Source organism: Molossus molossus, unplaced genomic scaffold (genome assembly GCF_014108415.1).
Source record: "Molossus molossus isolate mMolMol1 unplaced genomic scaffold, mMolMol1.p scaffold_m16_p_20, whole genome shotgun sequence".
In the NCBI taxonomy this organism is placed as follows: domain Eukaryota; kingdom Metazoa; phylum Chordata; class Mammalia; order Chiroptera; family Molossidae; genus Molossus; species Molossus molossus.
This window is the reverse complement of record NW_023425356.1, coordinates 50,022,172-50,165,813: the sequence shown is the minus strand read 5'-3', so window position 1 is coordinate 50,165,813 and position 143,642 is coordinate 50,022,172. Positions and strand designations below refer to the sequence as shown.

General features: G+C 45.5%; 2 protein-coding genes and 1 pseudogene across 5 annotated transcripts; 2 read left to right on the top strand and 1 right to left on the bottom strand.

The window, feature by feature from the left end:
* Window positions 1-43,891: 43,891 nt before the first annotated feature.
* On the top strand, window positions 43,892-127,252 carry PRRC2C (proline rich coiled-coil 2C). 4 transcript variants are annotated; one of them, XM_036273439.1, is made up of 35 exons: window positions 43,892-44,081; window positions 69,599-69,764; window positions 70,769-70,940; window positions 72,193-72,302; window positions 73,362-73,487; window positions 75,286-75,509; window positions 78,009-78,091; window positions 79,035-79,168; window positions 79,248-79,335; window positions 80,786-80,930; window positions 82,426-82,479; window positions 86,146-86,731; window positions 88,075-88,244; window positions 88,658-88,904; window positions 89,900-90,110; window positions 91,263-93,506; window positions 95,508-95,716; window positions 98,343-98,497; window positions 99,521-100,322; window positions 100,722-100,807; window positions 102,338-102,526; window positions 102,659-102,910; window positions 104,014-104,106; window positions 107,391-107,492; window positions 111,349-111,550; window positions 114,009-114,212; window positions 115,545-115,657; window positions 116,002-116,138; window positions 119,407-119,638; window positions 119,860-119,967; window positions 121,334-121,552; window positions 121,937-122,040; window positions 122,421-122,547; window positions 123,391-123,627; window positions 125,416-127,252. In XM_036273439.1, exons 2-35 carry the CDS (start codon window positions 69,653-69,655, stop codon window positions 125,671-125,673), a joined length of 8,535 nt encoding a protein of 2,844 aa, XP_036129332.1. In that variant the 5' UTR covers window positions 43,892-44,081; window positions 69,599-69,652; the 3' UTR covers window positions 125,674-127,252. The 4 variants fall into 4 exon arrangements, with proteins under 4 accessions (XP_036129332.1, XP_036129331.1, XP_036129334.1 ...); XM_036273438.1 differs by having other exon boundaries at window positions 70,763-70,940; XM_036273441.1 differs by lacking the exon at window positions 123,391-123,627.
* Window positions 96,676-97,286, top strand: LOC118637837 (annotated as a pseudogene).
* A 9,016-nt stretch (window positions 127,253-136,268) lies between the features above and the next one.
* On the bottom strand, window positions 136,269-142,910 carry MYOC (myocilin). The gene is made up of 3 exons (XM_036273046.1): window positions 142,283-142,910; window positions 138,441-138,566; window positions 136,269-137,530 (listed from the first exon to the last, which is right to left on the bottom strand). Exons 1-3 carry the CDS (start codon window positions 142,845-142,847, stop codon window positions 136,746-136,748), a joined length of 1,476 nt encoding a protein of 491 aa, XP_036128939.1. The 5' UTR covers window positions 142,848-142,910; the 3' UTR covers window positions 136,269-136,745.
* Between the last annotated feature and the right edge of the window lie 732 nt (window positions 142,911-143,642).

Genomic DNA, 143,642 nt, shown 5'->3' with positions numbered 1-143,642 from the left:
TGTCTGCCGTGTCCGTCGCCGCGGGGAGCAGCTCGGAGAGGGGACCACAGCACCAGCACAGCAGTGCACTCCGGGCGGCAGCTCGAGCCGTGGTCAAGCCGCACCCCGCGGTCAGAGCTCCTTGAAGCACATGCGCGGGGCTCCCACAGTTGCATAGTATCAGTTTGTATTTTTTTAATTCATGGATTTATAGCTTTTAAATTCATTTACCTTGTGAATCATCCATTGTGGCTGTCATTCACAGCAAGACCCTCTCTCAGCAAACAGAAGCTAAGAGCGTCATGGTGGCATCTGCGTGTGTCCTGTGTTCTCATGTCTGCTTTCGCAGATACGGGACAACGCAAATGAGACCTGGTGATCCACCGAGCAGATGTGAAGGGAAGAAGGAAGGGAGGGAGGAAGGGAGGGAGGGAGGGAGGGAGACCCTTAAAGGTGACCTTGAAAACTATTTTGTGCCCTCCCTTTTTTTCTTTTCTCTCTTCCCCTTTCTGTCACATCATTCTTTTTTTTTTTTATCCTCACTCAAGGACATTTTTGCATTTATCTTTAGATAGAGCAAAAGGGAGAGACGGAGGAAGAGAGAGAGAAACATCGATGTGAGAGAGACACATCAACTGGTTGCCACCCACACGACCCCAACCAGGGCCGGGGACAAACTGTTACTGAGGTACGTGCCCTTAGTGGGAACCGAACCCAGGACTCTCCAGGCCACAGGCCGACGCTCTAACCACAGAGCCAAACCGGCCAGGGCTGTCACCTCATTCTTATATGTCCCTATTCATTTCCTTCACTTGCTAAAAGACAACGCTTGGCTACAGATTTCTAGTTTTCCCCAATGACCTTGATTCCAAATATTCTGCAACTTGGTCTCTGTCAATAAACCCAAAATCGTCAAGGCAGATATCCACAAAAACATCGAATAAAGAAAAGTCTGCTGAGGATGTGGAAACAAACTAGCAACATCTCCTGGGGACCTAGCCTGTCCCAGGACTATGCTAAACGCTTGTCACCCATCCGGCGACGCATTCTCACTACAGGCTCTACGCCCAGCTTCATTTTCGAGAGAAGGAACCTGAGACAGAGCGACAATTTGTGTGCCTAAAGTCAGGGCTGGGAATTAGCCGGCACTCAACTTCAACCCAGGCCTCTGACTCGCCAGCGTCCCTCATGTCCCACAAAGAGCCACAGGGCGACCCGCTGCTGAGACAGACGGCTGCATCTGGCTCACGCTGCGGTACAGTGGTGGCCTGGGAAGTGGCTTTTTATTTCTTGCACCTGTGGTAGGAGGTCATTCTGAAGGAGGATTCTCCGACCCACAGTGTTAGCTCCTGGTGGGGGTGAGGGAAAAGGATACTATTTCTTCCTACCTTTTTCTGGCTGGACTAATCATCAAATTAACACGAGACTGATTGACAGAAGAAAATGTCTAAATTTCTTACCTCGGTACATGGGGGTCCCATAAGGATGAGACCCCAGGACAGATCGGGCTGTGAGGCTTCCAAGCCATCCTGAGCTAGGGAGAAGGGGCGGTGGGGGTTGCGGTTTGGACTACAAACGGCAGGAAAGCCGTTCACGTGGAAATAGAAGAGCAAACAACATCTGCTGGGCCGTCTTTGGCAGCAGGACACACAGAGGACTTCGATCGAGGGGCCTGGCACACACTGGTTCATATCAAACCAGTTACCTGCGGTGACCTCTCTCTTCCCAGAACAGGGCCTCTAGCTGAATTCCTTTGAAGCAGTTGGGGGGGGGGGAAGTCAAAGGTTTTTTTTTCTGGGTCTTTTCTTTCTTAAAAATAACCAGCTTAAAATAATCAATATTCTAAAGAGGGGCATTTTGGGGTAGCAAACTCTGCTCCCCTCATTCACAGAAAATATTGGCTCAATTAATTTTTTTTTCCATTGAAAAGGATATGAGGTGATGAATGAATTCGTTTACCCATCGGAAACCCACCCACTGCCAAGTACAGTATTTATGCAACAACTACTGCAGAGCAAATGTGCTGTTAGAAGCTGTGAGAAAATGAGACAAGTCAGGAAAATGCCCAACTTTGGGGAAACATAGTCTTACGCAGACAGATGAACAGATAGGAAGTGAATCGACTCTAGAATGTAGTCCCCGCTTGTAAAGACAAGAGAGTGGCACGCTCCCCAGGGAGCCAAGGTCATGGATGCCTCCTCGGACCATCTCTGGCCATCACCCTCCTGCTCCCGTCTCTGGGGCTCCCCTCCTCCCCCCTCTGCCTGCTGGAGTTCTGTCCGGCCACAGTGGCTTGCCTCCCAGTCCAGCTGCACTCTGCCAGCCACCGCACGGGCTCCGGTCACGTCACCACACCTCTGAGCTCCAGATGTACGTCTACTGAAGCACGTGTTCGTCAAGGCGGCCCGACTGCTTCACCAGAATTTACAGCCCCGGCAACAACGGGACTGACATTGTGCACCAGGTCCGAGTGAACGGGTGGGGACATACTAGACAAGGTCCAACCAGTGACCTGAGCATCTCTCTTCTCACACTCACCGGAGACCAGCTACAGATCCTTCAACAGCAGCACGTCCCCTGGGCGCCCAGACCTGTTTTCTGCTGTGCTAGAGCGGACACGGATGGGGCGGGGCTTCCACTCGTGAAAAGGGGGAGCGTGGCCCGGTGGGTCGCAATTGTGAGGGCAGGGGTCGGTGGCCTGGCCTCCATCAGGTGCTGCCTGGAGCCCACCTGTTACGACAGGAGCGGCGACCTTGGGGACCTGTAGAGATTCACCGTAAGTGGGGTTACAGCCACTTTGTTGTGTCTGTTTAGAAAGGGGCTTGACCGGTGCAAACAGAGACTGACTTTCTTCCCGGGCCGTCGGCTCTGGGGACAGGGCAGAGCTGTCCGCTGGACAGGAGGCCAGGATGGGCCGCTGACATGATGGGAGAGAGAAGCAGGGCACAGCCTGAGCGTAAGGGGAGGGCATCAGCCGCCTCGCGAACTCCCCAGAGCCAAGGGGAAGGAAGCTGGCCGCGAAGGGACAGACAGGACGGAGCGGCTGGGAAGTGCCAGGGGAGCCGGGGCGAGGGGAGCAGAAGCAGAGCCAGAGGGCAGGGCAGGACCAGAGGGCAGCACTGGGACAGGGTGGAACAGCGTGGGAATCAGCCTCCGCCTGCAGGGCTGAGCCGCCTGTTCCGCCTCTGTTCCCAGCCCTGCCCCATCTGAGTGGAACAACAGGGCTCCGTGTAGAAGGTTCTCTCCTCCAGGTCCTGCTCTCCAGGCTCCGGGTCCACGCCCAGAACAATCAGAAGTCAAGAACGGCAGGCTGGGAGCCTGGCTTGTCCCCTGAGCAGAAGAAAGAAACATTCTCACATCTCAGCAGGGCTGCAGTCTGGATTGGAGACGGGGTTGACATGAGGAAGGAGGAGAGGGGATGCTAAAGCCCACCGGTGATTGGAGTGGGGTCCAGGGGGTCACATGGACCCTGCTGGAGGCCCCTGAAGCCCTGTGAGCCCCACGGCTCAGCCTGGGAAATGTTGGCATTAGATCTCCCCAACCTCCGATTTTCCTTCCTCTCCGGAAGACAGAACATGTCCCCAAAGTGTGCCGCGGAGAAAGTTGTCAGGAACACTGAACGGGAGCAACGCATCCGTGTCCTGGCCGCAGGGCCCTGCGGGGCTAGAGAGAGAGCATTTCTCCATGTCAGGGGGTGGGACTTGGAACTGGAAGAAAGTAATTGTTTTCCAATCCAGCGAGCAAAGCTCCAGAGAGGCCAAGGTTGTATAGGTCAGCTTGGCTCACACAGAGAAGAACTGTGTGTCTCAAAATGTGTCCAACTACTGAATGTAGCCAGTGATGTGTAGAGACCTCCCAAAGGGGACAGGTGAAAGAGACAGCTGTTCCCACTATTCAAACTGCCTGTGTTCCGACAAGACAGCAGACACCAGACACGCGTGCCGCCGGAACTTTCCTCCCATGTCCATTGAAGATATTGCTAATCAAGCGTGATACCCCTCCCGGGATGAGCCTCAGAATCCTTCTTAACACAGTACTCCAGAGAAGCACTACTAACCCAGCGGAGTGGGCGCTGAAACCGTCCAATCAGAGGGGTAATTAGCAGGATTATTTGATTAAAGTAACCCCAGTCAAAGCAAAGAGTGAACCCAGACAAAGAGTGGCCCTTATATAGGTCACAGGCCTTACAGAATTATAAACACACAAAAATCATTGAGGTCAGAATTAAGAGAAGTGAGTTCCAGATCCAGCTGTGTCCAACTAGCTGTGAGACGTGGGCAGGTCAAACATCTCTGCGCAGAGCACTGTGGGGACACACAACGAAGAAGGATCCGCCCTTCCCAGCTTTAAGCTTGCTTCTTGCTTGTCAATGTATCTAATCTGGATTAGATGATTGACAGCTGTCCTGACAAGGGCTAATGTACACCTCAACTGTTTCTAAGTTTTTAATACATTGTTGACCGGCAATTTGACGTAGACGTTATCTCATGTCACCTGCTATTTTTTCGTAACTGGGTATGAAAGTGAAACAATCTAAATAAACTTCAGTTCACGCTATACATAATGAATTTAAATGAAACTTTGTACATATCTGCTACGTATTATATTCTATACGTATTATATATTTGAGTAATTTTTCTGGTGTGGTATACTGTATAGCAATCACCTTTTGAAACACACACTTTACACTTTCTGGTTGGATTTTTTTATACCAGTGACTGTTTTTCCTAAAACGTGGTCTTTTAGCTGCGCCGGAAGCCCACAAGGTGGGGCCGGGTGAGGAGCTCTGTTAGAAGGACCAGGAGAGGTGTTAGGTCCTGAGCCGCACTCATGTGCACCAGCGGATATCCGTTCCCTGGCTACTTCAAGAATTTTCGAACTTCGGCCCTCAGGGCGAAGAGTCACAAATACAATAATCCTATATTGCCCCGAGTTTCAGAAATCGAAACAGCTGATGCAGTGCGAACCCCAGTTGACTGTGCGCGTCAACACCTAACGGAGGACGGAGCTCGCGGAGGCAGCTGCGAATGGAGGGAGAGCCTGCACAACACTTTCAGCAAGTCCGGATGTTCTATTTTTTTTAACCTGCTATTCAAAATGGAGCAAGGAGTCTATGTTTTTTAAAACTGACCTTCGATCTTTTATCAGGAGCCAGTTCCTACCATGGACTCTTACTGTAAGGCTGTAATTAAGTATCAACTGTCTTTCAAGGAAAGAAATTGGAGATGTTACACACGTTTGGATGGCAGTTTTCAAACAAACCTTAAAACATCACATGTCGGTGGCCGCCATCAACAAATCATCACACAACAAGTGCCGGCGAGGGTGCGGAGAAAAGGGGACTCTGGTGCACTGCGGGTGGGAATGCAGCCTGGTGCAGCCACTATGGAAACCAATATGGCATTCCTCAAAAAATTAAAAATTCAACTTCCATGTGATCCAGTAGTTCCACTTGTAGGAATATATCCTAAGAAGCCTGCAACACCAGTCAAAAAGAATATATGCACCTCCGTGTTCACAGCAGTGCTATTTACAACAGCTAAGATCTGGAAACAACTCAAGTGTCCATCAGTAGACGAGTGGATAAAAAAAGCTGTGGTACATTTACACAATGGAATACTATGCAGCTGTAAGAAAGATCTCACACCCTTTGAGACAGCATGGAGGGACCTGGAGAACATTATGCTATGTGAAATAAGTCAGTCAGAGAAAGATAAGTATCACATGATCTACTTATTTGTGGAATATAATGAACAAAATAAACTGACAAACAAAATAGATCCAGAGACATGGAAGCATGGCACAGACTGACAGATTTCAGGGAGAAGTGGGATGGGGAGTGGGGGGCGGGGGGAAGAGATAAACCAAAGAACTTAAATGCATATATGCAGAACCAATGGACACAGACAGCAGTGTGATAGAAGTGGGAGGGAGGGGCGAGAGCAGGTCAAGGGGGTCAATAGGGGAATAAAAAAGGGACATCTGTAATACCTTCAACAATAAAGATAAATTTTAAAAAATAAGTATTTAATGTCCAGCTGGTGTGGCTCTGTGGTTTAAGCATCAATCCATGCACCAAGAGGTCACCAGTTCAATTCCTGGTCAGCACACATGCCCAGGTTGTGGGCCAAATCCCCAGTGGGGGCATGCAGGAGGCGGCCAATCGATGTTCTCTCTCATCGATGTTTCTCTCTCTCTTTCCCTCTCCCTTCCCCTCTCTCTAAAAAAAAAATCAATAAAGAAAAAAAAAATGTAACGCTCACTATTGCTAATTACATTTATAGTATACATTTTTTTTTTTTTTTTATCCTCACCGAGGACATTTTTCCATTTTTTGTTCAGATAGAGCGGGAGGGAGAGAGAGAGAGAGAAACATCAACATGAAGGGACACATCGAGTGGCTGCCACCCGCACGACCAACCAGGGCCGGAGACAAACTGCAACCGAGGTACGTGCCCTTAGCTGGAACCGAACCCGGGTCTCTCTGTACCGCAGGCTGACGCTCCAACCGCTGAGCCAAACTGGCCAGGGCTATAGTATACATTTTCTTTCCAACTATGCTATAAACTCATTGAGAGCCATTTGGCTTAATATTGTTGGCTTCTGATGTGCTGAGTGTTGGGCCCGGCACTGGGGGTACCCTGAAGAACACAACTACACGGAGCACGAGGCGTGGGGAGAGGAGATGCTGGGATGTAAGTATAAATAACTACATCGACGACTGCAAGCGTGGAAGTAGCCATGAAGGAAAGGGATGGGGAGTGTGTAACTTTGATATTCCTTCTGGAACTTTCCAAAGAAGGACTTGATGACTGACTTGCTGATTGATCGATCTGGAAAGACTGAACAGCCCTGTGAAGTCATCCTGTAGGGAGAGAAAGGAGGCCCTCACATGAACACCAGCATAGTCTCATGCACTCTGACCACCACATGTGGGAGGCAGATTATTACGTCTATGTTTCTGATTATTTGGAAATTTCTTCAATCAGAAAACATGTGCTGGCACACATCTTATCATTTCTGCATCAACCAAGAAAACCCTCTTCATTTAGAACAAAGGTCATATCCTCCGGCATACCCTACATCACGACAGAGAGGCAGACTCAGTGCAAATATGTCCAATGTCAAAGTCATTGACATGTTCACAGTTCTCGCCCTATGTTTCCCGGCATGTATATACTGCTCCATTACAAGGCCAAACAGCATATATAACAGAAACGCCAACACTGGCCTGACCACTGTGACACAGTGGATTGAGTAGGGTCCCACGGACGGAGAGGTCCCAGTTCCATTCCTGGTCAGGGCACATGCCCGGGTTTCGGGCTCGATTTCCAGTGGGGGCATGCAGGAGGCAGCCAATTAATGTTTCTCTCTCACTTCAATGTTTCTATCTCTCTTCCTTCCTCACTCTCTAAAAAATAAAATAAAATAAATCAATAAAAATAAAAAGTGCACCAAAACTAATTGTATTACCGAATTTTACTGTCAGTTCATACAATGGTTTCTGCTCAAATCTTTTCTGGGCACTTCTCAGTTTCCGCCACACCCTGTTCTTATTGCCTACAATTATTATAATACGTCTTAAGCCATTTTAATTCTCCAGATACGCAAATCATTCTCTCAAAAGAATCCCTTTCAATTGGGAGCTGGGGGAGCCAAACTATCTTGTCAGGGATGTATTTTGAGGGTGGCAGATTTTTTGATGTCATTAAATGTATGGACCTTCTCGAATCTCCGATAGCCAGCCCTGTGCACTGTGCGCAGCTGAGTGAGCGCTCTGATTGCTGCAGGGGTTCTTGGCACCACCGGAGGGGCCTGGGTGATCGGCTGAGGCTGCATGGTGTTCCTGCACGGGACATGGTGTTCCTGCCTCCACTTCAAAACACGTTCGGAAATTCTCTCCCAACTCCCACTGTGACTTGGTGGGTGGCAGGCAAGACAAACAGCTGGTTCAATCATGCAAGTTATGGCTTAGCACCAGAAGACAGGCAAATACAGCGGGCTGCAGAGGGCTATCCGGAAGAAGGCGCCTCCACCCTCCCCACGGCATGTCCGAACCGGGCAGGCGCATGGCAGCAGGACTGGAAACGAAGGAACATTTCACACAGACTTCCTTGATCATCGTAGCCAACTGTATTTGAGTTCTTGGTAGGCAAAATTATGAATTTCACCTCATCAGCAACCTTTAAAGTGAGTATAATCTCTGCCCTATTGTGGGTAAAGCGAGGCTTCGAGAAGTTCAGTCACTTGCTCAAGCTCGTTTAGTAATAAGTGAGCTCTGTGACCTTGGCAAGTTACTTAAGTCTCAGCTGCAACAATCCTTCAATATCATTTTGTATTAGTTTCAGGTGTACAGCATAGTAGTTAGACAAGCAGACTTGACAAAGTGTTGCCTCCCCATATTGCCAGTACCCACCTAGCACCATGCACAGTTATTACAATATTATTGATTATATTTCCTATACCATACTTTATATCCCTATGACTATTTTGTGACTACCAATCTGTACTTTTCAATCCCGTCGCCTTTTTTACCCAGTCCCTAACACCTCCACCCCCACCCTGCCTCTGGCAACCATCAATCTGTTCTTTGTATCTATGAGTCTGTTTCTATCTTATTTTGTTTTTTTGATTCCACATATAAGTGAAATCATATGGTATCTGTCTTTCTCTGTCTGACTTATTTCACTTAGCATAATACCCTCCGGGTCCATCCATGCTGTCACCAATGGTAAGAGTTCATTCTTTTTTGTGGCCGAGTAATATTCCATTGTATATATGTACCACAGCTTTTTTTATCCAGCTGCATCATTCAAAAGAGAATGATTTGTCTAGGACTCTTCTGACAAAAGCAACACACTTTCCTTGTTTTGCTGGGTAGGAAACATCAAATCCTATAGCTGCCCCTCACCCTCTCTGATAGCCGCACCTTCCTGACCTTGTCAAGATGACCTTGACTTCAGTCTGTCCTTTCAGTTACAGCCTAGGACTTATCCCATTAACAAGAATTAACGGTTTTAATTCCTTATTCATCAAGTTGGTACAATGAGGTTCCATTACCAGGATGGCACCACAGCCCAAAGATCCCATGTGACCTCCCTCCAGATTCAGCTCTGGCCCAGCATGGATCAGGTGGCACCCAAGCCACATGGAGGGCACTCAGTCCCCTTCCTGCTACATACACTCGGTTCCTCTTGCTCCCTTCATCCCTCTCTCACATACCTTCCTCTCGCCCTGCGCTCCCCTCCCCTCCCCCATCCCCATCTTTCCTTCCTTATCTCCAACCTACCATGCTCTTCTACCTCCTACCTCCAAGCTTCCAGGGGTTTGGACTCTTTCATCAGAACTTTTTTCTACAGTAAGCTTTATCTAGCCTGGGTGGCCGCCCATGGACCTATAAAGCATTTCTTTCAATCCCACAAACTCCAGAAAACGTGAAAGGAGCCCGAGGAATTAGCGTTCATTAATTTCCCCAGTTCTGGCGTATGTACATTCCCTGGCTCCTCGCCTGGCTCTCCCTGCCCCCAATGAACTAAGGCAGGCTGGCATAGCCCTGTTTGACAGATAAATGCAGGAAAGCCTAGAGGAACCAAATGGCTTTCCCAAGCTCTGTCCAACATAAACAGCGCCCCTTGCCTTTTATGACGCGGCCTCTTGCGATGGATTCGCCCTAAGCCAAAAATGGCTCAGCTCATTGAAAATCGCCGGATTGCTTCGGGATGCCAACGGCCCAGCCAGAGGAAGAGAAGGTGCCTGTTCCTCTGAGGCGCAGGCACGTTGTCCTGGCACAATGGGGCGAGGCCTGGGCAGAGTCCCCGGTCGCCCGCGCTCCTGCAGCGGCTCCAGACCACGGTGGGTGGGCCGAAGGCGGAAACTCAGCGAGCTCCGGCCTCCTCCTCCTCTGGCTGCCACGCTCTAGAACGTCTAGACATTTCCCTGGCCTCCTGGGTCCCTCGTGAACGCCCCACAGAGGTCCCTTGTCCCCAGACGGGCCCCTCCGCACATGGTGGCGGGCAGGACGGCCCTGGCCCTCGTCCACGCCGGGTGGGGGGCAGGGAGGCCTGCGAGCCACCCAGGCCGCCTGAGCAGCTTCTGCCGGGAACAGGAGAGGGACAGACGGGAGGAGGCCGGGGACCGTCCGGAGGCTGCGGCCCAGGGCCCAGGCGGCGCCATCCCGTCCCCTCCACCTGGGCAGGGCGGCAGGAGCTCTGCCCCGGGCTTTGCCTACCTGCGGGTCCCCACAGCACGGTCCCAGCGACGTCACCTGGAGCCTTTTGCCTCCGAACCAAGGGAACAGGCGGGAACCACAGCGCGTGGGCAGCCACCTGGGCGCCCTGGCCCTCCCGCGAGCTCTGCCCGGCGCCCAGCGCGCATGCCCGGCGCCCGAACGCCCGCACCTGGGGCCGCACCTGGGCTGCACCTGGGGCCGCACCTGGGGCTGCGCGGAAGGCGGCTCCCCGCGGGCCCTGCAGGACAGCCCACGGACAGACGGCCACACGGCCTGCAGAGGCTGCGCAAGGGCAGCCCCGGGAGCTCCGCGCGGAGGAGCGGTGAGCACCCTTCGCGTCCCCTGCACCTCCATAGGGCGGCCGGGGCGCTCTTCGGGCCTCCGGCCTATGCGGGATCACCTGAGCGCCTTCCCAGCTACATCCCCTGGTTCTGCCTCCAACCACAGGGCGTCACCATGTGCAAGAGCTGCCTGCCGCCTTCAACTGCTGCCCAAAACGACGGGCACATCCAGCCCACACAGAGGTCCCTTCTACACGGGACCTCTTTGTGATCAGCAAACAGGGAGAGGCTGTATACGGAGGGCGGGGAGCTGCGGGAGCTCTCTGGGGACCGCTGCAATTCGCCTGGGTTGGGTGGACTGTTGCGGGCCATGGTTTAAGTCCCCCCCACCTCCACAGGGTGGCTGGGGGCTATATTCGGGTGCTCTGGCCTGGCTGCAAGGTTACTATGAGGTGTTCCTGACACATCACCCAAGGCCATTTTGGCTGGACGAAAGAGAGCAAGCAGGCTCCACAGGGCAGTACCCCATGTACCTGGCCTCCCCACCTGGAGCCGCTCTGGCCTAGTGGGCCAGCCCGGGACACCTTGGCACCCACTCAGCTCCTACCAGCCTGCCAGAACCCCCAGGCTGCCCTGGCCGGCTTTACTCAGTGGTTAGAGTGTCGGCCCACGGACCAGAGTCTCTGGTTCGGTTCCCTCTAGGGGCACGTACCTCGGTTGCAGTTTGTACCCCATTCCAGTTGGGGTCATGTGGGTGGCAACCAGTCAGTGTGTCTCTCTCACATCCATGTTTCTCTCTCCTTCCCCCTCTATCTGAAGATAAATACACAAATGTCCTCAGGTGAGGATAAAGAAAAACACACCAGGCTGCACAGAGATCACGTCCATCGAAAACCACTTTTCCAAGACTGGAAGAGGCAGCTATGTTGTCTAATTCAAATAAACAAACACAGAAAATCAAACAAAAATGAAAAGACAGAAAGACATGTCTCAAAGGAAGGAACAAGAAAAATCCCCAGATAAAAACCCTAAGGAAACAAAACATCAGTAATTTGTAAAGGATTCAAAGAAACGGTCATAAGGAAGCTCACCACACTTGAGAGTAAAGAGAAGGACTTAGAATGTCAACAAAGAGAAAGTATAAGAAAGAGGCGAGCAGATGTGAAGCAGACAACTAAAATGGAAAACACAGTAAAAAATAATCCACAGCATATTAGCTAACACTGAAGGACAGATCAGCAACCTGGAACACAAACTAGTGGAAACCAACCAGAACAGCAGAAAGGAAAAATACTTTTAAAAGATGAGGGTAGTTTAAGGGACCTCTGGGATAAATAATACCAAGTACTCAAACAGGTGCATTACACAGATGGAAGAAGAAGAAGAAACTTTAAAAAAAATGATAGCTAAAAACTTTCCTAACCTGAAGAAACTAAAAAGGTTTTGCACTGTGAAGGAAACCATCAACAGAATGAAAAGACAACCTATACTGAGTGGGAGATGACATTTGCAAATGATCTATCCAATAAAGGTCTAATATCTAAAATATATAAAAAACCCATACAGTTTAACACCAAAAAATTTTTTCAATTTAAAAATGGGCAGAGGACCTAAATAGACATTTCTCTCAAGAAGACATACAGATGGCCAACAGATACATGAAAAGATGTTCAACATCACTAATCATCAGGGAAATGCAAATTAAAACCACAATGAGATAGATATCACCTCACATCTGTCAGAAAGGCTGTCATCAATAAATCAAATTACAAGTGTTGGCGATGATGTGGAGAAAAGGGAACCTCATGCACTGTTGGCAGGATTGTGAATTAGTGCAGCCACTAAGGAAAACAGTAGAGATTCCTCAAAAAGTTAAAAATAGAGCTGCCATATGATCCAGCAACTCCACTTCTGAGTATTTAAAGAAAACAAAATCATGAATTCAAAAAGATGCATGCACCCCTACGCTCATTGTATTGCAGCATTACTAGTAGTAGCCAACATATGGAAGCAACCTAGATGTGTTAAGGATAGATAGATGGATAAAAAAGATGTGGTATAAATATATATATATATATATACACAAAACAGAATAGTATTAAGCAATATAAAGAATAAAATCTTGCCATTTGTGACAATATGGATAGACCTAGAGGATATTATGCTAAGTGAAATAAGTCAAACATAGACAAATACCATATGGTATCACTTCTAGGTGAAATCTAAAATAACAAATTAAGTGAATGAACAAGACAAAACAGAAACCCGTAGGCATAGAGAACAAGCTGATGGTTGCCAAAGAGGTGGGGGTGAGGCGAGGGGCCGCGCTCAGGTTTCATGATGATGACATGTCAATGCAGCTTTGCTGGTTCTAACAAATGCACAACTCTGGTGAGGGATCAGGTGGGGGGGTCTGTGTGTGTGGAGGGGCAGAAGGTCTATGGTAAATCTCTGTACTTTCATCTCAATTTTGTTGTGAAGCTAAAAACTTTCTTTAAGCTCAAGAATAATAGATAAAAAAAAAAGACTGGCACCTCCTGCCTAGCCAGGGGCAGTGTCCCCGAATGAAGACAGGGAGGGAGGAGGCGGGAGGGCTGCTGTATCATTCGCTGGCAGATCTGTCTCTCCCGTGTTTTTGTTTAGGACGCAGCTGAAAGAACCTGTGATAAATGATGAGCTCCCAGGCCATATCCTCCCTGGAAAAACGCTCCTCAAGCCAAGCATAAAGAAGATGAAGGAGCCCAGCCGGTGTGGCTCAGTGGTTGAGCGTCAACCCACGCACCAAGATGTCACTGGTTCGATTCCCAGTTAGGGTACATGCCTAGGTTGTGGGCCAAATCCCCGGTGGGAGGCATGCAGGAGGCGGCCAGTTGATGTTCTCTCTCACTGAAGTTTCTATCTCTCTCTCCCTCTCCCTTTCCCTTTCTCTCTCTCTAAGAAAAAAAAAATCAGTAAAGGAAAAAAGTTTTTTTAAAAAGAAGGTGAAGGAAAACTTATATTTAACTACACCCCAAGGGAACAAACAGTCCGTTGACATCATTGTCTTTGCCCCTGGATACACCTTTAGCTTTCCCCTTCCTGGATGAAACTGCAGTGAAAGTCGAAGACGAGCAGGCATCGCTGTACAAGTACATCTTTCCCGCACATCTGGAAACGCCAACCCTGGCTGTCACCGGCCTCATGGAACCCTTAGGCTCCATGACACCCACAGGGGAAATGCAAACTCGATGGCCTGTCCGTGTCCTGAGAGGTAAATGTGTGAGGAAATGCAGGGCGGGTGTGTTCAGTTTGCATGTTATTTTGGATCTGGGAAATTTCGAGACCCTCCCTCGCTCCTCTCCAAAGCAACAGAATCTTTGAAAGCAGGGTGCATCCTGTTGCTCGCTGAATTAACCGTCATAATGAACGGAGGCCCTTTGCAGCAGAAAAGACAAAGCAGAGCTCAGACAGTATAAGCCGTGTCTACCTGTTAGGTTGACGGGATTGACTGATTCAATTACAATGTAAGAGTTCAACCAATTCAATGACAAAGTTCAGGCAAACCAGTGGTGAGGTTCTGTCGTATCAATTAAGTCGCGAGAGGCTGATCTCGCCTGGACGGTATGACCAGGAACCTCGCACCAGGCCACGTAGGCTGCTGGCGTATTTGCCAGAAGAACCAGCTGGGTCCTAGGAATAGCAGCTGAGCGGTGGTAAAGCATCTTGACCCACTCAGCAAGCCTCGAAACCTAGAGTTACATTGCATTGTTGTTTATTTTACAGGTATAAATAACTTACCACCTCGAAGTGCCACGAGAGAAGTTAATGCGAGGAAAGAGAACAGGCCCGGCGGGTAAGTTAACCACTTATGCATCCTTTTTGAGTTATAACCGGAAGTGGTAAAAACCATAGCAAAGAGAGGTGAGAGTTACAGCAGAGAACAAGAAGCACTTGGAAGATAGAGGAAAAACTAGGATGATCTGTTTAAGCAGAGAGGAGGGAAAGGGAAATGGAGAAGTTTTAATGTCGCCAAGTCATCAGTTCAGACCATGGTCATCCGGCACCACTCGGAGTATGGACTCTGAACCAAGTATCAGTAACCTCCTCTACCAGACACATTGTTCCATACCTTCTGCATAATCATCAGACAGACTGTTAGGTTCATCCACTCCGACACGAGAAGGGTCTGCTCATGCAGTCATTCAGCAAATCTGTATTCAGTTGTCTCATTCTATTCAGATCCAACATAGAGCAAGAGTCGGCAAACTATGGCCAAATCTGCCAACTGCCTGTTTTTTTCTTTTATATTTTTAAATGGCCGGGGGTGGGGGGAGGAAAAAGGGTTGCAGGTTCGATCCCTTGTCAGGGCACGTACAGGAGGCAAGCAGCTGATGTTTCTCATTCAAGTCAATGTTCCTCTCTCTTTCTCTCCCTCCCTCCATCCCTTTCCCTAAACATATCTGCAGGTGAGGATTTAAAAAAAAGAGAGATATCATAAAGGTCTTGGTACAATGATATTTTTCTGATGTGTCTCTTTCTCTGCCTATGAGTGTGTATGATGTGTCTGGAATTTGGCAGGTCCTTCCCTTTATGTAACCCCCATGTTTCTGAGTCTCTGCACGAATTTCTTCACATGTACACCCCCTTCTTCTCAGACCGTGACCATACTAACCCTATTCTATGGCCATAGTGTAGAACAGATGCAATAGAAAGAACAGCTTCTCTTTTCTATTTTGAAATCATTCCATCAATCAGACTGGGGAACAGTATTTTTTTTTTTTCCTATTCATAAAAAAATAATTAATTTAGTTAGAGCTCAGAAATCTAGCAAAAGAGAAGCATACGAAACACTTTGGCTTTTTGCACTCACCCTTTAAATCAGGGCTTCTGAGACATTTCATCTCCAAAAGTAATGTGACATTTTCAGAAATGTGTTTTACTGTCTACAGATAGTACCCTTTGCTGGGCCAGTTTCAAGGAAAGATGTCTGTCTTTTTACAGGTCAATGTTCTGGATCTTTCAACATGTCCCACTGCAGGGATGCTCGGAGAACTGAGCCCAGTGACAAAAGTCTGATACTTAACAGCTGTGTGAGCTTGAGCAAGTCATTTACTTTTCTTAAGCTGCATTTTACTTTGCTATAACGCAGGAGCTATAATACATCCTACGTGATAGGGGTGTTATAAGGATTAAATCTACACAAAATGCTCAACCTAAGTCCTGTTAAGTGTTTAGTGATAGCTATCATTACCATGTTACCGAAGCAGCATGCATGGTTTTCTTTTGCTTGCTGTATTTTTTCTGAGCCATAGACCTAGCTCCTCATTGGACATTTCCAGTAGTATATGTCATGGGCTTCTCAAATGCAGTATGTACAAAATTAACCTTATTACTGTCCCCAACAGTCCCCCTACTCATTCCCTGATATCATCCTCCTTACCCTCTGTAGGGAAAAATATATACATCTCAACAAATAACTGTACAAAATTACACAATTTAAAAATAAATGACATGCCCAGCTGGTGTGGCTCAGTGGTTGAGCGTTGACCCAGGCACCAAGAGGTTGTCAGTTCGATTCCCGGTCGGGGCACATGCCCAGGTTGTGGGCCCGATCCCCAGTGAGGGGCATGCAGGAGGCAACCAGTCGATGTTCTCTCTCATCAATGTTTTTATCTCTCTCTCCCTCTTCCTTCCTCTCTGTCTCTAACATCAATCAATAAATAAATGACACTCTGATCACTTTTTTTTTTTTTTACCCTCACCTGAGGACATTTTTTGCATTTATCTTCAGACAGAGCGGGAGGGAGAGAGGGGGGAAGAGAGAGAGAGAAACATCGATGTGAGAGAGACACATCGACTGGTTGCCACCCACACAACCCCAACCGGGACGGGGACAAACTGCAACCAAGGTACGTGCCCTTAGCGGGAACCGAACCCATGGGCCGATGCTTTCACCGCTGAGCCAAACCGGCCAGGGCTCTGATCACTTTTAAGTAACCAAAACTTTTTTCATTTTCATGATTAAAATGCCCCATCTTATGCAATAGTCAAAACTTGCAACTATGGCCCTGGCCGGTTTGGCTCAGCGGTTGGAGCATTGGCCTGCAGACCAGAGAGTCCCGGGTTCGGTTCCCGCTAAGGGCACGTACCAAAAAAAAAAAGAACTTGCAACTACGTGTGATGGTGAAGATTCTCCCTCCCCCAGCTGGCACCTGCTTTGGGCCGCCCCAAACAAGTCAGACACAGACAGACACCGTATGATCTTACTTCTGTGTGTGATCTAAAAGACAAAAATGAATAAACAAAGACAAAACAGACACAGACCTGCAGCTACAGCGAACAAGCTGAAGGTTGCGAAGGGAAGAGGGTGTTGGAACAAAAACTAAGAAGAAAGTAACTGTGGACCATGTGTGGGAGAGAATGAAGTATTTGCACTCATCTTTTAGATAAATCTGGAGAAGTTGAAGAAACTGGACCTGTGGAGGCTTCTCTCCTCTCTCACCCCTCACAGAAGTACTTTGCTCAGTGCTCGGGGTTGCCCAGACATGGGTAGTATCAATACATTAGTGGTTCTGCAGTAAGTTTGAGAGCTCACGGGAAGCGCGGAAACAGCAGCCAAGAGCTCCCCCTGCTGACCCAGTGTTTAAGCAGCTTTCAAACACTACCCCTGCGACATTGCCTGGTCCAGCTCACACACTGTGTTCATGAATCCCATGCGAACAGGAGGAGATTCCCCCACAGCTTTCCCAGGAATCATTTACAAAGTGTATATTTCATTGAACACGTTGCGTGCTTCCGTTTTTCAGTGGTGGACGCAAAGGTCCCAAATGGGTGGACTGGACTAGATGGGTGGCTTTTCACTCCCCTGCTACCAACTTCAGGGGACCCAAGACACTTGAATGGGAGAGAAAAAACTAAAGCGTGTCTTCCCTACAACCCCACCCACACTCCAGCTTTTTTATCTTATTTTTTAAATTTATTTGAGAGAGAGAGGAAGGGGGAGAGAGAAGAGAGAGAGATCAATTTGTTGTTCCACCTTATTGCTGCATTCGTTGGTTGATTCTTATTTGTGCCCTGACCTGGGATCAAACCCACAACCTTGGCATATTGGGATGATGCTTTAACCAACTGAGCTACCCAGCCAGGGCCGACTTTTTTGTTTTACATATTGGAGTACCCAGTTGATTTTATTAGGGAAAAAATGACACCCTGCTAAAAACAGGTTAGCCACTCGCTTTTACTCCTTCTCGAAGAGATGACTTCTATGTATAAATGTTCAACTCCTTCATCTCACTAACTCTCGTCCCTGGTTCTGCATACAAGTGGAGATGCCCAGGGGGTATAGCAGGATATTCAAGTCTGAGCTCCTGAGAGACAGTGGGTTATTGTAAAATGAGTACTGGGTGGCACAGAACACTGAATTTCTGCAATAAATTTCACAGGAGTACATTATTTCTTATAATGTTGTTTTATCTATTAACTGATGGCAGAAGTCACTAAAAGCAGTTCCAGGGGGAACCAAAATAGCCCAGGACAAGTAAGCAGGTACTTGATGTTCTAAAAGGGTTACATAGCCTTTAGAAATCTTCCCTGAATGTTATTCCTCTCCATTGAGCTTTTAGCAAGAGTGCAGCTCCCAGCAGATATGCGATCAATGAAGGGAGCGTCTGCACGTGGACGGTCAGTTCTGCCAATGCGTATAGAAGCACCTGGACGACAATGAGAACCCAGGCTTCTGAACCATAGAGCTCGTCCGCAGTCCATCAAAAATTCTCCACGCTCATGTTATCAACTGCCCAGCTGCTAAAAAGAAAACTTCAAGGAAGTGTCTCCGTTTCATGTTAGCATGCACTTTGTGGTGAACCCCTGCAGACACTGTACCCGCAATATGTGATCCTGGGTCATTACATGAACTGACGTGAAATGTTGGAGGATCCCTCCTGAAAATGAGTATACCAAATCGGTGTGCTCCCTGCCCTTCTCTGCGCAAAGATGGAAATGAAATCATCACAAAATAAATACGGGATTACAGCCCGTGAGAAGTGTTTTGAAAGAACAGTCCAGGAAGAGAGAATGACAGGATGAGCCCATTTAACCGTGAAGGGAGGCGTCAAGGAAGCTGTCTGAGGAACGGCGTCCAGGCTGAGGCAAGGGCTCAGCAGGAACTCCCCAGCTGAGGAGTGCGGACGAGGGTATTTCAGGCAGAGGGGCAGGTGGGAAGGACCCAGGGAAATGGAGTGCAGGGCATCCCTGGGCCCAGGGCCTGTCTGCTGGCAACCGGGGAGAAGGAGAATGGGGGGATTCTGAAGGATCGAAGCCAAACAAACCAACTCAATCAAGACCTTAGAGGCCTTTCCTGCCGCCGCCACCCTTTGCTACAGCTCCTCACGTTGCGGTGACCCCCAACCATAAAATTATTTTCATTGCTACTTCATAACTGTAATGTTGCCACAGTTGTGAATCGCCATCGGAGATATGTGTTTTCCCATGGTCTTAGGCGACCCCTGTGAAAGGGTCGTTCGACCCCCCAAAGGGGCCGCGACCCACAGGTTGAGAACCACCACTGCCCTAAGTACTGAAAAGGAATTTGGTAACAGCTTTATTGAGATATAACTGATCTACTGCACAATCTTTCTATTATAAGCCTACAGTTTGATGAGTTTTCATAAATTTACACACACACTGGAATTGGTCCTAACATATTAATCAGGTGCAGAACCTTTATCAACTTTTTAAGTAAAGGGGCCATTTCTATGTCTTCCTTTATGGTTTCACAATTCATATTGTTTGGCTTTTTTTATGGTTAATGATTATGGTGGCGCCTTTTGTTTTACGAATGTTAACCCTTTGTGTGTTATAGATGTTGCACATATTTCTCCCAGTCTGTCTGTCTCTTATCTTTTATTTTGTTTATGGTAACTTGCATCATGAAAACACTTTTAATTTGAAGTAAGCTCTCTGTATATCTTAGGGGGGAGGGGATGGCTTCTAGGTTCAGTGTCTTGCTTGTGTCTTCGTCTCCCAAAAATAGCTAAGATAATCTTTGTATTATTTTAGCACATCATGGTATCGTTTACTATGCTTAATCCCCTAAACAATTTGAAATTTAGTTTATAGCCTGCTGTAAGATAAGAATAATTTTCTTCTTCTGAATAATAACCAATTTTCTCAGTAGTGTGTGTCAAATACTCCATCATCCCCTTTGATTTGAAATGCCACCTTTAATATACTAAATTTCCATAAGTACACAAGCAAGTGTTACTGAAGTCTCTAAAGTTGATCTAAGACATTCTTTTTACAGTAAGAGATTACAGTAATTCCTGATAATAAAATCATGGTACCAGAATACCCATCAGTGTGCTTATCTCCTTAGCAAGGGGTCACACACCCAGCTCAGAGAGATATGATGTCAAGCCATTATGGAGGAGCTGCTTTGAAAGGAGGGTGTAAGCTACATCACATTAGATTTTACTTCCAACTGAATTAAATATCTATTGACCCAGATTTTCATAAGGCTGCTGAAATACAGCTTCTACTTTAGCTTCGGTAGCTCTGGGGACCATATAAAGCTAAATAGCTATGTTCAAATAGACTCCTGACCACAGAGGCAAAGACCAAGGAAAGATCACTAAAAGCTGCAAATAATTTTGTGCTTAGAAAAGCGATGTCATCACGAGGTGATAAATGAGTAAGACGATGGTCAATAATACAGGAGGAGTGTCTCATCCTCTCCTGCTTCTCCTTAAACCTGCAAGACCCTGACTGGAATCTGTTCAGGGGGGAAACTTACTGGCAAGCATTTTAGATTTAACAACTAGTGAATGAAAGGTCTGCAATCTGTGGCGAATAGAGAATTGACCTTTACAAAAAGGAACAGACCATACTTCAAGTCCTACCAGATGGGACCATCCTAATGGGGTTAAAATACAAGCAAGTGCAACACATTAGAAACCATCATTCCACAGGCCTCGAGCATCCTAGAGGCAGGGCATCTCCACCAGACGCTGTTTACTTGGGGCCGTGCTATGTGAGAATGTTCTCAGCCAGAAAAAGGTTTGGGGTCGGTTTCCTTAATCGGTTTTCTTCTATTGTTGTATCCCTAAGAAAACAAGAGCAAGAATTTTGAATTGAGTCAGTTCTTCCAACAGTCTTATTAAAACTAAAGCAATTTACAAAATACCTTCTTCTCAAATCTATAATATCACAATCTGTAAGTAGTGCCTCCCTTTTACAGACAAGCAAACCGAGGCTCAAAGAATTTAAGTGACACCAAACTGGTGTACGGCATGGCCATGATTTAAATCTAGGTCGGCTGAGTCCAGAGCTCAAGCGTTTCACCAGGATACATACCAGCTCCAAGTTGGGCACAGATAGAAGGGCTGGGGTAATGGGTATGAGATACAGAGGTTGTTACCTTGTCTTGCAGAGGAACTATTACAAAAGGGATTTTATCTGAATTTCTCTAGATAGAGATGAGAGGAAGCAAGGTTTATTTTCATAAACCCAGGTACACAAATCATCCTATAGTTATGGGGCTCCATTTAAGAAGTTGATGCTTGCCCTGGCCGGTTTGGTTCAGCGGTTAGAGCGTCAGCCTGCGGTCCTGAGAGACCCAGGTTCGGTTCCCGCTCAGGGCATGTACCTCGGTTGCAGTTTGTCCCCGGTCCTGGTTGGGTCATGTGGGTGGCAGCCACTCGATGTGTCCCTTTCACGTTGATGTTTCTTTCTCTCTCCCTTCCCCCTCTATCTGAACAAAAAAATGGAAAAATGTCCTCGGGTGAGGAAAGGAAGGAAGGAAGGAAGGAAGGAAGGAAGGAAGGAAGGAAGGAAGGAAGGAAGGAAGAGAGAAACCCCTTTCTTAAAAAAAAAAAAGTTGATGCTTAGTAATTTAGATGACTGTGGAATTTGTTGTTTTTGCTTGTCTTGTTCAACCAAAGACAGACTCACTAAACCATCATAAATTGACAATGTTTGGTCAAAATTTTCATACTCCTACCACTATCAAATGTCTCTATTTGATTTCAAATGATAATTAGGAAATGTTACTTGTTCATGTTTACCATTTAATGTTGGCATGGGCTATATTACGTTCATTTTAAGCATATTTTCTTATTTAATGTTATCAAAGGTAAGTGATATCTTTAGCTCAGTGTGTCAAGTGGTTTTGTGATCAGATAAGAAGCAGTTATGAGCAGTAGGCTTTAACCAAATCTACTGAACAGACCAGGTCCGATTCTGTAGGTTAGGGTTCGGGACAGAGGAAATACTCCGTGTACCTGATAAGAACATAAACTAGACGTCACATTAGGTGGGAAAAGAAGGACTTTGCCTAGTGGGACAATTTTCAAAAGATAGTATGAAACCCAGGACTAACTGTTAGCTTTCAGATAAAAAATGCTAAAGGGGTGGAGGAAATAAAGCAAAATGCCAAGGCAGGTCAGCTCCCCTAGAGGCTGGACCAGCTGCCCTGATTCCAGGTCAGTTGCAAGTGAGTTCCTTAGTACTTGGTTTTTCTAAACCAGCCAGGTATTGGATCCAGAATATCAAATTCCACTCATCATGTATTCTGACTGGAACTTTTTCCATCGACAAAGTGCTTTAGATTAAAGGAGATCTTGAATACTTCTTGATCAAAAACGGTATGCTCCTATAAGAATAGGAGTATAGGAAGAATTTGGTACAATAGCAGTTTCAGAGGGGAAAGAAAATCTCCCAGAATTATTCACCCTGAGCTGAGAAGCACAAACAGGTAGATGAATGTAAGGATAGCATTTAAATCAAAGGAGGTGACAAGCTGAGGGCACTCTGTTCTTCCCAGTCCACATTCAGAAGATCATAGTCAGTTCTAAAAAACACATTCTGACGATGACAGTGATATAGTAGAATATCGTGTGCCATAGCCCGGCCGGTGTGGCTCAGTGGTTGAAAGCCAACCCACACACCAAGAGGTCGCCGGTTCGATTCCCCGTCAGGGCACATGTCCAGGTGGTGGGCCCAGTCCCCAGTGGGGGGCATGCAGGAGGCAGCCAGTCAATGCTCTCTCTCATCGATGGTTCTATCTCTCCCTAGTTCTCCCTTCCTCTCTCTAAAATCAATTTAAAATTTTTTTTAAAAAAAGAATATTGTGTGCCATAAAGAACATCAGGAATTGGGGGTGGGGGTTGGAGCTCTGTGAGATTGTTCTCCCCACAACCTTGCCATCAGAAACGGCCTAGGAGTCCAAAGCAGAGAAAGAGGCTGTAAGTGAACGGATTACCCACCTTCTCCTGAGAAACCACCAAAACTCATTTCAGTGTCTCCCCTCCCGATTTCCCTTCGTCACCTGCCAAAATCCAAGCTTCCCGGCCACCCATCATCAACAGACTCTTCTCCGCTCCGGACACTGCACACACCTGACTGGCCCAACCTTCCATCATCGCTGAGCCACCCAAACTTTTCTCCCTTGTCCTGGGAACTCGCAGGTGTCACGAGCAGAGCCCCTGTGCTCTCAAACGCTTCTGAGTGTTTCCGACTCTGCCTCTCTCAGCTGCACTGGCTCCTCCTCAAGCGGTGAGGTTTTTTCCACATTCAACACATCACAGTTCCTGGCGATGATGTATGTCCTGGTTCCTCGTTCTCACCTAGGAAACTGTTCCCTCCCTGATCCCACAAAATCCAACTCTTCAGAGAGCGAGCCCTTGAACTCTGGTGTCCACTCTTCATTTTACATCATCCGTCAACCATCCATCACCCGCCCTTGTCCTTCGAAGATGCAAGGATCCTGGTTTCCTGTGTTCCTCTTTAGCAGAGCTACCATCTTCCATCTCGGTGAGTCTACAGCCAAATATATTAGCCAACCCATGCCTTGGCTGCGCAGGCCCCTGACCTCCTCATCACCAAGGATCATCTCCTGTCTCCGAAACCGCTGCTTCGGAAAGTCCGTTCTCAGACCAGCACTTTCCAGCTCTTTCCCCTCATTAGTCCTTCAGCCTCCCCGGAAGTCCAGCCTACTGACATCACAGCGTCACTGCCCAGCGGTGCCCACGTTTCTCTGCGGATGTAGTTACGCTCTGTGACCTAGCATGACCACCCCCGCTTTCAAACACCCTCGCCCATCTTGCCCCCCCTTTTTATTTTTCTTAATAGGAAAGCAGAACTTGGATCTGTGAAAACCAAATCTCCATCCACCTAGCACCTGTGCCCAGGCCGTCGAAATGATAAGATTAACACACCAGAGTGCTGACTGGTCTCAACTTGAAAATGATGGCCCCAGGTCTCAACCGGGACCTTAGCACTTAGCACTGCTCAGCTCCTGGCTGCGCCTTTTGTCAGCGAAGGCGAAATCTCTGAGTTCTCCGAGCGACTCAGCCCAGGTGAGTGAGAGCGAAAGAGAAACTGGGAATAATTTTGAAAACAGGGCCAGAGACACACCCTCGGGGATCAGACTGGGTCTGGAAACAAGCCAGTCTTTCCAGAATGCTAATTCCTCCTAAAACTGCTGCAAGACGTCCAGGTCCGTGCGGTAATTTTTCACGCCGTGTTGAACTTCGAAGTGGTTCCTTCTTACTCTGTGACTGAAGACCCTCTGACTCCTCAGCTTTGATGGGCTACTTTCCAAAAAAGGAAAAGGCTGAGTTCTGAAATAACTTCACCCAGATGGTTCAAGCAATGCAGAGTTGTATGGAATTAAACGGGCCTTAAAATAACCGGCTGGAGCAAACACCCAGCCCAGACGGGATTGCTGAGCCACAGGGCAGTTCTTAACCTCTGGAGGGGCTTCATGCTGCTGCCCACCGCGGCCGCGCCACGTGGCGTTCCCGCCAGCAGGGCACCAGGGCTCCAGCGTCTCCATGACCCCTCCGACCCCTCCGACCCCTCCGACCCCTCCGACCTCTCCGACCTCTCCGAAGCTTGTCTTTTGGACTTTATGGCTCTGTCTTTGCTTGATAATAGCCACCCTAATAGGCATGAGGCGATATTACACTGTGGCGTTGATTTGCACTTCCCTGATGGTTGTGATGTTGAGCGTGTTTTCGTAGGGCTGTTGGCCAAATCCGGATCTGGCAGAGATATTAGCACCCACTGTTTGCAGCGGCGCCTTTTACAATAGCCACCCCTGGAAACAAGTCCCATGCCCATCAGCGGATGAATGGGTTGTTAAAATGTGATCCATGCACGCAGTGGAACATTACTCAGCCTTAAACAGGAAGGGAATCCTGCAATATGCAACAGCGTGTGTATCAACCTTGAGGGCATCCAGCTAAATGAAATAGGCCAGTCACAGGAGGACAAATACTACAGGACTTCACTATATGGAGTAGCTAAAATAGTCAAACTCCTGGAAGCAAAAAACAGAATTGTGGTTGTCGGGCTGAAGGGAGGATGGGGGGTTGCGGTAGGGAAAATGGGGAGTTGCTACTCAATGGGTATAAGATATCAATTATGCAAGATGAATAAATTCTAAATATCTGCTGTATAACACTGTACCAAACCATAACAGTATGTACTGTACAGTAAAAATCTGTTAAAAGGGAAATCTTATGTTAACTATTTTTACCACTACATATATATTTACTTTTTTTAAAAAACTTGCTTGACATTGACATATTCTTTGCATGTCATAGCAGTCAAGACTGTTACCTGTGGCCTGGGGGCAAGTTGTTTAACCTCTCCAGCTTCCATTTCTTTACCTATAAAATGGGGCAATAATAACACCTACTTCCTGAGGAGACAATGAGAATTAAATGACTCAAGGGCTTGAAATGGGGACGGTCAGGAGATAAGGAGTTCACGTGTTCATTAACTGTTATTGTTGTTGCTGATTTATGCCACGGAGTCATTGCTAAAATAGAGAAACAGCTCCCAAAGGAAAGGAAAACGCCCCCCAACAATCGCCTATGGGCAAACCACCCGCCCTGTCTCCATTGAAAAGCTACGCAACAAATTGCTTTTGGCTCACAAAGGCCCTTATTGGAACTGATACGGATATTCCCCGGCGACACATCACTACAAATGCCTGAGCCCTCTGTCGAGGTCCTAACAGGCCTTCATGGGGCACAGCAAGGGAAACACGGGCTGAGATGCCAGAATGAGGCAGGTAAGCTGCTGACGTGAGCAGAGAGAGAGGCATTCTGGGAAGTCTTAGAACTTTGCCAAAGGGGTCTGTGGAGGGCAGGAGGTACTGACCTCTTTGTGTTCTCTCTCACCTCGCCCATGGGTCACAGAGGATGGGAAAGGAATTGGTTATCAGAAGTCTTGAGCTGCCTTCCTCCCAGCTGGCCAGAGGGATCGTGTTTAAATGGAAACATTTAAACTCTGCTGCTTACAACCCTTCCACGCCTCCCCATTTCACACAGTGCCTGCAATCAATATTTTGGAATGAGTGTGTTGGGGGGAGGGAGTCCAACAGGATGAAGACTGGGAGTCCCTAGAGATAGGTGGATTTTGTGGAACCCCATTTGCAGGGAAGACCGACCCCTTCTCCCAAGTGACAACCTGGGATTTTCTCATTATTTCCTCACCAAACCCTCACAGTTCTCCTCCCCGCCCGTTTCTCATCCCCAGAGGAGGTTGATCTTCATCCCCAGAGGAGGTTGATCCCCTCAGGACAAAGCCAGGATCTCTGTCCAGCCGGTCCCAGGCCCACCCCTCCCCCACCTCAGAAAGCCAGTGAAAACCTGGCTGCTGAGTCCCAGCTGAGTCCCAGTTGCCTGGGATGGGAGGGTTCAGAAGTGATGCCCACCTGTGCCAGCCCTGGGGAAGCACTATCCCTCTGTGGCTAGGAGCATGGTCTTCTGAGACCCGGGGTCAGGGTTGGAGTCTTGACTTGACCGCTTTCAGGTTGTTAATAAATCCTTCTGAACCTTGGTGTCACGTCTGTAAAGGAATGATACGAGTACCTGCTTGAGAGTTGTTGTGATAATAAAATGTGATGTCGCCCGGCTGGTGTGACTCAGGGGTGAAGCATCAACCCATGCACCAAGAGGTCACCGGTTCGATTCCTGGTCAGGGCACATACCCAGGTTGTGGGCCCAATCCCCAGTGGGGGGCATGCAGGAGGTGGCCAATCGATGTTCTCTCTCATCAATGTTTCTTTTTTTTTTTTTTTTAATCCTCACCCGAGGATATTTTTCCATTTTTTGTACAGATAGAGTGGGAGGGAGAGAGAGTAAGGGAGAGAGAGAAACATCGACGTGAAGGGACACATCGAGTGGCTGCCACCCGCACGACCAACCAGGGCCGGGGACAAACTGCAACCGAAGTACGTGCCCTTAGCGGGAACCGAACCTGGGTCTCTCCGGACCGCAGGCCAACGCTCTAACCGCTGAGCCAAACTGGCCAGGGCCCATCAATGTTTCTCTCTCTCTCTCCCTTCCTCTCTCTCTAAAATCAATAAAGGAAAAAATAAAATGTGATGTCTGGCACATAGTAGCTGCTCAATAAATGTTGGCTGTTATTAGTCTTAACACCTTAACTCTAGAAGATGAAGTGCAACCTCCTTCCTCCCCTCTCCCATACAGGAGAACGAGCTCAAACCTCACAGTATGCGATTAGCTATGATAAAAATGAAAAAAAAAAAAAGCCTAGGGTGACTAGAGTGTAGAACTGAGACTTGGCACGGGGGGAGGGTGGCCTGAAAGTCGGGCGTCCTTGATCTGCATATGCCATGCTGAGTCCGTTAGGGGCCGAGGCTACTTGATTCATCCCTTGAATAGAGTGCTTTGCATAGCAGCAGATGATTAAATATTTGTCACACGAAAAAGCGAACATGTGAAATTACATTCGCGAATGCTTAGCTGAGTCAGAAGGCCTAGAAACCTGTGAGGAGTCCAGCAGATGGAGCGGGCAGCATTTAGCTGGGAAATTTACATCTGAATTCTTGTTGCTGGCGTGATGAGCTCATCTGCTGAGTCAGAGACCTGTTTCCCGATGTTCCTGTACTGTCAGATGGCAAATGCTTAATGTATTGACTTCCAACAACTTCTTAAAAGAAGAAAAAAAAAACAGTTATAAAAATAAAACATGTTCATTTTGGAAAATATGGAACATACCCAAAATATATATAATATAGACAGTTTAAATCCCTGTAATCTCCCCAGCTAATTGTGTAATATTATAAGATTCTCATGTCACTGAAGATTCTGTATTGATGCAATTTTCTATTAATGCACACATCAAACTATTTTCAACTTATTTAATCATTCCTCTGTTATTGGACATGTGAACAATTTCCAAATATTCACTATACTCTTGTAATGTATCTTTACATACATCTCTAATGATTTTCATACTTGAGAGTTCTAAAAATAGTCCTACAAATTCTAAAGACATAAAAGAAGCCCAGAGCCCTGGCCAGTTTTGCTCAGTGGTTAGAGCATTGGCCTGCGGTCCAGAGAGACCCAGGTTCGGTTCCCACTAAGGGCACGTACCTTGGTTGCAGTTTGTCCCTGGCCCTGGTTGGGTTGTGCAGGTGGCAACCACTCGATGTGTCCCTTTCACGTTGATGTTTCTCTCTCTCTCTCTCTCTCCCTCCCACTCTATCTGAACAAAAAAATGGAAAAATCTCCTCGGGTGAGGATAAAAAATTTTTTAAAAGAAGCCCAGAGAAGATAGAATAGCATATTGGCGTGGAATAGCTTACAGGTGGAAATTTGTAGATTCTTCTCAAATTAACATATATATCACACATTTTCAGTCAAAATTTCAGTTCTAAAAAGTACAAAAAATAGCTAAGACACAAGCAAAGATGGAGGATTTTTCTTACCAGATGGTAAGACATACCACAAAGCCACAGCAAAGGAAATAATCGAATACTGGCATGGGAATCAACAAACAGATCAATGGACTAAGACAGGGATCCAGGGGTAGACCCTCATGCATATGGAAACTTCTGTACACAGTGGTGGCATCTCTAAGCAATGAGCACCACAAGGAGAAAAACACAGTCGATCCCTACCTCACACCACATACAAATGTTAACTGTAATAGATTAGATACTTAATCTAACATAGAGATCAAAAAGGAAAGAAAAGAAGTATATCTTTGTGACTAACATGAGAAGGAGTTAGGAAGAAAAGCCTAGAAACCACAAAAGATCTGGGGGAAAATTTGTGGATTTTGGTACATCAAAATAGGATTTCTTGCCTGACCGAGGTGGCTCAGTGGTTGAGCATCAACCCATGCACTTGGGGGTCACTGTTTGGATTCCCGGTCAGGGCACATGCTCAGGTTGAGGGCCAAATCCCCAGTGGGGGGTGTGCAGGAGGCAGCCAATCAATGTTCTCTGTCATCAATGCTTCTCTCTCTCTCTCCCTCTTCTTTCCTCTCTCGAAAATAAATAAAGAAAAAAAAATTTTTAATAGGATTTTTTTCAAAGGAGGACATAATAGGCAAAGTGAACAAACAAGGCACAGCCTAGAAGAATAGATTTGCCACCTCTAAAACTAAAGAGATTAGTATGTAGAAACTACAAGAAACTCTTCTTGAATATCAACAAGCAAGAGGCAGGAAATCCAATAGAAAATTGGACAAAGAATTACACTGGGCAAATCACAGAAGGAGAAACCTGAGTATCTAACAAATCTATGAAGAGAGGCTCACACTGTCCAATGCAAGTTACAATACCAATGAGATATTAAACTTTACATTTTTATTCAAAGGATTTCTAAGGCATCTGTATTAAATAATAATACCATCAAAATTATATTTCCAGACCCATTATATTCTTGCTAGTCTACCAAACATATTTTCTCATGTATTTCTCAATGATTTAGACTCACTCCCAATAACTCATTTTAAGACAATTCCCATTCTTAAAAGTTTTTCAACTCTTTCCGAAGAAAACCTCCTTAATAATTATGTGAGAGACCTCCGAGACCTGTTTCACAGAGTTATCAACTTTTATTATAGTAAGCCTCATGGGAATCCCTCTCTTAGGGGAATATAATTTACTCTTTACCTCAAGACATTTCTCATTTGGTTAATAGTCTCTTGGATTTATAAAACGAGCAGTGTAAAAAGAAAATGGTCACCTGTGCCAGCGATGTGCTGAGGGAAGAATAGAAGGACTGAAAACATTATCCCAAAAAATTCAGTTGTACCCGGCTGGTGTGACTCAGTGGTTGAGCGTGGACCCATGCACCAAGGGGTCACTGGTTCAATTCCTTGTCAGGGCACATGCCCAGGTTGTGGGTCCAATCCCCAGTGGGGGGCGTGCAGGAGGCGGCCAATTGATGTTCTCTCTCATCGATGTTTCTATCTCTCTCTTCCTCTTGCTTTCTCTCTCTTTAAAATCAATAAAGAAAAGAAAGGAAGGAAGGAAGGAAGGAAGGAAGGAAGGAAGGAAGGAAGGAAGGAAGGAAGAGAGAGAAAGAAAATCGGAGTGCCATTATTTTGAATCTCTTCGGGAGTTGATTACATAAACAGATAATGATACACTCACCAGACTAAAGGGCATATTTTTCTCTTCTTTTTAAATTCTTTCATTAAAAAAAAAAAAAAAAGCATTTTTTTTTGTCTGTCATCAGTTTGAACGCCACAAAAATCAATTTGCTAATTGCTTAAAATCTGTAGCCAGGTTTCTATTTTCTAAACGTGTCTTTATGCCTTTTCAAATAAATTAATATTTGACTGGCAAAAGTATTCCCCCCCCCCCTCCAATATGATTAAAAAGGGAGTAAGCTTTTGCTAGTGAGACATGTAACACAAAAAATTCTAAATTTCAGAAATGTATGTGTGGACCCGATTCAAAGAGGAACACCACCGAGAGAAAGAAACGCACATGGACATGGAAAGTTCACACTGGATGGTGGGGACATGTTACCCAAAGGAATGATTTTAGCCCCGAGCCCCCTTTGATAAACACCAAGTTAATCTCCTTTGCTTCTCCTCTGAAGAGCTGAGTCCCTTTCTAACACTTTAGGCAGCTTTTCTTTTTCCATGATCGTCCGTTCTTTCAACGTACACACTTCGGGAAAGTCATTTGTGCAAAACTATCCAAAGAAAGTGAGTTACATTCAGGTCCCGACCCTGCTCTGATTGAACCAGAGTGACAAATGTTTCACTCCTGATGGCTTTTTCGGCTCCCAGAGAAGTCTCACGGTTGCCCACTCAATGGTCTGGACAATCAAGGCTTTCTAATATCTGGGGATCTTTCTATATTTTCCAACACGAAACCAAATACCCCACCATGCTGCCCCCGTTAGACAAGCTTCTAGACACCAGCACCCCAAGGGCACAGCACGTGACATCAGGGCCCTCCTAACAAGCTTCTAGACACCAGCACCCCAAGGGCACAGCACGTGACAGCAGCGCGCTCCTCCCTCCCCTCCGCTCCAAAGCCAGTGCACACGTGGATGAGCCCATTGAGGACGGCGGGGGTGAGGTTCCAAGCCTTTCCGAGGCTGCTCCCCCCGCACCCATGGGAGCATTGGTTTCGTCTGAAATGCAAGGCTAGGAAGCTGCACAGGCCCGTGCAAGCTCACCAGACTGCTACCGGACCCCGGTCGCTTTCCGCACGTGCATCTTCACGTTTCTCGGTCTTGAAGAGAGAGGGAGGCTCCCGTCTGCAAAGTTAGGTTTGTTTGTAAAGTATATTTTCATAGATAAGTCATCATTGAAATAAACCCATCTAAGGGGTTCTTGCAACAACCTGAACTGCTCACTATTGAGGATGTAACTTCAGGGACCATTTTTTATTTTATTATTTTATTTTATTTTTTAGCTTTTAGCTTTTCTTCCACTTCAGCTACGGCACCCAGAACATAATAACAGAAGCTCAGTGAATGTTTGCTGAATGAACACAAATGTGCCGGCAGCCCGCCCCTGTTTCTTAGTCCCTCGGGAGAGCGACCTGAGTCTGGTGGCCCTGAGACCCCCGCTGCCTCTGCCCAAGTCGCCGCAGCTTTGCCTTAGGGGCTGGCACAGCAGTCCGCTAACAAACTCCTCCAAGATGTCCCCATGACCACAGTTTGCTTGGGTCAAGGTCACCCCGCGAGGTATCCACCTCATTCCCTTGGTGCAAATCTCAGACGCGTACACGAGGTCCGATTTAGACCGGCTGGCAACCCCTGGAAGCCTTTACGAGCTTGTACATTATGACGTTAAAACCAAGAATCAGCCGTTACTCTGACGCAGGTTGGGCGACCCCTGTCCCAAATCTGAGCGTCAGCAGGTGCGTGGGGGAAACGCTGCGTGCGGCTGGGCCCTCTGGACAGCAGAGCCGCGTGGGGATTTGCCACAGGTCAGCCAGCCCGCAGGTGAAGTTCGCAGTTCCCACCTGTCCCCCGCATTCTGCCCGCACAAATGCCCGCGGTGCGGGAGCGGCTCTGGCGCTGGTTCACAGAACAGTGGGCTCGCGTGTGTGGAACCTGCTCCTGAGTGCCGATGCTCCTCTTGCCATCAACACATCCCTGGCTCCCAACCCGCCCCAGATGTCTGGGTGCTGCTTCTCTTGTCAGAGACCATCCTTGACGTTATTTTGATTTGCTTTCACTCCGGTGAAAATGGTAAAAAGTGTCTTCCAATTTTACCTAATCGTGAGAATATGTGCAACATTTATTTTAAAATGCAGTTCCCGGGAAACTGTCAGAATAAGCATAGATGTGTAAATAAACACTCCAAACCTCCTGGGAAGCATACAGAAGAACCAGAAAAACAACAATCAAACCCAAAAACAAACACCTCATTTGTATACACCAGTGTTCATAGTAGAATTGTCCACAATAGCCAAAAGGTAGAAACCACCCAAAGGTCCATCAAAGGACGAATGGATGAACAAAATACACACAATGGAATATTATTCAGCCTTAAAAAAAAAAAAATGAAATTCCGACACACACTACATTGTGGATGAAGCTTGTAGATATTATGATCAGTGAAATAAGCCAGACACAAAAGGACAAATATTGGATGATTTCACTTATCTAAACTACCTAGAATAGTAAATACATAAAGACAGGAAGGTAGAACAGTGGTTACCAGGGTTGAGGTGAGGGGATGGTGGGGAGTTAGTGTTTAACGGGTAGAGTTTCAGCAAGGGTGAGGAACAAGTTCTGGAGATGGGTGGTGGTGATGGTTGCACAACTGTGTGAGTACATTTAATGTCACTCTACATTTAAAAATGGTTAGCATGTTCCAGATCTCTCTTGCTTTCTGTAGCTAAGAAAAATAACTATATTAACTTTAAGAATGCATTAACTATCATTAAAAAAAAAAAAAAACTAAGCTGAGTTCAACAATCCAAAGTTTTGATTAATGCGATATTTCAGAATGTCATAAATAGCGCAAGTTAGAGTATACTTTGTCTGATAACTAGGTCACCTTCTATTACAAATAAACATAACTGCCTACTGATGTCATTCTCCTAAGTACTATAAAAACTGTAAGGCGTGTTCTTGAAGGCAACTCTTTGGCTTACAAGCCAGATTATTCTTGGAAAGTAACCAGCACCGGGAGAGAAGGTAAAGGGGGTTGGCAGAGAATGAAGTGCTGTGACGAGAATCTCATGTGAAGGAACAGGCACCTGGTGCAAAGTCACCTGTCATTAGATGCACATGTATTTAAAGTCTAATTGTTTTACACTGCCTCAACCACAAGATCATTAAGGTCCTTATTCCCAGGAAACTGGGTACAAAGTCACATAGAACTGGGTTGTTGAGGTCACCCAGTCTAATTTGTTCCTTATCTAGTAAGGACACTGAAGATCAGCAAAGTGACATGTTCATAGTGACCAAGTCATGGGCTCGTTTTAAAGCCCCTTGCTCCAGCACAGGTTATTTGATTAGTGGGTGCTAAATATATATTTATAAACAAAGAATGGGAAGGGCCATTCTCATTGTGTTTACCTGCTACATGTGCTTGAGGAAGGTTTGCCCAAAAAAAGATTTCTAAAAGAGGGTGAGACGAGAATGTGACGTCAAGTGTGTCACTGAGACATGCCTTTTCAAAAAACTTACGTCAACTTTTTTAAATGCATGAAAAGGAAGAAAATAATGGACTCCCATGTATCCGTCACCCATCTTGAAAAGTACCAACATTCTGCTATTCTCATTACATGTGAACTTGCCAATTTTCTTTTTCTTTGTGTTTTGTCTGGCTGAAATATTTTTAGAGCAAAACCAAGACACTGTGTATCATTTTACCTATAAATATTTCTATATGTACACTAAGAGATGAGGCTTTTTAAGCAGCATTACCACAATATTATCGCACTCTATAAAATGAATAATGAATTCTTAAATAGTCTAATATCTAGTCCAGGAGAAACAAGGGAGTCACCAATGGATCAGGTTCTCAAATGACAGTCTTTCAATAAGGCTTAGAATTTTAAAAATAAAAAAGGAGCCTGTGGGTGTGGCTCAGGGGTTGAGCAACACCCTATGCACGAGGTGGTCTCTGGTTCAATTCCTGATCAGGGCACGTGCCCAAGTTGTGGGCTCCATTCCCAGTAGGGGGTGTGCAGGAGGCAGCCAATCGATGTTTCCCTCATCATCAGTGTCTCTCTCTCTCTCTCCCTCTCCCTCTCTCTGAAATCAATAAAAACACATAAATAAAAATAAAATAAAGAATTTTAAAGCCAAAAATCACCGTTTTATTTTTTCTTGTGTTGCTCTGCAAATACAAATCTGGATACTCATATTCTAGAACAGGATTAAAAACAGGCTATGAATCAAAACCATCACTCATATATCCTGTTATTTTTAGTTATCTATTTCTTCTTCTTGATATATTAATTTAGCATCACTTTAATATATTTAATCATATTTTTTTCAGGGAAAGATATTTTAGACACTGTAGTAGTGAAAATGTTTGTCCAAAAGATAAATTTAAAGCTAAAATAGGGTGGTTGTCAGAACCTATATTGGTGACCTTGAAGGAGATGCTAACTTACTCACTTGGAAAGTCTGTTGATGTTTAATAGTCCGCCCCATGACCCAACTATCTGCCACTTAGAACAGTACAAACCATCCTGAAGAGATTCACACCTAGATGTGTACAAGTCACAAAAAAATAAATCAATGGCAGTTGAGTGACAGGTCTCATGACCCTGCACAGCACGAATAACAGGAATGTTGAGATCACTCATAAAACACTGGGCTCTGAATAAACAGTCCAACTGAATGGTTTTTTAATTGGAATCTTTAGCAAGACCCTTCCACACGTAACAGGTGGTCAATAATATCTGTTGATTGGTTTTCACGTTGGAAACAAACCTTTCCAACCTAGTAACTATTCAATTCCTGATTGTGTAAAACGCGATGGGTATGTGTTATTTCATATCCTGGAGCTGAAGAGGAGACAACCTTTGACTTACATAGGCTTTGCTCTGTACTAAGCACACTCTCCGCTGTCCCAAATGGACGCGTTCGTTGTCGGGGCTCATGCTGAGTTTGTTTTGTGTGGGCGGAGTCATCCAGCATCTCCACTTGGCTCCATTCCCAACTTCGTGGGAAGCCAGAGGACTCTCCACAGGGTGGGTGAGAATGGACACATTTTCTGAATATCGATAGAAACGCACTTACCAATATGCTGACACATCAGTGTACTGATTCTTGTGGATTAACCACCTGCTTGGTAGATCATGCCTCTCCAGATCATTCCATCTCTTTTCCTGGCCTGAAATTCACTAGACCTAAGTAGAGCTCAACTTATCGTGCATGCTTCTAATTACATACTAGCTTGTATATAAACACATTCTTTTTTTTTCCTTTATTGATTTTAGAGAGGAAGGGAGAGGGAGAGAGAAATAGAAACATCGGTGAGAAAGAACATCGAATGGCTGCCTCCTGTATGCCCCCCACTGGGATCAGGCCCACCACCTGGGCATGTGCCCTGACTGGGAATTGAACCAGCACCCTCTTGGTGCTGGGTCAACGCTCAACCACTGAGCTGCACCGGCCGGACTGGAAACACTTTCTATCAGCTCATGTTCTCCCACCAGCATGGCTTCAGTCCCCACAGCAGAAACGGGAACATAAGGAGAATCTTCGACCCTTTCTGTGAAGCCTCGGGCTGGATTTTGCAGGACAGACAAGAGGAGCAAATAAATTCACAGTACCCAGAACCAAAAACAAAACAACAAACCAACAAAAACCTGCAGGGACTTGACCAAGCTTCTCGTGCCAACTCTGTTCCGAACATGCGTCTTCTTTCCCAGAACAGTGGCTCAGAATCCCACAAAATGTTTGTTAAACACACAGCCCCAGGGCCACCCTAGGCCTTGGTCAGAGGGTGAGACTCGAGGATCCGTAACCTTCACAGTTCTGCGGGGGTTTTCTGTGGCCAGCACTGACGCTGTGAGAATTACTGCCCAGAGGACTTAAGGGCAGCACTCGGCATAAGTAGGGTTTTATATGATACGTGATATAAATGTTTGATGAATAAACGAATCAAATCTGGACATTGGCAACTTCGTGAGCTCTGACCACACCCAAGACCTACAGGTCTATGGGCCTTCCGAGTATTTTGCACCCGGCATTCTCTGGCTTAGACAGATGTTGACTCAACTCCATGCCGCCTCACCCCATTCCACCCTGAGGGGTGATGGTAGTCTGGGTAAACTTTGTGGATTTTATTGACATCACGCATGAAATAGAACCCACTGTATATTATTCCTGAGTCTTTTTTTTTTTTTCCTTTCAACAAATATTAACTGAGCATGTACTGTGTGTGCCAGGCACTGTGCTGGCTGCTGGGGCTATGGATCGTGAATGTTTGAAACATTCATTCAGCTGAAATGTAGCCAGCGGTGGCCTGGGCACAGGGCAATCCCAGGACCAGTCAGCGGGGCTTGAATCCTGCAGTGGGATGGACAGAAGCCCGTTTCCTCAGGTTGCTTGTATTTCTACAAGGTCCTTGAGTGAAGGGTCAAAGGAAGTCTGCACATGGTCCTCCAGGCCACCTGGGGGGCTGCAGCTAAATCTGGGCTTGAAGTTGAACCTCAGCTCAAACACCAGCTCAGTCACTGAGTAGCACTGTGAGCTCAAAGCAAGAGACTCGTCCCCTTCGACCCGCGGTTTTAGAATCCGTACTGAGTTTGCCATGCAAAATAAGGCATGCAGAGGGCCAGCCCAGTGCCGGCCTGGCAGGCATTTGCTGGCATGCAGCGTACTGGGGTGGACAGATTATGCAGCAGTGACAGCCAGGTGGGAAGCCCAGCATGTCCCGTTGTTGCTGGGGGCTCCTCAGGCCCAGATTCTCAGTTTTCTGGGGCTTGGCTGGCCCCTCAAGAGGAAAAAGACCTTCTCTGGTATCAGACAAAACACCCTTCCCGTCCGGGGTCTCATCCAGGGCATCTGGTCAGGCAGATAGTAGAGATCCAAAGGAAATTTTGACATGGAGGAACCTTGAAGCGGAGACGCCTGTCTCCACTTCACTGTGGCCAGCACACGGTGACCAACTGTCCCGTTTTGCCCCAGACTAAGAAAATTCCTGAGTCACAGAAGCATCCAAGCCATGACAGTCTCGTGCAATCTGGGATGATTCGTCGCCCTACCAGCATCAGGTGAGCCGGTGGCCTGGTCACATGTAGCCTAACAGGTGGCACTATTTTATCAGTCACTGTGATCAGAGAGTAAGACTCATCCATTACAAGTTTCCTACAGGTAACACTGAATATTGAAATGAAGAGAGTTCCATTTCATTGCAATTTACCCAGGTTGTGAGGTACTTTGAGAAGTTTTTTCTCTTAAACTTTTCTCTCTTCTTCCAATCGAGACCAAGCCCTGCAAAGTTACCAATGGTTCCGTTCTTCGAGTATTGTGTACTGATTCCCACCAGGAGCAATTATCTCACTGAGACTCAAAAAATATTTCTGAAATGCCTTTTAATTAACCCCAGCAGAAATAAGAATGGAGATGACAAAGAAGCAAAATCTGAACCAGGCACGGACTACTGATGCTCTGTAAGACATGAACTTCTCCTCTTTTCCGTCGGAAGCCTCGAAGTTACTCAAAATACCTGTCCAGCCCTGGCCCGTTTGGCTCAGTGGTAGAGCATCAGCCTGCGGACCAATGAGTCTCTGGTTTGATTCAGGCCCAGGGCAAATACCTCGGCTGCAGTTCATCCCTGGTCCTGCAGGAGGCAACCAGGCGATGTGTCCCTCTTACGTCGACGTTTCTCTCTCTCCTTTTCTCTCCCTCTCTCTCCCTCCCACTGTATCTGGAAAAAAAGAAAAAGAAAAGTTATTTAAAAAAACAAAAAGCAAAATACCCTGTCCCACTGCCATCGAAGAAACGGACTGTCAACCTTACCTCTCTTAATTACTGTGGAGCAGTAAAAGATTTGACACTGGGTGGTGTCATTCATACATGGCATATACGATTGGTTGGACAGCAAAAAACTAAAATGTGCCTTAAGCCTTAATGCTACGGACAGCAGCCAGAGCTCTAGTTTTAGAGATAACTCCTGAACACTGCATTTACACCCATTAGCAATCGCTCCGGCTTCTATTTTCTGGCCTGAACAGTTAGGAAATCACATCTTTGGGATCTTCAGTCACCACCTGGCTCTTCCTCTGTCACCCTTTCTGCTCTGTGCTCCCTAGACCCCGCCCTGCCCTTTGGGCTCTAGACCTTTCTCATTACTCACTTCCTGTCTCAGGTGAACTTCCAGCCTCGGGCAGAGCTGTGAGCCTGCAAGTCCGCTCTCTTCATCTCCTTCCTCTTCCCCCCTTCTCCCCAGGCTCCCAGACATGGCTCATTACCAACGCGCCACCCTCTGGACTTGGCGCCACTGCTCCCTTAACTCGGCTTCTCCTCTCGGCTCAGAAAATTCTGGGGAAATTTTGGGTGGACAGTAAACCCCATTAACATGTGACTTGTGATAAATGAGTAACATTTTGGTCAAAATGTACCGTTCATTCTACTATAAGAAGGGTTTATTGGGCTAACTAATAATAAACTGATAAATAACAGATAGTTATCCTACTTTATGTATAATGTAATATTTCATATATCACACATAGAGTATGTCATTTATTTAATATATAATCTTCTACAAGTTGGCCAAGGTAGTTTTTCAAAGCACTGGGAATGTTTTTCTCATCTTTATTAGCGACGTGATAACATCTATTGACATTGCATTTTCACACAGTATTTGGGTATTACCTTATTCATTACATCAGGCTTATGATGTTTCAGTTTTACTAAATATGATTTGCTGGACCACTGGTGAAAAGAAATCAAAATTGTCACAGGCACGCCCCGGTTGGTTTGGCTCAGCGGTTAGAGCGTCGGCCTGCGGTCCAGAGAGACCCGGGTTCGGTTCCCGCTAAGGGCACGTCCCTTAGTTGCAGTTTGTCCCCGGCCCTGGTTGGGTCGTGCGGGTGGCAGCCACTCGATGTGTTCCTTTCATGTCGATGTTTCTCTCTCTCTTCCCCTTCCACTCTGTCTGAACAAAAAATGAAAAAATGTCCTCAGGTGAGGATAAAAAAACAAAAAAAAAATTGCCACAGGCACATAAACCTTTAACAAACATCACTACTGCCAGGCCAGTGTGACTCAGTGGTTGAGAGCTGACCTACACACCAGGAGGTCACTGATTAGATTCCCAGCTGGGGCACATGCCCAGGTTTCAGGCTCAATCCCTGGTAGGGAGTATGCAGGAGGCAGCTGATCAATGTTTCTCTCTCCCTCTCTCTAAAAACATTTAATTAAAAAAAAGAAACAGCACTATAACACCCAGCCGCTGGGGCCCAGTAGACTGAACGTTGTCCCAGGGACTGAGAGGTCCCGGTCCATTCCCAGCCAGGGCCCAAGCCCGGGCTGCAGGCTCGATCCCCCGTGGGGGCGTGCAGGGGACAGCCGATCGATGCATCTCTCTCACATCCATGTTTCTCTCTCTTTCTCCCTCCTCTCTCTAAAAAAATCAATAAAAAAGTATCTTTTTGAAAAAGAAGGAAACATCACTACTAATAAAGCATGATGCCTTCAGGGATTCTTTTATTGTTCACCTAATACTGGTCTCCCCTGCTTTTTGAAAATTCATCTTACGCCACTTTGCTCCCACGAAGGACTTGCATTAGTCCCTCTTTCGCTCGCCGAAAGGAGCCTGAAGAAAAGGGCGAAGGGCGGGCAGTGTTCCGCCCGAGGGCTGGCAGCAGGCGCGCCCGGCAGTGCCCACACCCAGCAGGAGCAGCGAGCGTGCCCGCCCGGCGCCTGCCCTACCCGCTCAGCATCTCAGCTCAAAGCCGCCAGAGGCCTGCCGAGTCTGGGGGCATCCGTGACGCATCGCCACTGACTGTGCATCTGTCAGGGAGACGTGTCCTAGGGTCTCAGAAAAGCCCGAGAGAGCGCGTAAGGGTGTTCGTGCAGCGTAAAACTGGACACAATTAAGCATATTTGATTCAGTCTGGGAACGCAGTATTTTTTTCATGTAAATGAATGGTAATTGTTTCTTCGCTTTACACCATTTTGGCTTACGAAGGGTTTCATAGGAACACTCTAATTTCGGATATTGGGGAGACGCATATCCCATAAATCTTCAGCGCCCACAGGTTTATAGAATCAATTCCAATGAGAAGTGTAGAAATTGAATAAAACCATTAGCTTAATAAGGCTGGGCAATCACAAAGGAAATAGGTCATACCGTTCGGAGAATCCATTTGTTTTTAATAAGAAACTAGTTTGCCTGACTTTATATCCCCAGTTGGCAATTTGATAATGTTACCCTAAAACGATTGTTTAAAAAGCAGAACTGGAAAATAAATGACAAGTTTTCATTCAATCTGTCACGAAAATGTTTTGTTACGACAAATTTATTTACACTGAAGGAGTATTAGGAGAGGTGCAAATAAGCCAAAACAAAGTAAATTATAAAAGAACATTATTTGACTTTGGAAATAGTGCCAACACCTAGAGATTCTCCCCCCACCCCCCAAATATTGTAAATAAGGGAAATAAGATTGGTCTCTGAGAGCTAAACTTCAAGATCACATACAACAAATAAGAGCACAGGAAAGCAAAGTCATCTTTCAAATGCAAACTGCCCTGGCTTGACTGGAACTTGCTTTCTATTGCAAGAATATTGCTAAGAGGTTTGGGTCGCCATGGAAACAGAGAAGGGAGCACACAGGGGCACAAGAGGACCGGTACCCATCCAAGTGCTGCCAAGGAGAGAAGGGGCCCAAATCATCAGCACAGCACCATGTCCCTACTGTATCAGAGATCATCGTGGAAATGTTGCCACCACCAGACACCCAGTATTTCTATCTTTGGGACAAAGTCACCCCATCCCAGAGAGAGACGAACGGGAACCGTCTATACACGTATCTCCACTCCTTCCGAATCTCTGTTCACCCAGCAACCTTCTGATAATGCCCTCGGTCTCCTGGAGGTCTGTGTAGAAAATGCACTGGCTTTGCAGTCTGTAGTACTCAGGGATATAAACGATAGCTCTTGAAATGAACCAGTGACTATTCTGTTTGGATCAACGTGTGTTGTTTCATGACCTTGGTTCACGTAAGCTCGTCTGCGTGCTGGAGCCTGCTTGTCCAGGGCCTGGAAAGTTGTGGAAAAGTCGCCACAGTACCGCTTCCCTCTGCTCCTGGGGACAGCAGCAGGCACACCCCAGGCAAGGACCCACAGCAGCCAAGCTTCTCCGTTTCAAAAGACCATTGATGTCAAGGTGGGGGGAGTGAGTGCCTGTGATTGACCTCTTTATTATTATCATTATTGTTATTGTTATTGTTTATTTTGTTAATCCTCACCGGAGGATATGTTTCCATTGATTCTTAGATAGGGTGGAAGAGAGGGAGGGAGAAAGAGAGAGAGAGAGGGAGAGAAACATGCATATGCAAGAGACACATCCACTGGTTGCCTCCCACATGACCCCAACCAGGGCCCGAGATTGAATCTGCAACCCAGGTATGTGCCCTTGACCAGGAATCGAACCTGCGACTTCTCAGTCCATAGGCCAGTGCTCTAACCACTAAGCAAAACCAGCCAGGGCTACCTCTTTATTATTTTATTTATTCTAACATTGCTTCAGTGACCACTCTATGACCACATTGGTGGGAAAGACAGCTCTGATCAAAAGAAATGGCGGGAAATCCTTGGATTTAAAACATACCATAGAACAGGGACAACAATGTGGTGAGTGTCCGGGGTGAGGGGTGGACGAGGGTAGAGGAGGGATAAATGGTGATGGAAAAAATAGAATAAAATATACCATAGATAATTCATAAAGTAGACCCAGTTACCATTTGCTACGCGTACACCATATGTTCAAACACAATATTATAATGATTGTCATTTACAGATGCCTCACCTCTTCCCATTAAACCTGCCTGGAAAAGCCCAGCCCAGAGGAATCTTCCTGACTTCTCTGTGGCTGTACTGAAGAGCTGACCACTGCAGGAGAAATCAATGGACTGGCATAGTTAATTAACATCCATAATCGCGCCCGTCCAGAGAGCGCTCGAAGAGCACGCCCATCCTCCAGGCTGCTCACACTAGGCTTGCATCTTCACTCACTGAGATCACTTTTGGATCCTCTTCTGCTCAAAGCCCTCCACACCCAGCGTTCCCAGCAGAATGCCTTGTCGCCTCCTTCACTGAGAAACAGGAGCCATCAGCCCACTTCCCTGCTATTCCTACCATCAAATCATCAAAGTCCCTAGGGCTGTACCTATCTCTCCTTCAAAGCTGGGCCCTGGATCAGCTCTGTCCCCACCCCTGGCACCTTCCCACAGACTTGCCTCCTTTAGGTTCCTCTTCTCTGCTACATAATTGCTGCCCACGTACTGTTTCCGGGTTATTCCCATCATCGCACAAACACGATCTACTGTCTCCAATACGTTAGCATGTCCCTCTCTACTCCAGGTACCATCTTGTTTCTCTGTCACGGCAGAATTCGAGTTCTGGAAAGACTTGTTTCTCTTGTCTCCAGTTTCTCAACATCTGTTTCGCTCAACCCATATGGCTTTCTGCTTCAAACGTTCCACCAAATCTTCTTGCAGAAAATACCAGTGACCTACCTCCAAACTGCCAAATACAATGGGCACATCTGGTTCCTTCACATCCCTTCACCTTTCCGCAGCATTTCACATAGGTGGTTGCTCACGCCTTCTTGTAAAACTCTCCTCTCCCAGCTTTTGTGACATCATCCCCTTGGGGGTTTCCAGCTGTCTGGCTTCTCTTCTGTTCGTTGCTAAGCGCTCCACCTCCACCTAACTTCTAAATGTTGTTGTTCCTTCGGTTTGGCTCTTTTTTCTTTTTTTCCCCACTCTGTCTCTGAGTGATCTTATCACTTCTCACCATTTTTTTTTTCCTTCATTGATTTTTAGAAAGAGAAGAAGGGAGAGGGAAAGAGAGAGAAACATCATTCATGAGAGAGAACATTGATTGGCCACCTCCTGCATGCCCCCCACTGGGCATGTCCCCTCACCGGGGATTTGGCCCACATCCTGGGCATGTGCCCTGACCGAAATCAAACAGGCGACCTCTTGGTGCATGGGTCAATGCTCAGTCACTGAGCCACACCAGCCAGGCTCCCACCATTTTTAAACACACATCTATGGAGCTGAAATCTCTGTCTGCAGTACCTCCCCTCTGAGCTCCAGTTATGCATGTCTACGGCATATTTGATGTACAGTTGGGCATTTACATCTCAAATTTAACATGTCCAAAATTTAATTCTTCCCAATTTTTTAATACTTAATTTTTATTGCTCTACCAATCAAACTGTTTTCCTTTCCTCTCCCATCTCCGTAGTCTCTATAAATGTCAGCCATCCACCCGGTTATTCAATCCATAAATCTACACGTTGTCATTGACTCTTTAATTCACACTCCCCACCACCCATTTAGAAGCAATCAGCTGGTACAAGAAAGTATGTTTTAGCTCCAAAATATATACCAAACCAAATATATACCGGTCTACTTCTCTCCATCTCCACTGCCTCTATACTGTTCAGGCCTATTAGGGCATAAGGAGTATTTTCCTGGTCATGAAAAGTTATTCTGAATTTAATGACCTCAATATATTATACAATATGGATGTTTCCTAATGCATTTGTCTATGTCTTTATCAACAGAGAGGTTTTGGTATTATGAATGTTGAATATGTACCTTTCTGAAAAATATCAGGATATTGTCAAGTATCAAGATTAAAAATTATTCATAGTTTAATTTTGGTACACAGTGCCAAACTGTGGTGAAGCAATTCACACACCTATCCAACACATACAAGAGTGCTCTCTTCCGTGAGTCACATCAACCTGTCATCGTGGTCTAGTCAAGAGCCCCTGGATTTTCAGACTCAATCTTTAAGGGGCGCCGGAAACTCTGATTGCAGGAACTCCCTCCGTCCAGCAGGTGGCGACGTCGCCTTCCCCGGTTTGCGCCGCCACGGCCGCTTCACGTGATCCGGCCGTCTGTGCGCCGGGGGGCGGTCTTGCGGAGATCGCTTTACGTACGCCGCGGCATGACGTCATACGTAGGGCTGGCTAGCCGCCATCTTGCTTCTTTTTCTCGCTCGCTCTCTCCCTGTCGGGCGGCCGCGAAAGTGCTTCGGCGGTTTGTCCATCCGCAGCTGCGGCTCTGCCGGTCGGGTGGTCCTCCCGCGCCCCGGGCCCCTGGATCAGAGCTCGCCGAGACCTCGAGGTGCGCACACACGCTCGGCTCGACACCCTGGCCGGTAAGGACAGCAGCGCGGGTGGAGGAGCGGCGCCCAACGCGGGCGCCATCGGGACGGGCGGGCGTGGGAGCGCCCGAGACCGGAGCCGCGTGGAGAGGGCCCGGGCGCGGGCAGCCCGTCCTTCCTCTGCGCCGACCGCCCTCTCCGAGCCCGGGGGAGCCTCGGCCTCGGCGGGGAGCGGGAAGCCGGCGGCGCACCCGCCGCACGCGGTCGGCAGCGGGAGTTCCGGACCCGTCGGCCTCTCCACCCGCCCCGGCGCGGCCGGCGCACGGCGGGGGTGCCCAGCCCGCGCGAGGGGCGGGGATCGCGGTCCCCCCGCGCCGGGCCCCGCCGGGGCCTTTGCCGTCGGCCTCCCGTGCGTGTGCAGTGCGGCGGGCGCCGCGCCGCGCGGGCCCCGGAGCCCGGGTTACAGACCGGGCTCCGCGGGAGGCGCGCTGGGGAGTCGCGACCAGCCCCGCTTCCGCCGGGGCCGCGCCGCCCCAACTCCAGCCGAGGGTTCGCGGAGCCGCTCGCACCCCCTAGGCCTCTCGTTCGGCTCAGCTGCGTGGTCCGCCGCGCTCCGCCGCCGCCGCCCCGCTCTCAGCGGGCCCGGGGGTGCCAGCGGTGTACGGGCCAGGCCCACTGTCGGACTCGGAGACGGGCCGGAGCGCCGGTCGCAGTCCTGCTGAATTCTTCCTCTGCCGGGGAGGAATGCGTCAAATTCTTGGGGAAGGGCTGTGTGTCTGTTCTGACTTGACTGGCGATGATTTTCGGAGATAACCGACGTGCCTGGTGCGTGCTGGCTGCCGGACCCACCCGGATTTCCGCGTTGGCCGGTCTGCAGCGCAGGCCGAGGGAGTCCTGCCCGCTGGGTGCTGGAGATTGTACCGGAGGCGGCCGAGCTGGAGGGTTTCGTTTGGAATGTACCAGAAGCATCAGGACCCTTGATTAAGTGCTCGAGAGTGTATTCCTGCAGGGAGAAAGGACAGGGCAATACTGAAGCGCCCACCGAGCCTGCCTCCCGCATTGGTTAAAAGTAGGTTTAACCTTCTCTCCTGGTGACTAAGATGCTGCTCCGACTGGAGCCATTTTTAGGTGTGTGTCTCGGATGCACTGCAGCATCTTGTCGGACCCACCTCAAACCAGTGGGAATAGGTTGAATTTGAGTTTTAGCTTCAGCTTATCATCTAATAGTAAGTCTCTCCCTTTCTATAATGGAATTTTTCAGAACTCAGGCATTTTCCTTTTTTTTTCTTTTTTCTTTTTTTTTTAATATTTTGGACTGGTGAGCTAATATGAACAGTCTGGTGGCTGTTCTCCCCTCCACCGTTAGTTGACCTTTTCTGTGTACTGAGCCTAGTAATCAGCCCTTTACACACATTGTCTTTTTAAATCTTACAACAAGACTTCGAGGGAGGCGCTGTAATTATCATCCCCATTTTACAGATAAGAAAATGAAAGATGAAAGTAGTTGGACCAAGGTCAAACAGCAGTTATTGGTGGTGCTGTATAAATTCACATCCAAGCTGTCGGAACCCAAGAGGATGCTCTCTAAACTATCAGACTGCCTTGCCTCCCTGTTCCTTGTAATTTTATGAACTGTGGAAACGAAATAAGACACGCCATCATTAATGTGGTTTCTTCCACATGACTTCAGTATAGTAACATATTGCTTGTGAAGGTGTAAAAATGGATTACAGCTACTTTAGGGATGGAGTAGAAGCTAATTTTTGTACCCTTTTCTATTTAAAGGTCATTTGAGTAAAAACTGACTCTACAGTATGACAGATATAATTTTTAATTTTGATATCTGGCCTCTAATATTGATACAGTATCTCCTCATCTGTAAAATGGAGATGACATTAATAATAGCACCTCCCTGGAAGGCTTGCTGTGGGATCAAGAAAGATAATGTGTGTAGAGAGTTTATTACTATGCCCAGTGCCTAGTAAAAGGGCAGTAGCAGTGGAGGGAGAGTGGCCGGGTATTATAGAAGGTACCTCTCCCAAGCAGTGAGTAATCTGCACATTCTCAGAATGGAGTAAATATTCTTTGGCAATTTAAGGAATAGATTTTATGTTCTCCTTTTCTTTTTCTTTTTTAACACTTTTTTCACACTACCATACTGGATTTTGTTTCTTAAAGATTTCTTCTTCATGGTCTACATGTGCAGTAGGTAACCCTGGAATCAGTATGTTATACAGCTGAAATACAGAAGTTACGGCTCATTCCAGCCCGTCTCCACCTGCTACCTCTACTCTCTCTCACCTTTCTTACTAATAACATGTCTGTGAAGATTATTCTGTTATGTCCTCTTTCCCTCTGAGTGGTTTCCTTCCACCCCCAAACTCTACTTCAATTTGTAAATCAGTTGAGTAACTTGTGCAAGTATTTATACCATATTTATGTTAGACAAGGACTGATCATTGATAAAATGTCATACAAATTGGTACAGAACCTTATTCTTCCAGTGAAAGAGATCCAAAATCGTCTGAGTTATGACTGATGTACTTGCGGTAAATCGAACTTGTCACCTTATAAATAGGGTAATGCAATGAAAGCCTAAGTCTGTTAACTGTTGCCTAGAAGTCTGGACTTTTTAAATTTATGAGTAATGCAATTGATGCATTAGGACATCTTTGTGGCTAAAAGTATTCTCTTAGAGAGGGTAATTTCAGTAAGTTTTCTATTGCATGTTTTTACCCACCTCCAGAAAGGCTAAATATATACTGATCTTTCGCTAGTTGTATTTCTAGTTGCTCTTTTGCTCTAGATTAACAGAATGCTAGTCATGTTTTGGGACTTGTATGTGCACATATTTGCTTGCAAGTTAGATCAAACAAGGGCTGTTACTGAGTTTCAACACTTGTCTAGTTGGGAGACAGAAACTTGGATATGGTTAACAGATACCTAGAATCTGACACAAAATAGCAATACAATTACTGTCAGTGTAATGTAATGTGCTCTGCATTAGGAAGGCGCAGCGTTGTGGAGCATAGCTAGTATTGAAAACACTTTATTGGGTATTATTTACATAGCAGATTATTAGGTAATCTTCTGTTTACTTGTTTGTATTCCAGTAATGGTCTATTTACCTTTTCTATACTGTTTCTGTGTCCCCATCACCTTGTACTCTAGTTGGCATATGCCTAAAGTTTGTTAGGTCATTGAATGAATGAGAGTGGGAAACAGAATAATAGACCCACAACTAAGGTTCAGCAGATGAATATTTAGTGGAGCAGAAGAATACCCTGTCATTTCCCCACCTTTATGTACCCGTGAGAATAGTATCAGAGCTTTCAAATAGTTTGTGTACTATGCATCATGGGTTTTTTTGCATCATGGGTTCTTTTAATTTTGTAAGACCCAGTAAATCAGAGGAACATGGCTTTTGGCTCCCACTGCCTATATGTTCACAGTTTTAAGGACTAATAATAAAAGTTATTGTGTGATTTTTTTTTTTTTAATTCGTACCAAAAGATAAAAATAAAAATATACAAAGAGGTGAGGGAAAGTTGGGGCAGCAAATCGATATATGGAAAATCGCCTGTAGTATAGAGAGTGCCCAGTTGATTCCAAGTGAAGGCATGATGGCCGGTATAGATCAAGAATAATTGTAATTATTAATATTTGTCGAGCACTTACCATTGCCAGGCACTGTGCTAAGAACATTTTTACAGTATTTCTTTCAATCCATATAGTAAGCCTAGGAGAGGTATTACTTTATTCCCACTATATAACTAGACAACTGGGATTTAAAGAGATTTAAGTAATTTGTTCAAAATTACTTAGCTAGTGAGTTGTGTTCGAATCATTGATCCAGAGCCTGAGTGCTCAGCTTCTATGCTGCATGATTTCCCGGTAGCCATTATTTCTTAAACAAGCCATTCACAATTTTTGCTTTATCTTAAAACCACCTGTCTGTTACTGTCTTTCTGTAATTCAACTGACTGTCTTTTAATTAAAAGAAAAATTTACATGATTATTTGGTTTTACAGTTTTCCCCAGCATGTTTTAAAATAAACATAATTTTAAATATTCCTCTGTGGACCACTTAAAATCATTATAATATACCATCAATAGTCTTGTATTCCACCCTTTGGGACATTAGTGCTAAGAAATAAATGTTGGATGGGCTCTGGCAACAGTGGAATTGCTAAGGCCAGAAGTGATTCAGCCTAGAATGGAATAGGTTCATCAAACAGGAAATGGCAGCATTACAGGAATAGAGATATAAATTAGAGCTCTAACTACATAACTGGGACAAACATTTCCATGATGAACTGCAAAATGGAGTGGTTTTATTTAGACAGAAATGTACCAGGATGCTTAAGACAATCTGTGGCAAGAAAAGGAGAACAAGAAGGAAGTCACTGGAGAGAGAAGGGTGGAAGAGAATAATCTGGAAAGTGGAATTATTAGAGCCAAATGTAGCAGAGTTCAGAATCATAGAAGGAATGGCCTTGGATTTGGTGAGAGATCCTTGGTGACCCTAAAAGAATTTAGGTCAAGTAATGAGGATGAAAAGTTAAGCAGGAAGGACTGAGTAATGAAACACTGATTTTTAGGTGTATTGAATATTCAAAATGAGCTCCGGATTCTGATTTGAAAAACCTAAGTTTAGTCAGCTGTTAACTTTGGGGACAGGAGACTTGGCTTCTTCAGGTTTTAAATATATTTATCTGTAAAGCAAGGACAATACCTCTTTCCTCTATCAGAGCATTGTTGCAGAGATTAAATGTATTTACATAGAGCTTTTGAATTTAATATTCTTTGATATCATGTGAGTCTTGACCATGTTTAAAACAAAAAAGAGAGTCATGAAAAATAGGAAGTTAAAGGTAAAGGAAGAATAGGATCTCTATGAAGTTGGAAGATCCCCTCCAAATAAATTTTGAATCTGTAAGATAAGAAATGGATGCATATGTGATTGGAGAATGCGTGTCTAGAGAAGTTAATCATTGATCTTCCTCCCTCCATCTGTCCTAATGAGTCATCTGAAAGTGTAGGGCTGCTGGATATGCTTGTGCAGTTTGTGGGTGTTGGACTGAAGGAGGCAGCAGGCTGAAATCCCGTCTGCAGGGTCCTGTGCCTTTGCCAGGCCTTCCAGGGGAAGTTCCTCCTCTTCTCTCTCGGGGCATCAGCCCCTCTTGCCCCTCATCAAGAGGAGTGCCTAGAACTTCCCAGAAGGGTGTGTTTTTCTTTCTTTCTTTCTTTCTTTCTTTCTTTCTTTCTTTCTTTCTTTCTTTCTTTCTTTCTTTCTTTCTTTCTTTCTTTCTTTCTTTCTTTCTTTCTTTTTATCCTCACCCGAGGGCATTTTTCCATTTTTTGTTCAGGGAGAGAGAGGAACAGAGAGAGAGAGAGAAACATCGATGTGAAAGGGACACATCAAGTGGCTCCCACCCACACGACCAACCAGGGCCGGGGACAAACTGCAACCGAGGTACGTGCCCTTAGCGGGAACCGAATCTGGGTCTTTCAGGACCGCAGGCCGACGCTCTAACCGCTGAGCCAAACCGTCCAGGGCTAGGGTGTGTTTTTCTATCTGCCCAGAAGTCCTGTGGAGACCAGCGAATGCTCTGAAAGGCTCCTTGAGGAGACATATTAAGGATACATTGTAGAAGGATATCGGAAACAGTTGGGAGATTGGAGAAATGGTCACTAAGGAACAAAAGCTCAGAACTTTTTCCTAGTATTGGTTAAATAGTTGGGCAAATACAGAATTCCAGTTTAAAGATGGGTATTGTAGCTTATCAATATTTCTAGTAACTGGGAAACAACATATTAAATGTCATACATTATCAATTTTTTTTTTTTTTTTTTAATTCTCACCCGAAGATGTTTTCTCACTGACTTTTTAGATAGACTGGGCGGGAGGGAGGAAGAGATAGTGAGTGAGAAACATCGATGTGAGAGAGACACTTCTATTGGTTGCCTCCTTCGTGACCCCAACCTCGACCAGGGCCAGGGATCAAGCCTGCGACTCCTTGGTCTGCAGACCAGTGCTCTGACTGCTAAACCAAACCAGCCAGGGCTACATTATCAGATTTTAAAGAGGAGAGGGAAATTTAATCTTCAAAAATTCACTTTCAATTTTTTAGTTCCTATTAAAATTTAGATTTGTTAGCAGTATGACTAGTGTAGGTTGGCCTGTATTTTAAGTAACTGTTTTTAATGTTAGGTTTATTTAAAGTTTGTAGATCTTAATTGAAGCACAATATGGAAGACAGAATTGCTTCTGAAAGTTAGGAAAATGGAATAGAGAGACATTTTATTTTAAAAGCAGAATGAAGGTGATTGAAGTGAGGCTTTGGACAGAGGTGAAGGGTGGTCGTATTGCTGTGTGAGTATTTAGACTAAGAAGCATTGGGTTGTTTGGTATACAGCTCTGAATTGTCATACGTGTAGATTTGTGTACCCCACACCACAATTAGGACAGAATGTAGAAAGATGAACTATCACCTTTGGAGATAAAGTGTCTCTCCTGCTGAAGAAAGAACTATTGAATAAGGATTAAAAAGTCAAGAATAGCCTACATGTGTTGATTGCCTGGTTTCCTGACCAGAAAAGAAAAATTGCTTAATGTTATGACATATGAGAGTAGAAAGTGGGAGAAAGAAAGAGACATTTTACTAGGAGAGAAACGAGCCAGTGCTTGGTGGGGAGGGATGCTAACCAATTCTCTACACTTAGAAATTTCAACTTACAGTTCCAACCATTACAGGCAGCCCTTGGGTTACATGAAAGGTTTAGAGTAATTGATGGTGTCTAATGGGCATCTTGAAAAGGATGCTTTTTTTTTTTTTTTTGCCCATAACATCTGACATACTTGCCTTGCAAAAAATAAAGTTGAGTGAGGAACCATTTATGCTTTGGTTTTTTATTTGTAATATGTAAGTTTTGAAAATATTCATTGTTCTCATGAAGTGCCAGACACTATTCTAGGAGCTTTATAGACGCTTTGTTAATTAAACCAGGCAACAAACTAGAAGATATTATAACCCACAGGTGAAGAAATAAAAATCAGAATTATGTTTAATGTCTAAGGAAATGCTTTTATGCTAATGTGCACATGTCACACTTATGCTATAAAAACACCTATCTACTAAATATGAGAACTGGGATTTAAAGCAAGTTGGTTTTAAGAGAAGTAATTGTATAATGTGAACACTTTTAAATCTTGTAAGTTGTCAAAAAGAGTGCTCTGCCAATCACCTCAGGTAAATGGTGGTGGACACACAGCTTTACTTTGCTAGAACAGTCCTTTGTAGTACAGAACATTTGACTGCTACATTTCTTTTCTGGTTGTTAAAGCTTTGTCTGTGCACCGGAAACCCAGTCCACAGTTTCAGTTTCTAAGAGCCTGCGCACTTCTACCAATCTGAGCAGAACCCCAACAGATTATTTATTTTACATTTTTTGTAAATGACAGTTTTTAATGCTTTTGCTGTAGTGCTGTTAGCTTTTAGTGTGATCTTAAAAATATTTGATGTCTCTAACTTCAGAGAGAGGGCAAGAGAGGTAGGAAGGAAAGTTCAAGTTTATTTCCTAGACGCACCCTTCTCTTGGATTCCTCATGGCATTGGATGCAGATTTTGTGCCTCAACAAAATTACAAATCATTTCATTTCACAGCTCTTTGGGATCCTTGTTGATTGTGAAAATAGAGAATGCTGTGAGTTTTAAGATAACTTGTTTATGTCTATGGATAAAGTGAACAATTAGAAAGTCTTTCCTTTGTATTCAGTTTGTTTCTAATATTTGTCTTCATGAAGCCCAGATTTGAGCACAATATTTTAAGAAGTATGGGGGAAAACCCCACAAAATTTGTGAAACTTGGACAGTTCCAGATCCACGCAATAGCTTTCTAGTCAGGTAGCGAGTATTATGATCACTGCTGTCACGGGCTCTCCTGCTTCATTCACGGTAGCAGGCTGGGTCTGTGTTCTGCACTTCGGAAATCTAGTTTCTGAACTACGGCTGTGTAACTGTTCATTCCTCGGTCCAGTTTAGTTCTCCCTAGCATTCCAGGACCTTTCTAAATCTTAAAGTCATATGTGCTGTCTGCTTCCCAGGTCTTTATGCATGTTTCTGACAGGGCCTTTGGGCAGGCCCAATATATTATTTATTCAGGCCAGTTTACTTTAAATATAAAATAATTTTCAACCTTAAATATTCTATAATTCTCATTCATGTTTTATTTATTTAAGGAGTGCATAAAGACTAGTATTTTGATTAATGAATGTGTTTAAAATCAGCCCTGGCCGGTTTGGCTCAGCGGTTGGAGTGTCGGCCTGCGGTCCTGAGAGACCCGGGTTCGGTTCCCGCTAAGGGCATGTACCTCGGTTGCAGTTTGTCCCCGGCCCTAGTTGGGTTGTGCGGATGGCAACTACTCGATGTGCCCCTTTCACGTCGATGTTTCTCTCTCTCTTTCCCTCCCACTCTATCTGAACAAAATATCAAAAAAAATGTCCTTGGTGAGGATAAAAAAAAATTAAAATCAAGTGGGGAGTTCATTTATATATAAGTAAACGTTTTAGAAAGTTTGTATTTTGTGAACACTGATTGGCCTGGAGTTCAAAGGAGTGTGGGTAAATATCTTGACTTTCTGGTTTAAGTGGAAAATTTAGTTCAAATTTGAATGATAAATAAAATGGTCTTAGGTTAATACATCAGTCCTCCCTGTTGGGCAGCTCTGGTTGCCATGGGGAATCCCATGGACTAGGTGACATGGACAATAGGAGTTATGTATCACAGAGGCCGCAAGTCCAGGATCAGGGTGCTCGCAGTTAGGTTCTGGGGTGCACATGGCTTTCTTCTCACATTGCAGAGAGCGCTGGTGTCTCTTCCTCTTGGTCGGAGTACTGATCCACTATGAGACCCCACCCTCATCGCGCCTCTTACACCCAGTCATCTCCCCACGGTCCTACCTCCAGACACCATCGATCACATTGGAAATTGGGACTTCAACATATGGAATGGGGCACAGTTTAGTGCATAGCACCCCCTTTTTGCATTCTGTAGGGCATTGATTCTTATACTTTTTAATTGATTTTTAAACTTTATAATGTCATTATACTTCAAAATGACATTTCTACAACAGATGAAGTACTTTTGTTAATAGAGATGTTACAGTTTTGTTGCTATAATATTGTCTCCTTGTTATTGTACTCTGTATTGTAGCACAAGTTTTGATAGAAACTTAAATATTTTAGAGTCTCTTAACCTCATGATATGTTATTTATTATTATACATTTTATTTATTTATTTTTTTAATCCTTACCCAAGGACATTTTTCCATTTTTTGTTCAGATAGAGTAGAGTAGGAGGGAGAGAGAGGGAGAGGGAGGGAGGGAGGGAGAGAGAGAGAGAGAGAGAGGGAGGGAGGGAGAGAAACAGAAACATTGACATGAAAGGAATACATCGAGTGGCTGCCACCCGCACAACCAACCAGGGCCGGGTACTAACTGCAACCGAGGTACACGCCCTTAGCGGAAACCGAACCCGGGTCTCTCTGGATCACAGGCCTACGCTCTAACCACTGTGCCAAATCGGCCAGGGCTTGTTATACATTTTAAAGGTTTGATGTTTGCCCTGGCTCAGTTGGTTGGAGCGTCATCCCATACGCCAAAAGGTTGCAGGTTTGATCCGCAGTCGGGGCACATACAGGGAGCAATCAATCAGTGTTTCTCTCACATTGATGCCCGCCCAATCTCTAAAAATCAATAAAAAAATTATCCTCAGGTGAAGATGAAAATAAATAAATAAAAATAAAGGTTTGATGTTTATTCCTCTATAATAAAAATTGAAATCTGCCCTGGCCGGTTTTGCTCAGCGGTTAGAGCATTGGCCTGCGGTCCAGAGAGACCCAGGTTTGGTTCCCACTAAGGGCACGTACCTCGGTTGCAGTTTGTCCCTGGCCCTGGTTGGGTCATGCGGGTGGCAACCACTCGATGTGTCCCTTTCACATCGATGTTTCTCTCTCTTCCTTCCTACCACTCTATATGAACAAAATAGCAAGAAAAAAAAATGTCCTCGGGTGAAGATTTAAAAAAATTGAAATCTGATTTTCATAAGGTTGAGCACTGGCTTTGGTGTCTAGTCTGGATTTAATCTTGGCCTCATCACTTCCTAGCTATGAGTTTGAGGTGTAAGTTATTTTATTTCTCTAAGGTTGTTTCTTCATTGGTAAGTTTTAGTGACTTGGACTTTGAGCTCTTATTCCCAGTCTAATCTTTTTACATCATACTACATCTCTAGAGCTTAGTTTTGTTTTGTTTTTAATTAGCTTCAAGAGGCATTACTAAATTAGTGTATAAAACTGGGATTCCGCTTTATGTTAGCAGTGGGAAAAAGAAATGTCACAGATTGCTGAAGGTCAAGGGAAAGGGTTCTGTGAAGTTGGGAAGGGGATGTTGTTTGGGAAAGCAGATGAGCTCTTTTTTTTTTAAACTTTTTTTGGGAATAATTTTAATCTTTCAGAAAAATTGTAAAACTCGTACAGAAGGAGGATTCCCATATTCCTCCTTCCATATTCCGATTGTTCGGTTTACATTTTTCTCTGTGTGTACGTGTGCGTATACCATATGAACATGTACTTAATCACACAGTATATGTGAACCCTGTCATCACCTGGAACCTTAAATTCAAATCTCAAGCTCCCATGCTTCCAGTTTTCTCACTCACATCGTACATTTTCTCCTGTTGTACTGAATGCGGTGAGGAAAGCAGTCCGTCGAAGCTGGACTCAGTAAACATTCAGTAATTACTATAGTTGGAACTTCTATTCATCCTTATTGAAACTGCCCATCCTTCTGCTCTCCTCGTTTCCTCCCAGCGTCTGTTCACTCTCTGGCTTAGACTTCCAGGAGTGTTCTCTGACCAGTCTCCCAGCAGTATCCTCATCTCCCTCCTTTTCCTCACACCTGGCTGGGACAGCTCTCCATATTCAGTGCAGCTGCCGTGTGCTTCCCACCGCTCCCCACGCCGGACGTGCAGCTGGACACGGAGGAGCTGGCTTCCCGGCCTCGCAGGCTGCGGGCTACCGAGTGCCCTGGCCTGCAGCTCGCGCTAGGGTTTCCGTGCTGCTGCTCAGGCCTGGTTTTCCTAGTGGGCTGTCTGTGCTCCTAGTTCAGTGCAAACCTGCTCCAGCCTTCTCAGATTCCCAAACTGTTGTCTCCACTCTGTGACTGAGGACAGCATGTCTCTCGTGTTTCTAGTGGCGCCTGGTAGTATAGTAGCTACTAGGTAATGTTTGTTTGAGTGACTGGGGACTTCAACACTTGAGTTTGTAATTCTGTCAGAAATTTTAAGTTAAGCTGTTTTATTCTATAGTCAGTTAAAAATGTATGTCTAAAGAGTGTAGCTTGAAGGAAAGTTTTAGAGAGTATCCTCACTGAAGCAGTGAACAGTAGACCAGATGGCAGCCGCATGCTGGCTTTCGTGCAGAGGGACAGAGGGAAGGGAGACTGAAGCTGCCAGAGTCAGAGACCAGAGCAGAGGCTTCACAGAGAAGCTGTTTCCTTTTCACATTTGTACATGAAACCTGCCTATTATTACTTACTGAGTAGACATACTTCCTTTACTTGTTCAATAAGACATTTGTGGAGTGTGTACAGTATTCTCATCTGGAAATGGTTGCAATTGTGTGTGTGTGTGTGTGTGTGTTTTTCTTTATTGATTTTATAGAGAGAGGAAGGGAGTGGGAGAGAGAGATAGAAACATTGATGAGAGAGAACATCGACTGGCTGCCTCCTGCATGCCTCTGACTGGGGATTTGCCCCACACAACCTGGGCAACGTGACCGGGAATCGAACTGGCGACTTCTTGGTGCATAGGTCGACGCTCAACCACTGAGCCACACTGGCTGGACTGCAATTTCTTTTTAATGTTACATTTTTAAATCAGTGGGGCATTTTACTGTATTTGTACTGTACTTTCCAGAGGAACTAAACTCTTAGCATAAGAATAATGAGAAAAGGGAGATAAACCTAGCCTGGATGGGTATTTAGAAGTCCATCGTGGCCAGAAATGTCATTTTCATTTAGTTGAATTTAGCAGATTGGCATTTTGAGAGATTTTTTTTGTCAAATGTACTAGATTTTACCCCTTAAAGTGTTTTCAGCATTGAATACTTTAAATCCTTTTGTGATTGGCAAAGGAGTAACCTTAGACTCTTACAGATATCAGCACTGAAGGAATTTTAGAGATCTTAACTTGATCAACAATCTGCTTTAAAAACTGGCATTTTTTCTTCATTTCTTCCTTTCTTTTGTTACCGGAAAGGGGACCTGACCCTGAAGGGGTCTGCCTAGGGCCTGCCTAGAATGTGTGGGTTCTTAACTTTTTGCAGGAAAGATTTCACAACGAGTCCAGGTGATTTATTTTCAGAGCACATTTATTTTATTTTATTTTTTTAATCCTCACCCGAGGATATTTTTCCATTTTTTGTACAGATAGAGTGGGAGGGAGAGAGAGGAAGGGAGAGTGAGAAACATCGACGTGAAGGGACACATCGAGTGGCTGCCACCCGCACGACCAACCAGGGCCGGGGACAAACTGCAACCGAAGTACATGCCCTTAGCGGGAACCGAACCCGGGTCTCTCCGGACCGCAGGCCGACGCTCTAACCGCTGAGCCAAACTGGCCAGGGCCAGAGCACATTTATTAACGCTGGAAACAGCAAAACATGGAAGGGCTTACTTAGCACAGAAGAAGCAAACAGGGAAGCCTGGGCTGGGCTGCCTTAACTTACTGGGAAGTGAGAGAAAGGGGAGGCTTAGGGACAGAGTTGAGGGTTAGCCCTGGATGAGCTGCCGCTGCCCAGTGCTCCCTGGTTGCCAGCCACATGGAGATCCTTAGAGTTTAGGAGACGCACGCCTGCGAGGGAAGAGCAGGAAGGGGAAGGCGTGGGCAGGTAGAGGATACAGTTCCTTTGTTCTCATAACTGCTGGGCCCGCTTTGAAATCAGAAACTTGCAAGCTCAAAAGAAAAGTTCCTATTGAACTTACTGTTTCAAGGGATTTTGAATGACTAATTATGAAATTGCACCATTTTTGTTTCTTAAATGTGGGTCTGCTGAATGCAGCCAAGCATTTACTCAGCAATTGAGATTTTGTATTAGTTTTCCCCTCCAGTGGCTATCCATGGCATTTAGAACAAACTCAGGTGGTACTCCTTATCCTAGACTAACTACTAGGCCGCACAAAATCTGACTTCTGCCTGCTCCAGCTTTCCCTCTCACTTCCCTCCTGCTTCTGCCCGCAGGCGTGGCCTTTACAGTGGACCCTCCTTCTCCCAGACCAGAATTGGTTTGTTATTTCAGTGGTTCTCAACTGTGGCTATACTGTAGGGACACTTGACTACTGTTGCCAGTATTTCAAAGAATACTGTTGTCAATCCTAGCCCAGAAATTCTGACTTAATTGATCTGGCATAAGACCTGGACTGTAGTGTCTTTTAAAGTGTTCCTGGATAACTGCAGCCCGGGGTTGAAAACCACTGATTAGTAGTCTTAGCTCATGTCACTTTCCACGGAGGTCTTCTGGACCTTTCCCATCCCGCCCAGTATCTCTTTCCCCTCTGCACCACCCTTCTACCCAGTGAGTTCTTTCATTTATTCACATAAATGCATTTCCATATAAAATGCATTTCCTTTCTTTCTTTTTGTAAGAATAGTTTATTGATTTTTAGAGGGGCAGGGAGAGAGAGAACCATGGATGTGGGAGCACAACATCCATCAGCTGCCTCCCGCACAAGGATCGAGCCCAAGGCCAGGAATCCCTGACCAGCGTGCCCTGACCAGGAATCAGACAGCAACTTCCTGGTGCTCAGGAAGGACTACACCCAACCAACTAAACCACACTGGCCAGGGCCATCTCATAGTTTTGTTTATTCATTTATTGTTTGTTAAAAGTTTCATGAAGCCAGAGTCATTACCTGTCTTTTCATGTTATGTCCTAACATCTCAAACAACATTTGACACTTCATTAGTTCTCAACACAATTGGTTGTATAAATGTTGAATGAATATGGTCCCTGCAGCAGTAGGGAGGTACTTTGTTGTTTTTGTGTAACCTGTTAGAGGATTACTTTGCTAAATTGTATTTCAGAAAATATACTAATTACTCCAGCAGGCTTTGTTTTCAATAAAGCTTTAGTATCCTAGGGCAAGAGCACACAAGAGAGATTTGTAATCCCCTGGGAAAAGTGTTACAGATGTGGGTTAGGTTCCCATGCCAATGCTCAAAAGCAAGAGGCATTACAATACTTGCTAGCAACTTGGAAGGTTTGAGGAAGACTCATGACAGTCCTGTATCTGGTCTGCATTTTTCAGCAACAGCCACACCATCTTGTGCTTAGGCCATTGCAGTCTGTGACGTCTCTACATTCCACTCTTGGCCTCTATGACATGTTTCTAAAACAGCAGACATACCTCTGCTCAGAATCTAATGGTTTTCTGTTGCTTCAAAGGTGAAATTTAAAATCTCTTTCTGCCCTGGCCGGTTTGGCTCAGCGGTTAGAGCGTCAGCCTGCAGTCCAGAGAGACCCGGGTTTGGTTCCCACTAAGGGCACCGTACCTTGGTTACAGTTCATCCCCAGCCCTGGTTGGTTGTGCGGGTGGCAACCACTCGATGTATCCCTTTTACGTCGATGTTTCTGTCTCTCTCTCTCTCTCTCTCTCCCTCCCTCCCTCCCTCCCTCCCTTCCTCCTTCCCACTCACTCTGAATAAAAAATGGAAAAATGTTCTCGGATGAGGATTAAAAAAAATAAAATAAATAAAATCTTTTTCTATTTCAACTCTCCCTTTCTTTCTACCTTTTGTTTTGAACATGATTAGCACATCGGCTTTAGGGCCTTTGTATTGCTTTTTTGTTAATACTCACTCGAGGATATTTTTCCATTAATTTTTTTCTTTTTTAATTGCTTTGATTTTATTTTTTAAATTTTTATTATTTTTTTAATCCTCACCCGAGGACATTTTTCCATTTTTTTGTTCAGACAGAGCAGGAGGAAGAGAGAGAGAGAGAGAGAGAGAGAGAGAGAGAGAGAGAGAAACAGAGAAACAGAGAAACAGAGAAACAGAGAAACAGAGAAACAGAGAAACATTGACATGGAAGGGACACATTGAGTGGCTGCTGCCCACATGACCCAACCAGGGCGGGGGACAAACTGCAACTGAGGTACATGCCCTTGCAGGAACCGCACCGAGGTCTCTCTGGACCACAGGCCGATGCTCTAACCACTGAACCAAACCGGCCAGGGCTTGAATTTTATTTATTTATTTTTAATTGTTGAAAGTGTTACAGATGTTCTCCCTTTTTCCCTTATTGACCCCCTCCTCCCCTCTCCTGCTTTCCCCAAACTAATGTCTGTGTACATATAAGTTCTTTGGTTTATCTCTTACCACCCCCCATCCCTCTGAGATTTGTCAGTCTGTTCCCTGCTTCCATGACTCTTGATCTATTTTGATTGACAGCTTATTTTGTTCATGATATTCCATAAATAAGTGAGATCGTGTGGTACTTGTCTTTCTCTGACTGGCATATTTCAGTCTCAAAGGGTAAGAGATCTTTCTTTCTTCCAGCTGCATAGTGTTCCATTGTGTACATGTACCACAGCTTTTTTATCCACTCATCTGCTGATGGACACTTGGGCTGTTTCCAGATCTTAGCTTTGTAAATAGTGCTGCTGTGAACATAGGGGTGTGTATGTTCTTTCTGCTTGAGTTTCAGCTGTATTGCTTTTCTCCTCAGTCTTGAGCCTGGCTCCTTCCCCATTAGATCCACATCAGAAGCCTTTTCCTCCGAGAGGCCCTAGCCTCCTCTCCTCCAAGGAGGGGAGAGAAACTGTAGACCAAATTCATCATTCATGGCCAGTGATTTAACCATCCGTGCCATACAATCCTGAGCTGCATGGTTGGGGGAACTTCCTAGAGGTGGAGCACCAGGACCCTTTGGGCCTCTCCCTGTGTGTCTGGCTGATCCTTTATTTTTATTTATTTTTTAATCCTCATCCGAGGACATTTTTCCATTTTTTTTGTACAGACAGAGTGGGAGGGAGAGAGAGGAAGAGAGAGAGAGGGAAACATCGATGTGAAAGGGACACATCGAGTGGCTGCCACCCGCATGACCAACCAGGGCCGGGGACAAACTGCAACCGAGGTACATGCCCTTAGCGGGAACCGAACCCGGGCCTCTCCGGACCGCAGGCGGACGCTCTAACCGCTGAGCCAAACCGGCCAGGGCATGGCTGATCCTTTAAACGTCTTTGTCATAAACTGGTAATCTAGTAAGTACATTGTTCCCCTGGGTTCCATGAGATGCTCTACTAAATTAATCAAACCTGTGGTTTATAGCCAGCCAGTTAGAAGCCCAGGTAAATCCTAGACTTTCAAATGGCATCTGAAGAAGGGGAGACATTCCTGAAGGGCTGAGCCCTTATAAACCTATGAGATTTGATACCATCTCAAGGTAGTTCCAGAATTTAGGACACCCAGCTGGTTGGCTGGAGAATCTGAGAATTGCTGGGTGTGGGAGAACCCCCTTCCTCACCCCCCCGCCCTCCCAACACACACACATACTGACCAGCAATGTCAGAAGTGAAGTAGCATATTGAATATGGAGGCGGATGGAGTGGTTTTTGTTTTTGTCTTTGTCTGTCTGTCTTTCTTTTTTTCTACTAGGGGTGGGGGTGAAAGGGAGGTGCACAGGTTGGTAAGATTGGATGCAGAAATCAGCAGCCCCGATAAGGAATAATGAAAAACAGTGTATTACTAGAACTAATATTGAAGCAGAAAATGTCAGAATAAGCAAGGAATCAACAAGTAGTGTTTTTGTTCCTGGGGTGGTTGATAAGAAAACAGTTATGATTCTTGTGGCTACAAAGTTAACCATAGACAAAACTAGAAATGAAAAAGTAAATCAATTGGAAATCAAAACAAGCCTAACTGAGAATCAGAATTGCAAAACTAACACAGAAAACACCTCTTATGTTTCAGAGGGATGCTCTTAAGAACTTTCATTACCAGACAAAACAATGTTTTAAAAGTTACCCCCAAAAAGCAGAAAAGAAAAAGAAAAAAATCGACAAATCTAAGAGCTAGCTCTTTTGGACAAAATATGTTAGTTGAATAACTCTAACTTTAAGTTAAAATTAAGAATGAGAAAGTATAAAAGCCATATGAATGGAAGGCTTGAGAGGTAAGGGTTTTCTAGGGAAAGAGGAGTTATCGCTCAAAACAAATTTCTCAACAAGTGTCTGGCTCAGGCACTTTCACAGGGAAATTCTTGTGGCATTTAACCAGAAACATTTCTCGTACTATTTAAAATGAACTCAAGACCAGGCTTGGCGATTAAAATCTGGGCTGTGGCCTGTTTTGTAGTCTGGGAGCTAAGAATGATTTAGAATATAGCAGTCTAACTTAAAGTCTAAGAATCTTTGCTAAAGAAATAGTAAAATGCACATACAAGGATAACTGCATTGTGGTATGTGATTAAATTTATAACGTCATTAAGTGATGTATACTATACTTTAAAACATATTTACTAAACACCTGCTATGTGTAGTATTTTGTGCACTGGAGACACAAGAGACATGCTCTCCTGGGCCTTACTTTGTAGTGTGACTAGTCAAATACTAGCTAAAAGTGATAGGTTTAGTTGGCAACAAATGCTGTGAATAAAACCCAACAGGACAAAAGGAGAAGAAAGTAAGAGGCTTTTATGAATATCACACAGTCAGGTTATCCAGTCACCGATTGGTGGACAGTTGAATGGTTGTCAGTTTTTGTCTGCTTACAGATAAAACCAGGGTACATGTCTCCATATGGACATATGCTTATATTTGTCTTGAGTAAATAATAGGAGTGGGATGGGGCGGGGCGGGGGATGTTTTTTCTTTCTAAGAAAGAAACTGCCAAACTGTTTTCCCTCCCAGGTGCTTGGAACATTTTACATTCCCATGAGCAGGCTTTGAGAGTTCCACTTCTTCATCCTTATCAACACGTGATACAACTGTGTAAATTTAGCCAGTACAGTAGATGTGTAGAAGTATCTCATTGTGGTTTAAATGTGCATTTCCCAGATACTAATGCTGAAACACAGAACATCTTTTCATGTGTTTGCTTGTCATTTGTAGATCTCTGAGGCAGTGTCTGATCATCTTTCAAAAGCAAAAATCCAATTTACAAATTTCATCTTTAATGGATTATTTTTTTCATATGTTAAATCATTATCCAGGGTTGAAAGTTTTGTAGTTTTAGGTTTTACATTTTGTTTATGGTTCTTTTTTTAAAAAATTGATATATAATCAACGTGTAACACTATATAAAATTGAGCTGTACACATGTTGATTTAGTAACATACTACTGTAACTTTAGGTGACACCTCTATCAGGTCACACAATTTTCTTTTTTTGTTGTGAGAACATGTAAAGATCTTGTCTCATAACAACTTTGAAGTATATGAGACAGTATTGTTGAGTAGGTCAACGTAAGAAACATTCAAACCTGTGAAGAATTTTTGTGAGTTTATTTGAGAAAAAAAAAAAAAACCTGTTGACAATTGCAGGAGCAAAACCTCAAATTACTAAAGTCTATCCGTGATAGATTAGAGAGGCTGGAGAAAGCAAAGCTGGGGTGGGGGTGGGAGCTTCTGGACTTGGGATAAAAGTAAAATGATGGACACATGCTTCTTTTCCATAGATGAGTACAGGGCAGTTAACAGTCGACAATTAGCATGATACTAATAACAAGGAGGGGATTTGTGGTCTTCACCCTGGTGTAGTGGTTGTGCCGCTGAGGGGTCTGGAAAAAGGGAAATTACCCTGACATTCCAAAGGTATGTTATCATAGATGTACAAAAAACAATAGGCTCAATTAGGTGAAAATTGACCTTTGTCATGGAAGATGCCGGCCATGATTATGCCATAAACTGCTTTTAGTTAAAAAGTTTTAATTTCAACAGGCTGGGCTTGCCGAGAGAATCAACAAGCCTTTGGCTAGAGATTTACTACATCCGTCCTTGGAAGAGGACAAGAAAAAACATAAAAAGAAACGGCTAGTTCAAAGTGCAAATTCTTATTTTATGAATGTAAAATGTCCAGGTTGCTTCAAGATCACTAGTTTTCAGCCAGGCTCAGACTGTGGTTGTTCGTGTAGGTTTTTCAACAGTGTTGTGCCGGTCGACAGGAGGGAAGGCTACACTCATGGAAGGGTGTTCATTTAGAAGAAAGCAACACTGATGATCCACATGACTTCCTGAATTTGTGTTATATCACAGAAAACCTTATTAGTTGAGAAGTTCTAGTTAAGCTACCAGGATAATGTAATTACATTTAATTTTGTAAGCATACAACAGCGCTCTCCTATTTTGGTGTCAGTTTTTTAATAAAGTTTTGATTATGGGCAAATAAAAGAAAGTTTTTGTTTTTTTTTTTTGTTTTGTTTTTTTTATCCTCACCCGAGGACATTTTTCCATTTTTTGTTCAGGTAGAGTGGGAGGGAGAGAGAGGAACAGAGAGAGAGAGAAACATCGATGTGAAAGGAACACATCAAGTGGCTGCCACCCGCACAACCCAACCAGGGCCGGGGACAAACTGCAACCGAGGTACGTGCCCTTAGCGGGAACCGAACCCGGGTCTCTCAGGACCGCAGGCCGACGCTCTAACCGCTGAGCCAAACCGGCCAGGGCAAAAGAAAGTTTTAATTTTAGGCCATCCTTTGTGGTTATTGTAGGTCTTTGAGTTTGCAAGGTCACCATGTAGGCCTTCCTTGAGCTTGTCAGGTTAGTATGTGGCCCCTTTTCATCCACAACTAGAATCACAGTGCTATGCATTAGGTCTCCAGTACTTGCTCACCTTCGTGTGTGTGTGTGTGTGTGTGTGTTATGTGCCCCTAGCGGGAACCGAACCCAGGATTCTCTGGTCCACAGGCCGATGCTCAACCGCTGAGCTAAACTGGCCAGGGCTTTGCTCATCTAACTGCAAGTTTTTACCCTTGGCTTTGGACCATTTTGAGTTGATTTTGTAGATGGTGTGAAGTACGGATCAGAGTTCATTTTTTAATATTATATATACGTAATTGCTGCAGCATCATTTGTTGAGAAAATGTCTATCTGCTGAGTTTTCTTTGCATTTGTGAAAAACCAGATGCCTGTGTGTATTTACTTCTAGACTCTCCTCTGTTCCATTGACTGGTGTATTTTTACACCAATACTAACTACACTGTCTTCATTGCTGTTTTACATGTCTTGAAATCACATGACACTGCCTTCCTCCTTTATTCTTCTTTTTGAGGTTATTTTGGTTATGTAAGAACGAGGAGGAATGAGGCGGTGCAGGGTCTCCAGAAGTGCAGGTTTATTGGGAATCAGCCTGCCCACCACCTCTAAGGAGAGAGCAGCAACTGGCTTGTACAGACTAGGGATTTTCAAACTCAGGGCTTGGGGGTGGGGGGCAGTTCAGCCAAGGAGTCGTGGTCGTCTTTGATTGGTCGGGCCTGGGGTCTCCCGAGTTCTTGATTGGTTGGAGGCTGGGGTCTCCTGAAACTTGTTTTTCTTGTCGAGCAACCGAGCAACCGTTTGCAGTTTTGGGTGGGTTAGGGTAGTTCCGTCATTCCGTTCCGCCTGGCTGGAGTGATGGGTTTTGGTTTCCTGGAATGAGAGGCTTAGGGCAGGGTTAAATGATAAGAGGCTTGGGGCATCAGTATGAAAGTAAAAGATTTGAGAGGCTTGGGACAGTAATATGGAAGTTAAAGATAAGTTAGAGCTAACAGGTTATTCCAGATTCTGTCCATTTCCTTATAGATTTTAGAATCAGTTTGATAAATTCTACCCTCCACCCTCACATTTTTTTCCGCCTGAGATTTCTGCTTTGAATCTATAGATCAGTTTGGCAAGAATTGACATCTTAATTTTGGACAACTGACATATCTCCATTTATCTAGGCCTTTAATGTTTTACAGTTTTCAGTACACAAATTGTGCACTTTTTTTGTCAGCAGATATATCCCTAAGTATTTCATGTTTTTAATTGATATCATAAGTTGTACTTTAGTTTCAGTTTCTCACTGTCCATTGCTGCTACTTCCTTGTTACATGTATAGAATGCAGTATAATAAAGTAGCTTTTAATATTTTGTACAGTAATTCTAACATCTGGGTCAGCTGGGTTGGTTTCAGTTGATTGAGTCTTCTCTTTAATTGGCTTATATTTTTCAGCTTCTTTGCCTGCATAATAATTTTCTTTATTGATTTTAGAGAGAGAAGAAGGGAAAGGGAGAGAGAGAAAGAAATAGTGATAAAAGAGAACATCAGTTGGCCACCTCCTGCATAACCTGCATACTGGAAATTTGGCCCACAACTTGGGCATGTGCCCTGACTGGGAATTGAACCGGTGACCTCTTGGTGCATGGGTCAGTGCTCAACCACTGAGCCACACCTGCCCGGCTCCTGCATGATAATTTTTTGTTGTTGTTGTTGTTCCTCGCCCAAGGACATTTTTGCATTTATCTTCAGACAGAATGGGAGGGAGAAAGGAGCCGGGGAGAGAAACATGAATGTGAGAGAGACACATTGAGTGGCTGCCACCCACACAACCCTAACTGGGCCGGGACAAACTGCAACTGGGGTATTTGCCCTTAGTGGGAGCCGAACCCGGGACTCTATGGTCTGCAGGCTGACGCTCTAACTGCTAAGCCAAACCGCCCAGGGCCTGTATAATAATTTTTAATTGGATGCCATAGTGTGGTTTATCTTCTTGGATACTTTTTCATTTTCTGTAAGTAATCTTTAAATTTGTTTGGGACTCAGTTACCTGGAAGCAGTTGGATGTTGTTTTAAAATTTGTTAGGCAAGATCAGAGCAGTATTTACTTTAGGGTACTTTTGTTACCACTGCTGAGATAAGGCACTTCTCAATACTCTACCCAGTGCCCAATGAATTAAAGTCTAGCTGGTGAGGATAGTCACTGTTCCCATCCCTTCGTGAGCAGCAGGCACTGACTGTTCCTTTCTAATCATCACAGATGGTTCTTTCCCCGCGTTGGGGAGTCCCTCACACGTGCCCGGTAGTATTCTGCTGCAGGCTCGCAGGCGTCCTCTGCGGATCTGTAGCCTTTTCTCTCTGGACAGTCTCTCCTCTCCGATGTTATACCCTAACTACTTCGGTCACCTTGTAGTCTCAGGCCCTTTTTCTCCGCCTCGGGAATCCACCAGCCTCCGCTTGAGTTCCTTCTCAATGCCATGGCCTGGAAACTCTCGAGGCACTGAGTTCAGGACACCACAGGCCTCACTTCATTTGTTCTCCATCTGTCTGTTGTCACTGTCCTTCCTTGCAACGGAGCCATGATTCTTTGTTTCATTTTAGGCACCTAAACAGGAATTACATTTTAAAAAATATTTTTAAATTACCTAAAGTGAAGCTAAGTCTTGGTGGTGCTCATTCTGGACTGGTTGGCTGCTTTTGACACTTTCTTCTAAAAGGAATCTTAAAAAAAAATACACACACACACACACACACACACACATGATTTTATTTAATGTAGTTTTACATTCCTAAAAGTAATTTTAATTTTTGAACTAGTTACTGGTTTTTCTCTCAAATATGTGTTGAATGAATTGAAAATTTCAGGGTGTCCCCCAAGACTTTCAGAAGCAAAACACTAAAAAGGTAGAAGGCTAAATTAAACTGTAGCTTTAAACTAAAAGTGCCCACACCTGACAGGCAAATCGTTATAGTGGAATTGGACTTCTGATTTATTCAACCTTACAGTTTATGGCTATAGATTCTTAGTTTTTAGAAATGAATATTCTATAACAATGGGTATGTTAAGTGATAGCTTGTCTTTTATCTTTTGATTTCATTTACACTAACTTTAATCATATGTATTTATAATTTACTTTTTCTGGTATAGTAAGTACTATAAAACAAAAACAGGAGGAGCGCATAAGCATGTAAAACTCTGAAGGGCACAGTATACACACTAGTTTAATGGTGGGAGGAGAAACTTCTTACAGCATTTCAAACCCTAAAAAGAACTACTCAAATATTAATATATTTGCAAGAACTTTGACTTAATGTAGAACCTCTATTTTGTGGCTTTTGGAGTCATTTGCTTGTTTATTTGTGTGTTTTTTGTAGCTGGAAATTTCTTATAGTTACTAGGAAAACTTTTGGTTTTGTTTTACTTTTAAATGGAGAAATTAAGGTTTATTTTATGATTCTTTCCAAGCCCTAATGTTCTGTGATGGCTAGAATTGAATTAGATATTCTGTCACCCTGTGGCTCAGTTGTGTAATGTCAAATTGTTTTCCTTGTGTATGTAAGCTGTGGACAAGCTGAACTCCCTACCTTGTTATTTTAATTTTTGTTTACTTACAAAATGGAACATACTTGTTTATTGGTATATGAGTTGTCTGTTCAAAGCATTGATTTTTGTTGAGTTCTTTCTTATAAAGCATTCACATGTTGTCAAACATTGAGGTAGGTTGTCTGTTGACTGCCTTTTTAATTTTTTAACTACCATTTTTCTGTCATGCTGTTCAGAATATTTGGCTGTCTTGTTTCTGAAATTCTTAATATAAAATAGATGCCTCTGTTCTAGGTAATGTTGAAACTATTCAAAACAGAAGAAATGTAAATAGCCAGTGGGATATGTTCCTCAGAGGCACAGAGTTCTGGGCTGGAGATACAGATTTGGGTGATTAGTTGGTAGTTAAAACCATAGGAGTGGGTGAGAGTCCCTGCAGAAAAGAGTTCAGAATGGGACGGGAGGCGAGGACAGGAGGAGGGACAGCACAGGAGGGAGGGCTGGCCTCAGGCGGGACAGGAGGGAGCTGCATGTCCTCTATGCAGTGAGTGTGAAGACTGCTCTCCTATTGGAATCACCAGAGGAGCTGTTTCACAATGAGGATTTGATAACAGGCGCCACCCCAGTACCCCAGATTCTTGGTGATTTTCATGTGCAGTGAGGGTTAGGGCCCACTGCTTAGAATATATCTGCTTGTCATAAATACGTCAGTGGATCCTACACTTTTGTATGTCACAGGATTCTCTGGAGGACTTGCTAAATAAAACACAAGCATGCTGGGCCCCATCCTGTGTTTGATTTAGTAGGTCTAGGATGGGCCTGAGAATTTGCATTTCTGCCAAGTATCTATCTAGGTGATGCTGAGAACCACTATAAACATAGGTGGAGGAAGGGAAACTCGTTGGAGAAGATGGGTGGGGATACAGGTGGGCTTGTAGATTTGCCCCTAGGATCGTTCAGGAGTTTCTTTCCTATGATGCTGCACGTGAGATTGTCCACTAATAGAGTATCGCATAAGTCGGTGTGGTGATGAGAGGTTTGAGGATTCTTGGTGTTAAATTGCCCTCAGATGAAGGTGAAAGAACAAGTTGACTGTTTTCCTTGATACGTCAGCTAGTGCCTTGTCCTTTCATCACTGTGATGGAATATTCTTCCTATATTTTTGTCCATGTAATTGGTCAATATCTGTCAACAAAGACAGATTCTAGGAGTACTGCTCTCTTCACTCCACTGTCATCATTAGCACCCTTGTGATGATTAATTATATACATTCTTCCACATATGATAGCAAGTCATCTATATATTAGTGTAGTTGTTTTGGTCACAGATGAGTTTTTTCACAGTTTGTTTCCATGAAAGGTGGTTTATTGTAAATGTGTACTCAGAGAACTAAGTGGTATCTCATTACATGGAGAGGAGGTGGCATGGTGTGAGATTTCAACCCAATCTCATTTACCTCTCAACATCAGTTTCCTCAGTCTGTCAAATCAGAATACTAACAAATCATAAAGTTAGTGAGATAATCGATGTGAAAATTCTTGATAAATTTAATGGAACTACACAAATGTTTAGTGTGGCTACTGATATATACATATGAAGCCACAACTCTGGCCCTGCCCAGGTAGCTTGGTTGGAGTATCTTCCCGATGCACTAAGGTTGTGGGTTTGATCCCCATGCAGGGCACATACAGGAGACAGCCAGTGAATGTTGGATCGGTGGAGCAGCAAGTCTATGTTTCGCTCTCTCCCTCAATTAAAAAAGAAAACAACCACCAAAAAACCCATGTCTCTCTCTATATGTGATGCTGATCCTGCAGTTGACAAATGTAAAGTGATTTTTATGTAGTTAGGGTCTTCTGCACAGGCGGTCCTTGACTCTGAATGCTTTTTGCGTGATGTGCCTGTTTTCTCTTGAGCTCACGTGCTGCACCTCCTGGGTTTGCATTGTTGATGGCTCTTGGTGGACTTCATCACCTTCTGCCCCACTCCGCCTCTAACCCCCCAGATGAGCAATCCTAACGCTGATCTGTGTGTACTCCTTGTTGAATTGAAGAGAAATAGGAAATAGTATGAGAGCTAATTTGTAAATTATTATTGATATGAATTATTAAAGATGGGTTTCATCTCTCAGTGTTTTTATTTTTCAGAATTTCTGTGAACATTTGAATTTTAGGAGTTTTTAATAAGCTAATAAATTCTAAAACTTTTCTTCTTTTTTTAACGTGTGTCTCAAAGGCTGGTTGTAAGGGGTGTGGCAGGAGGTTTCGGACTCGATGAGTTTCCACCGAAATGTCGGAGAAGTCAGGCCAGAGCACAAAAGCAAAGGATGGGAAAAAGTATGCGACGCTCAGTTTATTTAATACTTACAAGGGTAAATCATTAGAAACTCAGAAAACCACAGGTGAGTACAATCATGTGGCATTTACATTGTTACGGTTTTTATACTTTAGTTACTATAAATTGTACACTGGAGCTGTTGCTGTTAGGAACTGGGACAAACCCATGTTAACACACCCTATTTACAGTGGCTCTTTATGCACGCAACACTTTCAGGGGACATGAGTTAAATGTCTTACAAATAAAAATCTATAAACGTGGTTGTTTTGTGTTTTTTGATTTTTTGTAAGCAGAAAATAAGTAGAATTGTGTGGTTCCAAAGGTTAGAGCTGCATATTAGTGGGAATTTGTTTCCACTTCATGTTATGGACTAGAGAGAGTCCTGTGGTGTTTCGTCTTGTTTTTTGATACCTAGAACCCAGTGTTTTCAGTGAAAAGTGAAAACTGGACCACATATGACATTAGCAGTGTTCTTGTGCACATAAAGTCAGCATATTTGTTTCTTTTCTTTTTTTTTTTTATCCTTACCCAAGGACATTTTTGCATTTATCTTCAGATAGAGCAGGAGGGAGAAAGGGAGGAAGAGAGAGAGAGAGACATTGAGTGGTTGCCACCCACAGGACCCCAACTGGGGCCAGGGACAAACTGCAACCGAGGTACGGCGGGAACTGAACCAGGGCCTCTCTGGTCCGCAGCCGACGCTCTAACCACTGAGCAAACCGGCCAGGGCAGCATATTTATTTTTTAACTTGCTAACTTTTGAGTTTGAAATGGATTTCCTGAAAAAATTACAAAACTGGCATTGTTGGTGTTTAACTTTTTATATTGTATAGGGTCTCTTGTTAGAATTTTTACAGCATGTGGTCAGTGGCTCGATAGTTTATTTTAAATATAATCTATGCATTGGATTTTGTTGCAGGCACATGGCTTAAAGATTCTTACCTTAAATGATTAGAAAATTACAGTTCCAGATGTCATTAATTCCTATTTCTGTATTGTTTTAAGAATAAAGTGTGGAATAAAATAGATGTTGTAAGAAAGTTGATGTTAATTGATCTTTAGTTGCAGCTCGACATGGATTACAGAGTCTTGGAAAAGTTGGTATTTCACGGCGTATGCCTCCACCCGCTAACCTTCCAAGTCTAAAAGCAGAAAACAAAGGCAATGATCCTAATGTGAACATTGTACCTAAAGATGGCACAGGATGGGCATCAAAGCAAGAGCAGCATGAAGAAGAAAAGTAAGTTAGCACGCACTAAAGAATGAAACCTCTTCCCTTGCTTTGTAGGGAATTTAGGATTGAGTTCCTTCTACGTGCTAGGTGTTGTGCTGCGTGTATTACATATCTCATGCCCTTTAAAGTCTTCCATAGAGTTTTGATTGATTTCCCTGTTGAGTGAGTTTAGTGGCAGTAATTCCACGTGTTGAGGCAGAACAATGACAGTTGCTAATCACAACTTTTCTCATACGCTCTGTCAGGTTCCCTCTTCCCTCACTTCCATCTGATCAAGCATTATCTTTCTAATATGATTAGAACTAGATTCTCTTCAATAGTTCCATGTCTCAAAGAATCTGCCTGGTTCTCTGAAACTGTGCCTGATGCTCTTTCAAGTAATATTTTCAATGAATAAAGAATTAGCAAGGAAGTCTGGATAGAATTGATCGTGTCCCTATTAATCACCATTCATTTAACAAATATTTAACACTGTATGTCAAGGATTGTGCAAGGCTCTTAATGTATTGAATGCCCAAGTTGTGGTAGTTTAAAAAAATAAGGCAAGTATTTGGGTACTTAATACTTTTTGCCTGTATCCGTTATCAAATTGCTGGGCTACTGGAGTACGCTTGTCAAAGACATGCTGTCCTTTGCTTCTTAGTTGTAGAATTATTTTAATGGTAGTAAGTCAGAGGTCTGAGCGTACCAGAAATATATTGTATTTCTTAAGTCTCTTAACCAACTTTTTCATTTTAAGCATTACTTATTACAAGGATTGAATAAAACTGTAGACCTTTTTACAACACCTTTCTTGGAGTGCGTCAGGCAGGTTGCTGTTACTGAGTATGAGTACAGCAATAAGTACAGTGGCGAACCTGTTGACTGCCAGATGGAGAGCTTGCTCAGCCTTCCCCTGGCTAATCCCATCAGTCCGGACCGTATGTATGCCTAAGCTGTTACTTCTAGTTGGAAATGTTCACTTCTTCAAAACAAGTTTTTGGGAGCTATGTTTAATCATGAGTGTTAATTATTTTTACAACATGAAAGCAAGCAGAGCTGTCTTCTCCTTGGTATTTATTCAAAGGTACAAATGAAAGGGGATGGAAACAGCTGTACTTCGTTTAAATGGATGTTGCAGGGAGAAAGCTTTTGTGGAGGCTGCATCTACGAGTGAATATGTAGCCAGAATAACTTGTACCGAAATTCACCTTAAATACAGTGTTCAGTTTATTTAAACATATAATATCTGAAATAATGGATTCACATTTTTTTTAAGAACACCAGAAGTTCCACCAGCACAGCCAAAACCTGGGGTTGCAGCTCCCCCAGAAGTAGCACCTGCTCCAAAATCATGGGCCAGTAACAAGCAAGGTGGGCAAGGAGATGGTAAGTGGACATTAGCTGGGGTACCTGGTCAGGCTTGATAGTTACTGAACAGCCATGCAGGAGATACAGGATGGATTAGTGTATTGGCAGGGGTGGAGAACATTGTCAAAGGATATACTCAGGCCCTATAACGTGTCTTTTAAAAATTTCTTGGGCTCCATTTCTGTGTCAAGAGCCATATATGCCCTAATGATGATGATTAGGATTTTAGAAGAAGTCTGTAGGATACACTCCGTCCCACATTATTTTATCTTTACATGACCAGATAAAACCTTGTACTTTCAACTCTTTGAGATAAGTACCCATACACTGTAGATTGCTAGAAACCACATTCATCTCCATCTGTGCCCCCAACCTCTCTTTTTCAAACACGGCACTCATGATTTCCATGGTAGAGAAGAGCTAGCGAGAAGCCCTAAAGCATAATTGCTGGAATACCTCCCTCCCCACAAGGAATGGTAGACTTCCTGGCAAAAATTTCCCAGTTGAAAACAGGAAATGTCTATAAAACATTGTATGGAAAAACCCATCTAGTCCCAGAAGCTAATAAAAGCAGCTCTTTAATTTATAAATTATAAAAAATAAACAGCAGGCAGGTAGGTAGATGGTGAATACTGAGGCACAAGCAGTATCTCAAGTCAGTTAAATGAAGTTCATCAGTGAAATGAAGGCATTTTAGTCTGTGTGGTACTTGTAGTGTTTATTAAAAAAATCTGTTTCAGTGATATAGTTTGAACTTATTAGAGGATTAGCAGAGGAATCTGACTTCTGAAATAATTGAGAGAGAAACGTAAGTGAACCTCTTCCCTTGCTTCATCTTACTGAACCCTCTGGGACTGAGGCTGCAGGGTCCGTCCTTAGATGTTTATCTCCTCATGGCTGTTCGTTAACTTTCCACGGGATTCCAAATCTAAATAACTAAAACGTTTATGGATATGAATCGCTGTCATTGAAATGTGGAATAATTTATCAGAAAAAGGCAGAGAGCTCTATCCTGGGAGGGTTTTGAATTATCTTTGGTATGAAAGTTACATTTAATGTTTCTTTAAAAATCTATAGGAATCCAGGTGAACAGTCATTTTCAGCAAGAATTTCCCAGCCTGCAGGCAGCTGGGGATCAAGAAAAAAAAGAAAAAGAAGGAAATGACGACAACTATGGACCTGGACCCAGTTTACGCCCACCAAGTAAGAAGTGCTTTCCGTTTAATGGAAACCAGAATGAGATTCTCTTTGTGTTTTTCTTGTGTTGTAACATCCCGCCTGCAAGTGTCATGTGTGTGGCTTGCCTATTTTAAAAGGCAGGTGGTAACTAGTTGCTCACCGTCAGGAGTGGTTTGTTGAAAGTATACATCTTAACAGGATGCCTAGGTGACTTGTTACCACATTAATATTTGGTTATTTTTACAATAGCAAAATATTTAGGGCAAACCTCTCCATTATGCATATACTTACTTATTTGTTATTCCATTATATTTAGGGATCCCTTGCTTTCTGAATTCAAACCCAGGGACCAAATCAATTAGGATAGGAGAGATACTTGTATTATGTGCATTACAAAGCAAAAATTAAAAGTTGAAATACCAAGTCTTTGAGATTTCTTTAAGCCTTATTAATTGTGTTAGTTTCATATTGTCATTACCAAATATCTCAAAGAATCTATACCTGGGGAAGTTCCTCTCCATGGCAATGATTGCAAATTGATGTTTCTGATAGCCTGATACATTTCTTATTTGCGGGGTTCCTTTCTTGTCAGGTCTGAGTAAATCATCCTACTTTATTTCTTTTTTAAATCCTCACCTGAGGGTATGGTCTTTTTTAGAAGGTGGGGGTGGGTGGGGAGAAACATCTATTGGTTGCCTCCTATATGTGCCCCAGCCAGGGATCAAGCTCACAATGTAGGTCTTTGCCCTGACCAGGAATCTAACCCATGACACTTTGTTGCACAAAATGATGTGCCAACCAGCTGAGCCACAATTAATTACAGCAGTGATTGCTGTAATGTTCATGTGTTTATATTAGGAATAGGTGTGTCAGCTCTACTGTTTTCCATTTATTTCCATCACTTATCTATTGCTGCAAAAAAAAATTTTGGCAGCTTCAAACAAAAAAACTGAGTGGACTTGTGGTTTTACACAGTGCCCGAGGGTCAGGAATGTGTGAGCAGCCTAGCTGGGGTTTCTGGTCAGGAACTCGCCACACAGTTGCAGTGAAGCTGTCATCTGATGCTGGCTTGACTTAGGCTACCGTTCCAAGCTTGTTCATGGCGGCTCTTTGTACATGGCTGCTTCCCCAGAAAATGTAAGGGCAGAGATCTCTCTCACCTCAGATGGAAGCCCACAGTGTCTCAAGACCTAATCTCAGAAGAGACATGCCATCACTTCTGTTCTGTTCTGCAGGTTACACAGACTAGTCCTGGTATACTGTGAGAGAGTGGGACACAGGGTGTGAATGTCAGGGGATAGAGACCCTTTGGGCCACCTCAGAGGCTACCTACCAAACAAGGTTTGTTTTTTTTTGGTAAAACCATTTGCCAGTCTCACTGGGTTAAGTGTGGTTCAACCACATAAATATAATCACTAAATCTGCTCACTTGGCACATGTAACTAGCAATAGTAGACTGAAAACATGAATGAGCATCACTGTCAACCCTTCTGGATTGTAGAACACTCACTCCTCTACCCTTAGGACACCTCAGGCATTACTGAGTTTTAAACTCCCTATCGAATATTGGTAAAGCTTAATAGAGAAGCACTAATGTTTTTCTTCCTCGACCCCTTCTGAGGGGCATCTCTGCTTTGGAAGCAGCCACTCCTCTTGACTGCCTAAACTCTTGAGCATTTGTAGGGCCTCGATTAGACTTGCTCTGCTCTTTCACTGTGCTTGCTTGTTACTTGCTGAGGTTTTCTTGAACTGTGTCTAGTTTGGTTTCACTCTGTTACATTTTCAGGTTTTTCCTTATCCCTTTCTTGTCTCTCTGTACCAGATGTTGCTTGTTGGAGAGACGGTGGTAAGTCTGCTGGCTCACCCTCAACACCTGACCAAGAAGAAAAGCTGCCTGGCCAGGACGAAAGCACAGCTGGGTCATCCGAGCAGAATGACATCCTCAAAGTAGTGGAAAAGAGAATAGCGTGTGGTCCTCCACAGGCCAAACTGAATGGACAGCAGCCTGCTCTCGCCTCCCAGTACCGAGCTATGATGCCTCCTTACGTGAGTATCGATAAATAAGCAAGTGCTTAATAATAGGTTTTTGATCTGGGTTCCAAGAAGAGAATTGGAATGGGGAGTTTGGGTTTTTATTTTCATTAACATATAATTAAAAATAGCATTTTCTTTCATTATGAATGTAGGAAACAAATTACAATACCTGTGTTTTTATTAATAGGGATCATAAATATTTTTATGTCGCATTACATTGTTTTAGATATTGCCAAGTATTGTTTATACTCAACATTACTGTATGATAGTTATTAGACCCATGGATAGACCCACTTGCTATTTAATGACCTAATAAAGAAACATATATGTGACTATGTCACAATTTTTAAAATATATATATTGTAACAGTTTTATTATAATTGTTTTCCTTTGTTATACTTCACATTTATTGATTATGTATTTTAAAACATTTCTCTGAGGAAAGGTTCATAGAATTTATCAGATTGCCAGAGGGGTTGTTTATCGCATGGAAAAGGTTAAAGCTGTTTTAGTTCTAAAGTTTTTATTGGTTTACTTTTCATTTTTTAGCTTTACATTATGGAAAAATTTAATCATGTAAAAATGGGAATAATAATACAGTGAACCTCTTCCCATATCTGTCATCCGTTTTTAACAGTTAATCAATTTGTGATCAATCTTACCTCCTGTTTCCCACCATCTTGGATTATTAAAGCAAATGCTAGATGCCTCACTTTCATCTGTATATATTTTATAGGTTACTATATATTTTTAAAATTGTTATTTAATTGATTTTTAGAGAGAGACAAAAGAAGAAGAAGAAAAGACAAAAAACCATCAATTTGTTGTTCCACTTATTTATGCATTTCATTGATTGATTGATTTTTTTTTTTTTTTAATCCTCATCTGAGGACATTTTCCCATTTTTTGTACAGACAGAGTGGGAGGGAGGGAGAGGAAGAGAGAGAGAGGAAAACATTGATGTGAAAGGGACACATCAAGTGGCTGCCACCCGCACGACCAACCAGGGCCGGGGACAAACTGCAACCGAGGTACATGCCCTTAGCGGGAACCGAACCCGGGTCTCTCCGGACCGCGGGCAGACGCTCTAACCACTGAGCCAAACCGGCCAGGGCTCATTGATTGATTCTTGTATGTGCCCTGACTAGGGATCAAACCCGCAACCTTGGTGTATCAGGATGACACTAACCATCTGAGCTACCCAGCCAGGGCTATCCCTGGTCGGTTTAGCTCAGCAGTTAGAGTGATGGCCTACAGACCAAAGAGTCGCAGGTTCGATTTCAGTCAAGGGCACGTACCTCCCAGGCCCTGGTTGGGGTCATGTGGGAGGCAACCAGTCGATGTGTCTTTCTCACATCGAAGTATCCCACTACTTAACAACTACACTACCATATATTGAGAATTTAAAGATTGTTTCTACAATTAATATGGCAGATTTCTAAATTTTACACATTTAATCCCACATGAAATTAATCTGACTAATCCACAGAAGGATATGGTGCAGCTTTTCTTGTGAGCATTTGCCTCCAGGAGTGTATTGGCTGACCTCAGTGTAGAAGTGATGTAGCCAACACTGCTCCAGAGTGCTCCTCAGACAGGCTTGCCCCGCCAGTGCCTGCTGCTGCTGGACCGAATTCACTTTCTGACCCTGCAGAGAGGTTTTCTCAGATACATGATCACATGAGCATAGCCTTTCTTCAAGTGTAAAGTAATTTCCTTGTCTAACAGCTATTTTTAAGGTTGTGTGTGTGTGTGTGTGTGTGTGTGTGTGTGTTTTTAAACATAATTTGACCTGGATAAAAACAGATAATAAATAACCAAGCACTCCTTACATTTCTTCCCTTTCACATCGTAGGATGAATTCCTTGTGTTTCGTTTCTCTTTATAATCTATCTTATAACGTCTCTGAAACTTAGCTTGTCAGAGCCAAGTTCCCACAGAGAACATTATCTTTGCACATAGTTTATAATTTCCGTACTGTCTGCCCAGTACCTTGACTCGGAATCCACCTGTGCCCTACCATAAAAAATCTTTAGGGCACTCCCTGCCCACCTCCTTCCTCACTCCTTTGGGTGATGGACTCTCCCTTATTTTTTCCTGAACTGAGTTTCTCTTTATCTGCAAATCTGCCTTCAATTAATCTACTCCTGCGTTAGGGGCAAGTTTTACGTTTCCTTTCAAGTATTCCAACATGGCTTTGCTGTTTTCTGGGGTGCATGCATGTTGTTATTTTTAGTTTTTCATGTCAGTATACAATCACTTTTATGTGAATTTTTTGTTAATGGAAAAACAAAAGTTCTCTTCCTACAATATTTGCTGACTTACTATTTGTAAAGACTTGGTGGATGCAGTAATCTTACAAGTGGCTTATTATTGAGGGTGAATGCTGATCTATACCAGTAGATAAAATTAGTTGTTCATAGTACTGTTATTTTAATCATTCTATAAATTATAATTTCTTTTCAAATAACTGGGTTGCTAAATTTATCCATGTTTGTTTTCCACATTCAGATGTTTCAACAGTATCCAAGGATGGCGTATCCTCCTCTTCATGGTCCCATGAGGTTTCCACCTTCTTTATCTGAAACAAACAAGTAAGACTGTTAAGTGATTAAAGTCTGCCAGGAACATATATGCTCATTAAGATTTTCTGGAGGGTAAAAAAAAATGAAAGAAAAGATTTTCTGGAGGTTAAGTGAATTGTGATGATTGATTCATTTTCCTGTCCCCAAAGTACAGTTGCTATACTTGGCTAGCTTTTATATGACACCAAAATTATCTTGCATAAAATTCTGAAAACTAAAGATTATGGCCCTAAAAACTGATGAAACTTGTTTATCCCTTCCTCCTTCTATAATGTTAAAGACTCCCTATTCATTCTTTCTCTCTCTTTAATCCTCACCCAAGTATATGTTTATTGATTGGGGGTTGGGGGGTAGGCATTGATTGATTGCTTCCCATACATGCCCGAACCAGGAATCAGACCTGTAATCTTTTGGTGTACGGGACAACACTCCAACCAACTGAGCCACCTAGACAGGGCCATTCTCTTTTTTTCTGCTTAATGCTTGAGCATCCTCCTGAATATTGTTTGTTCTAATTTTTTATTGATTTTAGAGAAAGAGGGAGGGAGAGAGAGATAGAAGCATCAGTCGGCTGCTTCCTGCATGCCCCTTGCTGAGGGAGCCTGAAATCCAAGCATGTGCCCTGACTGAACCAGCCACCTTTTGGTGTATGGGTTGAGGCTCGACCACTGAGCCACACCGGCCAGGCATGATGGTTTTTCTTGAAGTTCTTTATTTTCAGATTAGTATTGGCCTTAGCCATATTATCCTTTAGCATTTATTTGTTTTATTTTAAATCTTAGACAAGTAAAAACCTTTGTCAGCTATTAAATACTTGCATAAGAATTATGTATTGTGCAAAATATGTTGTATATCGTGTAGAAATCATTGAATTGAAATAAATTCCAATCTTTTAAAAGTTAATATTATTGAAACTTTACGTCCTCTCCCCTGATGACCTGTCATTTATTAGAGGCCTTCGAGGAAGAGGCCCACCTCCTTCGTGGGCTTCGGAGCCTGAACGCCCCTCCATCCTTAGTGCATCGGAACTGAAGGAGCTGGATAAATTTGATAATCTGGATGCCGAAGCTGATGAAGGTTGGGCAGGTAAGGGTCAATACTAACTAATTATTTAAAAAATTTTTATTCTCTTAAACAGTTCTTACGTTTTTCTTAATTTTTATAGGTGCCCAGATGGAAGTAGATTATACAGAACAGCTGAATTTCAGTGATGATGATGAGCAAGGAAGTAGTAGTCCTAAAGACAATAGCAGGTAAGTTGTTGTGATACACTTTACGATTAATAGTATGAGTTTGTTGACATGATATGACCCACTTAATCAGAGAGGCTTCATTAATAGGCATTTGTTCCATATTTATGGAATTTCTACATTCTACTCCAAGGACTTTTTTTTTTAATCCTCACCTGAGGATATTTTTCTGTTTGTCTTCAGATAGTGTGGGAGAGAGGGAGAGAAACAGCGGCGTGAAAGGGGCACATTGTCTGGTTGTCTCCTGCATGACCCTGACCAGGGCCGGGGACCAACTACAATCAGGGTACATGCCCTTGACCGGAATTGAACCTGTGAGTCACTGGTCCGCAGGCCGACACTTTAACCACTGAGCCAAACCGGCCAGGGCTACTCAAGGACTGTTCTTGGTTGGGAATATGATTAATGAGCCAAATTTAAAAAGTACAGCTAGTCAAGGAATTAAAGTTTGATGTTTGTAAAGAAGGCATATATTTTAACAAAGATGTTCAGATGCTTGCCATTTAATTGAAGATGTTTTTAGAGACAATATCAAGGACCATTTAAAACTTGTTACTTTTGCCTGGCCGGTGTGGCTTAGTGGTTGAGCGTCGACCCATGTACCAAGAGGTCTATGGTTCAATTTCTGGTCAGGGCACATTCCCAGGTTGTGGGCCCGATCCCCAGTGTGGGCATGCAGGCGGTGGCCAGTCGATGTTCTCTCTCATCAATGTTTCTATCTTTCTATCCTTCTCCCTTCCTCTTTCTTTCTCTCTCAAATCAATAAAGGAAAAAAACACTTGGTACTAGCTTGACCTGATTTATATTTACAAAATTGGAGAAAAATTACTTGGGTTACTGCAGCTGCTTTAAGTCTTTGATTTTTTTTTAAGCTTAGCATGCACTGTCTTAGAAAATGGGAGCTTTTTCTTTTCTAGTGGAATACAGGGACATCAGAGTAAGGAATATGTGAGTTTTGTGGCATAGCCGTTGGGCTATTAAAATACACAGGAGCTTGCATGCACATGTTGCTGTAGTTTTTCAACCATGGCATTGTAATACTCTGCTGTTGTATAATCAATTGTGAGAAGCCTGTAATTTGTTTTTGATTATTACCTGTAATATTACTGAGTTGCATTCATATCAGACTTTGAGTGAAGGTGATAGAAAATGATAGGATTCTGTTCCTTTGCCAAGTTGTGTCGGTGTGATCATCTATATTTAACAACACTGTACTTTATATCTTGTGATAACTTGGCCAAGCCCAGTCCCCATCATTGTAGATATATAGTATGTACTTACTTAATAAACCAGTTAGCACCACTGCATCACAAAACCATCTCATTCCTTGATAGATTTTTTTCCCCTTGAAATCATATGGAAATAACGTCTCTTACATAAAGAAAATGCATTTTCTTAACAGTAAAGTCTGTCCATTTTGCTTTTTTATTCCACCTGGGTTTTGATTCTTCAGTGAGGATCAAAGTTCAAAAGTCTCTGAGAACACTGAAGCTCGAAAAGAAGCAGATGAGGTGTGCAACACTAAACCATCATCTCAGACACCTGCCCAGCCATCTGTAGCAAAAGGTCCTTATGGGAAAGGATCATCATTTAATCAGGTTTGTGGGACTCAAGGAGATATATGTCATTACAGATATGTATGAATTAACCTTATAATCAGAGTTGGATGAAGACTTAGGAAAGGGAAACTATACCTTTTTTTTTTTTAATAGCTCTGGATCTAAACCATAATTTTATTGCATATAACGAATGGTTAATACAGTACCTACAATTAGCAAGTAGAAACTAAACTTAAAATTTTTTCCTTATAACAGCTCACATCAAAGTGGAGGGATAAATTATTTTGCCAAACTGGTATTGCTAAAGTGCTTTATGGTATACTTTATAATTTACATCCTAGTCGGTAGTCATCTGTGAAGTCGTACCCTATCTGAGTAGGGAGATCACACACAGGGACTAGAGACATGTCTTAACTCAGCCATGTTGAAGAACATTGTTGAGGAAGGGAAGTAAGTATGTGGGCAACAGATACAATGGGTCCTACTTGTGATATGCAGCACGCATTGCATTGACAACTGGGAATAAAAAAAGGGCTTCCTTCCAGAGAGTCCACTCAACTCCTGGTACGTTCAGCACTTACTAGTTGAAGTCATTCAGACAGATGGAGGAACCCATTTCTTCAGAGGGAAAAGTGGGTAACAGTCTCTAAGAGGAGAAGAAAGGCAGCAGACCTCAGGGACAGCACACCGGCATAAGTGCTGGGTACAGAGCGCCGTGGAGAATTCTCAGGCAAGGCTGTGGGAAAGCTTTCGCAGGAGACCTGGTACTCCTGCAGGAATTAGCCGGTCAGCACGGGGAAGAGAGCGAGCCAGGCAGTGGGAGCAGGAGGGAGAGCTAGGTAGGAACCTGTTGTTCGTTTCATATGCTGTATACAGGGTTTAGATTTGTTCCTGAGGCCTTGGTTAGCCATTAGAGAAGAAATCTGGAAACTCTGAAAGAGGATTTTCCAAGTTTTCTTAAAAATATAAAATCCATGTTTTTGTGTGACTTTTAATCTGCTGGCATAATGGGGAGTGATACTTCCTCTGTGAAAGAATAGAGGAATATTGTAGACCATATTTTTTGATGTCTGAAATTTTTTTGTGTTTGTGACACTGATTTATATATTAGCAAGTGAATATTCCATATATTATATCTGGTTTCAACACGTTTTAGATTTTTTTCTTTAGGTAAATCTCAGTTTTAGTTTGCCATTAGAAAAGCCAGAAAAAATACTGGGTTTGCTTAAATAAAAATTTTAAACTGGAGGCATATTTCTCAGCAGCCTAATTACCTGGGCTAGAATTCCAGAACATATACACTAAAATTCTACTTTTTGAAAAGTTGATTTGCGATCCTGACTCTATTGAAATAGCAGAGTAAGTCTGCAGAATGTAAAGTTATCTTGCAGTGAAATGGTATTTTTATTAAAAACGAGAAAAGGACAATGATGGTTTCCTATTTGGAATCCTGTGTGATTACTGGGGGGAGGAATCACATTCAGAAACATTATCAGTAGATACCTTTTATCTGATTATTTATAACAATTCCCAGGAACGTGGCCCTTCTGCTCACCTGCCGCCACCTCCAAAGTTGCTTGCACAGCAGGTAAGTTCTATCCACATTCTGGTTTATGGCCTTTGGTTTTGATTTTGTTTTCATGGAAAGATTCTGTGTATGTGTTTTATTTATAACTTAGGCCCTGGCCAGTTTGGCTCAGCGGTTAGAGCGTCGGCCTGCGGTCCGGAGAGACCCAGGTTCGATTCCTGCTAAGGGCACGTACCTCGGTTGCAGTTTGTCCCCGGCCCTGGTTGGGTCTTGTGGGTGGCAGCCACTCGATGTGTCCCTTTCACGTCGATGTTTCTCTCTCTCTCCCTCCCTCCCCCTCTATCTGAACAAAATATCAAAAAATATCCTCGGGTGAGGACAAAAAAAAATAAAAAAATAAAAAATATATATATATATAACTTAGGACACTATCATGGACTTTCTTTACTTTGAGCTCCTGCACATCTTCCCCTTCATCCTTTCCCTCTTCATTCTCAGCTGGTGAGCAGACTCCTCATTTCACTAGGAAAACAAGGAGCGCCGACTTCTCCCATCCGAGTGCCGTGCCCTCCTGTCTGACTTCTTCCTTGTCCTTATTACTACTAAAGACACCTCTTCTCCTTGTTCCCTGGGTCCCATCTTCTGTCGCTTGCTAGAATATTTTCTCCCAAATTAAAACATCCGTTGTACCAGCCCTCTTCCAGCTCGCACCACCCTCCATCCCCTTCAGTTTCTATTCTGTTTCTCTGCTCACCTTCATGGCAAAATCGTTTCCAGTGAACTATTTACACTTACTGTCTTCACTTTCTCTCCCAATAGCATCTCCCACTGTACCTTTGAAATTTATTATCATTGTCAGTAATGACTTTCATCTTACCAAATCCACTCCTCTTGTCTTCATTTTACTTAATCTCAGCAGCAGTTGACATAGTTAATCTCTCCATTCTTCTTAGAACCGTTTTATACTTGCTTTGGAGACATCATATTATTTTCTTCCGTTCAATTTGTATGCCTCCTGGGCCTCCTGGGCCTTCTGAGCCTCCTGTACTGAACTGTGGGTGTTGGAAGGCTCAGGGCCGTGTTCTCATTCCCTTTTTCTAGCTGCAGTTAACCCTGAACAATGCTGGTGTTAGGGTCACCAACCCCTTCAGGTAGTCAAAAATCCAGGTTTAACCTTGGACCCCACAAGACTTGACTATGGTTGTCCTTCTGTATCCGTGGGGGTTGGTTCCAGGACCCCTGGCAGACACCAAAGGGCACAGATGTTCGAGTGCCCAGTGTAAGATGGCGTAGAACAGTACATCCAGTTGATTCTGTATCCACGGGGTCCTAGCCACCTCCAGCCCACACGTACACTGTCCTGCTTCTTCCCCAGTCTTCTCCATCTTAGGTGATAGCATTATTCACCCATTTGCTTCGGTTAAAATCTAGAAATCATTTTCTTAACTCTTTTACCTTGCACCCAGCCTAATCTATCAGCAAATTAGGTCTCCTCTGCCTTCAGAATATATTCCTACACTGGCTACTTACTGCCACCTGTGTGATTTTATTTGAACAATCGCAGTGGGGTAACAGGTCCACTTGCTTTTTCTCCTGCTGCCTGCTCATCCAGCACCTCCGTCTCGGGTTCTGTGTAGTAGGTACAGTCTTTTAAACTCTGTGTTGGGCCAGGCATTCCCTGCTCACTTTCTGCCCTTTGCGGTCTCTGTCTGCTCTTCTGATTTCATCTATTTTCTCTCTGTTCTCGCCACACAAAACTTTTTGCTGCTGTTTCTTATATCACCCTCAAGACATGTTATTTGCTGTTTCCTGATTAAAAGGCTCTTTTCCTGATATCTGTCCTATTAGCACGTTCTTTGATCAGATATCTCCACTTTAGAGGCTGTCCAAGATAACCTGAAAGCATCTCTTAGCACAGTGAAAAGATTTGTCACACAAACACAGAGAACATTACTAACACATCTGACAAAGGACTTGTATTTAAAAACAAACAAAAATCCTGATAATCAGACGAATAGCCCAAGAAAATGATTTGAACATACTTCACAAAATAAGGTAAACAAATGGCCAGTGAGCACATAAAAACATGCTCAGTGTTTTTAGTTGCTAGGAAAATGCACATTAAAACCACAGCACATCTCAGATTAAAAAGGCTGAAGACACCAAATGTTGGTGAGGGTTAGAGCAGCCGGCACCTCCTACATTACTGGTGAGGCTGTGAAAACAACCTTATAATCACTTTGGATTATAAGTGGTTTTTGGCAGTTTCCAGTGAAGTGAAACATATATTTACCATATGACTCAGCAGTTCTATTCCTAGATATGTATCTGAAAAAATGAAAACATACATTGTACATTTACACAAAGACTTAGGCATGAATTCATTGCTTATAAAAGGTAGAAGCATCCCACGTGGCCATGTCCAGATGAAATGGTGCACCTATGAGGGAATACAACCTAGCATTGGAGTGGAGCAGACTACTGATACACACAGTGACCTCAAACTGTTTCCCTGAGCACAGGAAGCTAGACACAACAGAGGATATGACTTGAAATTCTAGGAAAGGCCAGCTGCCCTCTACTGCCAGCATGTTAGGCGGTTGGTGGGGGCAGGGCGCGGGCAGAGGAGTGATGAGGATGCTCCATCTCTCGATTGGGGTCATAGTGGTCATGTGCATCATTTGTCCGAACTCACCAAGCTGTGCATTAAAGTGTGGGCATCCCATCTTATGTAAATTACACTTCAGTGAAGTTGCTTTTTAAAAATGCTTTGTCTGAGTTCACTGTGCAAATGAGATGCTTTCATAATTGCTCTGTTTTTGCAGCTCGTCTTTGAACTGTAGATGAAGTGAGCCGAGCACCAGAGAGGCGGAGGGTTTGCCTGAGACAGCACTGTTAGTAGATTGCAGCCTAGCCTCCGGTCTTCTCATACTCCGCTCAGTGTTTCCATCATGACGTTGTTTTGTAGGGTTCTGACTAGGAATGTGGCTTTTAAGGTTTCTTCACCCTAGTAGCCATTAAAATCAGTATTTTTAAAACAAAAAAATTTTTTTCATTTCCTTCTTGTTTCAACCCTTTTTATTCTGCTTGTCAATACATAGTTGCTGGCAGTGATTTTAGACCCTGCAGTACTTGTTTTAGAACACATTAACTGAAAATGAAATCATGAAAACGGTCGCTCGGGTTATCCTCCTCCCTTGTCCCACTTCCGGCTCTCGGTGGGCCCCGCTTCCCTCGGTTGGAGCTGGCCCTCTCCCACGGCCGATTTCTGGGGACGCCTGCAGAGTCGGCGGCGGGGTCTGCCTGCCCGTTCCGTTTCCGGCTTCTTGGGGCTCCCCTGGTGCCACCCTGCATCTTCCTGGACTTGCCTCCCTCTCTGACATGCGCCGCTGGCGTCGCTGCTGAAGCACTCCCGTGCCACTGTCCCTTCTCTGGATTGAGAAGCGAAAGTCATGTTGTGACAGCTGCTAATTGTATGCAGCAAATACTGAGCGGAATACGTAGGTGCACACTCAGGAAGTATTAGATGGTCGGAGTAATTCTAGTCTTAGTTTGGGGCATTCATCTAGGTTTAATGTTTTCCCCATGCTGTTACTTGTTTGCATTTTCATGTGTATGTTTATCAAGACATTTCTGATAGTTGGAGGAGTTTTTTCTTCCCTCTTCATGCCTATGATCCATTGTCTGAAATCATTTGCCATCTCATGTGATCCTTTCTCTGTCCAGCATCTCCCTCCGGACCGACAGGCAGCCCCTGGGAGGCCAGGCCCTTCGCCCCCCAGGCAGCAGGCGGCAGACGAGGACGCAGTGTGGAAGCAGAGGCGGCGGCAGCAGCCCGAGCTCTCCGCGGCGGTGGAGCGCGCCCGCAGGCGGCGCGAGGAGGAGGAGCGCAGGATGGAGGAGCAGCGGAAGGCGGCCTGCGCCGAAAAGCTGAAGCGGTTAGACGAGAAGCTGGGCATCGTGGACAAGCAGCCGTCTGCGGGGGACACCAGGGAGCGGGAGCGGGAGAAAGAGCTTGACAGAGAGCAGGAGCGGGAGCGGGAGAGGCAGCAGGAGAAGGAGAGAGAGCTGGAGAGAGAGCAGGAAAAACAGAGAGAGATGGAGAAGGAAAGAAAGCAAGAGAAGGAGAAAGAACTGGAACGGCAGCAGGAAAGGGAGAAAGAACTAGAACGGCAGAAGACGAAAGAGCAGGAAAAGGAACGGGAGTTGGAGAAGAAAGAAAGGGAGAAAGTAGAGGAACAAGTGGATCACAAAGAACCTGCGTCAGAGCCCGTGGTGGATAAACAAGAAAGTGAGAACAGCTGTAATAAAGGTATGCTCGTTCTGTTCTTACATACGCTTCGCAGACGCTTACATTACTCGGTGCTGATGTTTGTGTGTTTTAGTATGCATAACCTACATGTAAAAATCTAAAACAGAATTTTAGTTATAATCTTAAAAAGGATTGTGGGTTTTTGTTGTTTTTAGATAGAAATAATCTTTTATTGGCTATATTAATATATATTTTTTTCTCGTAGTAAAATACTTGTGACATAAAATTTAGCATCTTAACCATTTTAGGTGGACAGTTTAGTAGTATTAATACATTCATCATGTTGTCAGCCATCCCCACCATCAGTCTCCCAAACTCTTTTCATCTTTCAAAACTGAAACTCTATGCCCAGTGAACAATAGCTCCCTATTCCCTCTCTCCCCAACCCCTGGCAACCATTCTGCTTTCTGTCTCTATGACACTGGCTATTCTAAGTGCCTCAGATAAGTGCAATCATACAGCATTTGTCTCTTCATGACTGGCTCATTTCACTTAACATAATGTCCTCAAGTTAATCCATACTGTAGCATACTACTAGAATTTCCTTCTTTCCAAGACTGGCAGTCTCTTGTCTCTGTGTATCGCATTCTGCTTATCCTCTGCTGTTAGCACTTGAATCGTTTCCACTTCCAGAAACGATTCTGTACAATGCTGCTGAGAATGTGAGTGTGCAGAAATCTCTCTGAAATCCTGCTTTTCTTCCTTTTGAGTTTATACCCATTCTCTAGAACGAATATGACTCTGGTTTTCTTTGGGATGAAAACTTTTTTTTTTGGTATGTGTATGGTTCTTTTTGTGTAATCCCTTTACATAGAACAATGATTTATATGTTTGAAGATAGCCAATGATCACAATGTTGTCATCAGACTTAGATTCGTTAGTTTTCTTTATATATAATAGTCCCTTGATCAAAAACAAATATCAAATAAACCAATGTGTTCTATTTTAAGTATGTATAGACCATTTGTGTTTTCACATAAGTACTTGTGAACCCCGAGTAAATATTGACAGTAACATTAATATTTATTTAGCCATAGAAGATAATATTTGAAATGTTTTACTAGTATCTCAGAAAACCGTACAGATTTTTGTATGGTGAAGCTTTGGACCTATGATCTTAGTATCAGTAAGAACCTGCATTTAAAGAAATCAGAGGTTTTGTTCATCTAATGTTACCTCATTAATGGCTACCAATATTAGAATAAAAAACTGTTTTGGAGTATTGAGGATGATTTCACCTCACCTTTTTTTATGTGTCTAATAATTTAACTTCAGCACAAACAGCATGTATTTGGTGAGTTTTATAGATAAATATCATTATCTTTTATCTTTTCTTTGGGCAGAGGATGACCCAGTTTTCACTCGACAAGACAGCAGCCGCAGTGAAAAAGAGACCACCCAGGCGACGCACGAAGCAGAGCCGGACTCGGGCGCTCAGCCCCGGCCTGCTGTTCTGTCTGGTTATTTCAAACAGTTCCAGAAGTCTCTGCCACCGCGATTCCAGCGGCAGCAGGTAATTGATCGTGTACAGTTGAAAAGGCGTGTTGTTCAGTCCTCTGAAGTAATTTGATGTAAAACATACAGTACACAAAGCACACGGTTTTTCCTGATATTCTTTTCCATTTTAAGAAAAGTTTGTTGATGGGAGTTTTACCTTGAACTTCTGTCGTTCTTTTCCCCTCTGCCTCCTTGCAGACACCACCCCCCTTTCTAGGGAATGGTTTCTGCAGAATTAACGAATGATGAGTTGCGTATGACAAGATCCCATAACTTATTCTTTTTCTTTTGTCTTACCACCTGTCACTGTTAAATGTTTTTTAATTCTCTCCCTGAAGGATTCAAAAAAGCCTGTTGTTTCTGATGTGATTGGTCCTGTTCGTGTACCACGTGGAGCTAGACTCTCATGCTGTGGGCTCTGCTTTCCAGGAGCAGATGAAGCAGCAGCAGTGGCAGCAGCAGCAGCAGGGAGTCCTTCCGCCGTCCGTCCCCTCGCAGCCGTCCGGGACTGCCGTCCCTCCGCCGCCACACCGCCCTCTGTACCAGCCCATGCAGCCCCACCCTCAGCACTTGGCCTCCATGGGCTTCGATCCGCGGTGGCTGATGATGCAGTCGTACATGGACCCGCGAATGATGTCAGGAAGACCTGCTATGGACATTCCTCCCATTCATCCTGGTGAGTTGGAATCCACGGTGTGGCACGGCTCGCGTGCAGTTATGCAAGATCGAAGTTTTTCGTTTTTCTTCCATTTTCAGTCTTAATTTCTGCGGGAGTTATAATCTGGTAAGAATTTAAAAGGGTTGATTTTTAATCCTAAAACTATGTAACTTTCTTTCAGCACAGAATAGTTAAATGCCAGGCACTGTGGTAAGACCAAATTACTAGTTATTTTCTGTTTTGTAAATTTTAAGATGGAAAATTACTGTCTTATTAACCAGATTATTTGCTACATTGTTCCATTCTTTTGTTGTAGCATTTGAATTTTTCCACGTTATATATCCCAGCTTATCAATTTTCTCTAACATTTACCAGCCTAACACTTGTTTTCTTCATAATTTAGCTAAAAACAAATGGCGAATTAGCTGTCTTTTATGGAATCTATTGGAATAAATCCAGACAGCCCATTATCAAAATGATATTGAAGAAAATTTACAAGCAATAAAAACATAGTCAGGAATCCTGTAGTGATTTTCAAGTTTAAAATTTTTAAAGGCATACTTTATAGCATATTGATTAACTAATTAAAGTAGTCGGTTAATAGGATTTTCTGTTGGAAATATTTTGTCTGAACATTTCATTTTTGGTATAATTCTCATAATGTTTGTATTAACATGCATAGGGCTATAATGCTTGTCACCGGATTATCTTTCCTTCCCAATAAAGTAAAACAGACTGCTATTGTGGTTTTGCTTGATTTGCTTCCCCAGTTTTTAAATCTGTTTATTTATCAGCAACAATAAAAATCTCATTCGTGGAAAACCTTACAATTTCAATTTCATGTCAATGATCATTTGTTGAATTAATCAGTTTTACTTGGAAAAAAGTATTTGTTTAGCTTAAGAATATAAAGAATACCAAATAGCAATTAATAACCTAGATTCTGTGTCTCTAATGATTTTGTTTCTTCTTCCTTCAATCACCTTTCATTTTTTTCTGACCTTTTTCTGCAGGAATGATTCCTCCTAAGCCTTTGATGAGAAGAGACCAGATGGAAGGGTCAGCCAGCAGTTCTGAGTCATTTGAACATATAGCTCGATCTGCAAGAGATCATGCAGTTTCCCTCTCTGAGCCTCGTATAATGTGGGGGTCAGAGCCCTATCCTCACTCGGAGCCTCAGCAGGCTACTGCTCCCAAGACAGCAGAAGAACCTGAGGGTGTGAGGTAATTCAGACTGTTCATAAACCCAGTAGATTTTTGTGGTGAAGTGAAGACTGTTCAGTGTCCCTGAAGGTCACTGTGAGTCAGGACTGAACCACAAACCTGATATCCTCCCGTTTCATGTGTGTGTTTCAGTTGTGGACATTCTCTCTGCAGCATTTTTGTACTGATGAACTAGTTCCGTACACTGAAACAGGTGCCAAGGGTTAGTGGTAGTTTAAAAATGACATGTTTCTGCCATTGATGAGGTACTTGACATATTTTCTGGCTAAAGTGTTGATGTAATTCTTCCACTGATGAAAAATGGCAAACATTCAATTATCACTATGTTGTGGACATTTTCTAAGATAATCTGATACAGAGAAACTTCGAAGTAGCAAATAGTTGATGTTCTGTATTAATTTATACCCATAAATTTAGAATTTTTGCTCTTTATGTATTATGATGTTTTATAATTCTGATGCTTTGGGAAAGAGATCTACTCAAGGTAGTCTGATTATGGGTGGAAATTATTAGTCTTGATGGACTAAAAAGTCACATCAGCATGCAGTTTTGAAAGAAATGAACTTTTAGGTTTTTACTTGTGGAGGGTACATAATCTCGTAACAGTTTTAGGCGTGCAGTACAGGGCTGTTACCTGGGCACAGTGCTGCACAGCAGGGCAGGTCTCTAGAACTTACTCCTCTTGCACAGCTGCAATGTGCGCCCACTTAGTGGTGACTCCTCGTTCCCCTCCCTTCGTCTCTGGCACTTACCATTCTGCTTTCTGCTCATATGAGTTTTACACTATAAACCTCATATAAGTGGGATGATGCAGTGTTTGTCTATGTGACTGATTTTTTTCACTTAGCATAATGTCCTCATCCATGTGGTAGTTTATAACAGGATTTTCTTGCTCTTTTTTTTTTTTTTTTTTTTTTTATGTGTAACATTCCATTATACATATATAGTATATTAACTTATTCATCCGTCAGAGACATTTAAGTTGTTTTTACTCTTGGCTATTTTGAACAATGCTGTGCTAACCCTTGTAGACATGAAGATGCTCTTTATGGTTAGGACCCATTGTTTTTAAATCAGGGATCATTTCACTGTGCGCTTACATGTGAGACGGTTTGCCTCGATGGTCATGCCCTTGAATTCTCATTATTTCAGGGCTGAAGCCACGCGGGACCCGGAGCCGCTCCCCGCCGCGTATCCGGTAGAAAGCCCGTTGGAGGCGCGCCCACAGGCAGACTTCCCTCGGGAATCCAGCGAGACGGAAGCGCAGAAGTTTCTGAGCAGGTCTGTGGAAGACAGTGGAACTCACCACCCTGACACAGACGGTCAGTCTGCTCGTTTCGATGCACCTGAGCAAAAGACTGTGTCCACCCCTCAAGAAGAGCGGACTTCGGCCGTAGAAAGTCAGCCTGCCCGGAAAAGAAGTGTGTCCCATGGCTCTAACCATACTCAAAAGCCAGAAGAGCAAAGGAATGAGCCACCTGCAAGCATTCCTAAAGTAGTCAGCAGATGCATTGATTCCAAAGAATTGGCAGAAAGGTCAGAGGACAAACCGAAAAAGGATAGCTTTATACGATCTTCTGAAGGACCAAAACCAGAAAAACTGTATAAATCTAAATCAGAAACTCGTTGGGGCCCAAGACCCAGCTCCAGCAGGAGAGAGGAAGGTGTCGACAGGCCTGTGAGAAGGTCGGGTCCCATTAAAAAGCCTGTCCTTAGAGATATGAAAGAGGAACGAGAGCAGAGGAAGGAGAAAGAAGGAGAGAAGGGAGAAAAGGTCACCGAGAAAGTTGTAAAACCAGAAAAAACGGAAAAGAAAGATCCCCTTCCTCCACCCCCACCACCTGCAGCACCCGTTCAGCCACAGGCCGTTCCGCCACCATCTCAGCCCGAACCAGAGAAGTTTGCTTCAGCAGAGACCCCGGCTTCGGTGCCAAAGCCACCTGCAGACGCCGAGAAGCCCCTGGAACCTGTGAGTAGTGCCGAGGCAGAGCCTGCGGCTAAACCGGCAGCTCCAGCAGTCACAGCGCTGCCAGTCAGAGAAGAAAAGCAGCCTGAGAAAGTCCCCGCCAAAGACCTCGTTCCAGAGAGGCCTCGACCGGATTCAAGACCAGCAGTTAAGAAGGAATCCACTCTCCCCCCGAGGCCCTACTGGAAAGACGCGCGCGAGAGAGATTGGTTTCCAGATCAAGGGTACAGGGGTCGAGGCCGAGGAGAGTATTACTCCAGAGGCCGCAGCTACAGAGGCTCGTACGGAGGCCGCGGCCGGGGCGGCAGAGGGCACGCCCGCGAGTACCCTCAGTACAGGGACCCGAAGCCGCGCGCCGAGCACGTGCCCGCGGGCCCGCTCCGGCAGCGAGAGGAGAGCGAGACCCGCAGCGAGAGCTCCGACTTTGAAGTCCTGCCCAAAAGAAGGCGCCGCCGGGGTTCCGAGACGGACACGGACAGCGAGCTGCACGAGAGTGCCAGTGACAGGGACAGTCTGAGCAAAGGTAAACTTCCCAAGAGAGAGGAGCGGCCTGAGAACAAAAAGCCCGCAAAGCCTCACTCTCCCTTCAAGCCCGAGAGCCACGTCCGGGTGGATAATAGGCCTCCGGACAAAACCTACGTACGGGAGGAGGATAAAGCGAAACCGGGCTTCCTTCCGAAGGGCGAGCCCACCAGGCGAGGCAGAGGGGGCACGTTCCGGCGCGGGGGCAGGGACCCCGGGGGCCGCCCCTCGCGTCCTTCCACCCTGCGGAGACCTGCCTATCGCGACAATCAGTGGAACCCGAGGCAGGCGGAAGCGCCGAAACCAGAGGATGGAGAGCCACCAAGGAGACACGAGCAGTTTATTCCTCTACCGGCTGATAAACGACCTCCCAAATTTGAGCGGAAATTCGACCTGACTAGAGAGAGGCCCCGAAGGCAGCGGCCTACCCGACCGCCCAGGCAAGATAAGCCGCCGCGGTTCCGGCGGCTCCGGGAGAGGGAGGCGGCCTCGAAGACCGGCGAGGTGGCAGTGCCCGCCAACGGCGCCGTCAGTGCCGCGGTCCAGGAGCCGGCGGGCGCTGCCGCCGATGTGTCTGGGACCAAGACCCCGGACCTGTCTAACCAGAACTCTTCGGACCAGGCCAACGAGGAGTGGGAGACGGCCTCGGAGAGCAGTGATTTCAATGAGAGGCGGGAGAGAGATGAAAAAAAAAATGCTGATTTGAGTGCACAAGCCATTGTGAAGGCCGGAGAGAATGTTTCAGCCCCCAAAAGAGAAATAGCAAAGAGAAGTTTTTCTAGCCAGAGGCCTGGCGTGGACCGCCAGAACCGGCGGGGCAACGGTGGCCCCCCAAAACCCGGAAGGAACTTCTCGGGTCCCCGGAACGAAAGGAGAAGTGGCCCGCCAGCCAAAAGTGGGAAGCGAGGGTGAGTTTTTTGTTTCATATTTAATTGCTTTTGCCTCTACAAAGAGGCTCAAGGGAGACTTCTTGATTGAACTGTGCAACGGAGCCAGTCTAGGTAGAGGACATTGTTCTTCCCACATTCTCTTCTCTGTTCTACAAGTGTAAGGTGCTGAAGGGGAGTGGCTAACGGTCCCAGGCGTCTCTGCCTGCCTCGTGTTCCAGAAGAGTCCTCTTAGGAATTTGTAGCTTTGGGAAAATCTACCTAGGGTTGCACCTGTACAGTGTCCTTCATATGGTAAGCACTCTTACTAATGATGAGTAACTCACCCTTTTCTTTGTTTCTAATTCACTGTGGTGCTCACAGGGGTCCTCTGGGACCTAAATTACTGTTATGGTCACCATAAACTGTGTCACTCTGTCCTGGTTTGTAGGTAGTGAATGTGAACGTAAGGATAAATTGTGTTTCCCCTTTAGCTGTAAACCTTCAATAAATGATCCAACTAGAGAGAAACCCAGAAAGCAAAGTCCTGCCCTACCACCAAGGTCACCACTAACATAAATACCAGGTCATTGGATTTTTTAAAAAGAATTTTCTAGCTCTCTTAAATTTAATTCATTCATTTAAATATTAAAATGTTGGCTATAGTAAATTATTGATTTCTTTAATGTCAGGAAAAATTACAAAAGAGCAGCATGCCTAGTTTTAAATCTAGTCTCCGGGACTTACTATCCCAAACTCTTTGCTTCGTCATTAGTAAACTGGGAAGAAAGCATTCGTGTTTATAAAAATGTGTGAAGATACTACATGATATTTGTGAAGCATTCAACATAATACCTGGTGTATATGGGAAGCAACCATTACAGTGTGGCTTTTTAATTTTTTTACCAGATTCCCAGATTTGCATCCTGAGCTGCTAAGAAATGTATCTAGACAATATATATTGGTTGGTTGTATTGATTAGTTGCATGCACTTAATATTTCATCCAGTAGTGAACATTTTTACTTTCTGATAATTTAGAAAAAGTTCCAGGGAGATAATGCAATTATTTCTGTTTCTAGAGAATCTGCTGAATACAGAATTTAAACTTCCCTTTTAAAGTTCAAAAGAAAAGGATAACATATATAGTTATAATAACAATATAATTATTGACTATACCCTGAACTAATAGAATTTTGAGTAAAACTTAAAGCAGTCTTGAGCATATTTTTGTACAGTGGAGATTTCAACTACTTGGCAAGACTTTTGTGCTACATAAATGCTAACAACATTGAACCTGCAGAAACAGCAGTTACTCCTTGTAGTTAAGACAGATGTTTTGTAAGGGTCCCGTTCAGAAGACAAGAGTTTATTCTTCAGGTATTGGAAGGCATGCTGTGTCAGGCACTTAGTAAGCTTTTATCTTGAGCGATAACTAGAGGCCAAGATAGAAATGAAATTGTAAGCCTATTTTCCATGGTCTGTTTTTATAAAATTTTTAATAAACTGAACACAAGAATAAAATATACCCGTGAGGCAACAAAAACTATAGAAATACATTTGTTTTGTAAAGTAAATTTTTATATTTTTTTTTATATGCTTACATTAATGTATAAATCTGAACTTTAAAAGACATGGTATAAACATAGAAAGCATCCTAGTTTGTTTTTTTTCATATGCTGCCCTCTTGTGGATACGATCTAGTAGTGACTACTTGGGACTAGCTACAATTACAAATGTTCTGCTGTAAAGTGTTGCTTAGCTCGTTTATTTATAACATGAGACACACAATAAGAACCTTCAGGATTCTAGAATTTAAGTGCTGGAAAGAATTACCCCAGGGAGCTTAGCTAGTCCATCTCTTTCATTGGGAAACTCAGTTTTAGTGAAGTTGTACTCAACAAAGGTCACTAAGGCTTGTTTTTGAGTTAGGGTCCTTTATCCCGCTGCTATTTCTTTGTAGACTAAACTTGCTAGTAAAGAGTTTTTGGGTTCCCCCCACCCCAAGTGTGGAGGTAGTAATATCTCAAATTATTACTTGGTAGGCCATTTGATGACCAGTCTGCAGGCACAGCTGGTGTGGACCCCGTCAATGGCAGCTCTGCACACCATCAGGAAGGAGCACCTAATGGAACAGGACAAAAGAACTCCAAAGATTCTGCTGGGAAAAAAAGAGAAGACCCCAAACCAGGCCCTAAGAAACCCAAAGAGAAAGTCGATGCCCTGTCACAGTTTGATCTCAACAATTATGCAAGTACGTCTTACGTTCCATTTATTTGTTTGCTGCACTGAGTTGGATGCTATATATAAAGAAGTTATCAAAGAAGGAAAGAGTTGAACCTCCAAGGTAGCAGTAGAAACTGAATATGAATCACTAACTGATTTAAGTTGAACTAAATAACATCTGTGTACATGATGCTATGTCTTAAATGAAATGTTAAACTTTAGAGAGTTACGACCTTGATGGAATTGGTATCTAAGATATGGTAAATAGAAAATGAATGAGTCTGGCCGGTGAGCGACAACCCATGCACCGAGGTCGCCAGTTCAGATCCCGGTCAGAATACATGCCTAGGTTGTGGGCCCGATCCCAGTTGGGGGCATGCAGGAGACGGCCAGTCGGTGCTCTCTCATCAATGTTTCTGTCTCTCCCTCTCCCTTCCTCTCTCTCTAAAATCAATAAAGGGGGGAAAATTATTTTAAAAAGAAATGAAAAGATGGGAGGCAGTGTTGCTATGGATACTTCCAGAAAGCCATGGAGTGCTAGGATGTCACATGCGGAGGATAACAAGCAATAAGAAAATGTATGAAGAGAGAGTTCAGGAATGTCTGTGAGCAGATACTTAGATGGAAACGAGCTCTGTGGCTCATTCAGAAGAGACGTATTGGAATACTCAGTAAATGGAGAGCTTTACTAGGTTAAGACCAGGTAAGTAGTAGTGGAAACCTAGGGTTAGGTACTACATATCTGAAGTATTTTAATTTTTTAATATTATATATTTGTTATACTCACTGGGATATAATTATTTTAACAAGAAAGTCAGAATAATTGTTAGGACAGTGAGTGGAGTCATGTGCTAGGTATGATGTATTCATATCCATGCCACTTGTTTTTCACTACTATACGTTGTGGACAGTGGTCTACATAAAATAGAGGCATTAAGAGTCTTAAGGTCAGCTTTCTGAGTGGCTGCAGCCGTTAGGTAAGCCAAGATGGGCGCTTACAAGTGCATCCAGGAGCTGTGAGGAAGAAGCAGTCCGACGTAATGCACCTTCTTCTCCGGGTGCGCGGCTGGCAGTATCGCCAGCTCTGTGCTCCGCAGGGCCCCCCGCCCCACTGGCCCAATAAAGTGCGCAGGCTGGGATACCAGGCCAAGCAAGGTTAGGTCATCTATCGGATTCGTGTGCGCTGCGGTGGCCGCAAACGCCCTGTCCCTAAGGGTGCGACCTATGGCAAGCCTGTCCATCATGGTGTTAACCAGCTCAAGTTTGTGCAAAGTCTTCAGTCTGTTACGGAGGAGCAAGCTGGACGCCACTGTGGGGCTTTGAGAGTCCTGAATTCTTACTGGGTTGGGGAAGATTCCAGGTACAAATTCTTGGAGGTTATCCTCATTGACCCGTTCCGTAAAGCTATCAGAAGGAATCCTGACACCCAGTGGGTCACTAAACCAGTCCACAAGCACAGGGAGACATGAGGGCTGACATCTGCAGGCCACCAGAGCCGTGGCCTTGGAAAGGGCCACAAGTCCCACCACACTATTGGTGGTTCTCGCCATGCAGCTTGGAGAAGGCGCAGTACTCCCCAGCTCCTCCGTTACCGCTAATACAAGCAATGTTGGTAAAATTCTTACCTAATAAACAGTTTAGGACAGTCAATATATATATAAAACCTCGTGTAGCAAATCGGCCTCTCGTAGCTTACTGTTTCCTTTGAAAAAGAAACAGAAGCAGTTACCACCTCTTAGAATGTTTACGTGCAAATGAGGTAAAGTACTGTATAGATAGATCTTCACAGCACAGTATAGATCTCAGGCTGGGAGAGGTGGGGGTTAAAGTGAATTGCCTGGAAAATAGGGTAATTTTGATTTCTATTAAATGTGTTTTTATTGATTTTTTTAGAGAGTAAGGGAGAGGGAGAGAGAAACATCAATGGGCTGCCGCCAGTTGGCTTCCTCCTACTTCTCCCCCCGCAAAGGGGATCAAGCCCACAATCTGGATATGTGCCCTGACCAGAGACGGAACCAGTGGCCTCTTGGTGCACAGAACAACGCTCAATTCACTGAGCCACACCGGCCAGGCTGGTTTTGATTTTTAAAAAATCATATTACCACTGTATTGCTTAAGGAAAAGCAATTATTTGTGGGCATTTATTTTTAACCTTGTTTATGAAGTATTTTCATATCTTCCTAATAAATGAACATCTTATGGTGTTACACTGTGAGTTACCTAGATATTTGCCTTGTCTTTTTTTTTTTTCTTTATTGGGTTTTTTTTTAGAGAGAGAGAAACTTCAATGAGAGATAATGGACATAGACAACAATGCTAGGGACAGGGCGGGGAGGGGGATTGGGAGGAGAGTGTCAGTGGGGGGAAAAGGAGAAACATCTGTAACAAAAATAAATTAATTAAAAAAAAATCGATGAGAGAGAACATCGATTGGCCGCCTCTTGCATGCCTCCCATTGGGGATCAGGTCCACAATCTGGGCATGTGCCCTGACTGGGAATCGAACCAGTGACCTCTTGGTGCATGGGTAGACGCTCACCCACTGAACCACACCAGCTGGGCTGCCTTGTTTTTTTTAATCATTACATATTAAACATTTCTACTTATTATTGGAAAAACTTTTTTTTTTTAAAAAATCTTTTTCCATACCCATAGGCGTTGTTATAATTGATGACCATCCTGAAGTAACAGTAGTTGAAGACCCACAGTCAAATTTGAACGATGATGGCTTTACTGAAGTGGTATCCAAAAAACAACAGAAACGTTTACAGGATGAGGAACGCAGGAAGAAGGAAGAACAGATCATACAGGTTTTGTGTTTCAACTTGTTGCAGTTATTTAGATTGTTGCCCAAAACATGTTAGCAAACGCTCAAGGTTTCTATCTACCTGCAAAGGCTGTATTTGTTAAGTGTTGATAATGACACGCTTTTCACAACTTAAAACAGTTTTTATCCAGAATTGAGATACATTTTAAATGGAATAAAATCACCATTTGGCTTAGCATAGACCGTCTTTACTTGAACGTCTTTTCTGTTCAGTACTAGTGTTGTTTGTCCCACCTCCGTCAGGAGCTGGAGTACTCTTTATCTTGTAAACCTAATGAACACAACCGTCATAATCTACTAAATCGCAGATTCTTAGCCTAGAAAGTTTGAATTGTAATCTAAATTGGTTCACTTGATTAGACACGGCATGGTAAGTTACTCTGTCAGACACGAACACCCATTCTGCTGAATGCTGACCGGGTAAGAGGTAGAACTCCGTCTCGATACAGAGCTCTGGCAGATGCGAGGACTCGGGAACAGGGCACCAAAACTCGGGATGGTGATACGGTGTTAAATTGAATATAACCTTTGGAGCTAGGTGATTTCAGGTCATTTATTAATTGTTGTTATTTGTGGGGAGGTGGAAATAGTGGTGTATATAGTGCATGTAGCATAGCACCCAAACAGCACCCCAGGAGGAATGCTTCTGTGGCAAAGGTGAGTTAGGTCGATAAGCAGCTTTTTGTCAGATCAGATCAGATTTTGCTGCCGGATGAATTTACTACAAATGTGCTAATTTTTTGAATTTCAGAGGTTTGGGAAAGAGATCGTGGCACTGTGTCTCACGAATGTGGAGTGCATGTTTGTCTTTCCTCCCCAGTCACATCCTGGCTTCTTGTCATTTAAAATCTCTTTAGCGGCTTTGACATTTTTGCTCTGTGAAGTACCTATTTTTAAAAGTAAAGGGGCTAAATTAGTATTAGGTAGTTTTGTTAGAAATTGTGTTTATGAATTGTTAACTTTTAGCTGTGTTACTGACAAAAAGTATTTCTACCAATTTTTTAAGGTCTGGAACAAAAAGAATGCCAATGAAAAAGGAAGAAGTCAGACTTCTAAGCTTCCTCCAAGATTTGCCAAAAAACAGGCTACAGGGACCCAGCCAGCACAGTCTCCATCACCAGCCCCAGGCCTAGCCGCAGCCTCGGCTCCAGGCCCAGTTCCGGCCTCACCCTCACCCTCGGTTCCAGTTCCACCCGCAGCCACAGCTGCAGCCACAGCACTAACGGCAGCGTCCACTCCACTCCCAAGTCCAGCCTCAGCTCCTGCGCCAGCCTCCACCTCAGCTCCAGCCCCTTCTTCCATTCCAGCTCCAACCCCGATCCTTGCCTCCGCTTCGACCCCAGCCTCTGTCCCCGTCCTTGCCTCAGCCTCCATTCCCATCCTTGCTTCAGCCCTACCGCCACCTTCCGCTCCACCTCCAGCCAGCTCAGCCCTAGCAGCCCCAGCCAGCTCAGCCCCAGCTGCCCCAGCCAGTTCAGCCCCAGTCCCAACCCTAGCTGCACTCCCAGCCCCAGTCCCAACGCCAGCCCTCGTCACAGTCACAGGCCCCGGCCCCGGCCCCACTGCCCCAGCCCATACTCAGGGACAGACTCACAAATCAGTCCAGAGTCCCCTGCAGACTACAACACAGCCTTCAAAACAGCCACCACCTTCCATTAGACTACCGTCCGCTCAAACACCTAACGGCACAGATTATGTAGCCACTGGAAAATCTATCCAGACCTCACAGTCACATAGCACTCTTACAACTGAATTATGGGATAACAAGGTGGCCCCACCGACGGTGCTGAATGACATCTCTAAGAAATGTAAGTGTGCAGCATCACAGTGAGGGCTGGGGATGGCACGGGGATACTGGGCTGCGCGCTCAGTTTTGTGTATGTAGTCCGTGGGGTTTGTTTTGTTTTGTTTTTTGCCGTCTCCTTTTTCTTAATAGGAAGCAGTTACAGCGATGTTTTCTCAACTTCCTCTCCTAAAACCTCTGGTTCCAAAATAAGTGTGTTATACGTTTAGTAGCCATATTTTATATGTTGATAAAAGCAATACACAGTGTTTGGAGGACTTGATTTACTTTGGTGTGCAAGAAACTCTGAGTGTGGTGTGAAAAGTAATTGTTTTATTGTCTAGTTGCCATTACTAAAGAGTTTATAGATTGGATTATTGCCCTCTTAATTTTAATGTTCACATTTCCTGTGGCTTCTCTTCAGTAGGGCCCATCAGTCCACCACAGCCACCTTCGGTCAGTGCCTGGAATAAGCCTCTGACGTCGTTTGGGTCGGCTACTTCATCAGAGGTAGGAATAGACTTGCTAATCGTCTTGGAAACTGGGGCAGAGTTTCCTTAAAACAGGTCCTCAGTCTTCAGCATGCATCAGAATCTCTTGTCTAGAGTTTCTGATTTCTTAGTCTGGGCCGAGAACTGGGGACCCTTCTAACATGTCCCGAATGGTGCTGATGCTGCTGTGTGTTGCATTTGTGAGCTGCTCCTCATGTCTAGATGTATTAAGGTTAACGTCTGTTAATTCTCTTCTCAAGGAAAGTCCTTGTGATACAGAGAATGTAAACGCACCTACCATTCCTGGACTTTCCTACCACTTTTTAGCTTTGTTAAGTAGGCTTTATAGCCCACCCGGTGTGACTCAGTGGATTGAGCATCGTCCCATGGACTGAGAGGTCGCAGTTTGATTCCCAGTCAGGGCACATGCCTGGGTTGTGGGCTCAGTCCCCAGTGGGGGACATGCGGGAGGGAGCTGATCAGTGTTTCTCACATCGATGTTTCTATCTCTCTCCCTTTTTCTCTCTAAAAAAATCAATTAAAACCTATTTTTTAAAAAATAAGAAATAAAAGTGAATATTCAGATATGAAAAATCTGAATGACATGCTTTTATGTCATCTAGCTTTCTGCTTATTCATCTTCAATGCTGTCCTAGCCTGTTCATCCTTGACCTTTCCACTAGGTGTTTGCTGTGCTGGAAACTTTCAGTGTGACCTTTTTGGGGCTTTTCTCCATCTACCAATCTAAAGTGGCTTAACCATATTTTAATTTTTGCACATCACTCATCTGACTTTTTAGTTGTTTGTTTTCTCCGTCCATTATAGTGCAAGTCCTGCAAGTTAGATCGTTCATGTCCGGATCAGTGCCTCTCACACAGACAGTGCTATGTAAATGTGTCTTTTGTTACATTTTCTTCTTCTTTTTTTTAATTCTTACCTGAGGATATTTTTCTATTTATCATCAGATAGAATGGGAAGGAGAGAGAGAAAGAGAAACATCCATATGAGAGAGACACATCAATTGGCTGGCTCCCACACAACCCGACCAGGGCCATGGACTCACTGGTCCATGGGCTGACGCTCTTAACTGCTGAGCCAAACTGACCAGGGCTCTGTTTTATTTTCAAAGCACACTTAGAAGTAGGCAACACTGGTACTACTATCTTTTTCTCATTCATTCATTCATTCATTCATTCATTTAGCTGTTGGTTTCTTGCTGGTGGTATCTTTCTGTGTTTGTTGCTTTAGACATTTGTTTTAAGTGATGAAATAACCTGCGGCTGTGATTGACCCATGGTCACACCCATAACTCATAAAGCCAGGACTTTAAAATCTTAAGTCTGGTTCTGGTTTTCATTTTAGTCGTTTTCTAACACACGAATCATTGTGGCTAAGGGAAAGTTCTCTGAAAACAAAATCAATGTCAATTAAGATGTAGGTCACTTAAAACCTCTTTCTGTCATACTTTAAAATGTGTGCTGCTACGGAGCTCATCTGGTCAAGTCTGAACTCTGTTTTGATAGCAAGCTTTCAAATATTTTCTTACTAGGGAGCGAAGAATGGCCAAGAAAGTGGAGTTGAAATAGGAATTGATACAATTCAGTTTGGTGCTCCAGCTTCAAATGGGAACGAAAATGAAATTGTTCCTGTGCTTTCGGAAAAAACTACTGACAAAATAGCTGAACCTAAAGAGCAACGCCAGAAACAGCCACGGGCGGGCCCCATCAAAGCCCAGAAGGTAAACACATTTCGTACTGCAGGTGTCATTGTGCCAAAGCCAGTAACACTCATGAGAGCAAGTTGAGTTTTGTTTTCAATGAATGCAGTGCCTCTGATCATGATGCCTTTTTGTCATAAACATTGGCTTTAGCTTCCAGATTTGAGTCCAGTAGAAAACAAAGAACATAAACCTGGTCCTATTGGAAAGGAACGGTCATTAAAAAATAGAAAAGTAAAAGACGCCCAACAAGCTGAGTCAGAAGGACAAGAGAAACCAAGCCCTTCTGCAGTCAGAAGTACAGACCCTGCAACAACAAAGGAACCCAAAGCAGCTTCGGAAATGGCGACTGAGATCGGAACAATGATCTCGGTGTCGTCTGCGGAATATGCCACAAATGTGAAGGTGAGTAGCGTGCAGAGGGTCCCAGTTCGACTGATGCAAGTTGTCTAAAACAACAACCGTATCTTTGTTTTTCCTTGAGCCATATAATTCTGTAAACTCCATGGTTTGTGATTTTTAGAGAGATGTTTACTTCATGGTATGCATATGTGATCTAAAGAAATTACAGTGAATTATTTCTTTCTATGGAAAGTCATTCTTAATTCTGGATCACTGTCGACAGTGAAAACTGTCTGCACAAGATTAAAGTCCTTTTCATTTGAGTTTGTAGACTTTGAAAGAGTTGTTCTGCATTATTTTTTCCTTTTGTTAATGAAATTGCAGTGAAGCCTTATTTTGCCCACTAGTGCGATTTTGAAGTCAGGATATAAGGCAAACTTGAGTAGCTCCAGTATAGCCTGTCTTCTTCAGGGTTGGAACAGATCACTGTTTCATTGAGTGAGCACCAGAGGAAGTAGTTGACTTGTGCTTAGTGACCACGTTGAAAGATGTGTGTGTTTAAAACTCATTAAGGCAAGTTCCACTGAGTAACCTAAAGAGACTAACACTTGTGGGAATAGCAAATTTATATCTGCCATTCCGGGGCATATATTTATTGAGAAGAAAGGTAGATGGAATCTTTCATATTGAGTATTTTTCTCTTAAAAGCTCATGGGATTCAGTTCTACCGTATTTAAAGAAGAGTTTTATCCTAAAATCTAATGAATTGTAATAGCTAAGCTGTTGACATTGATTCATTTGCATTGTTTTGAAGAGAATAAAAAAATCAATAGTTGAAAGGAAGCTATAGATTATGAGAACCACACAAAGAGTTCTCTAGTAATCCACAGAAATTAAATCTTTAGTACTGTTGGCAACCTCCTAATACTCTGCAATGCATTTTTTTTTTTAATGTGTAGGACCCCAGGAATAGTGGAAATGTTATCATTTCAGCAGTGGGTCCGTGTCTGTTTTTCCCACTGCTGGTCTTTGTTAGGTGTGAGGGAGCGGAGTCTTGAGGTCGTCTTTCCCCTCCTCCTCTCTTCCCCAGCAACTGTCAGGCTGTCGTTAGAAAATGACTCATTAATACAGTTGAAAACGTATTTTTTTTAATTATTACTCTACAGGAGTCTGTAACAGACTATACTACACCTTCTTCTTCTCTGCCTAACACTGTGGCTGCCAACAGTGCAAAGATGGAGGATGCTTTGGTTAATAATGTAAGTAATCAACCAGAGGGATGGCACGAATGGATAGGAACCTGGCTGTTATAAGACAAACTCTGACCAATATTTAACTCTTTTCAGGGAAAGAGTTCATAGCAAATTTGTATTTAGGAGCACTATAATATGGTTAGCAAAAATAGTCAAAGCTGAATTGTTTTTCCCCCAAAATTTGTCCCCTTTCCATTTAAGATCCAGGCTTGTGGTGCTTATTCTTAGTTTCATCAGGACTGACCCAGTTTACGTGGTTTTGGTGAGAGGTTTTGTTCATAGCTATCACATTCGGCAGATTCAGTGTTTTCTTTTGTTGGTAATTTTGTTCTTAAATGAAACCTTTTTAAAATGCGGCGATAGCTCCCTCAATGAAAACAGTGTTACCAGAGGTTCAGGATCTCCTTTTTAAATGTAAAAAGTATACTGGACCTTAATAACAACATTACTGTTGTGAACTGACCTATAATATATATGTAAGAACCTCAGCAACTCTTAAACGCTTCGTTAAAAGGTGATAACAAGCCCTGGCCGGTTTGGCTCAGCGTTGGAGCGCCGGACCGTGGACCAAGTCGCGGATTTTATTTCAGTCAAGGGCACTTACCTCCGTTGTAGTTCATCTCCAGCCCTGTTCGGGGATGTGCAGGAGCCAACCGGTTGATGTGTCCCTCTCAAATCAATGTTCTTCTCTCTCCTTCTTCCTCTCTTCCACTCTATTTAAAGATAAATAGAAAAGTATTCTTGGATGAGGATTTAAAAAAAAAGTGATAGATACATCATGTAAATTTGGCTCTCTGTTTATTCCCAGAGCAACCGTGTTATCATGTGGGATTGTGTTAGCGGTCATCACGGTCCGTCTCTCACTGCCCCGCTCGCCGGCTGGAGTGGAATGCCCCCCGCTCGGCGCCCTGTTGTGGGAGGCGCGGTGGGAGCCATGCGTGCAGCCGCTCTCTGTTTTAAATGTCGCCTCCTGTAAAAAGCGAAGGCATATTCTTTTCAAAAAATACCCTTTGTAGATACGTTTAAAGGTCTGTCTCACACAAGGCTTTAACTATCATTTTGAGAATTAAAATCTTGATTATGTCTTTGTACAGAGCTTTCCTGTGCTCTCGCTTGTTCCCTCTAGCATCAGGTATGTAGCATTTCAGAGGTGTCGTGCATTAGGGACCCTTTAATCCAACTTTGTAGTCCAGCTGAAGCGCTCTTACTATGTAGCTGAGTCAGTCACATTTTCTCTTTGTGATAGGAGTGCACTTGAGCTCATTAATGTGAACTGTCCAGCTTCTAGATGTTATAAAACTTCATTTCATGGGCCAGAATGTTTCCCCTGACCTTTTGGAGAAAGGTTGAAATTTATTTAACTTTCTATAGGAAGTAATGGAAAACTTGGGTAGGACAAAAAGACTTCTTAGCAAATGACATGCTGATGTCACTATGTAGATTATCAGGTGTTGAACCAATAACAGCTCAGTAAATTATACTTTAATTGTGGTGTCTTTTCTCACCTGAAAAGATATATAGAGTATTTTTTAGGTGTTACTTTTTTAAGAAGTATATAATGCTTTTCTGGCAAAGTGCCCTCTAAAAATATAATTTATGAAATATGAAAAAGGAAGGAAAGATCATTATTCTCTGACTCCTTTACTTTTCATTTATTCTTTTTATTTTTTAGAGAGAGAAGAAGGGAGAGCGAGAGAGAAACACTCATCGGCTGCCTCCTACACAGCTCCTACTGGGGATTGAGTTCACAATCCAGGCGTGTTCCCTTACTGGGCATCGAACTGGCAACCTCTTGGTCCATGGGTCGACACTCAACTACTGAGACACACTAGCTGGGGTTTGGTCCCCTTTAAAAGTCATTGGAAACACTCATAGCATTTTAATAGTTTCTGTGTGGTATGCGAGGCTAATGAACATGTGACTTGTGCACAGACAACACAGGGGAAGAGACCCAGTCTCGTGTATCAGTGAAGAGACTGCGTCTGATTTTTAGCAGTGTATCCACAGTATGTTTGGACAGGAAGATCAGGCTGGGGCAGGGAGCGTTTCAAGCAGTCATCAGTTTGGAGTGATTTCACAGCATTGCTTATTTGTGTCGAGTGTGGTGCTTTTGAACTTAGTTAATATAGTTTTAAAAACAATGTCCAAAATTTTAGGACCTTTTGAAATGTTTTGTTTCCTTCATTAGTCTTTTTGGGAGTTCTATTTTATGCTAGAATTTCTATTTTTAAAAAAATTATACTTAAAAGAGGCTTATTTCTCTTATGTAAGCTTAATATACTTTTTTAAAGATCTTAGTTGATATTTATTGGTTAGCGTTACCTAATATTACAATTGTTTTGAATATCCTGAAGATATAAATGCCAGTGATGGTTTTGATTATTACAGCACTGCTGATCTCCATTAATTAGTCCGTGGTATTAGAATCTCCATTAGATAATCCATAGTGTCACAGAATGATTACCTGATACCTCTAATAATCGCATTGTACCTGAGCAACTGAGTTAACCATCCAAATCAATATATAGTAAATAGCACATCATAAAAACTCAAGATCCAGAGACTTAGAGGGAAAAGAGAGATGTGGGTAGTGAGTTTCTAATACCGTCACCTGTATAACAACAGCGAATGCCATAATCGTGTCGTTACTGCTACTGTGGCAAAGCACTCTGTTTAGTGTAAGGGGGGGGGGATCAGTATTCCACACTTTCCTCTTAATATTACTTTTGTTCTTGAATCTAGGTGTCAGAAAGTTGACTGATTCAGGAAAGAGATTAATTTCTTAATGTCTTATATTTATACTATCATGTTACATGCTTCTGATAGAACCTGTGGACCCCATAAATGGTGGACATTGTATTCCTTGAAGCTTTGCTGCACAGTGTATGGTCCATGGACCAGCAGCCACAGCATCACTTGGGAACTTGTTTGAAATGCAAAATGTTAGGCCTTCCTCCAGACCAGCTGAGCGAGTCTGCATCAGTGCCCCAGGTGATCTGTATCCACGTGACAGTATGGGCAGCATTGCCCTCAAGTGTGTATGCCTTATATTTGGGACAGGCTCTGTCAGTTCATGTGAAAAAGGCAGAGAGTATTTCTCTTTAGTGATTTTATCTAAGATGTATGTCTAGAACTATCAGTTACTCTAAACCTATTCTAGCTCTTGAGTAATCAAATATTTCTGTTGGCTCTGATGAAACACCCTTCGAGTACGGTAGCATTATGTTTAGTGGGGCTCTGGTAGCCGACCCAGTCAGTTAGATTGTGATGTGTGTTGCCTGCCTTTTCAGGTGCCCCTGCCCAACACCCTTCCCCTCCCTAAGAGGGAGACCATACAACAGAGCTCCAGCCTAACTTCAGTTCCTCCCACTACTTTCAGCCTCACCTTCAAGGTATGTACCACATCCGTCTCTAAAGGTCGTGCTTATTGCATGCAAGGGGGCGCAAGCTAACGCTGTTCTCATGGGTTTTTACTGGTTCCATGTAGTGAGCAACAATCCTAAGCTGAGGAAATGAAGCGATGTCAAATTACACCTTAAACTTTTATTAGCTTCTAATACCGCTTAGCAGTGACTTGTTCTCCTCTCTCAAGTAAGGCCTGTTATGCTTGTGAATTTGATCTTAAAATTACAGGAGAGTTTACATTCCGTGTTTGTACTAAGTTCCTCTTAGAGATTTTAATTTTGGGATATATTAATTGTATACTAAAAAACTACTTTGGTGTTGCATGTTTTTTTTATCGTAAATACAAATAATGATAAGAATGCTAATTTTCTGTCTTCCCTTTAAGTCATGTGTGAATTGAAAGCAGTAGTTAGAATATTTTATGAAGAGATAATTAATGCAAATGATTTTGAATTGATTGTTGGATAATTTTTGAATAAAGGGGCAAAAGATTTTAGACAACACATACATGTTTTTTGATGTCAAGAAATTTGGGCTTCTTGGTTTTTTTGTCTCATAATTTTGAACTATGTCACTAATGCTTTGTTGAGTTATTTGAGAGTAGGTTAAATGAGTTCCCCTCAAGATTGGCCGGTCATTAAAGAAAGCACAGCCCTGGGATTCAGGGAGGGTTTCTTTACAGGCAGGTGTTTCCCTTTACCTGGTGTTGGAGCCGGGCCTCTGGTGCGGCTCTGGTCGCCATGAGTCTTTCTGACGGTCTCCAGGAGGGGAAACCGAGTCGGTTTGACCGTGTGGCCAGTGTTCACTTTAGACTCCTGTCTGAGTCTCCAGCTGAGACGATAAAATTTCGTAGGACAACCACCTGTGCTTTGTGTCATCCCTGTCTTTACTCACTTCCTACTGTTTGCTGTCAGTTCCTACTCAGCTCCTTATTGCTTTTCCATTTGAACGAAAATGGTCTCAGTCTGCTTCATGTTATATATTATATCATTCAGGGCAGTAGTCTAATGTCACTTAAATAAATATTGCGCCATTAATTATTCTTAGTCCGGTTGTTTAATTCTTCAGAAAAACCCTTCAACGTTGCCTTTCACTCAATGTTTTGTTTTTTATTTTTTTCTTTATTGATTTTTTTTAAGAGACAAACGAGAGAGAACATCAATTGACCACCTCCTGCATGCCCCCCATTGGGTATCTGGCCCACAACCTGGGCTTGTGCCCTGACTGTGAATCAAACTGGTGACCTCTTAGTGCATGGGTCACACCATCAACCATTGAGCCACACTGGCCAGGCTCACAGTGTGTTTAATACTCCAAGAAGTAATATGCATTGAAAATTGAAATGAAATTAAGTTAAATTTTATTAATTTAGAACTTTCTCTACTGTCTTTATTTTTACTTCTGACATTTTTCTGTTTGGGTAACATAGAAAGTATAGAAAAGTTCTGTTAGCCCTGGCCAGTTTGGCTCAGCGGTCAGAGTGTCGGCCTGCGGTCCTGAGAGACCCGGGTTTGGTTCCCGCTAAGGGCACGTGCCTCAGTTGCAGTTTGTCCCCGGCCCTGGTTAGGGTCGTGTGGGTGGCGACCACTCAATGTGTCTCTTTCATGTCGATGTTTCTCTCTCTCTTCCTACCTCTCTCCCTCCTGCTCTATCTGAAGATAGATGCAAAAATGTCCTTGGGTGAGGATTAAAAGAAAAAGAAAAGTTCTGTTATATGGATATTATTGACAGTATATTTGCCAAGGGGAAAAGCAAATATAATTAACTAATTGTACTTTTTAGTTTCCTTGAATTTCCAAAATTAGAATCTAAATTTTTTTGCTGTGTAAGAAAAGAAATTAAGCCAAATGTATATATTATACAAGTTTGATTAGCTATGATTCATGTGTTTTCAACACAACAATACTGGTATAAAAGACATCGTCTTGTATAAAATTGCTCTAAGAATCTCAGAAAATATAAGCAAATTGCATTAGGCCTAACTTTCTAAGTTGTTTTTAACACTCTACCCCATCCCCCAGAAAAAAAAACCCACAGAGTTTTGTTTTAAAATAAAATGCATGTAAAACCAGCAAGGTGATTGTGAGAAGACTCGAGCAAACATAAAAGTGTCTCTCATATATATAATTTTTCTTTATTGATTTGAGAGAGAGAGGAAGGGAGAGAGAGACATGGGTGAGAGAGAACATCGATTGGCCGCCTTCTGCATGCCTCCCGCTGGGGAATGGGCCCACAGCCTAGACATGTGCCCTGACCGGGAATCGAACCAGCAGCCACTTGGTCATGTAGATCAATGCTCAACCACTGAGCCACACTGGCCGAGCAATAGTGTTTTATATTTTTAGTTTATGGAGATGACATTAGTCATTAAGAAACGGCTAAATTGCCTGACCGCTGTGGCTCAGTGGAGTGAGTGTTGTCCCATAGATTGAGAGGTCCTGGTTCGACTCTAGGTCAGGGCATATGCCAGGGCTGGGGCCTCAGTCCCCAGTGGGAGATGCTGTGCAGGAGACAGCCAATCAATCTTTCTCTCTCATGTCAATGTTTCTTATCTCTCTCCCTTCCTCTCTCTTAAAAAAAATCAATTAAAATATTTTTAAAAGAAAAGGTTAAATCACATATATTGAGTGTTTTAACAGGAAAGCAGGGAGGTATGAAATATTTCTCAAATTCTCACAATTAAAATAAGGTTAAAGTTTTAAAAGTTGGTACTTGAAGGACCTACAAACTTCCTAACAATGGTGAGCAATTCTTGTTAAAAGTACTCTCGTGTAAGTCATTGCAACTGAATTTTATACATCATCTTGGGTTTTCCTTTTGGCCCACCCAGTCTTTTGTCTACTGGAACGAAAACCTTCAGAACCTGTGTGCCTCTCGCTCCTGTTCAGGTAGCCGTAGGGTAGTGCGGACCTGGTCTGCTCCCCCGCCTGCGGCCGCAGCCCCGTGTCCTGAGTGCGAAGCACAGGGTGTGGCTGGTTCACGTTCGTGTGGCTTCAGTGTAGAGCAAGAGGGACGCTGGGCCTGAAGTGTTCATGTTTTAAAACATGAAAACATCTCAACTTGTATGTTGATGATAGACTTCTATAATGTGTTGAATAGAAAATCAAAATTAGTATTAACCTCTTTATTTATAAAATGAAACTACTTAATTTTAAGTTATATATGTGGCTTGCATTTATATGTCTGTTGAATCGCACTGCTCGAGAGAAAGGGAAAATAGATTGGAGTAAGACCGGTTTCTGCCGTTTACGAAACTAGGAGACTGCAGCTGAAACCTTAGTCCCGGTACGAAGGGCAGCAATCGGTGGCTAAAGTGCCCGATGAGACCTTGATGTACAAGTGTCCCTGCTGTGCCCAGGCCTAGAGCCTGTCTGCTTCCATCACCTTTAAATCACTGTGAGCACAAAACAGCCGAACCAGAAGCGCTGCCTCCACCTGCCATTTGAGAACTGCTGGCTCTAGAGCACAGATGGAGGGGTGGGCGCTGGTGGGGCCCTCGGGGGCTTCTGCCCGGGTCAGAGCCTGAAGCAGTCCTGGAGGCCCAGGGCAGGGGCTGGTCTAGAGGATACAGGAGCTGGGGCTGTATAGATATTCACTGGCCTGTTTGCAGAGACGGTAGCAGCACTCTGGAGACATGGTTAAAGCCCACTGCCTCCCAGTGTAAGTCAGCGCAAAGATAAAGGGGGAAAGGAAATGTTTGAAGAGTCTAGGGTCTTTGTCTTTTATTTTTGTGGTTTCTGAAGGATTGTATTTGGAATTTGTATATATACACATACATTGCATATTTAGGTACATATGTGTATTCTGTGTTAGCATAGTGAATTTTTTCCCATTTCATTGCAGATGGAGTCTGCGCGGAAGGCTTGGGAGAATTCTCCGAATGTGCGGGACAAGGGGTCTCCAGTCACTTCCACCGCCCCTCCCATAGCCAGCGGGGTCAGCAGCAGTGCCAGCGGGCCGGGCAGCGCGAGCTACAGCTCCTTCTCCAGTGCAGCCATGCCGCAGATCCCCGTAGCCTCCGTCACCCCCACAACGTCGCTGTCAGGTAGAGGGCTTCGTGCCTGCCTTTCCGCATCTCCACCTGTTCAAGTTTCTTAGGATCACTTCCGTTTACTATTCCCCGGCAAAGGATTCTTTAGAAAAGACGTCAGATTGCGCGTGATGAGGGTGACGTCTTCCCTTTCTCACCCTCCCCTCGCCCCGCCCTCGCCCAGCTTCAGTTCAGCAGACTCCCGATGGCGCCGAGACACTTCGCTGGGCGTCCTCCCCGCCACCCCCTACAGATGCTTCCAAGTGATTGGTGGAAAGTGTTTATTGTGTTTCTCTACATTTTTCTACACGATCTACCTTTTATTTTTTTAACTCATATACAGCTAATTAAACCAATTCAGAAATAACATAGAATCACACAGCCTGTAAATTTTTTGCAGTCTATATTTGATTTGAAGGCGATATTAGCCTAAATCTATTGCGTTGGCATACTTTCTGGTGAAGAGTAGTTAGGGTTAGAGAATTTCCGCTCTCTCTTTTTGAGTAAATGATATCCACTGTTATTTTAGATTTTGTTTTGTTTGTTGTTAAGGAGAGTCCATCAGCACCCAATGAGAAGGTGACTTTCTTCCTTACTTAAATTTTTCACTGGTGTACAACCCTATCATTCGGGGCTTTACAGTTCTCAGAGTCACAGGGACTGTCTCTAAAAACTCTAGGGAAATACACCCTCTCACCATATATATAACTGTTTCTTTTATTTATTTATTTGTTTATTTTTATTTTATTTTTTTATCCTCACCCGAGGACATTTTTTCATTTTTTTGTTCAGATAGAGCAGAGGAAGAGAGAGAGAAACATCAGTGTGAAAGGGACACATCGAGTGACTGCCACCCGCACGACCCAATCAGGGCCAGGCACAAACTGCAATCCAGGTACATGCCCTTAGCGGGAACCGAACCCAGTTCTCTCTGGACCGCAGGCCGACGCTCTAACCACTGAGCAAAACCGGCTGGGGCTATTTATTTATTTTTGTAATTACTATTTTTAAGTCCTCACCTGAGGATATTTTTCAATTTATCTTCAGACAGAGTAGGAGGGAGAGAAAGGGGGAGAGAGAGAGAAACATCGACTAGTTGCCTTCCGCATGACCCTGACCAGGGCCCGGGATGAACCGCAACTGAGGTACATGCCTTTGGCCAGAATCGAACCCATGACTCATTGGTCCGCAGGCCAGCGCTCTAACCGCTTGAGCCAAACTGGCCAGGGCACTATGTTTCTTTTACTGAAAACAAATTTAATTTCAAGCTTTCCAATATTATCTCATGTTTCCAAAGCAGTGAGAAATTCTTTTCTGATAGTTAGAAAATATATCTAGCAAAGAATTTACCTTCTTTGATGGGCTCTTATTTACTGATGGAAATACTGTTTTTCAGTATTCTGGCATTCTCTGCTAGTTTTAAGTACTAAAAACTGATCTTTGGGTTATGCTATAGTTACTCTGATACTATCTAGAATCAGAAGTATGTGTTGTTGTTTTTTTTTTTTAGCCTAAGCAAGGCCACCAAAAATTGGGTTGCCTCCCACACAAAAAAAATGGGGAAGAGAGAGAGAACATGTGTGTTGTGTTGTTATTTATTAAGACAAAGCCAGAGATTTAAATCAAAGGGAGTGTTCCAACTATATTTCTTCCACTCACTGTGCAAGTATTCCTCACCACCAATGTGCAAGCCATCTTTATTTTGCTTACTGGCTGTAGTTTGGGCCCCAGTCTACTGGAGGAGCGTCTGTAGGGAGATTAGGAAATAACAGGACTGCACAGCTTCCCAGTTGTTTCTTTGGAACCCAAGTACTTTCTTTTTTCCAGGTCCATAGTTTGTCCGTGGTCCCTCAACTAGGATACATTTTTTCATGAGGACCTTCTTGTCATTCTGCTGGTAGAGACTCACATGGAAGAGCAGGGGTACCTTGATCTGGCCCTCTCTTAGCTAGAACATCTCTAGATGTCTGAAATGATTGCTACTCTTACTTTTTAATCATACCAGTGTGGTCATTTGCTTCAGTATTGCAGTAATTAGAACTCACTGATCAACAAATAATGGATCTTTCAAGTTGTATAATGGTTTCTCTCATTTTCTAAGGTATATGCAGGGTTGGGGGCTGGAGAAGGGGAGAGCTGTGGATAGAGACAGTTATGATAATGATATATCACATCTCTCCATTTATTTGAATTTAAATCATTAATGAGTTTGAATATGGACTGGAGTACATACAGCATCTACATACAAGGTGGGCATAAACACTAGTTTTCCCTTTTCTGGTGGTGCTTGAGTTACTTTACTGTGAACAGTGACCTTATTTATTTGGTATATGCCCCTAGCGGGAACCGAACCCGGGACTCTCTGGTCTGCAGGCCAACGCACCAACTGCTGAGCCAAACTGGCCAGGGCGTGAACAGTGACTTTAAAATGTAACTATATTTTTCCCTTATTTTATCTCTCTCCCAAATATAGGAGCTGGTACCTACACTACCTCTTCTCTGAGCACAAAATCTACAACCACGTCGGACCCTCCTAACATCTGTAAAGTGAAGCCCCAGCAGTTACAGACGAGCAGCCTGCCTTCCGCGAGTCACTTCTCGCAGCTGAGCTGTGTGCCCTCCCTGATGGCCCAGCAGCAGCAGAGCCCGCAGGTCTACGTGTCTCAGTCTGCAGCAGGTAGGCCGTGGGCCTGACGCCCAGGAAGCCTTTGGGTGCTTCCTTTCTCCCTTCTTACTTGTCCTTTCAAGTTCAAATTTTTTTACCTGCTTTGCACATTTATTTCTGGATAGAATTGACTGTTCTCTCTCCTTGACAACGCATTCTGGGGCTCTTGGTAATTATTCCTTACACACATTTTAGACAGATTAGTGTCTAATAAGTTCACAAATGACTTAAGCATTTGATATTATTTCAATAATATTATAAAAGTTTGATATCTGAAACGTGACAGATTGATAATAAAATTCATGAGGAAGAATAAACTTGAGAATGACAACGAAGGAAAAGTGGGGGTAACTTATATTACTAAATATCACAATATTAATCTGAATTAAATAGTAAATAAACATTTAAATAATATAAATAATATTCAAACTCATTAATGATTTAAATTCAAATAAATAAATAGGCTTTTTTTTTTTTTTTTTTTGCTTTTCTATGTGGGGAAAAAATAGAAAGATTGATAACCAGTATCTTTAATACCCAGTATCTATAAGGATCATGGGTATTATATCGGGCTCTTAAGGTACCTTGCTGGTGAGCATGTAAATTGGCGTAATTATTTTAGAAAGGTATCTTAAGATATTTTATGTGTATATACGGTAGTATCAGTTCCATATTTAATATCAGATAAACTTATTTATCAGAGATAGTGTATGAGAGTGTTCATTCATTGCAGTATTGTTTATAGTAATGGTAGCCAATTAAAACAAGTATGGGAAGTACTCTCATGAAAACAGCAAGTCACAAAACAGTGTGTTTAATACGTAGAAAAGAAATCTATTCATCTGTACCAGCTCTGGCTGGTGTGGCTCAGTTGGTTGAGCATCATCCCATGCACCAAAAGGTTACTAGTTCAATTCCCAGTCAGGGCACATGTCCAGGTTTCAGGCTTGATCCCCAGTAGGGGGTGTGCAGGAGGCAGTGATTGATGTTTCTCTCTCCCTTTCCCTTTCTCTCTTTCTATAAAAATAAAACATACTTCTTAAAATCTGTACCAAGTTCTTTCAGTTATTAAATGTCAATTCTTTTAAATATTTTGCTAAATTCTGGTTGGTAGATTTAAAATTGGAGTAGACTTGCTGTTAAACAGGTAGGTTCATTATCAGTTTTAGTAGAATATGCAAAATTTTCCTGGTTTTGTGCCCCACTGGCAGTATATGAGAGTGTCTTGTTTTTCTGTACCTTCACAAGTATTAGAGTTTCATTGTTTTAAGTTGCATATACCTGTCTGCTAAATTCTGAAATTTAGACACTTGTGACTGGTTGTTCTTTTCTGGCGGTCTATAGCTCAGATCCCGGCTTTCTACATGGACACTAGTCACTTATTCAGTACCCAGCATGCACGGTTGGCCCCCCCGTCGTTGGCTCAGCAGCAAGGCTTCCAACCAGGTCTTTCTCAGGTAACACCACCAACTCCTTCCATCCTGCCAGTTGCTTGGCATGTGTATGGCGTAGTAGTTATTTTGGGCTACAAATAACAGTCTTTGAAGTTACAATCTTTTCACAACATGGACAACCCATGATTACCTAGGTATGTGTGCATAAGCAAAATGTTAAAACTTTCCCAAATTTGCTAATCTTAATGGTATAATGACGTAGAATCAAGTAATGGATTGAATGGAAAATGTACGTGGTTACATTCAGTTTTGTCTTAAAAGAAGCTGGTACGTGCATTAATCTCGTATCCTTTCCGAAGCCGTGAATCGTGTCCGTGTGCTCACGTGCCGTCTTCTCCTCCCGGCAGCCCGCGTCGGTCCAGCAGATCCCGATCCCTATCTACGCGCCCCTGCAGGGGCAGCACCAGGCCCAGCTGAGTCTGGCTGCTGGACCCGCTGTCTCCCAAGCCCAGGAGTTATTCAGTTCTTCCCTTCAACCGTACAGGTAAATGCTTTGAAATACGTCTGTGGTTTGGAAACATTGGAATTGCTTCTTCCTTCCCTCTCCAAGATAAGATGACCCTCTCACAAACTGTATTAAATTACTAATCATGTTGATTGTGAACCTCAACCTCTGGTTATTTCAGTCAGACTTTACCACAGTGAAGCCTGAAAGCTTCTTGAAGAAGAGAGGGTGACAGCCATCCCGTGGCAATTAGAAATCACAGGAAATAGCTGCCAGCGGACCCAAAGGGTTAAGTACCGTTTTGCTGCCAACAACTAGAAACCCAAGTCCGCTGTGTGAGGGCGGGGCCAGGCCGGAGCGTGGTGGGGAGAGTAGTAGAGGGCCAGACACAGAATGAGTGACAGGGCTGGGCTCAACCCCAGGTGTCCCATCTACTGAATGAGAGTGGACGGGTAGGGCAGGGGTCGGTGATAGCAGTCCTCATGGCTGTCATCAGTACTCATGGTGATGGCTCTCAACCCTCCAAGAGAAAAAAATAAGTTACTTCTTAGGGCAGGTTATGCATTTGCTTTTTTAAAAAATCTTCACCTGAGGATATTTTTCCATTGATTTACAGATAGAGTGGGAGGGAGGGAGGCAGAGGGGGAGAGAGAGAGAGAGAGAGAAGCATCAATGTGAGAGAGACACATCGACTGGTTGCTTCTCGCACGACCCCAACCAGGGCCAGGGACTGAACCATGACCGAGGTACATGCTCTTGACCGGAATTGAACCCGTGTCTCTTTGGTCCACAGGCTAACACTCTGACCACTGAGCAAAACCGACCTGAGCTATGCATTTGCTTTTACAAGTGTGTTGGGTTTTGATGTGATTCAAATCGAATTTTTTTTACTCTATAGATTAGACTTGGCATCAGTCTCCTTTTAATTGGTATTGTTGCTTAAAACATTGTTGAAAAGTTGCAGCTACTTTCCAGCTCTGACAGAGTTCAGTGATTGCTTAGTGATGTCTTCCATCACCATGGAGATGGAGTAGCGATGCCCCAGCCTTCTGGATCTGTGCTTCCCATTGTCGCAGGTGCCTGGCAGGGCAGACCTATTGAATAGGAACAGTGTAAGCTGTATATGTGGTTGTGGCTGCCGTGTTGGAAGACACAGGTTTAGACTTCGAGAGCAGTTTGTATCTCGACCACGTCATTCTGTGACTCCTTGCTCTTAGGCTCCTCAGCTGTGCTGTTAATAGGGAATCCCTGAATCAGTATTTGCCAGCGCAGCTTATAACACTATGCTTATGTTTTTCCATTTTATATTTGAAGCATAAATTACAAGTAGACATTGTTAAGATTACTTGGGCCTAGCCTGTGTGGCTCAGTGGTTGAGTGTTGATTCATGCACCAAGATGTCACTGGTTCGATTTCCGGTCAGGGCACATGCCCAGGTTGTGGGCCAAATCTCCAGTAGGGGCATGCAGGAGGTGGCCAGTTGATGTTCTCTCTCATCAACGTTTTTATTTTTATTATTTTTTTAATCCTCACCCAAGGACATTTTTCCATTTTTTGTTCAGATAGAGTGGGGGGGGGGGGGAGGGAGAGAGAGATATCGACGTGAAAGGGACACATTGAGTGGCTGCCACCTGCATGACCAACCAGGGCCGGGGACAAACCACAACCAAGGTACGTGCCCTTAGCGGGATCCTAACCCAGGTCTCTCTGGACCGCAGGCCGACGCTCTAACCGCTGAGCCAGGCCAGCCAGGGCTCATAGATGTTTTTAGCTCTCTCCCTGTCTCTTGCTCTCTCTTTAAAATCAATAAAGGAAAAAAAAAGAATACCTTTTTTTAAAAAAAAAAAAATTACTTGGGATTCAAGACTGGCCCTCCTGCTTGGTGGCTTTTGTTCCTGCCACACGTCAGTTTAACAGAGCAAAATTATTATATTATCTTCAATCCACTACTTTGATTTAATTACTTATTTTTCCTTTTTATTGAATTTATTGAGGTGACACTGGTTAACAAAATTATTCATGTTTCAGTTGTACAATTGTACAACACATCATCTGTACACTGAATTGTGTGTTCACCCACCTCAGATTTCAGCATTGTGGTTTTTTGTTTGTTTTAATTTTCATATAGTTGCCATTGAGTACATTCAGCCTGATGACTTATAATGAAGCTTTGTACTCTTTGATCATAATGTTATGTTGCGTATCTTAAAGTTGCTAAGAGAGTAAGTCTTAAAAACTTCAGCCCTGGCCGGTTTGGCTCAGCGGTTAGAGCGTCGGCCTGCGGTCCGGAGAGACCCAGGTTCGGTTCCCGCTAAGGGCACGTACTTCGGTTGCAGTTTGTCCCCGGCCCTGGTTGGTCGTGCGGGTGGCGGCCACTCGATGTGTCCCTTTCACATCGATGTTTCTCTCTCTCTCTCTCTCCCTCCCACTCTATCTGTACAAAGGGTGGAAAAATGTCCTCGGGTGAGGATTTAAAAAAAAAAAACTCTCTTTATAAAAAAAAAAATTGTAGCTGTATGGTGATAGGTGTTAACTAGACTTGCTGTGTTTATCATTTTGCAATATATGCAAATACTAGGTCATTATGTTTAATATAATGTTATGTATTCGTAATACCTCAGTTAAAAAAAAAGATGTTTTGTGAATAATCCTGATGTAAACAGTACTCTGATTCATTCCACAGAGGTCTTGAGGCCTCTTGTAAGAAATGTATGAGGGGAAGTAATGAAATACAGATGATACAAGTCAGGGCTATTGGTGCTATAAATTAAATGGAATGTCAGCACCAAAGAGAAAACAGTAAGTTTGGTTCTGAGCTTGCTAGTAAAAACATGAAAATGAAATCATTCTTCTTGTTCAAGAGGGAAAAATCTTGCCAGTTTTTCCGGCAAAAAGCTTTTTTTCCAGAACCTTTACTTGTGGGGCTTCATTGTGTTGTGGGCTGAAGCCTCGAAACAAGCACCTTAGGTGAGGCCTGCGATCTCTGCTCTTCTTGTTCCTGTTAATCCTCAGCCAAGGGTTACTCCATTGGTTTTCACATGCAGTGGAAGGGGGTGGGTGAGAGAGACACTGATTGATTGGCTCCCTCGTGACCCTGACGGGAGCCAGGGATGGAACCTGCAACCCAGCTATGTGCTCTTGACCGGAATCAAACCTGAGACCCTTCGGTCCATGGGCCAGGGCTCTGGCTCTTTTTTTATGCTAATTACAGTACTTGGGCATTGGGGCTGGTCATTCTTAAGATTACCAGATTCTAGGAAGAATTAACTTTTAACACAGCCTTTTTTCCTCTCCAATATTGATGTAGATCTCAGCCAGCCTTCATGCAGAGCAGCCTGTCCCAACCCTCTGTGGTCCTCTCTGGTACTGCCATCCACAATTTCCCAGCTGTCCAGCACCAGGAACTTGCCAAGGCACAGTCAGGTCTTGCCTTTCAACAAACTTCCAATACTCAGCCTATCCCTATATTGTATGAACATCAGCTGGGTCAGGCATCAGGACTAGGAGGCTCCCAGCTGATCGATACACATCTCCTCCAGGTAACTACACAGGGCGAGAGCATGCACTGTCGTTGTGTTTTTATGCAGCAGATTTAAGGACAATTTTTAAAGAAAAAGATATTAAAGGACATGAAAAAACAAAGGTCTTCCTTTTTATCTAATACTGGAATTCTTAGAGATTGCTCTGAAGCCATAGCCTTGATATCTGAATTGTGAATTTTAAAAATCTTATTGCTGTTTTCTTACTGAATTTTTTCTAGGCTAGAGCAAATCTTACCCAGGCTTCAAATCTTTATTCCGGACAAGTACAACAGCCTGGTCAGACAAGTTTCTATAACACTGCCCAGTCACCGAGTGCTCTCCAGCAGGTAAACTATGGCATGGTAAATTTCCTCCGTTTTCTTCATCATTCTTACTGTTATTGTCACTGTTACTGCTTCTGTTTGGGAATTTAAATAAAACCAAGAAGGGGAGGTGTGTGGTAGTTTCCAGACTTTTCTCAGGTGCCCTAGGAATTCCATGGGGTCCACTGGTAGATCCCGCAGTGCCCATCTTCCCACCCCCACTTCTGTCGGTTCTCCTCCTTTTAGCAGGTTTCCCTGTAATTGTTTATTTTAACAAAGGACCTCATGAACGTAGACGTCCGACAGCTGTTTGGGGTGTGCAGGCACATGCAGGTGACGAGTGCTTCACCCGCACGCTGGGGACACACGAGACTGAAGGAGTCATGGCACACATGTCTTACATGTGATTGTAATCGTATTTTTAGTGGGAAAATATTTTTTTAGAGCTATCTCCTAGCAGTGTCGTTATTCAGCTTGCTTTTTCAAAGTTGACGGAGGGCTGGTGAGAGAGGCGGGCCTTCACGCACTTTCCCATAATTGTTTCTGGTGGCTGTTTTAGGGGCGGCAACACAACTATATTACGTGTTGACATTTGAGATGAATCGCTATTTGGGAAGTTGTGACTACCTTCCTGCATTGTATCCCCATGATTTTACTGTGTTTTGTGGTTATTTGGCATGTACTGCAGATGAACTCAAAGACTGTTATAATTCTTTCAGTTAAATAGTTTCTCCACTGCAATTTATTATACTGTTGCACCTTTATTTTATTTTATTTTTTTTATCCTCACTCGAGGATATTTTTCCATTTTTTTTGTACAGATAGAGTGGGAGGGAGAGAGAGGAAGGGAGAGAGAGTGAGAAACTCGACGTGAAGGGACACATCGAGTGGCCGCCACCCGCACGACCAACCAGGGCCGGGGACAAACTGCAACCAAAGTACGTGCCCTTAGCAGGAACCGAACCCGGGTCTCTCCGGACCGCAGGCCGACGCTCTAACCGCTGAGCCAAACTGGCCAGGGCTATTTTATTTTTTTAATGATCACCCAAGGCTGTGTTTATTGATATTAGAGAGGACGGCAGAGAGAAACATCGATTGGTTGCCTCTCAGATGCACCCTGACTGGGAATTGAAGCCTCAAACTTTCGGTGTATGGGATGATGCTCCAACCGAGCCACCTGGCCATACTTTTGCATCTTTAACAAAAGAGTGGAGATAGTCACTAACCAAAAGATTGATATGTGAAATGTATTTAATATATTGATATCTTTTGTTTAAAATTGATGTCTTAGTCAGAAGTATTTGAAGAGCTGTGTTACACTTACAGGAATATATGTACAACAGGCTCTGTATAAGCAAATTGCTACAGTCTCTGTCTGCTTGTGTCCTAGGTCACAGTACCTTTACCAGCATCCCAGCTTTCCTTGCCTAACTTTGGATCCACGGGGCAGCCTTTGATAGCTCTGCCTCAGACGCTTCAGCCTCCGCTGCAGCACACCGCCCCCCAAGCGCAGGCCCAGAGCCTGAGCCGCCCTGCCCAAGTCAGCCAGCCTTTCCGGGGCTTGCTTCCTGCTGGGACCCAGCACAGCATGATGGCGACCACGGGCAAGGTGAGTGCAGACTGGCAGTCCTTTGAGAATCTAAGGCCGTGTGGCGATGGGTGCATTGTGTGCCCTGTAAAAATGAAATTCATCAGTTTACCACCCTCTAGGAAATCTCAAACCCCAGGATACTTTTTTTAATGTGTTTGGCCCCTTCTCTGTGTTACCTTAGAACAAAGAATTCACAAATTTGTGGGAGAATTGGATTTACACCAAGCCTCTTAGATTTTTCAGCCACATATTTGGCCTTGTACTTGACAACTAATTATAGGATTTTGATACTGAGATTTTTTGCCCTTTGCTAGATTAAGTATTCATATATAGAATACTAACCACAGCACATTAATTTACGGGATTACAGAAATGTTAGGTTTATTTTATGCTCTTTCTCAGATGTCTGAAATGGAACTTAAGGCCTTTGGAAGTGGCATTGATATGAAACCGGGCACCCCTCCCATCAGCGGAAGGAGCACCACACCCACCTCGAGTCCCTTCCGGTAAAGCAGGCGTTTGCATTTGCTAAGCATTTCCAGTAACAGCACCGTCTGTCTGTTAGAGTCACTATGTTGCAGTCCTGTGGTAAGCACAGACATTCTGACAGATTCGTCTGACCTGTTAAGTAAGTTGTTGAATTACTAAGACTGTATATGTTATACTGTATTTTAAGAAAAACTTTTTAATACAGGGCTAATGTGGCCAGTATCCGTTCTCACCTCTGCCCCTCCACTGTCTCCACTGCTGTGATGTTTGGTAACTCACCTTGGTAAATTCTCATCAGCCACCAAGTATGATGAGTCTACCAAGTGCACTGTCTACGAATCTAACAGCATCATTTACCCGGCACTGCCGTACTGACCAGTGACGACTTCTTTCCAAGGGCCACTTCCACAAGTCCGAACAGCCAGCCCAGCAAAATGAGCAGCATTGTCTATCAGAAGCAGTTCCCGTCAGCCCCCGCCACTGTGAGAATGACACAGCCATTTCCTGCACAGTTTGCACCCCAGGTGGGCGGACACAGTGAGACATGAGCATGCTTTACCTGCCAGTGCTTGCTAACCTGCGGGTCTGCCCTCGGGAGCCTTGCCCTGCTAGAGCCAGTCCAGAAGCACAGTTTTTAATGAGAAACGGTTTCTTACTTAGCAGTAAATTTGTGACATCCGAGTAGAGTCTGCGATTCTTAGCTAGACACAGGTAGCCATGGAGTTCTAGAGCAGAGGAGAGAGAAGGTTTCCCACACAGCTCTGATCACTGATTTCAGTCCCGCTCCTTTTTATCTTTTTGAATAAGTTGACTTTTCAGAGAAGGGTCCCAGCGCTTAAAGTTTTCTAGGGATTTTTGTTTGTTTTGGGTTTTGTTGTTGTTGTTGTTTTAAGACAGCCGTGTAGGTGAGATAAATTTTCCAAAAGATAATCTGATATATGTATAAAAATATTGGCTTCTCTTCCCTTTGCTGATCAGATGGAAGGACTAACTAAAATTGATAAGAATGTTCACAAACTAGAATTGGTGTCTGAAAAAACACCTATTTGTCAAATTAGCATTTTTTTAATAGGATATTATAATTATAAGGGTACACCTTTTCTGCAACTAAATCTTTTTAAAAAGCTGCCCTGAGGACCAGTCCCCTGCCCCCTTCAGCATCTGTGGCTGGAGCGCCCAGCAGGCTGGGCTGGCCTCCCGCAGACCCGCCAGCACGGCTGCTGCTCGGCCCGGCGCCGGGGCCGCTCGGCCGGGCTCTCCCTTCGCTGGCGGAAGCGGTGCAGATTGACTCTGGGGTGAGCCAGCCGGTCTCGGTGGCAAAAATTTTTTAACAGTTTAATGTTGTATGTTTTGTTTTTTTCACTCAGATTCTCTCTCAGCCTAACCTGGTCCCTCCATTGGTAAGAGCCCCACATACTAACACCTTCCCAGCGCCCGCTCAGAGGCCGCCAATGGCACTGGCCAGTCAGATGCCTCCTCCGCTGACCACAGGCCTCATGAGCCATGCTCGTTTGCCACATGTAGCCAGGGGTCCTTGTGGATCACTGTCTGGAGTCAGAGGCAATCAGGCCCAGGCCGCGCTGAAGGCTGAACAAGACATGAAGGTTAGTACAGTGCTGGCAGCCGCCAGAGCACCGTCTGTCTCTGAACATGTCTCCCGATGCCCTGGACCCATAACCGCACGTCCAGGCACCGTTGTCTCAGCAGACCTAACCAGTCATTGCTTCCCCTCGTTCCTTTTTATTTTTCTCCCTGTCCCCCTACCTTTTTTTTTCTTTTGCAACTATTGTCAACAAATAAGTGAATATTTTAAACTCTGTGGCCAAATGAAGTGCTTATAAAAGAAATATTTAAGGGAGATCTGAGTTTAGCTGCTACATTTTTTGGAAGAGCAAAAACAGTAATTTGGGCTATTATAGGGTTCCCCGTTTTCTCTCATTTATTTTTCTTCCCACCACCCCCACCCCCCTTCCCAAAGTAAAGATATTAATTATGCTTCTGAGAAAATTCTGGAAGGAGTAAGACATGATGCCTGGCTTGATTTTCCTTCCCTCATGAGTCATCTGAGTCCAGTTTTCTTCTCGAACGGTTCGTCCCTCCTTTTGCCTGCACCCGAGGTGGCTTATTCCACAGCAGTTTGTGCAGCTGTAGGGGGGCGCTCAGCAAAGCGCTTCGGGACCCGTCCCGGTGCCGGGCACTGCGCCGTGAGGTTCAGGTCCCTTCGGGCGCCCGGGCGGGGGCAGCAGCTGCCCTGCTCTCCGTGCGCGCAGCCTGAGTGGTCTCGTGCCGCCCCTGTGCCTCTGGCCGGGGAGCTGCCGTAGTGGGCCCAGCCGAGGCGGAACCTGTGCACGGCGTCCCGTGGGGCGGGGGCGGCTGAAGCTGCTTTCTGGGCGATGTCCCTTCCTTCTTCTGGTCTTGAGTGATCACGTGTGAAGACTGCCCTGCAGAGAAACTGAAACATTCCCTGCTCTTACGAAGGCTGTGTGCTTAGGGTTTCCATCTCATCGTGACTGTCGCAGACAACTAGTATGTGTGGGAATCTCTGGGCACGATTCGGCCTTGGTTTCCAGTTCTGCTCCGGGCTCCTTGGCTCTTGAGTTTTCATAAATTCCCGTGTTGGAAATGGCACTGGAGCTTAATGGGTGGAGGAGGGCAAAAATTTAAAAATTGCTTCAGATTTTTGGACAGTACAAATGATCTGTAGAATGTGTAGGGCTTTTTTATATGCAAGAGGTGTAGAAAGGTGTGGAACAGGGGTGTCATGCACAGGTCGGCGTAAGTATATGCTGGGGGCACGCAGTCATTGAGACGAGGCAGTTACCCCAGCTCAGGGTGGTAGGAGTGTCAGACGTGGTGGCCGGGGAAGTCGTAGTTACTAACCTCTGGTGCTCTCCCCTGCAGAAGAGAGCTGTGGGAAGAGGACTCAGCCACGAGCCATTTGGTCCTAGGTGTTGGTAATGCCGCAATATAAGTGCTTCCTTTCCTTTCACTGTAGACCGCAGAGTGCTAACTAGAAGCTTTAAATGTTGCATAGATGTTTCAAGTTTGCAAGCAGGCCCCCTAGAGACAATTCGATATCAGTAAAGTTTGTCCCAGAAAAGATACAAACCAACAGCAATTCTTATGTTATTAATTTATTAGAGGGCAAACTTTGAAAAGGTGGTGGGAGGTGGTCCTGTCTTTTCAAATATTAAGAGAAAAATCACATGGAATGTTTTCAGAGATAGGAAGACATCTACCCATTAAAAGCTGAAAAATCAATCAGGTTTTGGTGTGGGCCAGACCACCGTGGGGAAGGTGATTGGTGATTGGTGGAAGAATTCACACTGAGAGTGATTGACAGGCTTTGGTGATGCTGCCGCGTCTTCAGTTGTCGCTTCTCGTTCTTTAAGGCCAAGCAGAGAGCAGAGGTTCTTCAGTCCACGCAGCGCTTCTTCTCTGAGCAGCAGCAGAGCAAACAGATAGGCGGCAAGGCCCCGAAGGTGGACGGCGATCCGAGCAAGCCCCCCGAGACGCTGGCCGCTGCTCCTGGTGTCTGTCAGGACAAAGCAGAAGAAAAGCCCCCCCCTGCACCCACCATGGCCACCAAACCTGTTCGGACTGGACCCATCAAACCTCAGGCCATCAAAACCGAAGAAACAAAATCTTAAAAGGCTGTGGTTTATTGCAGGGGCCTGGGGGAGGAGGGAGGGGAGAAGGAAGGGTGCAGCCAGGTCATCCAGCAGCCAGAGGTGAGAATGGTCTGTGACGTTCTCCAGTCCCTCTCCAGTCCCGGGCTCAGAGGCACACGGGCCGCACCCACACCCCGAGGCTTGCCAGCTCACACCCACTACACAGCATGCACCCTGGCGGTGGCCGCGCACCTGGCGGTCCGATTTTACACACATGTGCACGCGTTCCTGGAGTGCGTGTCCTTTAGAACTTGGTCCTTATGGTTAGATGAGACCAGAAATAGAGGAAAGTAACTGCAGGGGCTAGCCCGGCCCCGAACGGTGCGGTGGGCCCAGCTGGCAGAGCAGCTGCGACTGCTCCCTTCGGCCTGCGGATGCGGTGGGGGCCGCCCGGTGGTGAGGAGCACGAGGGTGGGCTGCAGGAGGGCCTGTGCCGCCTTCAGCTGGCTGTCTTTATGACCTGGTAATTGAGTCGAACACAAAGTCTAGTAACTGACCTCCCTCCTTCCTGGATGAGTGAGCGATGGTGGAACAGTGCTGTCCGCATCCTGAACATGCCCCAGTGGGCAGCGTTTGGCGGCTGCCTCTGCGTGGAATGACGCTGTGTTCTGGTTGTGGAGCCCTGACCCCAGACACAGACTTGGCGAGTGCTCATCAGGCGCATCTTGCCTGCCTTCGCTCGGTCATTTCTGCAGGGATCCAGTGGGGTGTGGTGGGGTTTCTTTGGTTGTTGTTGTTTCGGTCTTTTTAACATGGTTTTGGGGTGATACTCATGAAGATCAGTGAGCATCTGGAACTGTGCTGCAAACACAAGGACATCTGTCTGAGGAGGCTTCTTCCCGGAGCCGCAGCCCACCCCTGGGCCCTGCTGGGAAACAGAATCAAGTCTCAACGCCTTTGTCCGTCCCGCTAGTAGTGTAGCTGTAGGCAGTGCTGTGTCGCCCCGTGAATGTGGACACCTCGCTCCTGCTTCCTGACGTGGTCGTGGCCGTGCTTTCTCAGAGCTGTTCCTAATGATGATGTTCTAGCGCGTTTCCTCCGGACACGACGGAGACGCTAATAATAGAACAAAGATGGTGCCAGGTATCACAGCAGTAACGGAACTTTGCTGTTTTCTGGGGATTTGTTTTGTACCTTTTTCTTTTTTTTTTATGGAGTGTGCTGGATGTCTGTGGTTCTGTTCCGATGACACATCACCCGGAAGGCTGCTGCTACCGATGCTAACACACTGCGATGGTCTTTTATATAAATAAGTACATACATATACATATATATATAATTTGAATTTTTGGAAACTTTAGCTGTGCTGTCAACTTTGGAAAAACTACCCCAGTTGTACTGTGTTGGGTTGGCATTGTACAGAAATTAACAGCCATATTGGTCTAGAAACGTTCAACATAATTTTTTCCATTTGTACAGGGGTAACGCACTGTATTAAATATGTAAGGTCTTAATCTACATGGGTTTGATTACAGAAACTAATAAAGTATTCTCTAAATAATGAATCTTGGGGCTTCTGATCCATGTCTCAAATCCGAAGACTCATCCAGCAGAAGCAGTGGACATCATGACTCAGACTTAGTTTCTGACTAGGAACCGAGGCTCGCTCCGAAGGAGGTCGCGCGGGGTAAGGTTGCGGCCCGTGCTGGGGCGGCCGTTCTCGGGTTGACACGGTCTGTCCTCGAGGAGGAGAGACCTTTCTTCATGATGCTGAGTGTAGAAAGTAGTGTCACCATTCTGGGCAGAAGTTGAAGGTGCGGGCCCACAGGAGATGGCAGTACTCACAGCTGTGTATTCCGTGTCTCTGGCCGGTGCCCCTGCCCCAGGTAGGGCCAGGTCCCCAGTTGGGGGCACGAAGGAAGTGGCCAGTTGTTTTTCTCCCTCTCTAAAATCAATAACATAAAATGAAGCCCTGGCTGGTTTCTCAGTGGTTAGAACGTCCGCCTGCGGACCAATGAGTTGTGGGTTTAATTCTGGTCAAGGGCACGTACCTCGGTTGCGATTCATCCCTGGCCCTGGTTGGGTTCTGCGGGAGGCAGTCACTCGATGTGTCCCTTTCACATCGATTTCACATCGATGTTTCTCTCTCTCCCACTGTATCTGAACAAAAGTGGAAAAATGTCCTCGGGTGAGGATAAAAAAATAAAGATACTTGTCTAAGTGCTGCTCCCCAGTCTGGTCGTACAAGCCTCGTCTCCAGCTCCTCTGACATGACAGGATAACGCAGATGAGTCAGCAGCTGATGGTGGGCCTGGAACATTCTCTGCCCTTTGTCCTTCGCTAATGACAAGTTGTGCTTTGTGATGGAAGAAAAGAGGGGGGGGGTAGGGTTGGAGAATGGGGGCGGGGATGGTTCGAAAAGGCATTTTATTGACTTGTTTTCACAATACGAACTACAGAAAGTAAAGCTCAACATCCTCTTGGCCGGAGGCGAGGTGGAGAGGTGGGGTCAGGACGCATCCTGGACTTTAAAAGGTCGAGAGTTCCCCTGCTGCTGGTGGGGCTCAGTGGTTGAGCGTTGACCCACACACCAAGAGGTCGCTGGTTCGATTCCTGGTCAGGCCACATGCCCAGGTGTGGCCCGATCCCCAGTAGGGGGCGTGCAGGAGGCGGCCAGTCGATGGTTTCTCTCTCCCTCTCCCTTCCTCTGTCTCAAATAAATTTAAAAGGTAAAATGTCAAGAATAGACCGTCGGAACTTAAACCTTGTAGGTGTGTCTTTGTTAACACGTCACCAGGGTTTTTCGTGCTCAGTCGCAGCACATTTCCTAGCTTCTGGGCATCTTTGGTGTCTTCACCGTCTCCTGCCCACCGGCTGCAGTTGAGCACGGCTGACCTGTTGATGAAAATCACCTTCATTTGATTATGTGTTAGGTATACGTTTGTTTTCCATTCAATCTTTTATTTTTATTTTTTGTTAATCCTCACCCAAGGACATTTTCCATTTGTTTTTAGATAGAGTGGAAGGGAGGGAGAGAGACACATCAGTTGGTTGCCTCCTGGGCAACCCTGACCGGGGCCGGTGATCAAACCTGCAACCCAGGCCCGTGCCCTTGACTGGGAATCGAACCCGAGATCCCTCTGTCCACAGGCTGACGCTCTAACCACGAAGCCAAACCAGCCAGGGCTCCACCAGACTTTTGGTGAAGTCTATGCATTTCTTCAAAACATTTGCTAAACTAGAATCTCACATATAACCACTTCCGATGCGCCTGGATTCCCCAGGTCTCCCACCGAGAACCCAGGCATGGTTCTCCCAAGCTGTGACACCAACACGGCAACATGTACAAAAAAGATCGTTTTTCTAAGAAATCAGTACGGTCCCCACGTCCCCTGAAGTAGACATCCAGTCATTGCTTCTGACACCACAGAAACCTGTCTTCGTTGACAACCCTCCCCACCTGGGAGACCTGGGCAATGCTGGCTGATGGGAGCACCGCGCCCCGCGGGTTCTGATTCCGTTAAATGCTGGTTGGGCTCCCGCCAAGGGCTCGCCACTGCCAAACGTGCACACACACACATCCAACAATCCAACTATGAATAAAGTCAGGGCTTTTTGCAAACATTTTCTCAATCCTCGCAACAGCCCTAGGAGAAAGAGTTACTCCTCTTTACAGGTACGAAAACGGGCTCATTGACATCAAATGACTCGCCCAGGATCCGTCGGCTTGCACTGGGAGTCAGTCCTGCCGTCAATCAACCCTTTCAAAGGCAGAGCACCTGCCACCCCTGCAGGAGCGCTGTCCATCGCCGGGAAGGCGTGGCCTCGGAGTCATGGTGCTGGGAGGAGGGGTACGCCTGAGTTAGTTTTCAAATATAGTCCACAGGCCTCCTCTCGGTCGCCAGCATCTAGTGGGCGCTTCCTCCCTGCCCAGGGCAGAATGCCCTTCCCCAGCGCCGACCCACCTGCCTATCTGGGGGCGTTCTCATCAGGTCAGTGCTGCAGGCGTAATTTGTATCCGCAGCTGCAGAGAAGGGCGCAGATGAATGCCATCAAGTCCAGCTCCTTAGAGGGCCTCCAGGAGGATAAAGACGGGGCGGCGGAGGGTGGTGCGGGTCAGCCTTTCCATTCTCGGAGGAGGGGGCGGAGCGGACATGCGGAGACAGTTGTCGGCAGGGCGTTTCTCTGCAAGGCCATGAGCTGAGGTGTGGAAGGGGTTCTAGACTGAGCTCGTCTGGCGTCGGAAGGTAAGTCAGCTGGGCTTTCTCTTAAGAACAAGCTTCCAGCCAGAAGACCGGCTGGTGAGCTCCGACCACTGCAGCCCAGGGTCTACGAACGGCGCTGTTGCCACAGCTGACCGGGTGGCCACAAATGGGCGCCGGGCTCCGGTCCTTGGGCGGTGGCTCGGCACCGAGGCAGACGGCTGCTCAGCCCTGAGGTGGGGGAGCACAGTCTGAAGCCAGACAGCCCCAGGTTCAGGTCCCAGCCCCGTGGCCCTGCGGGAGCCACTGAGTGCTGCTCGTCCCCCTGTGTTCGATGGGGACCTTACCACCTACCACTTACTGTGGTTATCAAATGAGGTCCTGTGAAAGGACACCCCTCCGTGGCCCTAAATGGGTGGCCGCGATGATTTCTGTTCAATATCGAGCCTCGGAGCACATCTGAGCAAGTAGCCCGGCCCCGAGCTGCAGCTTTGTCGTGTCCCCTTTCTGCTCTTTAGAAGGTGAGTTCCCTGGGCGGAAAGCCCAGCAGGTGTCAGCAGCTCCGAGGCTCTGGCCCCCGTTTGAGGGGAGCAAGCGCCCGACAGGGCCCAGCTGTGCAACTCGGGAGTCAGTCCGGCGCTCTGGGCCTCCATCGTCACATTGCAAGGCTGGGAGGCCCAACTCCCCCTGGCAGGGATTCGAGGAGCTACTGCCTCAGGTCGGGGCTGGGGCTGGGGACAGGCTGCAGGAAAGGCAGGGAAAGCCCTCCGCACACCTTGCCGGGCTGGACCCAGCTGCTTTCCTCGGCCCCCTGCTGCGTGTGTTGCTGGTGCTCGCGTCTCACATTCACAGGTGGCCTGGATCTAAATCCTCGAGTCCTCCGAGTGCGAGGCCATGGCTCAGAAAAGCCCCGTGGGCAACAGCCTGAACCTCCTCTACAAGGACCTGGCATCCGAGGTGACCAGACGCAGGTTCACCATGGCCACCAGGTACTCGGAGCTCAGCGGGTCGGGCGGCGCCTGAAGCTAGGCAGACACTGGTGCATGCAGATGTATTCAGATGTATTCATTTGTGTTTAAATGTGTTCCTCCACGGCTGTGAGGAGGCAGACTTTGTGAATGAGAACTTGCTTTGTCATCCGCTGCGAGGAACTGACTTTTCCCTTGATAATCAGACGCAAGTTACAAGGTACCCTCTTCATATAAAAATGCATGACTGCTCCCGGCCGGTGTGGCTCAGTGGTTGAGCGTCGACCCCTGCACCAAGAGGTCGCCTGTTCGATTCCCGGTCGGGGCACGTGCCCAGGTTGTGGCCCCGATCCCCAGTGGGGGGCCTGCAGGAGGCGGCCAGTCGATGTTCTCTCTCATCGATGTTTCGATCTCTTTCTCTCTCCCTCTCTCTCTAAAATCAATCAAGAAAAAAAATGCATGACTACAAAGTTTGGGGGCAGCATGGACCCCGTGAAGTCGCCCTCATTCCCAATAAGGCTGTAAGCTCCCTGTAGGCAGGGACTCTGTCTCCTTCCCCATGATGTGCCTGGTGCCCAGTTAGAAGAAAAACACCTCACAGTTGTCTGGCCCAAAAGAAAGGGTGTTTGTTGAGTTGGCACCTGGTATTTCCTTTGCAAAGTCTGGTCGCTGTGGGAGGGCGGTCTCTCGCTGATCGGAAGACCCCCGCAGACGAAGGTGGGTGAACAGCACAGTAGGACGCCGCTCCCATTGAAACTGAGCTCTGTGGGAACCCCTGTGCGCCAGATGCCACCCGGCGTGTGTCACAGGTCCTGGGTAGAAGCTGAGGCTTTCTGGGGGAGGGGCAGGCGCTGGGGGAAGTGGGCGGGGCTTCTTCCCTCACGGCCAGTGCCCACCTGTCACGGTGGGTGTTGGTTATCTGGGTTTCCGAGTTATGTTATCTGCTCTTAACTTCTGCCGGGAAACCTGGGTTGAAATAATCCTAATAAGGCAAATACGAGTAAAGAACAAAAGTTGGCAGGGCTGCCCAGCCGGGGTGGCTCGTGGTTGAGCGTCAACCCCTGCACCAAGAGGTCGCCAGTTCGATTCCCGGTCAGGGCACATGCCCAGGTTGTGGGTCCGATCCCCAGTGGGGGGCGTGCAGGAGGCGGCCAGTCGATGTTCTCTCTCATCCGATATTTCTGTCTCTCTCCCTCTCTCTTCTCTCTCTAAAATCAATAAAGAAAAAAGAATTTTAAAAAACAAGTTGGCAGGGCTGGCCCTTCTGAGTTGTCAGGCTCAGCTTAAAAATAATGACTTTATTACACCTGATACATTAGTCAGAAAAAATGTTTAAATATTGATTTTAAAATATGGACCTGTATCCAATATTGTTCACAATGCTAGCTCGCCTTAGAGGTTACTGGAGCATAAGATGTCCATGAACTGGTAAAGGGTGTGCGGCTTCCCAGTTAACACGGCCACAGGCTGTAGGAACACTTACTGGTGGTGATACGTGGCAGATTTGACCACTGGTTGAGACTGTCTCCCGGGCCATGGCCACTGTGCTCTGACGTCCATGCAAGAAGGAGGAGCCCCCCCCAGTTCGGGACCCCTCAGCACCCCTCATCTGCGGAGCGGTGCTGGGGACCCACGCTGCCTGAGACGGCAGCACGAGCTCGGGGTCAGGAGGTCCCAGTCCGCCGTCTAGTCCGCCTTGCACCGGCCCCAGGACCGGGGCCAGGCGCCGTCCGTCTCGGCGCCCCGGGCCGAAAGGCTCCCCGGGAGACGTGAGACGTGGCTGAGAATCTGCATGTTGTTCGTTTCTCTTTCATTTCCGGTCCCTGCAACATCACAGGTGGTCAGGGGACCCTGAAATCTGGGTCTTTAGCACTTGATGGGCTAGTCATAGGTCCTTAAAAGCAGTATTTGCCCAGCCCTGGGCGGGGCGGGGGGGTAAGTTAGGCAGGAAGGGGAGGCGAAGGGAGCCTGGGGTTGAGCTGGCCAAGAAAAGCTGGGGTGCCGTGAAAGCTAGAGGAGGCGCTGCCCTGGGCTGCCGGCGGAGAGCCGCGGGCAGGGGCGGGCGGGGCCATCGGGGCCATCGGGGCCGCAGGGCCCTGCGCACGGCCAGTTGCCCCGGGAACAGCTGACTCGGTCAAAGTGTACCGGCAGCGTGTTGCCTGTTTTCAGCCTTGGTAGACGGGGCAGGAAGCGGGTCTCTTCCAGGGCTGGGGGCTGGGGGGGTTCTTCCTTCTTTTAAAAAGTCCTGTCTTTGTTGAAATAGCCTTCATTGTGCCTCCCTCCCAGAGAAGAGACGTTTACCCAGACGTGTGAGGAAGCCAAGGAGATGTTCTCGGACTCGGATCAAGTCCCCTCCCCTGGCACCACCGACCCCCCAGTCCCCCCAGCCCCGCCACCCTCTCCAGCTGAGGACCTCAAAGCCTCCTAGGCGCGCAGACGGCGGTCATTTTGAAATAGACTTGGACCTGAGGCTCCAGGGAGCGGTTTCCAGGCCATGGGTTGTCTTTGAGGGCGACCTTGGCAGACCTGTGTGCTCTTTCCTGTCCCCCCACCCCCACCCCATTGTCATCCCACGAACACATGCAGAGCCATCTCTTTGGTCTTCGAGCCGAGTCTCTGACGTGGCCGTATATTGATCTTTCATTCCCGTCACGCTGTAGGACACTTACTAGTTGGTTGTGTTTGAATAAAACACACACACACACATACACACACAACAATCGGGCCTCAGTGTTTGTTACTAAATCAGGGTGCTGGAGAGCCCAGGCCCCTGTGTGAAGATCCCAGCTCCAGAGAACCCTGGGATACTTGGGTTTGCAAAGCTCAGCCTGAATCACAACAGAAGAATCGCACCCTGATTGCAGCCGAGAGCAGAGACCTCGTTGGGGGGAGTATATTGCTCAGACCCCACACTGAAGGCTCCCACGGGTCCCAAAGCTCCCCGAAGGGTCCCCGCAGTTCTCTGAACAGTTCAAACGCATCAAAAAGGTGATTGTTCAGTGTCATTTTTTTTAAGATGTTTTTTAGAGGAAAGGAGAGAGAGAGAGGAGAGAGAGAGAGAGGAGAGAGAAACAGCAATGTGTGAGTAAAACATCTATTGGCTGCCTCTGCACACCTCCTACCAGGGATCGAGCCGGAACCCGGGCATGTGCCCTGACTGGGAATCAAACCAACAACCTTTTGGTGCATGGGACGACACCCAACCTACTGAGCCACACAGGTGCCGTCTTTGATATCGTCCACCTCTTCGTAGTCTTGGTAGATGTTCTTTCTCCTGGCTGCCCTCAAAGTGTGCTCCGGACCCCTGCCTGCATAGCCCGCGGCTGTGCCGTTGGTGTGCAAGTCAGGCCCCTCCTCTGGGGTCTGCTGCAGCAACGCGGGTCTCGGGGGGCACGCGGGGGGCACCTGGCATTGCCAGCTGGGCGTCCGACATGCACATACCATCATCTCAGTCCAAGGAGGAGGCAGATCTGTGCTGCCCACAGTGAAGCCACGAGCCGCACGTGGCCACTTACATTTAAATTCATTAACATTAAGTAAAATAGGAAATTCAGTGCCTCGGTCTCACTAGCCACATTCTAGGTGCCCAGTCATGACTCGTGACCGGTGGCTGCCACATGGGATGGTGTAGAAAGAACAGAAAGTTCTACCAGACAGCAGCTGGGACCGAGGCTGAGGGTCCTGTCTGAGGTCGTGGTCAGCGAGGAACAGACTCAAGGAGGGGGAAGGTGAGAAGGGCCAACACGAACTCTGGTGGTAGTTCCTTCCAGTTTCTGAACTTGTTTCAGGATTGTTGTTTTTCCTGGTCATTTGCTCAAAAAATATTCTTGAGTATTTCCACTGAACAAAGCCATCCACACCTGCTCCGAGCCTCCATTTCAGTGTGGGACGTGTATCCAACGTAAACAGTGAATTGTGTATCCAATGTAAACAGTGAATTGTGTGTCCAATGTAAACAGTGAATTGTGTGTCCAATGTAAACAGTGAATTATGTATCCAATGTAAACAGTGAGTTATACGTCAGGAAATGATACGTGGAGAAGTGTTAAAAGAATAAGACAGGGTCAGGAAGACCAGAAGCGGCAGCAAAAGTTTCAACAGGGTGGTCTGGGTACAGCTCCTTCGGAAGGTGACATCTGAGTAAGGACTGAAAATGGTGATGGAGTTCGGTGCCTGGACATCAGGGACAGAGGGAAGGGCCAGTGCAAAGCCCTAAGGACCCAAGGGTGCCCTGGTTGTTCAAAGGGCGCTAGGAGGCCAGTGGGACGTGGCTGGAGCGGAAGGAATCGGGGGACATTCGGAGAAGATGCAGCCACAGTGATGGGGCTCTGACTTTGAGTAAAATGGGAAGCTGTAGGGGGTTTCAGGAAAGAAGAGGCACAGTCTGGCTTCTAGAGCGAGCGTTCCTGACAGGCCTTTGATCCCAGAGTTTGGGGCATGAGACACCAAGAGGAGATGTTTGCTTGTTCTGGGTAAAGTGTGTGTTGGTGGCAAAGTTCCAAGAGAGGTGACCCTTCACCAGCAGGAAAACCAAAGGGACCCTGAGGTCTATCTGGGGGAAAGGGCCCAAGCACCCTGAGTTCTGTGGCACAGGTGAGCTCCTGACATGTTCCTTGTCCCTGGTGGGGCGCAGACAGGCTGGGCAAAGGCCGGAACGTGGAGGACACCAGCGCTGGGGGCTCTGCGTCACAGCCACGCCGTCTGCGCTGATGACTGCAGATGGTGTGGGGAGAGGGCGCCTGGATCCTGCGCCTCCTGGCTGGATGCCCCTCCCTTGCTCATCTCCACCGCAGATGCCGCCCCGGAGAACAGGGAGAGCAGAGCCCCGAATAGACAGGAAGCCGAGGAACAGTCCACGCTGCACTGGCAGGAGAAGGTGTTCTGCCCATTAGGTACGACGGCACCCCAAGATAAGTTCAGTTATTCAGGTCTGCTCACCTGAGGCTGTAGTTTATGAAACTCACGCCCATGGCAGCAAATAAGAAGCCAAGTGGAGTTAGAACGAGTTGGGGAAAGATGAGAAGATGGTTTGGGAAGAACCAAGAGGAGCAGAAGGTGGGGCTGGGAAGGTGTCATTCCACTGTTTGCCAGGTGTCATCCTGGGCAACACCTCTGTTACATGCACACACACACACACATGCACGCAGGTGCGTGCATGCACACGCACACAGGCACACAGGCACACACGCACACCGGCACACATGCACACACGCACACACGCGAACGCACACCGGCACACATGCACAACGTGAACGCACACATACACGCACACACGTGACTGCACACATACACATGCACACAGGCACACATGCACACACGTGAACGCACACACACATATGCGCGCGCACCCCACCTTGAGCATTCTGCCATCACAGCTCCCAACCCAAAGGAATTATGTGATGGTTGGAGACTAGACTCGTCCCTTATGCAAAATACCCCACAACGTACAGAAGGGCGTGTTCAGTACTTTACTGCGCAGGCGGAGGCTGTGGGTGCCCACCTGGACTCTACCTGGAGCGCGAGGAGCCGTGCGTCTCTGTAACCAGTCTGGCCACAGAGTGTCCCTGTCCCCGCAGACGGGCTGCTCTCCCCGTGGTGTGGCCCTGGCTTCCGGCCTGACTCCCCAAACTCTCTCTAAACCTCTCCTCTCGCCAGAGAAGGCCGTTTGTGAAAAGCCCTGGGGTTTGCACAAAGCTTGGGGAAACCACCCCGCACCACAGCGTTTGCCCGGATCGCCAGAAAGCTTAAACTGTCGGCGAAACATCCCTTTAAGAGCCGCCAAAAGAAAAGCGTGTGTGCTGCGAAGCGCGGGGCCCAGGCTGCTCTGCCCGGGGACACAGCCCGAGGCCCCGGCCCGGGACGCCGGAGCTGGGCGAGCAGCGAAGCGGCGTGGGCTGGGGCTGGCGCCCCGCTGCCTCAGCCGACACCGCCTGGCTGCCCTTCACACCTTGGACAGCCTGATGTCATAGGTGACCATGTTGAAGTTGTCCCAGGCGAACAGCTTCTTCTCCAGGGGGTTGTAGTCGATCATGCTGCTGTACTTGTAGCGGTTCTGGAACGGGATGGCTAGGGCCTTGCTGCTCCCGGTGCCCGTGTCGTAGGCGAAGTTGACAGTGGCGTCAGGCGACGAGTAGCTGCTGACGGTGTACAGGGTCCCGCAGATGACGAAGGCGTTGGCCACCGACTGCTTCCGGATGTTAGTCTCCCAGGTTTGCTCACGTTCCAAGCTCTCGGGGTTCAGCTTGGAGAGGACAATGGCACCTTTGGCGTCCTCGCTGCTGTAGATGACCCACAGGCCGGACTCGTCCACGGCCAGGTCAATGTCGGTGTAGCCGCCCCAGGAATAGGGGAACTGTCCGTGGTAGCCGGCCCCGGGGATGTCCTTCTCGGCCTTCAGGGTCTCGGTGCTCAGCTCGTACCTGATCAGCGTCCGGGACTCCGCCCCCTGGAAGTAGAGGCTCCCCCCGTAGACCACCGCGCCCGTGCTCTCCAGCGGCCGGGGCAGCACGTGCACCTTGGAAGCGTAGCCCTGCGTGAACTGGCTGAGCTGGCTGTACTCCAACACCTGGCGGATGCCCGTGCCCACCGTGTCGATCCTCCACGTGCTCTGCTGGGTGTAGGGGTAGACGGGCTTGGGGTCTCTCATCCACACCCCGTACTTGCCCGTGATGCTTTCAGCTGTTCTCAGAGTCACAGGCTCCCCCACCCAAACCAGCTCTCCGCATCCTGGTGAAGGAAGAACAACAACAAAAACACCGACTCACGGTCTCTCCGGGGCCCAGAGACAGACTCTGCCACCTGCTGGCTGAGTGACTTCCTTTGCTCTCTCTGCCTCAGCTTTCTCGTTGGGAAGGGGGATGGTGATCGTGTTTGGGGTAGTCGGGCTGTTGTCCATCTCCAGTGTAAGGAGACACGTTCAGTGCTTGGTTAGAGTAAACGGCCAGTAAACGTTACGCGATCGTGGGATGAGAACCGAACCTCCGCAGAGGCTGTATTTGTCCTATTCCGCTTACCCTGCCCAGGGTCTCACGTGGGTTCGTTATATTATTCTCTATGACTGTCATCTCTGATTCATCTCATTATTTTTTAAAAATGAGACAAAAATAACATCATTCTAATCTCTCTAAGACAGAATTATTCAAGCCCTAAGGGATGGACCATATGTTTCATGCATGATTTTAATGCAATAAAATCTGAATACAATTTTACACACCTAATGAAGAAAAAATATATTTTTTTTAACTTTAGCAGAATCACAACAAATGTCTGTACTCGAGCAGGGACCCTCAATGTCTTTAGAGAAGGCGAGAATTTACTAGAGAAAGTACTCGTATCTCAGGGAATCTTGCTTTGAGTATTTCCAAACACCGCGTCCCCATGCCTGTCCCTCAGTGCCAGCAACAGCTGTCAACAGCACACGGTCCCCGTTTCGGAAATCACAGCCTGGTCTTAGCTTCAGGCTCTCAGGGAACACCTGACAGGGGAGGTGCACTTTCCCTAAGTACCCACAGCTCAGAAAAGATGCCTTTGGTAGCCTGTGTGCTCCTGAGGACTTGCCCCGGAGAGGGAGCAGACACAGGACCAGATGCAGATAAAGACCACATGGGGGCACCAGAGAGCACACTTCACTGCCTACCGGTGTCCCCCTCTTCAGTGCCGGGATGACCAGGTGGGCCCTCCTTCAGGATTCTGGAGGCGGGAACCTCTGTTAACTCCGACTTCAGTTCCTGGAAGTCCGAGGTCTCCGAAGTCCTTCTAGAAACTGCAGCCAGAGAAAGAGACAATGTGGCACCACCCCGAGGAACATGGCCCGGCGACGAGGCCGAGGACCGCATTTCCATCAGCTTCCGGAGACAGCGTGATGTTTGAGATGTGTCTGAGGACGGTCAGTGCGGGGAGGGAGATAAGACAAACCGGACTTTGCTGGCAGTGAGCGGGGATCTCGGAGCGGGAGATGGGTCTGTTGGGGTTCCTATCATTCTCTCCGCTTTTGTGAATGTTGGGAGAATTCCATAAAAAAGCTCACAAATCCCTCGCTGGAGTGGTTGAGCGTCGACCCTGCACCAGGAGGTCGCTGGTTCTATCCCCGGTCAGGGCACATGCCCAGGTTGTGGGCCTGGTCCCAGTGGGGGGCGTGCAGGAGGCGGCCAGTCGATGTTCTCTCTCATCAATGTTTCTGTCTGTCTCTCCCTCTCCCTTCCTCTCTCTCTAAAACCAATAAAGGAAAAAAAAATCTTTTTTAACTGTAGGTTTGTGATTTGGGTACGGGGAGACCCCAGGCCAGGAGTCGACACTCCTTGTAATTCTCACTGATCTGAGAGGAGGGGCCCGTACCAGGGGGCCACCCAGGGCTGCCCGGCTGGGTCAGGAGGGAGGGGAGCCCTGGGCAAGGCCGGGTGCTTTCAGTGGGAAGGAGCAGGTGAGGCAGCGTCATAGAGTTGGGACTGGCCACTTTGAATCATTTCCAGGGGCGCTATCCCTGGGTGACCAGAGCAGGGGACTAGCTGATGTGGGTGTGAGAGCCTGAGGGGGATGGGCCGTGGACTGATTGGTCTGCAAAGGAAAGGTGAGCCGGCTATCATCTCCTCTTTAGTCCACCTGTATCTACATTTCGTAAACGAGGCAGCTGAGGCTCAGAGAGCTTGAGTAACTTGCTGGAGGTCACGCTTCTGCCAAGGCCACGGCAGCTGTGACCCTTTCCACCTTGTGGGGGAGGGGGTGTCACTTGTAAGTGGATCTATTGCCTCTCAGGGCTGGATGCCCTGAAAAACAAGGCGTTTCTCCTTTGGAGGGAGTGCAGTGCGGCGCTGTCTCAGTAGAGGGCGCTGGAGCGCCATGGTGGGAGGCGGCAGTTCTCCCGTCTTCTGGGGGTGGGTGGGTAGCCTGAGTGTGAGCACCCTGGGTGGAGTTCCGGAAGCTGTGGCCTGGCCTTGACCTCGCCATGGCCCTCTCAGCAGGGAACCCAGAGTCCCTGCACGGGGACCCCTCCCGCTGCAGCCTGTCCCTGACACCTCTGCACCCAGCCACAGGTCCTGGGCCTGCCCTCGGGGGGTGGTCTTTGCAGCTCCCAGCCAGATGCCCCACCTTCCCTCCTGTCTGATGGGCTGAACCCCGCCTTCCTACTGAGGTCCCAACCCCTTCAAGTCCGTCCTTCCTCAGCCCAAGGGTGCTACGTAGCCTTTACTTACATGTCGTGTTATTCTTTTGTCACTGCTAATGATTCTTGACAGTGTCCTCCCTCCCGGGGAGCTCCCATGCCTTCCCCTCCCCCTCTTCGTCCTCCACAGGCAGCGTTCTAGACTCTAAGGGTCCCCAGGAGAATTGCAACGGGGGGGGGGGGGCATGGGCAGTGGCAGTTGTCAGGGCTCACCCCCGAACCTGTCCCCAAGGCCCCTTTTCTCTGACTCCCAGTGAGCCGACAGCCCCGCCTGGTCTCTCCTGCTGCTGCTTCTGCCCTAAGCCCTTCCCGTGTCACTGTCCCAGCTTTAATAAATGTCCTCTCACAATACAGAGACAGATTCTTTGGATTAGATGCCCCCACCTAACCTGCTCTGTGGGACAGATGGTTACCTCGAAGATGTCGCTCTGCCTCGCTCTCTCCCTGGCCCTCCCTCTCCCTCCCTCCCCTTTCCCACCATGCTTTGCAGGAGCCACTGGGCATGTGCTTTGAAGTAAACAAGCATCACGATAAAACATCATGTCAGGGAGCGCTCCCCAGTGAGTGCAAGGCCGGCTCAGTTGGCAGGTGGCTGGCTGGATTGTAAGCCTGCTGGCTTCTACTCGGCGGCCTGGGCCAGAACATCTGGCGGTGGTCAGACCCCCAGAGCAGAGCGTCTGGCGTGGGGGCCGGAGCCCGCGGGACAGGACACAAGGCCCGGAGGTCCAGGCCGGAAGGCAGCACAGCAGCCGTGTGACGGGGCCTGGGCTGGGCGGGAGTCCGAGCTTCCTAGCTCAGTCCTGCTGTTTGACCTCGGGCAAGTGACTCAACCTCTCTGAGCCTCAGTATTCTTAGCTCAGAGTATAAATAAAATGGTCCTCAATAAGGATGTGTCAACACAAAAATTTCTTGGGAATGTTTCAGAATCATAGCTCATTCCGAAGGGGGGGGGGGAAGGAGGTTATGAATATATTAAGGACTATATAGTATCAGACTGTTCAATGTTTTTCGGGCTCTGTTTCTATTAAAATTCAGTCCTAGGGGGAAAGGTTCGTGTCTGTTACAGAATTCTGAAAATCGGCGTACTCCTCCCTGTCTCCCTCAGACCCCTGCTGTGTCGGCACCTTCAAGAGAGCTTAACTCAGACGTCGAATATAGTACATATGGGCAAGAGACATTGTAATGATGTTTATAGTTTTTTCTATCACTGCCTGAACAGTTAGGTCAGTATTGTATAAATGGAGAGGATGAAGAGAAATCGGGGTGTCCACATGATTACAGGTTGTTGTGAGAACTCAGGGAGAGAGAAGACCAGTTGACCACTGTCCTGGCTGCTGCCCCATCACCCCTGTTCTGTAGAATCAGCGTGTGTGATCGGATCGTCAGGCACACGCTGGAACCTAACATGAATCCAATCCCACTATCTGCTCAGCAGTCTACACGCAAATCCCCCCACTGATCCCAAACCTGCCCCCTGTGGCTCTTCTGCCCCGGACACAGGAGCCACTTCAGGGTCACGGCCGCATGGGGTCACTGCGTGTCTCCAGTCCCTTTCAGTCTTGACCTTCACATCTTTGAAGAGTCCAGACTAACTGTCCTACAACCGGATCGACTTGCTTGCTTCCTCCTGATTGGACGACGTCTTCAACAGTGAACACTGGGGGTGCAATTTCACAAACAGTGGTACCAGTACCGTCTTCCCCTCTCCTGGGGGGAGTGTGCCCGCCCCTCCCCCGCACACACCCACAGACTCCCCATCTGCGGGGCCGGGATGGACGCTAGCGTCTCACTTAGCAAGAGCCTCCGCCATGAGCAGCCTGGAGACCGACAGGTTCTCAGACGACAGGGAAGGAAAACGTCCAGAAACACAGCGAGGGACTGACCAAGGGTGACTGCCTCTTTGTGTGGCCAAGGAAGGACATCCGAGAACTAAAACACCCCACAGAGTGACCACCTCGCATTATTTCTTAATCCCTTGTCGTTTCCTAAATGGGGGTCATCTCAACCCCCAAAGGTGGGGATCGGCTGCTCAGGACAGGATCGTTTTCTGAGAAGGGAGCACTTGCTACAGACCCTGCCCGGAGCATCTCACCTGGTCCTTCCCGTTCACCTGCTGGGAGCTTCGCTGGGCGCAAAATTCCGCACCCCTGACCCACACGGGACCGTCACCATCGGGATGCCAGTGACGGGGGACAGCCACGGATTTGCCCTCCTTCGCCATCGGCCCCAGGCTGATGTGTGGTCTCCGGGAGGAAGGAGAGGGCAGAAGGACAGACCTGGCCACATGCAACAGGCCACCCTGAACAATGTCACCTTCTTACCTTCTTCCCTGGAGCCTGGTGGCACACCCAGCGAGGTGCTGCGGGCTTGGGGACACTGGTCCCTCCTCAGCCTTTCTATCTCCTGGAGGCTGCTCTCCAGCCTCCTGGCCAGACCCTCGTTCTCTGCCACCAGCTGCTGCTTCTCCTCCTCCAGCACCGACTTGTCCTGCAGGAGGTTGCCGTAGGCCGTCTCCAGCTCCCTGGTTTGCGTTTCCAGCTGACCTCGCTCCCCGGTCAGCGTGCCCAGCTCCCGCTGCAGCCCCGCCAGGGTCTCGGGGGCCCCGGCCGTCTGGGCCAAGGTCAGCCGGTGGAGAAGGCCCTCCAGGGAGCGGAGCCGGGCCTTGGTGCTCTCCAGGTCTGCGCGCTGGGTGCTGCTGTCCCTCTGCAGGTCCTGGATGGCTGACATGGCCTGGCCCTGCTCGGGGCAGCTGGACCCATCGGGGCTGGCCACGGTGAAGGTGTACTGGCATCGGCCACTCCGGTCACTGGCTTTGTGGAGCTGGGCTGTCCTGGCTCCCACACCCCACAGCAGACAGGCCAGCAGCAGCAGCTGGGCAGCTGGCATCTCGGGCCTGTGACTGCAGCGCTGTGCAGAGTCCGGGGCAGAGGCTGGGCGAGGCTCCCTCTGGAAGGCTCTCCCACTCGAGAGGTGCCTGGCTGGGTGGCCCCGCCGGTCAGATATACTGGGAGCCAGCCCTGCAGGGGGCAGAGAGGTGGCCACGTGAGGCGGGGTGGGGCCAGGGACAGGAGGGTTGTTTTGCACTGCCGGCAAGACTCTTAGGAAATGAACTTCCAGAAGTCTGTTTTGAATTCCTTTAAAAAAAACAAAAACCCGACTTTACACATCCCGTGTCCCCATAATATCCCTCTACCCGCCACTTTCGCACACACACCCTCACACGTCGCCTCGTCCAGCATGACGGCTGTGTGCCGACTTCAGCAAGGGCTCACCTCCAGCTCGTGGCACCACGCGTCCTGCAGACTTTGCTGAGAACCTGCTCTGTGCTGGGCACTGTGCTAGGGACTGGGACACAGACGTGCCTCGGACACAGTCCCTCTGCCGCGAGGCAGGGAGACCACAGCTTGCCCGCACGTGCGGGCAGCGGGCACCAGCTTGCCAGGGGTGGCAGAAGCAGACCCCTTCCCTGTCCCTGGCTTTTTAAAATGTATTGATTCTAGAGAGAGAAAGGAAGGGGGAGAGAGAGAGACATCGACTTGTTGTTGCATTTACTCATGCACTCATTGGTTGATTCTTGTATGTGCCCTGACTGGAGATTGAACCTGAAACCTTGGTGTACTGGGACGATGCTCCAACCAACTGAGCCACCGGCCGGGACTGGAGGAACTCCTCATGCCGGTC

Bases quoted from the DNA above. Each gene is read 5' to 3' on its own strand.
- MYOC (XM_036273046.1), bottom strand. From the start codon at position 142,847: ATGCCAGCTGCCCAGCTGCTGCTGCTGGCCTGTCTGCTGTGGGGTGTG. The intron at 138,567-142,282 runs GTAAGAAGGTGA...CTCTGGCTGCAG, and splicing joins ACCAGGCTCCAGGGAAGAAG to TTTCTAGAAGGACTTCGGAG. The intron at 137,531-138,440 runs GTAGGCAGTGAA...TTCCTTCACCAG, and splicing joins CACTGAAGAGGGGGACACCG to GATGCGGAGAGCTGGTTTGG.
- PRRC2C (XM_036273438.1), top strand. From the start codon at position 69,653: ATGTCGGAGAAGTCAGGCCAGAGCACAAAAGCAAAGGATGGGAAAAAG. The intron at 86,732-88,074 runs GTATGCTCGTTC...TTCTTTGGGCAG, and splicing joins TGAGAACAGCTGTAATAAAG to AGGATGACCCAGTTTTCACT. The intron at 123,628-125,415 runs GTTAGTACAGTG...TCGTTCTTTAAG, and splicing joins AGGCTGAACAAGACATGAAG to GCCAAGCAGAGAGCAGAGGT.